The 144179-nt window shown below is 35.9% G+C and overlaps 5 protein-coding genes across 6 annotated transcripts in view; 2 read left to right on the forward strand and 3 right to left on the reverse strand.

Annotated features, from left to right (window-relative positions):
- Window positions 1-5579: 5579 nt before the first annotated feature.
- LOC136039472 (sorting nexin-13-like) lies at window positions 5580-94368 on the reverse strand. Its single transcript, XM_065723249.1, has 17 exons — window positions 94185-94368; window positions 87677-87770; window positions 80974-81176; window positions 72149-72348; window positions 68269-68441; window positions 59362-59475; window positions 54103-54235; window positions 51444-51742; window positions 46773-46895; window positions 45105-45240; window positions 43055-43237; window positions 41643-41785; window positions 32944-33159; window positions 25768-25938; window positions 18056-18267; window positions 10662-10774; window positions 5580-7654 (listed from the first exon to the last, which is right to left on the reverse strand). Exons 1-17 carry the CDS (start codon window positions 94295-94297, stop codon window positions 7470-7472), a joined length of 2811 nt encoding a protein of 936 aa, XP_065579321.1. The 5' UTR covers window positions 94298-94368; the 3' UTR covers window positions 5580-7469.
- Window positions 13110-14197, reverse strand: LOC136039473 (probable serine/threonine-protein kinase DDB_G0271538). Its single transcript, XM_065723250.1, has one exon. It carries the CDS (start codon window positions 14105-14107, stop codon window positions 13235-13237), a length of 873 nt encoding a protein of 290 aa, XP_065579322.1. The 5' UTR covers window positions 14108-14197; the 3' UTR covers window positions 13110-13234.
- A 2-nt stretch (window positions 94369-94370) lies between the features above and the next one.
- On the forward strand, window positions 94371-108345 carry LOC136039475 (dephospho-CoA kinase domain-containing protein-like). Its single transcript, XM_065723251.1, has 4 exons — window positions 94371-94545; window positions 99571-99774; window positions 102126-102213; window positions 107961-108345. Exons 1-4 carry the CDS (start codon window positions 94434-94436, stop codon window positions 108274-108276), a joined length of 720 nt encoding a protein of 239 aa, XP_065579323.1. The 5' UTR covers window positions 94371-94433; the 3' UTR covers window positions 108277-108345.
- Window positions 108346-118249: 9904 nt separating this feature from the next.
- Window positions 118250-130405, reverse strand: LOC136039476 (zinc finger CCCH domain-containing protein 10-like). Of its 2 annotated transcripts, none has more exons than XM_065723253.1 (2): window positions 130291-130405; window positions 118250-119496 (listed from the first exon to the last, which is right to left on the reverse strand). In XM_065723253.1, the coding sequence occupies exon 2, from the start codon at window positions 119431-119433 to the stop codon at window positions 118294-118296; it is 1140 nt and encodes a 379-aa protein (XP_065579325.1). In that variant the 5' UTR covers window positions 119434-119496; window positions 130291-130405; the 3' UTR covers window positions 118250-118293. The 2 variants fall into 2 exon arrangements, with proteins under 2 accessions (XP_065579325.1, XP_065579324.1); XM_065723252.1 differs by having other exon boundaries at window positions 130224-130394.
- A 7957-nt stretch (window positions 130406-138362) lies between these two features.
- LOC136039477 (serine/threonine-protein kinase greatwall-like) overlaps window positions 138363-144179 on the forward strand; it is a 128482-nt gene continuing 122665 nt past the window's right edge. The window contains exon 1 of the mRNA XM_065723254.1: window positions 138363-138520. Coding sequence (XP_065579326.1) covers window positions 138512-138520 — 9 coding nt within the window. The 5' untranslated portion in view covers window positions 138363-138511. The remainder of the gene's footprint in view (window positions 138521-144179) is intronic.

Consider the following 144179-nt stretch of genomic DNA (forward strand, 5'->3'; position numbering starts at 1 on the left):
AAAAACACAGTCTCTAATATACATATTATATATATTACTTGAGTCAAATCCTACAATCTTCAAACTAAGTAGTATTCTGTTTTATTTAAAGTGTTTGGTGTTGTATTTTCTCCAAAAAAACCATGTTTCCTTGAAATACTAATTGATAATTATTATCACTAAAGAGACCGATAGAATATGGCTTGTGTTTATGGAACTCCTTCAATTTACGAAAAGAACTCTTTGGAAGAGCTGCAATGGACAAAGATTTTGGCACATTTGGAACCAGCTTGGATCACATACCAGCAATAGTGCCACCAGGAAACTTTTTAGAGGGGGGGGGGAGGACAATGCTACCCAGATTTTTTTTTATCAAGATTGAAATAAAAATATTTATAATTTTGATTTCTTTTATACCTTTTTTAAAGTCTTTTTGTTTCTTAGGGGGACTGTTGTCCCACACCCCTGGCGGCGTTAATACATGCCATTAATTTAAAATTATTTAGTAAGCAAAGGTACACTGAAGTTAGGCTTATTCAAAACAAGTCTTTGGGATTTTAAATCGTCATTTTCTAGAAGATCCTAAGCCAAACATTACTTATCTAAAGTCGAAACCCTTGTTTCAGTTTCATATTTTTTTTTATAACAATAAAGGCTGACTTCAAACAAACGCTCACGAATCAATCCGTTCAAAAATACGCTTGCAGTTTAGTTTATATTCGTAAATCAACACCAGCAGGCACAGATGTTCTTGGGTAAAAACCCCGATAACGGGACTATCATTTATTTAGTCTTTTAACATTAAGGTAAATTTGTGCTTAGAAAATTAGATTTTTTCTGCAATAGATTAAAAAGATAAAAGACCAACTTCTACTGTTTTTTAGCTTTTAGTTACAATAAACTATAAATCATAGCTGATATATCATAGATACATATCGTGGTTGCACCAACTAATTTCATACAGTTTCGACTGGCCAAGAAACATTAGGTTTCATACTTTATTACGTTAGCATTGCGACTTTTGACCCCTTTTTATCAGATAAATGTCCTTTTTTCTCTGCTTCTTTAGTTAATTTAAGTTATCCCCACTCTGAGATTCCCTGTGGCACCCAACGCCCTTTCCTTTTGCTTCGTAATCCTCGGTTTTCTTTTTTGTAATATTAATTGTGGTTTTCTGCTTTTTCTCATAGACAGATAAATTAGCTGGACGGTAACTACGCAGTTAGATGATGATACGTTCTTTTAAAAAATGTATATTTGGAAGTGAGTTTGGCTAAAATTCGACCGGGGGTTAAAGGGAGGATTAACTCATACATTCTAGACTAAGCACAGCTTTACACTAGATTCTTTATAAATTTGAGCACCCATCGAGCTGCAAAGGTTGCCAAAGGCAGTGTTTTGTGCTCTTTGTACAACAGTCCGAAAGTAGTCACTTATCAAAAGTAAGTATTACTTTTTAACACTTCCCATTAAAATAGACAAAATTTGTAAAAACAAATTTGCAAGACTTTCAATTGCCCTACCTCTAAGACAAAGTCCTAAAGACAGTTTTTCATAGTTCATATTAAATTTCACAAAGTGAAGTTACAACTCTGCTGTTGGCCAACCGATACAGCATAGAAGGGTTAAACTTGATTTTTTTTTTGTTTTGGGCAAAGAGGAATGGGAAAGCAACTAGGTTATACAGCTAGCTATTCAAGCATTGCCTTTTTAGATATCATGTAGATGGTATTCTTGTATATGCAATAAGAGTGGAATCAGCGAAAAAAAAGCAGAAAAACTGATTTGCTGAAAAACTGACTGATTTGCATGCTTGTTTTTGCACTCATCCTAATTACACGAGATGCTCGTATGATGTTAAGACATCAAACCATATTGATCATGTTTCTTAAAATAGAAACTAACAGGATCGATACAAGGTGCTAGTGTCTTGCAAAAACTTTTGCAAGACTTTCAATTGCCCTACCTCTAAGACCTGAAGACAGTTTTTCATAGTTCATATTAAATTTCACAAAGTGAAGTGGCAACCCTGCTGTTGGCCAACCGATACAGCTAGTAAAATTGCTTAATGCGTTCTGTTGTTCAGAATTGACAAATTAGAGCACGTGTTGTAGTTTGCAACGGAAAACTCAGGTCTGTATTTATATTAGTAAAATGGCAACTGACCAGAAAGGTTTCAACAGAACAAATTCAATCAAAAGTGATCTGATAACTCAGTAGAAGCTATCATATTCAAATAATGAATAGATAGAGTGCAACATATTTTTTTCAAGTCAATAGGTAAGTTAGCACCCTTATTAGCTAGAATTGTGTAAAACAATAGGACCCTTTTTCATATAAAAGTTCTTGTTTGGTACAGTAGGTGAAACTTTGAGCAGTAAAAAACTTTTATAAAATATAATATGTTTGGAGAGGCTTCAATAAGATAATTGGAGGTTGAAATGGTTGAATACCTTATTGGCTTGAATAATTTATAACTAAAGTTAGATTTTTTTTTTCATATGAAAATTATTTTTGGATACAGTAGCTTTTAGCAGTATTTTTTTTAACATAACGTTATTATTGAGATGTTATCACAGGGGCAAAGTCAATAGGATGAATGGAGGTTGACAGTCTTTTCAGCTTGAATTATTTTTTTTTACAGAAATTATGTATTTTTTTTTGAATATACAAGTTTTTGTTTTATACACTGGATAAAATTCGGCAGCAAAAGAAATTTCATAAACCACAATGATTACTATGTGACCTACTTGAACTGTTTACATAGAACAAAGTAAAGAATTCAGAATACGCATTACTGATAACAGGGCCTCATGGTGGAAGACTTTGAAACTATTTTTGCCAATAAATTTAAATACATTATTTGAGGCAAATAAAGAAAAATAATTGAAGTATAGGGTATTATATTCTCTTATGTATACTGTTCTACATCTCATATAGCTGTTTGTCAAGGTGTTTATCACTTTGTTTTTTAGCTTCGAAGTCCATAATCATTAGTATCAAATTCTCATTTTTTTTCGAAGTAAGATCAACAAATCAATTGCATATACAATATTATTAATTCAAAATTTTTGCCTAGGTTATACTACACAAATTATTCATCAGGTTCAAGCAAACAAAAACCTAAACAATTTAAAAATAAAATGAAAATAAGACTTGTTAGGACAATTGTACAACTTAACAAGGTATGTCTACCTGCTTAAAGACAGTCTGTAGGATACAAAATGAATCGAAATATTGAGATTTACAAAATTTATTATCTTCAAATTCTCTCAATGCTAATAAGCCATTTTTCCACCGTCTTACCAAAAATTACTAGCTAAAATTGTGTTTCCGTGAGCTTGTTGTGTTTGTTGAAGAATATTACTGAAGAATATGAAGTGCAAAATTCAAAAATTGATAATGCAGCAACGCAGGATGACTGGTTTGAAAATACATTGAAAATTTCTACGAGCTAGCAAGTTCTGTTATTGGTTTCCCAAAAAAAACTTCAGATATAGGCTAGCCCAAAGAGTATGGGTAACTTATAAGAACAGAAACTGGCGCTAGTAATGACAAAAAATTACCTTTACCATCTAGTGTTTGGTGTTACTTTACATTTTTTCCCAGTTTGATACTGGAAAAAGATTAGAAAAAAAATATTGAGAAAAATAATTAAATTATGAAGAAAAATTAGTTTAATTGCTGTAACTGACAAAATTAGTGTAGTAATAACTGTCCAATCTCAGTTTCTGAGAGAGAAACAGTTACAAATTTTGTAGTAATGCTGAGAAACACCAAGCGCTAGATGGCAATGGTGTTTTCTGTCAACACTAGCGCTAGTTTCCACTCTGGTAAGTTACCCTTACTCTTTCGGCTAGTCCAAGAGAAGAGGCTGAATTTTTCTAGGTTTGACTCTTTTAGAATGTAATTAATAAACCCTTTAGAATCACTAATAAACAGTTTTGTTTCCAGAAATTAACAAGAAAGGCTAGCAAACGTTTTTAGTGAACAATTAGATGGTGGAGAAAGACTTTCTGGGGACCTTGTGCTTCGTGCCATGCTAGAGAATTAAATTCAACAGCATTGCCATTTCACATATTTGGGCGGGTAATCAAGTTCAGACTCATACCTGGAGAGACCTCTAGCCAGTGAAATTACGACCCTTAAAAAAGCATCTTTAATCAAGCCATGTAAATAAGGATGTAAAGGGGCCAAAATTGTATCCCCTTGTGTGAAGCAAAATATTTAAGATTGAGGTCCCAAATTCTTAAATAGCTGAACAAAATTGGGCGACATTTTCTATTTGATTATTATATTTTTTCTTCTTCTATATTTAAATTATTTTTATTTTGATCTGCTTGAGTATTTCGGTGGTGCGACTATATAAAATGTTATTTTTTTTTAAGAATGAGTTATTTGTAAAACCTATAGGCGAGCCCCTGAATAGCGGAGATATTTCTCATTTAATGGTAACTGAATTGAAAGCAGCTTAATTAAAATCATTTATATAGTAGCCATCTTTCTTTTTTTTCTTTAAAGAGACATAATTATTTGCAATGGCAATATAAAACAGATGTCATTGCAGCATTCTTATTAACAGTGGCTAGAATATCTCATCTTCTATTATCGTCTTACAATTCAAGCTGTACAAAATAAGCATCTAATTTTGACGTTAGAGCCACAGAATAACCCGTTTCCCATCCCCCGTTAAGACATATTCTACTTTTAAATTTGATATGAAACTGCTTTCTTATAAATAAGTTTGGCGTTTCTCATTCAAATTAATTCAAATTCAATTTAAAATCAAATTCAAATTCAACATAATTTCAAAGTAAACGATACGACATAGGAAACGGACATTTAATTCCTTCTAATTAGGAGTTTCCAGGAGATATTACTAATCTTTATCATTTTAATTAAAACGTGAAAAGAATTTAACACTAAATTAGGGAAAAACTGTGTTTTTCACCTTCGAAAATTGATGTTCAAGTGCATTTCTATTCGATCGGTAATCCAAGTCTATATTTCAACGTAATGCACAAAAAGTAGCTAAATTTTACCGCAGAAATAAATGTCTCTCTTCCCTCTCCTCTCTGTCTCCACCCCTCTTTCCACCCTTCCCCCCTCTCTCTCCCTTTCTCTCTCCTACTGTTCCTCTTCCACTCCTCTACTCGCTTCATTTTTCTTCATGGATCTTGCACTTTTACATAACAATTTAAAGTAAATGTATAGAAAAAATTATCTGCATCTATCCCTTCATCACCGTGTTATTTTATTTTTCGTTGATAATCAATTTTTTCTTTTTTCGTCATTATCACTCCGTTTTTATACGACCGAATATTTAGGTTACAAAAAAATTAATTTAAATGATTAGAATCTTCTACCATTACTCTATGACATGAACACTAAACCAGGGGTGCCAAAGAGGGTCTGTATACAATTACTTAATATAGTAAATCTATAGAGTATTTTAGAGGGGTTTGCAGCATCTTCAAAAAGGGTATGAGATCGTGCAGAAAGATTAAAAGATATGCTCACCTTGAGAAAAGCTGCAAAACCCTGCTCTGTCAATTTCAGGAAAATTATTTTTTGTTGATTATCATTTTTTCTTTTTTCTTCATTATCAATCCGTTTTCATACGACCGTATATGTAGCTTACAAATAAATTAATTTAAATGATTAGAATCTTCTATCATTACTCTATGGCAAGAACACTAAACCAGGGGTGCCAAAAAGGGTCTGTATACAATTACTTAATATAGTACATCTATAGAGTATTTTAGAGGGGTTTGCAGCATCTTCAAAAAGGGCATGAGATCGTACAGAAAGATTAAAAGATATGCTCACCTTGAGAAAAGCTGCAAAACCCTGCTCTGTCAATTTCAGGAAAATTATGTCTGTCAGCGAAAGTTACAAAGACATTACTTATATTGAACTTCAAACTCTTGATAATACTCTTATTAGTTTGACCTCCCCGTCCTTTCCATACTAAACTATACCGTTTGCGTCAACTTCCAGGCGACAAAGCATCGACCAAGAGAATAAAAAAAAAAATTAAACCTATCAAGTGGATGAAACTCCGAGTGGCTCAAAGATGTTGATCAGTAAAATCTACTTCGTCGAAATGTGAACTTCAAAATGTATCAATTTTTATTCATCTTGCATTTAATTGACTAAATTTAATTTAATTAATTTTTAATTTGACTGACGTTAATTTTTAATTTAACGTCAAGAAAAGGATGCAATCACCTGTTCTCATTTAAGATTTTTTCCTACAGGTTAAAAAATTAAACCTATAAAGTGGATAAAAACTCCGAGTGGCTCAAGGATTTGAGGATTTTAATTGACTAAATTTAATTAATTTTATTTTAATTTAAATAATTTTAATCCATCTAATTTAACTAAAACGTCAAGAAAGAGATGCATTCACCTGTTCTCATTTAAGGCTTTTCCTATATGCACTAGTTTTTAGTTATGTGGTGGTACCGTATAGAAACAAATATCTTATTTGTAAAAAACTGTTCTTTCTTTCTACTGGCCTAATATTTCTCACAAAAGAACCAATAAGGCATTTCCTTGTTGATCGAGGTGTACCGCTCGGTATTATTTACCCGGTCTTAACAAGACGGGGCTATTTTTGCCACTATTGGATAACAACGATCGTTATCCTACAAAGTATAACGTGATTGTTGTTGAAAACAAGCCATTAAAATAAACTCACAAAAGCCAATAAACAAAAGAAAAATGATACTTTTGTGAATGGTTCAGGTTTTTTTTTTTTAAATACTTAGTGTAAGAAACTTAAAATTAAGTATTGAAATATACAGCATCTTCCATTATAAAAGAGTTAATTTCTCGATCATGACTGTAAACAACGTTAAAAATGAACAGTTTTTTTTTCAAAAATATATTCAAAATATATTTTGCGAAATCCAGGAGGGGGAGAATTTTGTCATTATTTTCAAGTTTTTAAATGAAAATACAAAAAATAAGCATTTTAACTGAAAATACTGAAAAAGATGTTTCCCAAAATTTGTGGGGAGCATACAAATTTAGGCGAGGCACTAATTCCCTCTCCGCAATTAGAGACAGTAATAGAGAACGGTTTTCTACCATCCAAAAGAACAGAATGCTTAAGTTTGCACATCAGCTGGTACCTGCATTCTTTAAGGGTTCAGATTTGTTGGGCTACGATGGCAGTGAAAGATGGGTTAGCCAAGTTAGTCAATTAAAACTTGCAAACCTTTGGAAAAATATATGAGTAGGACCTTGATGATAGAGTTTACATTACCCCTAGTAAAATAATGTCCCCGACTAATACAACAACACAGTAAAATTACAAATTCGCTCTCAAAGTTACAATTTAACAATCTCTTAGGTTTATAACTTTGTATATGACAAAGTTAATAATAAGTTAATAAAATAATTTATAACTATGAACGAGGATTTACAGTGTCCAAAAGAAAAAAAGAAATGACTTAGAATAAACTAGAAATAAAGCGAACGACTCAGCTAAGAGCATAAAGTTTGACAAAGGTCATATGCATCGCCTGATCTTGAAAAATCACTTCAAGGGCACTCTCAAGAAGCACAAATACGAGCCGTCGATTTAATTCTGGATATTGTAGCATGTCAAAGACGCTAGTCATACCTCTGCGTGAGGTTTCACTTCCTATGATTCGGGTTAGTTCATCTGAAAAAAAGTGAATGTTTAAATATCATGACAGCAAGGCCGTATCCAGGGGGAGAGGGATGAGAGGTTAAGGTGTTTGAGCACATCCCCACCCCGAAATGTTTGTCCGACTCGTAAAAATGTCACAAAAATGGATTAAACAAATTTTTAGTGCGTTTTTTTTTTTGTAAAAACCCTATTTTGTAAAAACAAATTATTTTTTACCCCCTCCTCCTCCCAAAAAAATATCTTGGATATGACCCTGCATGACAGTGGTGGTGAACTAACCGTCATATTGAAAAAGGAGACCATCTATGTCAAAAGTAAAAAAAAATAAATAAAAAGAGGAAAAAAGGAAACCTTTTAGAGAAAAAACTTTAAATATCCTGACAGCGATGGTAAACTAACTATTTAGATTAGAAAAAAAGAGAAAAGGAAAAAAAATTCCCTTTTTTAGGAAAAAAAATACTTATTTTTTTTCGCAAGCTAAGCAACGGTTTGCGTAGCGCGGGTACCGATCTTCTTATTCTCTGCCTTTGGCCATGAGTGCAAGGCGCCGGTGGGGGCAAATCATCCGACGTTTCCCGTGTTTTTCCCCAGACCTCTCAAAGTGTCCATTCAGAGGTGAGTCGACTTTGACTGACCTTACGGAGTCACACCGCTGACTCGCGCTCCAAACCAAATAGCCAGCGAAACCAGGGTAGGTATGCCCTTGGGGCATGTAAGGTTTCTATAGAAAGCGTTGTCTTAGAAACCTCAAAGGGGGCCCATTCAATTGGATATTGAGAGGTTTATTAGTCGAAAGAAATCGGAGGGTAAATTCCCCCCCCCCACGCCCATCATTTCACCAAACATTTCCAATCAAAATTTTGAGATTGCCATTTGATTCAACGTAGTTGAAAGATCTGGAAATTTTATGTTTGAGGATAATAAATCCCCCTGCCAGCTTTCAGGGCCAGGGTTGTAAGTTATGTAAGTTGTATGTTAGATTTTAATATTTTAGGAGGACTGATCTTTAAAGTCACAGGAACTATGACTCTTTACCATTATTATTTAGAGTTTAAACATTATTTTGCATTTGAAAAATTATTTTGCATTTTACAAAACATGCGTTACTTGGTTAGGTTTTCTTATTGTTGAGAAATATTTACAAGTACTACCAATAAAAGCTCATTGTAGCACCAAGACGCCTTTTACACCCTTCACCTCAAAGCCTCCCTCTTACACCCTCTCAAAAAGTTCAAATTTCATTTAAAGATTTGCTTACAACATCATCCCACCTTATACTGGAACGACCCGCTTTTCGTTTGGCCCTAAACGGTTGGCCGACCAAAACTATTTGTCATCCTTCAGTCACTGAGTGTCAAAGCCATCTCACCCTGAATGATTGAACTATATTTTTCCTACAGGTTACTATTTCAGCTACGGTCAGTCAGCCGGGTACCCAAAACAATCCGCAGATAATTTCTCTAGAAAATATCCAACAACTCCTCTTTCGTTCTTCAAAGAACCCACGCTCCAAAACTAAATTTGACCACTGTCATCACTGTAGCTTCCAATTTTCTAAAATTGGGTTGCAGAGTCAGCTTCCTATTCTTCCGAATTTATTTTTCCGAACTGTGAAATAGCACCCTGGGCCTGGGCTATTATACTTTCAAAGTCTTTTCTGCACCCACATTCATTTTGCTAAGGTTTTCATCTAGGATGCTTAAATCATCAGCAAAGTCTGAGAGAGTTTTAATTCCCCATCTGAATCCGTGTTCCCCCACTGCCTTTGCTATGCCCCTTAGGAAAACGTCTATGAAAATGATCCATATACATCAGAATAGAACACAACACTGCCCAAATCCTGATTAAAAATGAAACTTACTTCCTACAGAAACCAAGCTAATGCTTGGTTTCCTAGACCCAGTCTTATCACCACACTCAGTTTTATAACATTTCTTACAGTTTTTTTTTCTAAAGTCACTAGGTACTTCCCCTTTTTTAAAATCATATTAATAATCTTCAATAGCTTATCTGGTTTTAGTGACAAATTTTTCTTTTCCAATGTATATTTGTGGAATGGTAAAGGTTAACCACAGGGACATTATGCCATAAAACCCTTAAGAATAACTTTTCAAGATGGGGGCTCAAAACCTCCTGAAGGGTTTTAGACATCAGGATTCGATTAGCTCTATTAGAATTTGCATTCTCCAGCATTTTTACCCTCTCTGAGGAAAACTTGATGCTTCGTAGTCCAAAACGGCAGAAAATACCACACTGCCCTGGCTTATCAAGGTGGAAGTTCAAAACTTTACGTTTAAGGGTTTGGACCTTATGTGATGTGGAGTGTTAAGGTGTTAATAAGTGTTATGTTAAGGTGTGGAGTGTTAAGGTGTGGAGTTTTAAGGGTGTGGATATGGCACAAAACACCACATTGCTGTAACAAAATATCTTTTGGTATTCACTAGATGTGGCACTTTCCTTTCAAGAGAGCCCTCTCCAAAACTTTTACAACCGAGGATATGCATACCAAAATGAATGTAAAAATTGCTTTGAAAGAGGATGGATGTGTATGAGTGAAAAAAATAATATTTTTTTACGCTCGGAGTGTAAAAAATCCTCAATTTTGCGGAAATCGAAAAAAATGTTAAATTGTTTTACTTTGGATCTGATGCTAAAATCTACGAAAAAAAACCAAAACAAACAAACTTAAAGCTAGAATTTGCTCGCATGAACTTAAAACCCTTTGATATGATTGAACTAAATCTGGAACTTCTAAATTTGACCGAAACATTCTAAGTATTAATATACAAACCATTTAGCTGTTACAAACCTAGTTTGTTGTAACATGATGTAATATTACTTATTATGAGACTAGTATTACATTTTAAAAGAATATTAGCTGGAATAGATTTCAAAGCATTCTGAAAAGGGAGAGAGAAAGAAAGAAAGAGAGAGAAAGAAAGAGAGAGAGAGAGAGAGAGAGAGAGAGAGAGAGAGAGAGAGAGAGAGAGAGAGAGAGAGAGAGAGAGAGAGACTTTACCTGAGAGACATGCAAGCAAACTGGCCTTTGCGACCACTCTCGTTCTCATTTTTGTTGACTCGTCCCTAGGGGGCTGTGGAACTGCTCTCCAGCCATTTGGCCACAATGAGTTTCTGAAGGATAACAATCAAGGAATTATCAACGGCTAAAAAACTAACAAACCAATTTGATCCTTAAATAAAACAGAAGAGCCCCGCTACCAGCACAAAAAAAAAACGAAAAAAGATGCTTCCTGTGTCAATAAAGTGATTTACTCTGTTTTCCAAATGCTTTGATTTTCATTGTTATTCAACCCAAGGGACTGGGTTGAATAAGGGGACTAACCATTTTCAGGAGTATTTCTTGTTTGGAGTTTCCTGCCCAGGCAATTCCAATGGTGCACTTTGTGTTTCGCTCCTTAGCCATTTTCAAGAGTTTCATTTTTTTTTTACTTTTGGCCGTGTTTGTCTTTTACTAGGTCACGATTTACCTGTGTTCGCTTTTACATTTAAATGCCTAAGTAAAGAGCGAGGTGGGCACAATGTATTTTTTTTCCTGGCCAAGGCACTTCCCATAGATAGTTATCGTAGAAACTTTGAAAGGTGCTCATTTGATTGGAAATTGAAATTTTTGGTGCCTTTCTTAAAAGGCAAAGTGATCGGAAGGCAACCAGCACCCCCCGTCATTTCCCAAATACATCCAATTAAAATTTTGGGATAGCTTATCTGAAAGGTACAGCAATTATTTCTTTGAGGATGACTGCCGGGGATGGTTTTGTTCAAAATAGTTAGAAGGTAAGGTCCAGTAACTATGTCTTGGGAGATGACACCCGACCCACCCAAAACCTTCAGGCCAATGTCTACAAATTATACTAGATGTCCATTACTAACGTATAAGGTTTTTATGCCACTTGGTATTTACCAAGTGACATATAGCGATCGCAAATTTTGTCGGTTCCGGTTTCGCTAGTTTGGACACTTCCAGATAAGCTAGGACGATGAAATTCGGCAGGCGCATCAGGGACCAGACCAGATTACATTAGAAATAGATTAGAAATATAACCAGACTAGATATAAATTAGAAAATTCGTTTCCCCGATTCGACCATCTGGTGAGAAGTGGGGGGACGGTTAATTAAAAAAAAAAACTAGAAAAAATGAGGTACTTTTAACTTACGAACAGGTTATCGGATCTTAATTAAATTTGATATTTGGAAGGAACCCGTGTCTCAAGAGCTCTTCCTTTAAATCTCGACCGTATCCGGTGACACTGGGGGGAGTTGGAGGGGGAAACCAGAAATCTTGGAAAACGCTTAGGGAGAACGCTTAATGGAGCGATCGTAATGACACTTGGTGGGAAGAAGATCTTGACTCTTGGCACTTCTGACCTCGTCACAAGTGCCATGAGCTCTTGTTATTGAAGGGGTGGTTGTACAAACTTCGGAGGAGGCTCATTCGATTGGAAATCAGAAGCCCCTCTCAAGATTTAAAAGTGATCGGAGGGCAACTACCCCCCTCCCGTCCCGCATCTTTTTTTGCCCAAATACATCTGATAGAAACTTCGAGATAGCGATTTTGATCAAAATATTCAAAAGATCATATAACAAGATCTTCGGTTTTAACACAGCCCCCCAGGGCTCATGGGGCAAGAGTGAAAAAAATGCCGCAGAAAAAACGACTCTTGCCACACACAGCATCCAGCCCAATTTCATTTTAAGGTTTATATACCAGATGTGTCCATTTAACCTGGTTAAATTTGAAGCGCTCAAGATGCCTTTCAATATATTCAAAATGTTATTTTCTCTTTATGGAGATTTCAAAAATAGACTGAAATCCCTAAAAAATAACCCCTGACGGAAACAAAAAGTACACAATTGGAATCGCAATGACCAAAAATCCCTATCCAGCGAACTTAGTCCCCTAGCTTGAACAACAAGGAAAATCACTTTTTTGCATGGGTAACGGTGACGTGTCCTCATTTTTTCCTCCACTACTAGTGGGGTACTGGAACATCAAGAATTTGAAGGAAGTTTATTTCACGGGGGAAGAACACTTGAGTTGAGGAATATGTACGCAAATCTTTTATAAGCTTACAGCCTGTGAAATTAGTTTAGAATGTGATCTTGTTGTTGATCATTTTTTATTTTATTACTAAATAGAAGTTTAAATACTAAAGTATGAAAGAGCAATTGCTATAGAAAAAATTCACCCTTTCATGATGAAATCATCGTAAAATAATAAAGTTAACGACCTTGCCAGTTATTGCACTGTATTCAACAAAGCTTTGAACTTTCAGGGTTAATATTCAACTTTCAATTGACTTTTTAGGGGCGCAAGAGTGGCTTATGACATACTATTTCACAAAGAAAAGCTCCAAAAAATATTCATCACTAAATAATAATATTCTTCAAAGATGACAATTTCTGGCACCGTCCTAGGAAAGCTGCTCACTATTCCAAATTTTCCTTTCATCCTCTATTGGAGACAACACAGGCTATTCCAAACTAGACACAACTCCAACTTTATTATTTTTCTGAAGAAGATCGATGTTACTAAAACTGCCAATATTAGAAAAAAAATTCCCATAAATGTAGCCTTACTTTCCCTTAGCCTCAAACATAGACTTTATATTTGCAACTTTATCTTTTTCTCCAATACAGTCAAAAATCCAACCTAATTCAATGATCAACGACTTGAATGTAGGTCTTTTCTTAGGGTCAAAACTTAAACACTTTGCTGCAATATCGTACAGATCTTTCAAATTTTTCTCATCCGGGATACTGCTTTTAAACTTTTCACTATCGATAGATTTTCTGGGGGTATAGAATAACTTAAGGTTTTCCAGCGGCTTATGACAAATTAACTCAATAAGAATAACTCCAAAGGAATAAACATCACTAGATTGATCATATTCCTCACCAGCGACAATTTCTGGCGCTGTCCTAGGAAAGTCTTTCACTATTCCAAATTTCCCTTTCTTTTCTCTGTTGGGCATGACACAAGCCAACCGTAAATTAGACACTACTGCAGTTTCATTAGCTTTCAGAAGAACATTGGCACTGCTAAGATTCCTGAGAATAATGTTCGCTTCATGTAGACAGGACATTCCTGAGGCTATGTCTCTTGCAATCGCTACACATTTTGAATGGGACAATTGCTCATTACTTTCAAGCCTTTTTTTCACCGTAAAAGGGCAATATTCAAAAACATGCTGCTCTCCCTGGCCTATTGAACTCAAGGATACTGATCCTAAGTACTTCACAATATTTTTGACATACTTATCCTTAAGCCCTTCCAGCAGCTCAACTTCCTTCTCAAAAGCTTCCCTATCATGACCACGGAAGACTTTAATAGCAACATCTTTTCCCTTATAAGAAGCCTTGTATACGCTTACATAAACACCAGGATTGGTTCTCACAACATTTGAAAAATCACTTTCAATAAGTATGTTAGTGTTATGCGAACTCATTATATATGTAAATATAATTAATATTTAATGCTCTTTATAAGAGGCCATAAAAACCTCGCTAAAAGAACATCTACCAGAAAAATTGCATTAGAAGATATATGGATCATAGAATTAAGTTTCAAGTAATAAATTTGGTCCAAATACTTTTGCAATCTGAAAAAAACCTAAATCAATTGGAATAAGTGATCTTTTTATTGCTTCAAAGAAACTGTCAGTCCATATTTTTCTTCAATGTTTAATTACCTTTCTAAGGTGACGAATTAAAATCCAGTTGGTAGACTGTAAATAAAAAGTCAAGACTAATGGCGAATTGGAGAAAAAAACAAGGCAGATAGTCTGAGTGAGAGGCACAACTGGCATAAGCCTTTTCAGAATTGTATGAAAATTACTCCAATCCATAAAATGATTTCATTTCATTTGTTGATAGAAGTCTATCATCCATCCATCCTATGGCAGAACTGAGTAGATAGGCATAGAGTCAAACTATCTTTATAAATTTGGGCTATCCTAAGCGAGCATCCTAGCTATCCTAGCACGTGCTATCCTAGTAGCGTGTAGCGTGCTATCCTAGCACGCTTGACTAATCCTTTAGAATGAGGCCTCGAGACTGGAAACGAACGAAAATTATTGCGTTGCTGTTTATGCAACATATTTTTAAAAAACTGTTGAAAATAAATTGGCTCATAATATTTTCCCTATAATTTTAGAATTTTTAAAAACTAGTGTTTTATTATTAATACAAGACCAACACAACGGAACAGAATTAGGAGCAGAAAATCTTTAAGTAGTCTACAGAAAATAAAAGACTAATTTAGCTCTCAATGGTCTTTTATCAGTCACGAAGTCAATCAACTTTATTATACAATTTTAGTTCTCCAAAAAATCGATCAAGCTTAGTTTTCAGTAAAGCACTGGTTTTCCAGAAATCTATAAACCCGAGAAAAAACAACAACAAAAATTGGCTTATTTAAAAGAGTTTTCAAAAATATGTTGCACATATTATGTTTTAAGTTGCATCATCATCAATTAAAAATCTTCATGCATATAGTTTTTTCATCTAATTAATCCCCCCGCCCCAAAAAAAAAACGTTCCCTAAAAGTTTCATCTTAATATCCCTAGCCTCATTAGCTCTTTAATTTTCTTTGCGAAAAATACATTTCGCGGAAAAACTTTTTTTTTGCTTAATTTCAAATTAGTTTTATAAAAAATCAAATGTCCATTTTAGTGGAAAATAAAAGCAATATAAAAAATAGTGGTTGTTGGGATTTTGTTTAATTTTTTTGAGTTGTAATGAGGAATTTAGTACTTTTTTTTATATGTGAAAATTTCAGTTTAAGATGTCAATAATTACAAAAAAAAAATGTATCAACAATTGCGCATATTTTTTTTTCTTTTTTTTGTTGCAATGCAGAATTCCGTTCTTTTTGATAAAATCAAAATACCATAAAAATACCAAAAATACAATGGTATTTCGATCAATACCATTTCTTTACCTTTGATCCTGTTTATCTGGTCTGCAGTCACTACAGTCTTCGTCACTCGGTTCTTCAGGGGCATATATCACTTAGACTGATACTTTGCACTTGATGTTCATTAAATGAGCAACTAGAATTATATTATTAATACCTTACCAGCATAACCAAGATTTGGAATCTTCCTTATTCATCACACAAAAAAAAAAAACTTTGGCTTTCTCCTAGCAGGAACCTAGTAAAGAACGAACGAAGTCCGTAATGTTTTTTAAAGCTATCATCATTCACTTATCATCTCCAAAAGTTATCAAGTGTAATACAAACTTGTAGTTTTGCTTCACCCATGAACTCTATATACAAAACATTTTTGCATGGTGTTATGACGTCATAATAACATCAGATGGACAATAATATGGAAATGACACTAATAAAATCAACAATTGTATCAACTAATTGTATCAACAATTGCGCATATTTTTTTTTCTTTTTGTTGCAATGCAGAATTCCGTTCTTTTTTATAAAATCAAAATACCATAAAAATACCAAAAATACAATGGTATTTCGATCAATACCATTTCTTTACCTTTGATCCTGTTTATCTGGTCTGCAGTCACTACAGTCTTCGTCACTCGGTTCTTCAGGGGCATATATCACTTAGACTGATACTTTGCACTTTATGTTCATTAAATGAGCAACTAGAATTCTATTATTAATACCTTACCAGCATAACCAAGATTTGGAATCTTCCTTATTCATCACAAAAAAAAACTTTGGCTTTCTCCTAGCAGGAACCTAGTAAAGAACGAACGAAGTCCATAATGTTTTTTAAAGCTATCATCATTCACTTATCATCTCCAAAAGTTATCAAGTGTAATACAAACTTGTAGTTTTGCTTCACCCATGAACTCTATATACAAAACATTTTTGCATGGTGTTATGACGTCATAATAACATCAGATGGACAATAATATGGAAATGACACTAATAAAATCAACAATTGTATCAACTAATTGTATCAACAATTGCGCATATTTTTTTTTTTCTTTTTGTTGCAATGCAGAATTCCGTTCTTTTTGATAAAATCAAAATACCATAAAAATACCAAAAATACAATGGTATTTCGATCAATACCATTTCTTTACCTTTGATCCTGTTTATCTGGTCTGCAGTCACTACAGTCTTCGTCACTCGGTTCTTCAGGGGCATATATCACTTAGACTGATACTTTGCACTTTATGTTCATTAAATGAGCAACTAGAATTCTATTATTAATACCTTACCAGCATAACCAAGATTTGGAATCTTCCTTATTCATCACAAAAAAAAACTTTGGCTTTCTCCTAGCAGGAACCTAGTAAAGAACGAACGAAGTCCGTAATGTTTTTTAAAGCTATCATCATTCACTTATCATCTCCAAAAGTTACCAAATGTAATACAAACTTGTAGTTTTGCTTCACCCATGAACTCTATATACAAAACAGTTTTGCATGGTGTTATGACGTCATAATAACGTCACATGGACAATAATATGGAAATGACACTAATAAAATCGAATGCCTGTCAAACATTACAGGAGGCTCATGTTCCCTTGTGCCCCCAATTTGTTGCCCTGGGAGTGAAAGCAATCAAATTCTTCTTCTTGGAGTCAGTAAGACATATTGTACCAGCCCTTGAAAAAGAGTAAAATTTGAAACTTCCCAAGGCGTTTTCGAGATTTTTGGTTATAATGGGCCAAAGTTTGCCCTTTCCATTATAAGGTATATAAGGTTTTCCTAGTTTTACACTATTTGACTTCAGTCCAGACACAGTGCTCAACATAACGACATATTTCCAGTTTCGTGGTTTTATCTTTCTTTTATGTTACATGTTTTTATGATATTGCATTTATAGCTTACAAGTTTCCGGAATTTGAAGTATATTCCGGAATAGTATAGTATAAATTTGTATAATATGTCCATTCTAATGGTTCCAAAACTATCCTAAATAAAACTTTTACGTTTATAAATACAGATGTTAGAAAAGACTCCAAAATATGCATCTAGCAATATTGGGACAAGGGAGTAGGACTGGTTACTCTCCAATCACTCTTGACCCATAGAAAAAGTAATACGTTTCATTAGAATGAGTCCCCTAACAAACGGAGAAGTATTTCCTTCTTTATATTATGGGCCACGCTTTACTATGTTGCAGCTAGGCTGACACCATGACACAGGGGTTGGCCCCTGTGCTGCAGCAACTGTTTACAAAGGAAAAAATGTAAGCTTCCCATAAGTTTATCACGGTCTAATACAACATCATTATGTTTTACCATTCTCTCTTCAGATTTCAATATCACTGATAATTGAAGATCCGTTCCTATTTTTAATTTATGTAAATACCTATAAATAGAAGACACAGAGGGAAACATTATTAAACAAGATTAAAAATAAATTAAAAAAAATATATAAAATATTAAAAAACAACATTTTCACTGACCTGAATGCCTTTATTGCTTCGGCTATGGACGACGGTGACGTAAGTGAGTCCACAATCTCAAGAATTTTCTGATTGTAAACGTCACCCATCAAAGAGTGTAATATATCCCTAAGTAAACCTATGATATGTCTTCGAAGCCATGCTGGCCTTGTTCTCATTTCAAACACTTCGTCAAATAGCAATAACAAAATACTCAGTGGAATGTTGTCATCCTAAAAAAAAAAAAAATATATGATGCTGCTGCAGCAAGCGATAATCATTAATCTACCAAAAATGAGCTTTAAACGGTGAAACACCAAGGGAAGGAGAGCAAAGAGAAGAGGAAGAGAGAGTAACAATGAGAAGAGGAGAAAGAGAGATAGTGAAAGAAAGGGAAAGAGAGAGAGAGACAGAGAGAGAGAGAGGGGGATCTTGCATCTTGGGACGGTTGGGTTGGCAGCCCTCCTCCTGAAACTTCTATTGCTACGAATGGAACCAGAGATTCAGCCACAGATATATCATCTCAAACCACTTCTCGACCCCGGAACGCAAAAGAGCGATTCCCTCTCAATATTGTTGACCAAGGTGGCATCAATGTGGCCGCCTGAAATGTTCTGACACTAAACCAACACAGTTCAAAGCTTCTGCTAGCCAAAGAATTAAAGAAATATAAAATTAGAATTGCTGGAATCAATGGAACACATCTATCTAGTGATGGTGAGGAGTACATTGGCAAAGGGCGCACACTGTTCTAGCCTGGAGGTCAGCATAAACGAGGAGGCGCTGGCCTAGTGCTGAGCAGTGCCGCAAGTAATGCCCTCCTATCATTGGCACCAGTACCACCCAGAGTCCTGAGAGCAAGGCTTGATAGTATACATGGATAAAGAACGATCATCACCTGTTACGCCCCCAAAAATTAAGCCGAGGAAGATAAAAAGGAAAATTTCTGTACCCTTTTAAGCTCTGAGCTCTCGTAAGTACCTACCTATGACTACCTCGTCTTTCTAGGAGATATGAATGCTAATATTTCAAATGAGTGGCCTTTGGGATTTCGCTGCTGGACCCGTAACAGTAGATAGCCTAAACGACCACGGAAAGAAAATGCTGAACTACTGTTTCGCCCACAATTTTACCATTGGAAACACGTGAATTTAGAGACCCAAGATAGCTAAGTATACCTGGTATAACAATGATGGACCAACGAAGAAGATGCTCGACTAAATCATCATACGCCGGCGATGCCTGTCGTCTGTACAAAATTGTCGCACCTACCGGGGCATCAAACTTGGGAACACCGACCATCATCTTGTCGCAGCCAAAATCAGGCTTTGCCTAAACGCTACACAAATCAGCCAGACACCCCAGAAAATTGATACCTATCCTCTCCAGAAAGACCCGCTTTGGCTAAGTGCGACGATATTGAAGGTAAGAGATAAGATAATATTTAGAAATAATATTTATTTCAACAAAGCGACTATCACAAGCCCAAAAGGGCCGAATTCGCACTTCAGCGTCAGTACAACATCATAAATTGCAATCAATAAAAAGTCAAACGATAAAAACTCGTAAAGTTAAAACAGGGAAAACAAATTTAAACAAAAATGTAGCTAGCAAGAATTACAAAGTTTGCAATTGCAAAATAAACACTCAAACTATAAGATAAGAGTGGAGTGAGAAAAAAAAAAGGGGGGGGGGTATTAATTTAAAATTTCAACTATGTGAGGGATTAATGTTCTTAGATAAGATAAGATAAGATATTTAATTTCAAAAAATAACTATCACAAGCCCCGAGGGACACATTCCGGAATTCGCATTCCAGAGTCATAAAACCATAAAAATAAAAACACATCATAAAAATAGCACAACAACTAAAAAACTGGTTAAACAATGTCAAAAACAACTAAATCAGAAAGGCAAAGCCATTCATTTGTCAAAAAAAAGAAAAAATTAAACGGCAATATGTCAGAAAGTTGAAAAGGTAAGTCGTAAAACAAAACTAAAAGAGTGAGATAAAATTAGCGTTGAAAAGGTTTAAAAGAGAACATATAAACAATCGGTGGGAACAAACGAATCAAACGAACAACGACCTAAAGCACCTCACATGAAAGAGAGAAAAAAAAAAAAACTGGGGGAGGCGAAACTAGTTGGCTATTTTATTTATTTTTTCTGTGATGAAGGGGACAAAGGTTTTTTTATATCTGGAGGTAACGCAACGAATGGGGGACAAAACTGGGATGGGCTCAGAAACAGCTCGAGGCTGTCGTAATCTGGATGGTGAGTGACGTTTGGAGAAAATACTTGCCGTCCGAGGGTTCGTTATTGCATTTTTTGAAAAACGGAGGCACAACGACGACCTCCTTCGCTCAAGGGTTTCCAAACTAGCTTTTTTTAGGAGCAGAGAGTAAGGCACCTTGCCTTCTTTGAAAATTATTCGCAAGGCTCTTTTTTGTATTGACTCAATTTTGTCTGATTCTTCACGGGAGATGCCAGGGTGCCAAACTGGACAAGCATATTCAAGATGCGGACGGACAAACGACGTGTACAACCTTAAGGAGTGAGAAGGGGGGATGCTATATTTATTTAGGAGCTTAAGGAGGGCGATAGACGCATTAGCTTTATGGATGATATCTTTAACGTGGATATCCCACTTTAAATTTGACGAAATTGCGACTCCAAGTAATTTAACCGAGGATGCGTAAATTTCAGGAGGGATAGGATTAAGAAAACAGGGCGAGGATTTGAGGAAACAAATCGGCATTATCATGGACTTAGAGGGGTTTACGGTCATATCTAGGTCCAAAGCCTCACTTCCAATTTCATTGAGAATACTCATAGGGTCGCTTATTAAATTTCTGAAGCAACTTTCAACAATCGTTAGGTCATCAACAAATTTCCAACGGTCAGGAACTTCCTTCGCAAGGCTGTTAACCATGACTGAAAAAAGGAGGGGGCCTAGGAGAGTTCCTTGGGGTATGCCATTGTAGATAGGGAGAGGATTTGAGTAATGGTTCTGGTATTTAACCACCTGTGATCTATTTGTTAAAAATGAGGCAACCAATTTTACCAGTAAGGGATCGATATTGAACTCGCTTTCTAGTTTCTCAATTAAAATATTGTGGTTAACAAGGTCAAAGGCTTTCTGAAGGTCAATAGAAATTAAGTTTAGCCAGGAATTAGGTTTTTCGAGGATTTTCCCGATGTGGTCAATAAGAGAAACGAGGTAGTGGGAAGTAGAAGTTGATTTTAGGTTTCCAAATTGTTTCAGGTCAGTAAGAGGTAAGATTTTTTCCTTTAGCAAATCTGCAAGGAATCCTTCATACAATTTTGAAAAAATAGGAGTAAGCGTAATAGGCCGAACACCATCAAAGCCAGGCTTTCCATTTTTCTTTTTCAAAGGGGTAATAAAACCCTGTTTCCAAATTGTTGGAATTTGCCCAGACTTAGTAATTTCGTTAAACAGGACAGACAAGGGCTTAGACAGGAAGTCACCGAAGGCTCTAATAAGGGGAAACGGGATATCCAAAGGACAAACACTTGTCTTTCTTAGTTTATCAATTCTTCTTTCAATCTCAGACGGGGAAACAGTCGGGAAAAAGGGGGATGGGGCTCCTGTTGATAATTGGATTGGCAATGCTGGAAGGCTCTGGACAATGGAAGCGAGAAATTTATTTAGATTATTTGCAGTAACATCAGGGGGCTCTGGTAAGTTGAAATTAAGCTGGTCAAGACTCCTGCCACATAGCTTTTTAACCTCGGAATACCAGTTTTTCGGCTTATTAGTGAACAATTCTTCGATCTTATTTTTGTAGTATGATCGTGCCAATTTATGAATTTCTCTTTTAATTGATTTTCTTAATATATTGGCTTGATCGAGTTTACCATTCTAAAACAGCTTCAATTTGGTTCTAATTAGTGTTTTTATTGTTTGATTAATAAAGGGTTTGTCACTTGAGCACCTTTTAAACCTTTTTTCTGGGAAACAAATTTGATATTTATCAATTAGCTTTTTATGAAACGTGGCTGTTTTCTCATCAAGGTTTTGTAAACTATAAATGTCGGACCAATCTTCAGTACTCAGCCACATACCAAAAGAAAGAAGACCAGAATTTTGAAGGGGGCGGTAAGTGCTATAAGTCTTTGAGAAAGTATGCTTAAAAGTTGAGGAGGGGGACAAAAGAATGGAAAAATGATAACTCCCACCTAATGGGGGCAAAGTTGAGGGAGGGCTGTAAAAATTATACATATTAGTTAAAATAACATCAAGAGAGGTGTATGGAAGGTCTTCAAAGAGAATGCTCTTGCAGCTGCAACTAGCGTTGCTGGAATGAAGCAGCATAAGAAAAAAGACTGGATCAACAACAAGTCCCTCGCCATTATTGATCGCAGAAGGGAAGTCAGTCTTCGCGGGGACAAGACAGTGTACTGGTAATTAAATAAAGAGCTTAAAATGATGCTGCACAAAGACCGTAAGACCTTCATTGACAAAAAAGCACACGAGCTTCAAGAGGCCGCCAAATAAGGACATTGGAGCCACATATAAGATCTTCCGTAAACTGTCAGGTCAATACACTCAAACTAAATCGTATCTTCATAACACCAGTGGCGACCTCCGCCAGTGGGAACACCACTTCAAGAATATATTAAACCAAACAACCCGACCTAATTGATGACCAGATTACTGCTGCTACTGATAATGCTAAACCTGCCTGCTATGGCACTGAATTTACAGCAGAAGAAATTGAAGCTGCAGTATGAAAGACGAAGAACAACAAAGCACCGGGAATATGTGGCCTGACATCAGAACTCCTTAAAAATGGCAATCCATCCATGACCCTCTGGCTTCAAGTGCTGTCCAATACTGTATGGCGCTCTTCAAATGATCGCATAAGACTGGAAGACAGGCTTACTTGTGCCAGTCTACAAAGAGGAAAGGAAGTAAAGCAGAATGTAATAACTATCATGGCATAACATGGTACCCGGCAAACTCTTCGCCCTGCTGCTCCTCAAGCGGGCCACAAAGTACCACTATCCCTTTCATCCCCACCAGCAAGCTGTGTTCATGCCGGGTAGGTCCACTACTGAGCAAATCTATAAAACTAGACAGCTGATAGAGAAAACTCTAAAATACAAAAGGAAGGCATACATTGCCTTCGTCGATTTTCAATCTGCTTTCGACACTGTCGACAGACAGTCACTGTAGCTGATCCTTCAATCTGCTGGTGTACCTAAGAAAATTGTCAATCTGTTCAAAGAACTATACAATAAGACCGAAAGTGCTGTCATTGTAAATGGCCAGCTCTAATCACATTTTCAAATTAGAAACAGTGTTCGGCAAGGCTGCACTGCTGCTCCATAGCTCTTCAACTGTGTCATGGACCATGTCCTCAACAAAACACTGCTGGCGCATTCGTTTGGCGTCAATTTTACTGGAAGAGTTTTGTCAGATGTTGACTTCGCTGGATGTGAAAATCTTGCTGACATCAAAACTGCCCTGGAAACGCTAACATCTGCTGCAGATAAACTTGGTTTAAATGTAAACTGGACCAAGACCAAAATATTACCTGTGGACAAGACACCATGCAGCCCCCTGACAACTATAGAAATATGTGGCCAAGATATTGAGATAGTCAAGCAGTCCACCTACCTTGTTCAATTGTCTGCTCAAATGGAAATCTAGATGCAGATATTTCAGCAAGGGTGGCAAAGACGAACACCGTTTTCTACCGCCTTCTGAGAACAATATTCCACAAACCCCATATCAGCCGTCTCACGAAAGCTCGTAACTAATCTGCCTCGGTAGCAAGTGTTGTGTTGTGCAGTGACCAAAGAAATTGGAGGGCAACTAGGACTCCTCCCTCGCTCATTTTTCCCCAAGTCGCCTGATCAAAATTTTGAGATACCCATTTTGTTCAGCATAATCGACAAATCTAATAAACAAGGTATATCTTTGAGGATGACTTGACCCCCTTAGTCCTCTGGGGAAGGGGTGCAAGTTGTGAACTTTGCCCATTGTTTACACATGGTATTGGTTATTGGGAAGTATACAGACATTTTTAGTGGGAATTTTTCCTGGTGGGGGGTTCAGGGCGAGAAGATAATGACGGAATATCTTTCCACGGAGGAATTTTTCTTAGAGGAAGGGAATTCTTATGAAGGGGGCTCCGGATTTTCCAGCATTCTTTAAAAAAACAAGTCTTTTCAACTGAAAGCAAGGAGTAACATTAAAACTTAAAACGAACGGAAATTATTACGTATATGAGGGGGTTCGCCCTCTCGTCAATGCCTCGCTCTTTACACTAATTTTTTTTTTAGTACTTTCAAAACAGCTATTTATTCTAATTAAACTCTTTGCTATTCAAGGGCCACTCTTAAAGAATTGGAACAAAATTCGAACTTTAGCATAAAACGCGAGGCAGTGACGAGGGGACGAACCCCCTGATATACGTAATAATTTCTGTTCGTTTTAATTTTTAATGTTGCTCCTTACTTTAAGTTGAAAAAACTTGCCTTTTTTGGTTTAATTACTAAAAGGGCCAACTACTACTAACAACTCACCGCAGCACCAATCCATCTGAGGCCAACAGAGCTACGCATGCCTCCGGCCCAATCTATTCTAAGCCTTTCTCTTCACACCCTCCCAGGAAGTTCCCATTTCCTTTAAATCTTCCTTTATGACATCCTCCCACCCTAACCGCAGACAACCTGCTTTCCGTTCCACTCAACACGGTAGGCTGAAAAGGACACTCTTTGGCAATCTGTCATCCTTTATCCCCAGAACGTGTCCTAGCCATCTCAACCTTTCTCTCATTATAGCCCTAGAAAGCGGGATTGAATCACACCTTCGCACAGAATCCTGCTTAAAGTACGGTCAGTCATCCGGATACCCAGAACAATCCATGGGCAATTTGCTTGGAAAACATCTAGCAAATCTTCATCCACTTTTAGAAGCGCCCATGCTTCAGGGCCATGTTTGGCCACTGTCATCACTGTAGCTTCCAATATTCTAATGTTGTTTGCAGATAGATTTTTTCCATTTCATGCGTTAATATCAAACTGTCCTTTTTAGAAGTTCCAGTTTCCCTTGACCAGAATCAATCTTTACTTACCCGTCATTGTTAAGACCCACCGAATATAATATTCACATATTAGACGAATTATTATTAGACGGACATTTGAATTGAAGTATTAGACTATATTTGACGAATCCTTGTCTGTAACATCGGGAAATAGGGATTAGAAACTAATAATGCTACTGACAGCTCAGTACACTGCACTGGCGTCTAACGACTTCACTAAAAAATTAGAAACAGGATAAACATATGTACAAATGGGAAGCATACCAGTGTACCCCTCCCCCCAAAAAAAAGTTTGCCGACTTGTAAAAACGTAACAAGAATGCATATAAACAAATTTTTTTGAGGTGTCTTAAGTTAAAAAAAAAAAATCATTTAAACAACACCTTGGAATCGACGAAACGTATTTTATAACAAAATATGCAAACTACTAGTGCTACTAACACTTCAGTAGACTTCACAGGCGTCTAACCACTTCACTATAAAAGTAGAAACAGGATAAACACATAGACAAATAAGAATTATCTAATTGCAAAGAAAAGCATTGCAAAGAATGGACGATGCGAAGATCTTTATTTAAAGAATGGTACGTCGATCTGAAGGAAAAAAAAGGATAGGAGAAGACAAAGTAAGAAAAAAGAAGAAAAGCAAACCACTTACATTTGGATCTAAACTAGTTCCAACTTTGAATGCGTCGGTCAAATCTGGAAGTTCTTTTGCAGGATTCTGCCCAAGGGTTAAAAATTTACCAATGCCTCCAAAAATTGAATCAGGTACAGTGCGAACTATGGATGTCATGCCTTTGAGAAATGGATTTACAATTTTATCTACCTAAAATAACCATATAAAACTTTTGATTTGCAAAGTAAAGAGAGTAAGGATATAGATAAGTACATTACGAGTGACTTCAACACACGGTCGATTTGTTTCATGACCAAAGATAAATGTCGTTTACAATATCTATAATAATTAGAATTAAAATATATAAATAACAAATGGAACTTTAATTAGGATAATGAAAAACTGAAAGGTTAACCTGTTATTTACATGTTTCCATTTCATTTTAATTCTAATGTAAGAATTTCTATTTCTTTGAACTCACGTTATTCAAGCACAAAATATATGTCCTGAAATGACCACAGGATCGGGGAGGGGTACAGGCCCGCACACACTGCTTTTCAAGGTCTACAAGAGCAAGCAGTGCCTGGATTTTCGTTGGGTCATCTACATTGTTGATCATTGAAAAAATGGCTGAAGAGGCATACGAGTAGTATGCCTAATACTCGTATGCCTCGTAGCATGAGTAGGCATGAAGAGGCATATAATATGCCTAATACTACTGGCTTAATACAGTGGCATTCATAAACATTTAAAAAATTCAAGAGGTCCATGCTCTTTTTGGTGGCTTTAATACCACAGATAAAATTGACATTTTGTAAAAAGTAATTGTTGTCCCATGCCCAAAAACTATTTTTTGAACATTAAGATTTCCTTGGACCGGCTCCTCAGATTTTAATTTTCAAGAAAATTAAAAGCACTAGCTAAAAATAAATCTATATTCATAAAGTCACTGTTTTTTTCTCAAAAGATCTTCCTCCTATTTTATACGGTCTTCAAAAAAAAAAAAAAAAAAAAAAAAAAAAAAAAAAAAAAAAAAAAAAAAAAAAAAAAAAAAAAAAAAAAAAAAAAAAAAAAAAAAAAAAAAAAAAACCTATCCACACGATAGGGTAAAAGACAAGAAAACAGAATGCATAGCAAAAAAAAAGCTTTTCAGCAGTATGATAGTTTCTAAATCACAATATGAAAATTATGTGACAATAAATCACATAATGAAAAAATTGTAAGTCATAGACAAAAAAAAATTAAAACTTCTAAGAGAATGGATGAACAATAATACATTACATTAATACATACATTACATTACAGGATTAAAAGTGAAATTTCTCTTTAGGTGCTAATTAATTGGAATGTTTTCAAACGAATAACTCTAATTTAAAACGTAGGCTGCACAAAGCAGGTTAAGATTAAAAAGATGAAATTTTGGCATATCCAGTAAGCAAGTTCGGTTTAAGCTGGTAGGCTTCGTGGCGATATAATTCTGTTCTTTAATTCACCCACATGTTTCAAAGTACCTAGAAGACATTTAACTAAAAACTTGGGATACAAAAAAGAAAAAAAACGCCAAACGTTGGACGGCGTTGATAATCTCTCATTTTGACACTATTGCCAGTTTCCACTTATACAATTTGTTCATACTCTCTGGCAGTGTCTTGAACACAGAAAAAAAACTTGGAATTTTGTCAGTAGTAATAGACCTTACATCTTTTTATAAAAGAATGGAAAAATTGTAATAGACGAAAAAAAACTGTTGATATATAGGAATTCTTAGATTTTATCAATAAATTTAGCCAGTGCCAATCGTGGTGGGGGAGGGGTATATACAACCCACCATACTTCTTTGCACCTCCCCTAGATTTTTTGAAATACCTTTCCTAGGGTGTTTGCTTTGAAAATACCTTTTTTGCATTTACATTTTAAAAAACTGCAACAAAAATAAAATTTCCACCCACCTAGATTTTAGAAAATACATTTTCATGGATTGACAGCATTTTCATGGATTGATAGCATCAGATTCAGCAAAAAAAAGTCCGATTCACAAAATCTATGTAAACCAGATACCCATTCTTCATTAATTACCCTTTATATGGAAAAATATCTTTAAATAAAAGATATCTATATTTAGCTATCTATATCATCACCTTTTCAATTTGAACTATCTCCCGTTTAAGGGTGCAGTTGCCATTTAAGATTTTATATACTGTTGTTTCTTCCAAAACAATGTATTTTCAAGCCCATTGAGCTTACACACTGCTGAATTAGAAATGAATAAGATTAATTTCAATGGAATGAAACGAAATTAATAATCAACTCTTCATCGATTATGTTTAAATTCCAATACGTAAAAAAAAGAAAACAAGAGCTAAGAGCTCATATGGCCGGAAGAGCCAAGAGCTCATAAGGTATGAGCTCTAGCAAAATTCAAAGAATAAAAAGATTAATTTAAAAGGCTACTTGATCCGCCTACCAATTTTCATCGTCCTAGCACGTCCAGAAGCACCAAACTCGCCAAAACACTGAACCCCGCCCCTAACTCCCCCAAAGAGAGCGAATCCAGTACGGTTACGTCAATCACGTGTCTACGACATTTGCTTATCCTACCCACCAAGCTTCATTCCGATTCCTCCACTCTAAGCGTTTTCCAAGATTTCCGATTTCCCCTCCAACTCCCCCCAATGTCAACAGATCTGGTCGGGATTTGAAATAAGAGCTTTGAGACATGGGTTCCTTCAAAATATCAAATTTCATTAAGATCCGGTCACCCGTTCTTAAGTTTAAAATACCTCAATTTTTCTAATTTTTCCAAATTAACACCCCCCCAGCTCATCCAAAGAGAATGGATCCGTTCCAATTATGTCAATCACGTATCTAGGACTTGTGCTTATTCTTCCCATCAAGTTTCATCCCTATCTCTCCACTCTAAGCGTTTTCCAAGATTTCTGTTTCCCCCCTCCAGCCCCCTGTGTCCCCGGATCCAATTCGAGTAAAAAAGGGAGCATGTGAAACATAAGATCCTTCTTTATATCAAGTCAAACAGTTCGTGGTAACGAATCAATCAAACAGTTCGTGGTAACGAACTGTAGTAAGGAGCGATCCGGCTCAATAGTAACCAAAACACTAAAAAATTGAATTTTGATATCAATAGCTACATCAAAAGAATCGCATTTTAATGCTGATTTTAAATATATAAGTTTCATCAAGTTTAGTCTTACCCATCAAAAGTTACGAGCCTGGGAAAATTTGCCTTATTTAGGAAAATAGGGGGAAACACCCCCTAAAAGTCGTAGGATCTTAACGAAAATGACACCATCAGATTCAGCGTATCAGAGAACCCTACTGTAGAAGTTTCAAGCTCCTATCTACAAAAATGTGGAATTTTGCATTTTTTGCCAGAAGACAAATCACGGGTGCGTGTTTATTTGTTTGTTTGTTTGTTTTTTTTTTTTTTTTTTTTTTCCCAGGGGTCATCGTATCGACCAAGTGGTCCTAGAATGTCGCAAGAGGGCTCATTCTAACGGAAATGAAACGTTCTAGTGCCCTTTTTAAGTGACCAAAAAAATTGGAGGGCATCTAGGCCCCCTCCCACGCTCATTTTTTTCCCAAAGTCAACGGATCAAAATTTTGAGATAGCCATTTTGTTCAGCATAGTCGAAAATCATAATAACTATGTTTTTGGGGGTGACTTACTCCCCCACAGTTCCTGTGGGAGGGGCTGCAAGTTACAAACTTCAACCAGTTTTTACATATAATATTGGTTATTGGGAAGTGTACAGACGTTTTCAGGGGGATTTTTTTGGTTTTGGGGGTAGGGTTGAGGGAGGGGGCTATGTGGGAGGATCTTTCCTTGGAGAAATATGCCATGGGGGAAAAAATTCAATGAAAAGGGCGCAGGACGAATCTGGTCACGTTAGAAAAAAACGTCAAATTCAGAGCTTAATATACAATGCTGGGTGTTCGGAGCCTCTCTATTATGGAGTATAATTTGAAAATAACACAACTATACGAGCGATAAAACATATATACCACAACCATAACTCAACTAACGAAAGAACTGCTAAGAGATAACACAGCTATAAAGCGAAAACAGGTGAAAACTAACGGGAAAATAAACGAACTAAGAGGTGGAAGGGGCCCAGAGAAAAAATATAATCATTTTTCAATTTTGAGCCTAACTTCCGCAAAAGAGTAATAATGTCAGAAGCCCCGAAATACCGAATTATTTTCTTTTCAAACAGTTCGTGGTAAAGAACTGTAGTAAGGGGCGACCCGGCTCAATAGTAAACGGAACTCTAAAAAACGGAATTTTGATGCTAAAAGATACATCAAAAGAATCGAATTTTCACGCTGATTCTAAATATATAAGTTCCAATTAATTTAGTCTTTGTCATCAAAAGTTACGAGCCTGAGAAAATTTGCCCTATTTTGGAAAAAAGGGGGAAACATCCCCTAAAAGTCATAGAATCTTAACGAAAATCACACTATCGCATTCGGCATATCAGAGAACTCTATAACAAAAATTTCAAGCTCCTATCTAAAAAAAATGTGGAATTTCATATTTTTTGCCAGAAGACAAATCACGGGTGCGTGTTTATTTGTTTGTTTGTTGTTGTTTTTTTCTTTTCCCCAGGGGTCATCGTATCGACCAGGTGGTCTTAGAGTGTCGCAAGAGGGCTCATTCTTACGGAAATGAAAAGTTCTAGTGCCCTTTTAAGTGATAAAAAAATTGGAGGGCAAATAGGCCCCCTCCCACGCTAATTTTTTTCCAAAAGTCAACAGATTAAAATTTTAAGATAGCCATTTTGTTCCGCATAGTCGAAAACCATAATAACTATGTCTTTGGGAATGACTTACTCCCCCACAATTCCTGGGGGAGGGGCTGCAAGTTACAAACTTTGACCAGTGTTTACATATAGTAATGGTTATTGGGAAGTGTACAGACGTTTTAGCCAAAAAAAAATTAATATACTAATTTCATTTCAATAATTTATGTGCGGAGAGCCAAAATCAAACATGCATTAATTCAAAAACGTTCAGAAATTAAATAAAAAAAACTAGTTTTTTTAACTGAAAGTAAGGAGCGACATTAAAACTTAAAACGAACAGAAATTACTCCGTATATGAAATGGGTTGTCCCCTCCGCAGTCCCTCGCTCTTTACGCTAAAGTTTGACTCTTTGCCACAATTCTACTTTTTAAAACAATTAAAAACTTTAGCGTAAAGAGCGAGGGACCGCGGAGGGGACAACCCATTTCATATACGGAGTAATTTCTGTTTGTTTTAAATTTTAATGTCGCTCCTTACTTTCAGTTAAAAAAACTAGTTTTTTTAATTTAATTTCATTAAGATCTGATCCCCTATTTGTAAGATAAAGATACCCCAATTTTCACGTTAACCAAGAATTCCGGCTTCCCCCTCCAACTCCCCCCCCCCCAATGTCAGGGGATCTGGTCGGAATTTAAAATAAGAGCTCTAAAGCACAAGATCCTTCTAAATATCGCATTCCATTAAGATCTGATCACCCTTTCGTAAGTTACAAATACCTCATTTTTTCTATTTTTTTCGAATTATTCCCACCCCCCAACTCCACCAAAGAGACTGGATCCGGTCCAGTTACGTCAGTTCCATATCTTGGACTTTTATTTTTCCCACCCAGTTTCATCCTGATCTCTCCGCTTTAAGTATTTTGTAAGATTTCCACCCCCCCCCCCCCAACTGCCCCCCGCAATGACACTGGATCCGGTTGGGATTTAAAATAAGAGATCTGAGTTACGAGGTCCTTCTAAATATGAAGTTTCATGACGATCCGATCACTACTTCGTAAGTTAAAAATACGTCATTTTTTCTGTTATGTCAATTGGAATTTTTCAGAATTAACCCTCTCCCCCAAATAGAGCGAATCCGTTTCAATTATGTAAATCATGTATCTAGGACTTGTGCTTATTTTTCCCACCAAGTTTCATCCCGATCCCTCCACTCTAAGCGTTTTCCAAAATTTTAGGTCCCCCCCAAACTCCCCCAATGTCACCATATCTGGTCCGGATTTAAAATAAGAGCTTTGAGACACGATATCCTTCTAAATATCAAATTTCATTGAGATCTGATCAACCGTTCGTAAGTTGAAAATACCTCATTTTTTTCAGAATTAACCCCCCCCCCCCAACTACCCCAAAGAGACCGGATCCATTCAGGTTATGTCAATCACGTATCTAGGACTTGTGCTTATTTTTACCACCAAGTTTTATCCCGATCCCTCCACTCTAAGCGATTTCCAAGATTTCCGGTTTCCCCCTCCAACTCCCCCCAATGTCACCGAATCTGGTCAGGATTTAAAATGATAGCTCTGAGACACGATATCCTTCCAAACATCAAATTTCATTAAGATCCCATCACCCGTAAGTAAGTTAAAAATACTTTATTTTTTCTATTTGTCCCAAATTAACCGGCTCCCCACTCCCCCCCCCCAGATGGTCAGATCGAGGAAAACGACTAAATCTAATTTAATCTGGTCCGGTCCATGATACGCCTGCCAAATTTCATCGTCCTAGCTTACCTGGAAGTGCCTAAAGTAGCAAAACCGGGACAGACCGACAGAATTTGCGATTGCTATATATCACTTGGTTAAGACCAAGTGCCATAAAAAAGAGATAAAGTTAGAGGAAAACCCAAATGCATATACAGACTTGAAAAACCTGAGTAGATTTCGTTTTCAAGAGAAGCCTGCAAAGCTGAGAACGCTCAGTTTGATTCAAAATATCCAAATATTCATATACTCGAAATATTGAAAAAAAAAATGACGCATGACAAAAAAAAGACGAAGATGTCAGCTAAGACCTTCGCTAAGCCGTTCTCAGTGCTAAAACAAGAAAGGGAAAAATGTATATATAAATGAAAGAAAAAACTAACTTTTTCAAGTAAACTCAACCAAACAAGAAAAGTGACTGAAAAAAAAAATTTAAAAAAACTGTTAAATAGTTATTAGTTAAGAGTTCACAACCACCCTCCTCTTCTAAATAATCTGCCTATCGCCTTTCATGGTAATCCTTAGACAAAAAGACGTGCCTCGAGGTTGGCTGTAGGGTAATATATTAAGCGATTTTGGCCAATTATGCAGATACAAGGTTTTAACCGACCACTAACAATGTGAGAAAAAAAATTGCCAAGAGCGGGCATATCATCCCTATGGCTGGTGCTAAAGATGTTTCTGTAAAAAAGTCTCACCTTCTTATTGATTGGATTCTTCTCGTGCTCATAAGCGCCATGATCCAAAAAATGCATTATCTGTGCTTTCAAACCAACATGAGATTCTAAAACCCTTCGACTTAGAAGCTGCTGAAGGTACCTGTTTAACAAATACAAACGACGTTCCAGAAACAGATGATTCAGATTGTTAAACCTTCTCTTAGCTGGAAATTCGAGTGAACGCAAATCGGGAAACTGAAAAAAAGCATCTGTGCGTCTTCATCTTTAATTATAATTAGGGTGATTGGTGAATAATGATAAGTAACTCAACGATCAAAAAGCTACACAAATAAGCTTGAATACGTTCTGATGAATAACTAAAGCCCAAGTCCTGTTTCGAGCATCGCAACATATAACTGCTAGTTACAATATTACTAACAATTCTCCATCTATCGTTTAAGAGAAAATTTTTGCTAAGACATACTAATGAAAAGTTTTGAAAATCCATAATTTTACTTCGAAAAATTATCGCCGAATTTTCGGCATGAAATTCCAAACAAAAAAAAATCAAAGAATAATAATAGAACTTGTCAATACCCTCATTTAAAAACAATTAAAACAACTTCGTGTTCTACTATTTTATGAGGCATTTTTATACAAGACGATACAAACGTACGTGGACAATATCAATTGCATCAATTGCAAAAAAAATACACATAACATAGTTATAATGAACACGACTATAATAATACAACTTATATTTAAACCTATTCTGTATAGGCAATGGGAAAACATGGCATCAAAAAGGGAAGAAAAACTTTCCTTGACCTACATTATGCTGACGATTAAAGTGTCCTAGATGAAAGTGTGAGCAAAATGAACGAGCTTTTAGAGGTTTTGCGAGTTCAGGGTCCTAGAATAGGTTTGAAAACTAATTTTAAAAAGAAGTCATTAAGGCTAGGGATAAGTGAAGATGAAAAGGTGATTTTGGAAAAGAAAAGATTGATCAGCTTCATTTACCTTGGTAGTATTATTAGTAAAGACAGTGGGAGCAGTGAAGATGCCGAAAGTAGAATAGCCAAGGCTCTGGGTGTTTTTTTTCACAGTTTAAAAAAGTTTGGATGAATAGGAAGATAAGTCTGCGAACCAAGATTAGAGTATTGGAAGCTACAGTGATGATCAAATAGTTCTGAAGCATGGGCGCTTCAAAAAGCGGGAGAATATTTGCTAGATATCTTCCAGAGAAATTGCTTATGGATTGTTTTGATTACCCGGCTGCCTGACCGTAGCCTGTAAGAAAAGTGTGGTTCAACCCCATTTTCTAAGGCTATAATGAGATAAAGGTTGAGATGGCTAGTGGACGTTCTGTGGATGAAGGATGACAGATTGCCAAAGATTGCCCTTTTTGGCCAACCGTCTAGAGCTAAATGGAAAGTCAGGTCGTCCACGGTTGGGGCGGGAGGATTTCGTAAAGAAATATCTATGGGAAATTGTAACTTCCTGGGAGGGTTTCAACAGGGAGACTTTGAGTAGATTAAGATAAAGGAGGAGCGTACGTAGCTGTTTTGGTCTCAGGTGGCTTGGTGCTGCGGTTAGTTGTTGGTGTTAGTAGCATTCCAACCTCCCCCTTATAGCACATTAGGGGGGGGGGTAAAGTATTTGAACAGTGTAAAGTTAGAAAACAATTCTTACCATATAATATGCAGAATAATTGTACCTAACACATTACGCATGCAGACCTACTATAATTCCCCCCCCCCACCAATGTGCAAATATATAGCCCAAATTTGTTTCTAAAGTATTATATTTTTATAATACTTTGGTATATTTCATTAGGACTGAGTGCCAGAGAAACATATTAGAAGAATATTTGGTAGGGTGTATATCATACAAGTACCAAAAAGGGAGTTTATCTTGATGTGTATTGCACTTAGAGTTTTGAAGATAAGATCAAGACTCCAGATTCATACTTTAAGGGGCTAAATTCAGACTCCTTGTTTTTGCCAAAATTTGTAGCATTTTGGGTAAGCACCTAGAGCGGTATTTCAACTTTCAAAAACGTTTATAAGAGGTTCTAGGACAGGGGGTGGTTGGTCTCCAATCACTTTTGACTTAAATTAAATAAAAAAATCAGTTTTTTTAACCGCAAGTAAGGAACGACATCAAAACTTCAAACGAACAGAAATTATTCCATATATGAAAGGGGTTTTCCCCTCCTCGACGCCTCGCTCTTTACGCTAAAGTTTGACTCTTAGTCACAACTCTAATTTTTAAAAAACAATAAAAACTTTAGCCTGAAGAGCAATTTGGCTCTTTGTCACAACTCTACTTCTTAAAACAATAAAACACTTTAGCGTAAAGAGCGAGGAGTTGAGGAGAGGACAACCCCTTTCATATACTGAACAATTTCTGTTCGTTTTAAGTTTTGATGTCGTTCCTTACCTGCAGTAAAAAAAAAAAAAAAAAAATTATTATTTAATTTCTGAAAGTTTTTAAATTAATGCACGTTTTGATTTTGGCTCACCGCACATGAATAACTAAAACGAAATTTGCATATTATTTTTTTTGGCTAAATACCTTTTCTCATAGTTTTGATCGGACGATTTTGATAAAACGAAGGGGTGGGGGAGGAGGCCTAGCTGCCATCCAATTATTGGCTACTTAACAATGAAACTAGATTTTTTCATTTTTTTACGAACGTTTTTGTTAGTAATAAATATACGTAACTTACGAAATAATTTACGTAATGAACTTCTAGATTTGTGTATTTTTTTACTTATATGAGGGAGTTCGCCCCCTCTTCAATACCTTGCTCTTTACACTAGAGATTGAATTTTGTTTTAGTTCTTTAAGAATGGCGCTTGAATCACAAAGGCCGTAGAATAAATAGTTGAAAAAAAAAATATTTATTTTCTCATTTTTTTAAAATAATGCTAGATAATCCTGCACCCCCTTCACGGAAATTCTCGTCCCTCATGATAAATTCCTCCATGGAAACATCCTCCCACGTAACCCCCGACCCCGACCCACCCCAACCCCAACGCGATAAAGTCCTCCTGAAAACGTCTGTACACTTCATAATAACCATTACTGTATGTAAACAATGGTTAAAGTTTGTAATTTGCGGCCCCTCCCCCGGGGACTGTGGGGGATGAAGTCGTCCCCAAAGACATAGTTATTAGGTTTTCGAATAAGCTCAACAGAATGACTATATCAAAATTTTGATCTGGTGACTTTGGAGAAAAATCATGCGTGGGAGGGGGCCTAGGTGCCCTCCAATTTTTTGGTCACTTAAAAAGGGCACTAAAACTTTCAATTTCGGTTAAAATGAGCCCTCTCACAACATTCTAGGACTACTGGGTCAATACGATCACCCCTGAGAAAAAACAAACAAATAAACAAACACGCATCCGTGATCTGTCTTCTGGCAAAAAATACTAAATTCCACATTGTTGTCGATAGGAGCTTGAAACTTCTACAAGTGTTTTCCCCGATTTTCTAAAATAAGGCAAATTTTCTCAAGCTCGTAACTTTTGATGAGTAAGACAAAACTTTATGAAACTTATATATTCAAAATCAGCATTAAAATGCAATTCTTTCGATGTAACTATTGGTATCAAAATTCCGTTTTTTAGATTTTCGGTTACTATTGAGCCGGGTCGCTCCTTACTACAGTTCGTTACCACAAACTGTCTGAAAAGAAGAGCTAGAACCCTCAATTTCCTACTGAATGAGCATCCTACGAAGTTTCTAAGGCCATAAGGGGGAGGTTGAGGATGAGGAGGGGGCAGCTCAATTTCTATACGGAATAAAAACTGCTCATTTTGGAGTATAATAATACTCTTTACTTTCATAAAACCGGCGTAGGTTAAAAATATTCCCGCACATCAAGAGGTAATATATATCAATTTCAATCTCCACCCCCTTCCTTAGAACTAGTTCTGCATTTATCTGAAGGCTTAATGCAAGTTAGGATGTTTTGGCATTCAGATGCACTCTTTGAGGGATCTATTCCCCATCTTAACTACAAAACAATCTCAGAACTCTGGTGTGGAGGTTTCAAGCTCTCATCTACAAAAATTTAAAATTTTGCATCGTTTGCCAAAAAAGATCATGGACCTATTTTTTCCCCCGGGAATTAAACAATAACCCTAGAAGACCAGGAGAGGACTCATTCAAACAAAAATTAAAAGTTTAGTACCCATTTGAGTGACCAAATAGATCAAAGGACAACTAGCCCCCTTCCCATGTATCTTTTTTCCCCAAAGACATAAATTATTGGAATTTTGAGATGCCAGTAGGAAGATATGACCCTGCAAAACTTCTAAGGAAAGGATTGTAAGCTATACAATTTGTCCAGTGTTCACATATAGTATTTATTATTGGGAAGCATATGAATATTTTTTGCGTAGGAGTTTTCTGGAAGGGAGGGGGGTATTTTCGCGAGGATAATTTGTAAGTGGGGAGGAAATTTTCCTGGATTCATATACAGAATTCTTTTTATTTGTCTTTCTTCCTTTTTTGATGAATAATTTTACAGATAGAAAGACAGTCACAGGGGAGTTGTTCGGAGGAAATTTTCAATGGGGAGGGAATCTTCCAGGGGAGAATCTTCCAGGAAGAATTTTCAACAGGGGGAATTTTCCTGGGGGGGGGGGGTGGAACTGCTACCACCCAGAAATGAACTCCGCTTGTTAGTACAACAGCATTTTCACAATTCAGACTGTTAGTAGAAAGACATATTTACAATCTAAAATCAAAATCTCGCTTTCTCACAAAAATTAAGCATTTTTTTTTACACGAGATAGATCTTTTTTTTACATGAGATGCTTATTTCCAAAAGAATATTATCACAAACCTTGAATATACAAATTTGAATTTTGGGGTAAAAAAGGATGAGGAAAAACATCAAAGTAGTTTGACCAATACACTTAAAACTGGCTAAGGTTCAATCCTTAACTGCTATGTAAAGCCGTCATTTTTGAGATTAGCAATATTTTCAGTAACGTACGGGGCAAAAGTTTTCCTTATATCCGGAGGTTAAGCAGCAAACGCAGGACTAGATAGGAGCGGGCTGAGAAACAGCCCGATGCTGGTAGAATCTGTGTGGGGAGTGTCTTCCGGATTTTTTGTTTTCGGTACAAGGGTTTCTTATTGCATTGTTGGGAAACGGAGGCACAGCGTAAATCTTCCGCACTAAATCGTGACAAACCTAGCATTTTTAAAACATAAGAAGTGGGAGCAGAACAACAACTATATGCAACCAATTAATCTTTGCAATGAAAGAGCTGACAGATCGGTGTTGTGAGTAGCGAGAGTTTAATTATAAAAGAGTTTCGATGTATTTATTAGGCACCAAAAATCTATAAATGGAGAATTGTGCAAATTGTAGCAGGGGTGGGACACGAAAGAGGAAGTTTCTCATTGGGAGTGGGATAAGAACTAAGAATATCTGATTGAATGACAACAATGTAAGAAGATAAAATTTAAGGCAAAATTTTAAGAACTTTATTAAGTTTTAAAAGCTTTTTTAAAAACAAAATTTAAGGACGTTCTAATTATATTTAGTTCAGTCTTCAACTTCACTGGGAGCAGAGATACGCCCAATTAATCGAATAACTGTGTGATTGCAATTAATTCGGGCTGGTTCAATTAAATAATAATCAAATCGTAACCGATTTTTTAAGATAAAAAGTAATTGTAATGGAACAGCAATTGCATATTTTTTTTTTTTTGCAACGACTCTATCAAACACACCAAATTGAAAAAATTAACCAAAAGAGAAGAAGGAGAGAAAAGAGAAAAAAATAACCAAAAGAGAAGGAAAGATGTTCCCAGGGGTATTGCAGGATTCAAATTACGGCAAAATCAGAAAATTTAGATTAAAAAAAAAAGCTGGTGAACCACGTTAGCCTTCTAAGTCAATGGAAAGAGGTCAGATGAAAATTACTAATTAAGCAATTGTGTGCGACCAGTGATATACAAGAACAAAATGAAGACTCAATCAAAGGAGTATAAACATTCTTTTCTTCTAGGAAATATCCTTAGCTTATCAAATGAATGTAACTTGATAAAAAGTCACACCCGTTTCCCACGAAGTATGTACTTTCGTGCTTGATGTAATTCGAATTCATTACGTTTTTAAAAGTTAAATACATAATGGTCTTTTATGTTATTAAATAATAAAAAAACAACCTTTCTTAAAATAAGGTTAGATTAATATGAGAAGGAATAACCCCAAATTTTAGGGGCTGTCAACCATCATAATTCCAAAGCTTAAAAAAAATTTTCAGGGCAACAAAAATAGCTAGCTGGTACTTATCAGTACTGTATTTACCAATTGCCATTCAAAACATTTGAATTGATGATTTTGCTATTAGAAATAAACATGAGTAAATAAGTAATCCTGAGATTGTATAGTGAGATAATTTTGATTTCTTCTTGGAAAAAAAAATTGATCATTCAACAATTTTCAAACAATTTTTTTTTTCGTTTATAAAACGCAAATTACTGCTGTAAGATAGGTCGAAAAATTAGAAGTAGGAATGATATGCCTCCTAAAAAGAATCGTGCGTCACATCCACAAAAACATTCTCGTAGATGTATCAAGTGACTCAAACCCAAATTTGACGGAATCCAATAATTAATTTAAGTGAACAGCCATCTGACAAGGACATGAACCTATTGGCTTACTGTGAAGCAAACATAGACATATTAACAGCTTTGACATTTTAGAGAGAAAGTACTTTAGTGTCCCGGTGGCCGTTGGGAGGGTGATCCGTTTTGCTCAATTTTGATTCCGGCGAAGACAACATTAACACAAAGAACATTTCAAATATTATGGCTTTAAAGTGCAATTTTTAGGTTGTTTACTACATTTATTATTGTATTTTATCACTTCATCGGAATTTAATTGTAATCAAACTGAAAATCAATAGTAATCAAACTTGATTAGTTGTAATCAAACTAAATCAATAGTACTTGTTTGAGAAAAACTACCAGTAATTGAATAGTATTTGATTGAAAATGTAACCTTTGAATTACGCATTTCAGAATGGGAAGAAAAGGCCCCCCTCCTGATTCTCACCACAATTTTAGCTGCCACTTCTTGGCTCACATAAATATTGGCAACAAGATTTTTTCTTATTATTACTATGTTTGCTCTAACCCTAATAATTTTGAACTTAATATTTAAAAATGTTGATTCTTGACTAAGGCTGTTCAATATCATAAATGATCCCCCTATCTCATCCATTGTAATATTTTCTAGTTTGTGGCCAAATTGGTTGGGCGGTCTTGTCATAACTTTTATAGCTTCGATAAAAGATCCAAATAAACGGCAGAAAACTAAGTGCCGGCACCCTGAACTGTTAGAAAAACCACTTAACTTACACCCGTTTCGTGCAAGAGATAGAGATTTTCATATTTATTAAACTTACATCGTTAGAAAGCGTTTTGCTTTTTTGATTGAACAGAGCAGCATTTTCATTTTACAGTTCAAGAAAGGGCAGTCCCAAAAAATGTTCTAGTATACCTACTTGGAACAATATTCTAATATTCAAATATTTAAAAAATGTTCAAATATTCTAGTATACCTACTTGAAAGTCATCTCAAATGAAGAATCATTTATTATTTTGACAGCGTTGGAAGTTTTCAGTTGTTCTAGCCGCCTTGATTAAAATCTGCCACACAGAGTGGCAGATTTCCGCCACACAGAGTGGACATTGTTTATGCTGCATGTGTATTGAATAACTTTTAAACACATTGAATCCGCTATTAAAGCAAAGCCGCTTGAAAATTAGAAACGTTGCCCTAGAGACCAGAAGAAAGATTGGTGGTCAGAGATGAAAAACGACTTAGAGCCGTTTGGAGGCTGCCACCTCTTCTGTTGGCTATGAGAAAGTGATTGGTCGTACCATATCGAAGTTGTTGCGCATGACGTGCCTCATGGAAAACTTCTGTTGGAGAAATTATGACTGCCGGGCGAGGTGAAGCAGTGTCGTTTTGACATCGTTTTGCATCGTTTTTCTTGACTATTAGAAAGAGAGTATAGATTTTCTTTCTTTGAAACTAGACTCTCATTAGCTGTTCAAACTGTTGACACACTTAGCATCTCCTATCAATTATTACCAGAAAACTTTCGGAGGCTCCATGTGGTGCTGGGAAAATTTGCTGATGGGCCCTTTGCCTTTGAGATCATCAGCCAACGCTGAGACTCGCAAAATGATATTTTCAAAAATTTGAAATATGCATATAGAATTTATATAGCTTGATTTTAATGCAACACTCTCTCCAAAAAATGGTTAATTTACATGGGGCTCAATCCTCAAGGATAAGCTACGCACGCTCCTCCTCCATCCCGATCTATTCAAAACCACCCTTTTACACTCTCATAGAAAGTTCCCATGTCCTTTAAATATTTCTTTATGACATCCTTCCCTCCCAACCGCGGGTGACCTGCTTTCCGTTTAGCCATAGACGATTGGCCGAAAAGGTCAATCTTTGGCAGTGCCTCGTCCTTCATCCGCAGAACGTGCCCTAGTCATCTCACCTTTCTCTCATTATAGACCTATAATACGGTATTAAACCACACTTTTCGTATAGCCTACTTTTTGAAATAAGGTCAGTAAGCAAGGTACCCAGAATAATCCCTAGGCTTGTTCTGGGTGTCGAATATCCTAAATATATTTTTAAATTGGAAAGAAAGACTTGTATACAAAGTGAGAAAAAAAATTACCTGTTCATTAATTCGACCGTAAAAATCATAAAAATCAGAGTAGCGTCGAAAAACTTCCCACTTTTCAATCTCTTTTTCTTGGTATAGCTTGGTGACGAGTATTACATATGACGCATGAGAGCTAAGTCCTCCTTTCACTAGAGCTGAAAAAAATTTTAGAAATTATTGACACATAACACAGAGACAGATAAAACAATCGAATCCTATTTCGTAAAATTGTAAGAAAACTTCCAAGTTCGAAAAAACTTTCTTTTTCTTTAAGCTAGAATTTCAGTAAAATTTACTGGTAGTAAAATGTAGACAAAAATTATTATTTAAAATATATAAGACTGTACATTGTTTACAGAATAAGTCACTAGCGTTAAAATTATGATAATTATAATTAAGTAATGATAATTAAAATTATCATTGGAAGCGGCAACGTAGAAACTTGCACAACCATATGTCTTAAAAACTACCAAGAGTCGAGAATTTCAATTTTTAACAGAAAAGACCTCTGTACATGGTTACGTGGTTTTTAGTGGGAACGGACATCAAATTGAACAAAAAAAAGATATGTGAGTAAAATTACGCGACAAATAAACAAAATCATACTGCATTGGACAACTTTAGAGGATCTTACCTTCCTTTGAAGGAAAAGTTATCTTTGGGAATCAACAGATTACTGATATTCGAGCGGTTATAGACAAAAAGCATTGTCAAATTTCTCTACTCAGTACTGATTATTTATCTTCACAGTTTAACGTGGAAGCACAGACAGAATGTAATGCTGCCCTAAAAGTTCATAATTTTGAAACAACCGAAAGGAAAATTTTAAAACCGCGGTTTCAAAGCGGTTTTCACCAATGATTTTGAATGGATAGGGTTGTTTCACAAACTTCAGAAGGGACCATTTGATTGGAAATTGAAAGCTACAAAACCCTTTTTAAAAGACAGAAGTGACTGAAAGGAAAACACCCTTCATCCCACGCTCTTCTTTTCCCAAAAAGACATCCGATTTTGGTTAATGTTAAATAAAGCTAATTCATGCTAAGAGGATTTTCACTGAAGTTGCATATTACGCTTAAACATGGTTTAATAGCAAAATAGAACAGATATAGAAATTGCAAATGGGTATACCTAAATGCCAAAAGATGGATACAAACTTTCAACTTGCATTATTCTAACACAACGCAACTGCTATTACATAGCCTAATTTACAGAAGAGTAAAATGTTTATTGATATGTCAAATTATTGGTTAATTGCTTAAGTTAGTAAGATTCGCTTTTATATGGCTGTGAATTTCTCGTTTTTTTCATTGTCCTACATTTTCTCATATTCTCATGCTTAGCCAACCTAGTCTCAGAACTTTACCTCCCACAAGCTGCGAATTAGACAACGACACGTATTCCACTCCATTCTGCTAACATACCTTTTTGAATAATTTCTGCTTTGATGACACAATCATTCGGTCTCACAACGACTTGTGCTGTTGGCTCTTCTGGTCCTGCAACATCGACTTCAAGCTTGGTCCCTCCTCTTACGGGGTCTTCATTGCCATCATTTGGACTCACTTCAACCAATTCCGAGTCAGATGCAGAGTTGTTGCCTTCACCTATAGAGAAAAGGGTTGCCTTCACCATCAGACACAGATTAAAGTAGGATACTTAATAAAGAGTAATAGAACATTAGTAGCACAATATAACTCCTATTAATTAACAAAGGCAATGCTCACTGCCCAAATTTCAGGGTTCTTCATATTGTTTTGTCCTTTGTGAAGGGTCAAGAGGGTATACTTTTCCCTGGGCACGGGACCTGTCGGACAGCCATTTATGCAATATATCGCATTTGTCATGAAAGATAAGCCAACTTTCGCTATTTAACGGAAGGAGGGTAAAAATTTTACCACTTCCACAGAGACTAGGAAAACTTGCCTACGCTACTGTTAACGATTGTCACGATTGTCTTTTTGCTATAAACAATCAGATTGTAAAATTAAAGATATGATTAAACCATTCCAAGAACAGTCTATTCATGTCTACCAAATAAACAGAGGAGGAAATCAAAAGAAAGAGTTACTGCATGGGTTAATTAAGGAGAAAATATATAGGATGTTTCCCCCCTGTGTACTTATGTGCTTGAGCTTGGATAATGTCTTAAGTTTTATGTTCGATGCATAAGTATTTGGTACAGTATTTTTCTTCAGTTCTGCGCAAACCCGTATCCGAGGGAGGGGGGCTCAGGGTTTGAATTCCCAGCCAAATTTTTGTCTGACTCAAAAATCTTGGATACGCTCTTGGTCATGTGGTTTGAATCTCTCGCCTTGAGACGACAATTAATCTATTGAATATATATATATATATATATATATATATATATATATATATATATATATATATATATATATATATATATATATATATATATATATATATATATATATATATATATATATATATATATATATATATATATATATATAAATATATATTTACATACTTTGCGATTGTTTGCAGATTAAAACTGCTTTAAATAGGCAAAAAAGCATTAAGAAATAAGAACATATTTCCATTTTTTTAACAGGTTCAGACAATAATTTAAACAAATTAAAATTAGATAATCTAATTTAATAATTAAATACTGTAAAGACCTTAATTGGAAAAGCAGCTGTTTGATAAAATTAAATTTTTCAAAAAAAAAGTAGTAATATTATCCCAGCAAGGTACCCAGTTACCCTATTAAGATATTAACTTACTCTAACTTTATTTTACCTAGAAAATGACAACACTTAGTTATCCTAATTTATTTTCCTATTTATAAAGATGAATAAATAAGTGATGTTGATCCTAAAGCAGATCAGTAATGAGGATTAATCTAACTAGAGGATCATAGCTAGAATGATGAACATAGGCATCCAAATACCCAAGAAAATTAACCTAGATGAATGATAATAATTGGAATGATGAACACAGATATCCAAATATGTCAGATAACTAACCTTCTGGATCTGAACTCACAAGAAATTAATGCTGGTACTATTATCACAGTTAAAATTTTCGCTGGAATCTACCTTAAATAAGGCCGTTTTTAGCACGAATAGCGCTGTTTACTCAATCTTTTAGATTCCAAGATTTGGTTTTTAGAAATGAATATAAGCGAGCTGTCAGAATGTCCTTCATGTCTCGTTTGAATGTCCATCTGCTTCAACAAAATTCAATACTTTGCAACAACAAGGAAAGGGCTAAAAAATTAAAAAAAGGTTTTTTGGCTGTTATTAATCACCATTAAGTGAAGAAGATGATCTATGGACTATCTACGGACTATGGACTGTGGACAATCTTCCATAGTCCACACCAATCACAACAGATGTTATAGAAGCCAGTCCAAAGAGGTGATTGAACCTTCATCATGATTCATTAAAAGAGCAAGATAAACTGTTAGGAACACAATACAATATGAGAATGACAAAGATATAAATTTACCTAATGAAACATTATCCCAAGAGGTAGTATCATCACTCTCCTGAGCAGAATCTTTGTAGTGTAGCAAATCTAGCTCAGCTAGGAGTTTAATATAGCTTGTATCTCGTTTAAATGATGGAAGAAAACGGTCTTCTTTCTACAAAATATGAAATTGTCACATATATCAGTCATTTCAGATGGAATAGCTATATATATACAGACAAACCGTTCAGTGGTTAGTTTCACAAATTCACTGAAAAAGAGAAAGCAAAGAAAATAAAAAAAGGGAATAAAAACCTTCATCCTTGGTTTCCAGAATTTAATTCTGGAAGATTTTCAGAACTTGTTAACGTTTGCTTACACCTTAGAGCTAACGTGTATGAAGTTGTAGCTATAAAAAGTGTAAACTTGTATGAAGTAGGATCCTCGATGTTTTCATTAGTGACATCTGGCGATATCATTAGTACAGTAAAAATCGACAAGATTATTGGATAATTAATATGATTAATCAGCGATATAATGAGATTAAAACTGAAATTTATATGTCAGTGATAATTATTCTACCTTTTTTTTGTTTTCAACAATTATTTCAAATCAAAATCTAGTGTCTACCCAAGCAGGTTAAGCAGCCTAGTTCAGATAAAGCTGGTGGTCTTACTAGTGACAAATTTCAACCTTTTTCACCCTAAGTTACAGCAGTAGAATCGATGAGGAAGGTTTGCCCCCCCCCCAGATTTTGAAAAATACCTTTTTGAGGTCCATTGAAAAATGCTTTTTTAGGTATTTCTACTGAAAAAAAATGGAAAATTCGCCTTTCCCTAGATATTGAAAAATATATTTTGCCAGCTCCCCCAAATTTTTGTGAATTGACGCCATTGCCAAATGATAAGACAAGCATGAAGCAGTTTAGGCTCAAAAAGGAACAAAATCGTCAAACGCTTATCTTTTAGACATAAGTTTTTAGTCTTAAGAATTAGACATATCTTTCAAACATAAATAAATCTTTTAGACAAAAACAATTATCTTTAGACATAAAATTATTAATATATTTCGGGAATAGTCAGTATTAATTAACATCACTTTTTTAAAGTCATTAGACACTGTGACTCTGCTAAATCACAACACAACAAATACATATTTCACGATTTGTGCTTATTTTATGTCAAAGTTTTATCCTACTTTCTAGGGCTGTAACAAAAGGACATTTTAGATGGCTAGGATGATGTAAGACGGATTGCAGATAGCTCTTTTTGGCAATCCATCTGCGATCAAACATCCCCGAATGGAGTGGGAAGAGGTTTTAGAGGTTGTGAGGTCATCCCCGAATGAGGTGGGGAAGAGGTTTTAGGGAAGGGCTGAAAGGAAAGTGGTACTTCATGGGAGGGGAGTGAAGCTACGAGCAGATTAAGATGGAAGAGGATCGTGTTCAGCTGAACACGCTGAATTGGCACATGAGGCCAACATGTTGGCCTCATGTGAATTAGTGCTGCAGTGAGTTATTAGTTGCAGTAGAAGTAGCGACGATAATGCTACGTAATTTATGTTCCTTGGAAGTTTGACCTCATTGTGGGTTTTAATCGCTTCGTTTTCTTCATTTATAGCAATTTTTACTGGTTTCAAGTTTTGAATTTACTCTGGAAAGTTTTTTTTTTTCAAATTTATTAATAAGGAAAAAAGAATGAAACTCACATTAAGTTTTTCTTTCACAGCAATTTCTGCATCTAGAAACCAACTAGGAGAAAGGATTTCCAGTTTTATTCGATTCTGAATCTTTCGGTATATTGACTCGTCAAGTCTGAGACGGGGTGCAGCCTTAAAAAAAAATATAAGTTAAGAAATTCAATATGAGACAATTGTTTAGATGTTTCCTTTTACCTTAACAATTCTTTTTCCGGACACAATTCGATGACAAATTCGACGTATTCACTGAAAGAGGTTTTCTTCATTAAGAGTTTCCGCTTCAAAAAGAAACGAAAAAAGACAGAAGGCAGATATGTCTATTCATATTTTCGCTAAGGATCCAGCTTGGATGTCTCAAAATGCTTTTCTCGTCTCAAAAACGCAATCCCTAGGTCTTTTTTTCATTCTTTAGGTACAAAATAAGAGGTAAATACACGAATTTTTGTTTCTATTTTTATTTCAAATTTCTGTATTTTTCGTAGACTGGTTTCTCGTACTGACGTCAAATTATGACGTCAGTACAAATTATGAGAAAAGAAAACAATTTTCTTCGGCTATTTTTAATTGTAATTTCTGGTCGTTCGGAGTTTGAATTATTACAGGCCTTCATATCGGCTGGTCTTAAGTTTGATATGTCTCTTTACTTTTCTTTTAAACACTTCTGTTTCGGAGAATTTTTTTAATTTGAAAAAAAATTCGGCTACATCTTGACACTGCTAAAAATTTACCATCTTCAAAGTCATTAAAAAGAAAAATTTGAGCTAATAAGTGTAAATTCCAAGCAATTCCAAGAGCTATTATGTAGCTTAAAAAAAATAATTATAGGCTAATCTCCAAACGGTAAAGTAATCTAACCTTCTTTACCGTATTTTTCCCTAGAGAGGTTATCTTTAAAAATTTCCCTCGGGTTCAAATAATTGTATTTTTTTTGGAAGTTTTTCTAAAGCATAACTTCTTGCTCAAAACTGATACAGCAAATGCCATTGAAGTATACAACAAAGAATGCATGGGAATACAGTAAAACAATGCCAAATGTACAAATCTACAATAAAACAATGTACAATGTACCAAATGTACAGTAAAACAATGCTCCTTTTTATGGCACTTGGTATTTACCGAGTGACATATAGCAATCGCAAATTCTGTCGGTCTGTCTCTCCCGGTTTCACTAGTTTAGGCACTTCCAGATAAGCTAGGACGATGAAATTTGGCAGGCGTATCAGGGACCAGACCAAATTAAATTAGAAATAGTCGTTTCCCCGATTCTACCATCTGGGGGTGGGGAGTGGGGGGACGGTTAATCCGGAAAAATTAGAAAAAATGAGGTATTTTTAACTTATGAACGGGTGATCAGATCTTAATGAAATTCGATATTTAGAAGGATATCGTGTCTCAGAGATGCTCCATTTTCAATTCGAATCGGATCCGGGGACATAAGGGGTTGGAGGAGGGAAACAGAAATCTTGGAAACTGGAAATCTTGGAAAACTCTTAGAGTGGAGAGATCGGGATGAAACTTGACGGGAAGAATAAGCTAAAGTTCTATATGCGTGATTGATATAATTGAAAGGGATCCGCTGTCTTTGGGAGAGTTGGGGGTACTTCCTTGGAGAGTTCGGAGCTTCTGGACGTGCTAGGACGATGAAAGTTGGTAGGCGTGTCAGGGACCTGCACAAATTGACTTGATAACAGTCGTTTCCCCGACTCGCCTATCTGGGACGCTGCAGGGAGAGGAAAAATTAAAAAAAAAAAATGAGGTATTTTTAACTTACGAATGGGTGATCAGATCTTAATGAAATTTAATATTTAGAAGGACCTTGTGTCTCAGAGCTCTAATTTTAAATCCCGACCGTATCCGACGATATCGGGGGAGATTGAGAGGGAAAGAGGAAATCTGGGGAAACGCTTAGAGTGGAGAGATCGGGATGAAACTTGGTGGGAAGAATAAGCACAAGTCCTAGATACGTGATTGACATAACCGGACTAATCCGCTCCCTTTGGGGGAGTTGGGGGTGTGTGTTAAATCTAAAAAATCAGAAAAATTGAGGTATTTTTAACTTAAGAACAGGTGACCTGATCTTAATGAAATTTGATATTTAGAAGGAACTCATGTCTCAGAGCTCTTACTTTAAATCCTGACCAGATCTGGTGACTTTGGGGGGAGTTAGAGGGGGAAACCGGAAATCTTGGAAAACAGAGTGGAGAGATCGGGATAAAACTTGGTGGGTAGAATAAGCAGATGTCGTAGATATGTGATTAACGTAACTGGATTGGATCCGCTCTCTTTGGGGGAGTTGGGGGGGGGTCCAGTGCTTTGACGGGTTCGGTTCTTCTGGACGTGCTAGGACGATGAAAATTGGTAGGTGTGTCAGGAACCCGAACAAATTGACTTGATAAAATCGTTTACCCCGATTCGACCATCTAGGGGGCTGAAGGGAGAGGAAAAATTAGAAAAAATGAGATATTTTTAACTTACGAGTGGGTGATCAGATCTTAGTGTATTTTGATATTTAGAAGGACCTCGTGTCTCAGAGCTCTTATTTTAAATCCCCACCGGCATTAAGCCTCTGATTTTCCTTTTAAATCAATCTATTGATTCTTGGAATTTTGCTAGAGCTCATGCCATATGAGCTCTTGATTCTTCCGACCTCGTCACAAGTGCCATATGAGCTCTTAGCTCTTGTTTAAACATAAATTGTGAAAATTCGTCGTCAGAGAAGATAAGAAAACTATAGTTTGCTATTTGTAAACAAGAAAGGTTAGAGAATATTTTTTTATATTATAAAACAGCATAGCATATCACGAATAAAATTTATTATCTAAAATTTCCTTTTTCAAAATAATCTATGTTTTCTTTTGTGGGTGCATTTCATAAAGGCTTTATAAAGTATTTGTACGAGAAACACAGCTGGTAGCTACATAAGTTTATCACGTGAATAAATAGCATATACAACGAAAAAGCGTTTGAATGGGCAAGTAGGTAAATGAATAGTGGAAATAAATCAGTTTAAGGAAAGGATAGACTTAAGAGTTTTCTTCCCCATAGCGTTACTAGTCGTACATTTTTTCTAGGTGGATTCTTTCCAATAAACATCTTGTATATGAAAATACGGTTTTTATTTGTCAAAAATTGATTTTATTTTAAATATTGTTTTTTCTTTATTACGAAAGGCACTACATGTAGCAGTTTGCTTTCAAATGAGCTATTAAACAGCTCTCTATGATGTTTCAGTGCCCCACTAGCAGTGGAGGAAAAAAGCGGACAAAGAAAGATCCTTCCCATGCACGAAAAAGGAATTTTCCTTGTTTTTCAGGCCAATAGATTTTCCTTGTTGTTCGAGCCAAAAGACTGTAAGTTTCCTCTGTAAGATTTTCGGTCAAGATGATTCCAATGATGGTTTTTTTGACTCGATCCGACACCATTTTTAGGGGGTTTCAGGCAATTTTTTTTGGTTACCACGGGCCGTGTTCGTCTTTTACTAGGTTGGAACCGCAATAACTATGTTTAAAATTCAAATTTGACCCTTGTAAAATGGTCTATATGGTAATTCTCCGAACAAATGCTAGCTTAGTGTCAAAGGAGTTTTGAATTCGTGTCTACAGACTCTGATATTTAGGATGAAAGTTCTTCTTTTTCTGCATTTCATGGCGTTTTTCTCTTGACAAAAAAAGGAATATTTACCAAAGAGTTTGATCGTTCAAAGAGAGCGATTTTTAGAATAAATCTTATCCCAAAAATGCAGCTTTTCAAAAGATACGTGTGCTACACCACTTTGTATATGACAATGCATTTTTTTTTAAAAATTTCATGTTTTCTTAATCACAAAAAAAGGCCTGTTTTCTTAAGTTTCCTTAAGTAAATGAGCCCTTAATCAACTCTCTATGATGTTCCAGTCCCCCTACCCCCTAGCAGTAAAGAAGAAAAAAAAGAAATAAAAAGACGACAAATCAGAGCTACTCATGAAAAAAAAGTGATTTTCCTCATTGTTCAAGCCAGGGGGCATCAAGTTTCCTATAAAGGGTTTTTGGCAATGGCGATTTCAATGGTGTACATTTCGTTTCGACCCAAAGCCATTTTTGAGGGTGCTTTTTTTTTAAATTCCTATAAATTAGTTTCAAAATAACATTTTACTATTACGACAAGTCGAGATTATAGTTACCATTCTTAAATTAGCTACAAATGGCAACTTTCTCTCACTAGCCAGTTTTTTTTGTTATGAGTTTTTTTACACGTTTTCTTTTCTTTTTTGGTTACTATGGGTCGTGGTTCGTTGTTTACTAGATTACAGATATTGCAACAACTGCGATATAAAATTTGTAGTACATTTCAACTCGTTAATCCCCCAAAACAGAACAATTAAAATTGTTTTCAGGGGGCTTAAATAAAGACTGAAGAAAAATGGATTAAATGAAAAACTAATCAAACATTATAAAAACATCTTCACGGCCAAGAGGGACCGACCAGTCCTAGTCCTTGGGGCATCTAATACTGCTGTAGGAGCACTTGAGCAGTTCCGGGGCACCCAAAAATTCCCTAAAGCAGTCCCAGAGGGTCCTGGAATGGCTCTAGGAGCCTGGGGTTGCTTTATGGGAAACTGGGACAACTCTAGGGGGACCCTATTAAAATAATCTTTAAAACATATACCTCTCTATTATCAGTAGAGAATTGAAATTAACTTACTCTTTCAGATAAATAATTATCAAATATACTTTGTGCCACTTCTCTCATATTCACCAATAATTGTTCATATTTAGGATTCGTTGGATCAGCATCATAAGCGCGTAACTGTTCTTCTGTAGCCAGTTTCCAGCTATTGATATTCATACAGAAAAATAAGTAAGCTTGTGCTCCAAAATTAGTAACATGTTCAAGAAAATAGGAAAAGGCCACACTGTTACGTAATATATCCTCGAGATCAAGTTGAAAAAGACGAGCCCCTTTACCCAGCATAATTTTGTACCATTCTCGACTGAAAGTACCTGAAAGAAGAAGTAGAATTCCGTATTGTATCAAAAGAATTCACAATTTAAAAGAAATTAGCATCGTAATAAAGATCAGTATTTGTTCTGATTGTTTTAAATTTGCCATAGTATGCTTAAAACTGACCATACGAGGCTTTATCAGCCTTACTATTCTATAGACAATTACAAAGAATATGGGGAACTTTTAAGAAAGGACATTTTGGGTTTTAAACATGGCTTTAACAGGAAATGAAAATTGTTCGGTATTATAAAGTAAAAGTAAAAAGAAAGAAAATGCTATAATACTACACTACAGTACTTTCATTGAGGCTTTTGCAATCAATTAAACGATTCGACTTAATCAATTTATTAATTAATACAACTTGGGATTTGAAATCAACTTATCTATATGGCGTTCAATTCTTTAATTTGAATTTCCCCTCTTTTCAGTTTTAGAACTCTGGTTTTCAGTTTTAGAACTTCAGTTTTCCGTTTTAGAACTCTGGATGATAAGTTAGATCGTAGTTAGATCAACATAGATCATAGTTAGATCATTATTAGATCATACATTAGATTATAGTTAGATCATATTTGTATCATAGTTAGATCATACATTAGATCATAGTTAGATCATATTTGTATCATAGTTAGATCATTATTAGATCATAGTTAGATCATATTAAATCATAGTCAGATCATAGTTAGATCAACTTAGAACTTCAGTTTTCAGTTTTAGAACTCTGGATGATAAGTAAGATCATATCTCCATTTAAAGGGTTCAGAATAACCTGAATTCCAATTCACGTAGGATGAAAGACTTAAATCGGCGCCCGACAATATGATTTTGGTAAACTAGCAAAGTCCTATAGATAGATTTGCAACTCGATATGCTCTATGCAAAAATAGATATACTGTAAAATATCGCCATCTAGAGTTTTAGTTCACAAAAACGGGTTTATATTATCTCTAAAAAAGTAGTTTACAACACAGTGCAATAAGCTGACCAATTAAGTCCGAAATTTATTTTAGTAAAACAAAATAATAAGACGCGAAATATAAATTGCGAAGTTTTGAATTACCCCTTTTTTTTACTAAGATAAGAATTTGGAAATTGGCCGTAAAAGAACAACATATCCTGGGTTCCAGGATATTTGTGGTTTTGAAAGGAAATTGAAAAACACACACATCTTTTCTTAGCTCCGGTATGACCCAGATATGTGTGGTAAGGCCTATCGTATATAAGCAACTTTTGCTTCTTGTCTCCTGATACATCTTGACCACTGGTCTTTGCCAAATTTTAGGATTGCTTGAGCATTGTAGCTGTCCGTAATTTCTAAAGTTTTAAGTTATATCTTTTGTTCTTTTAAATCTGTGGGACGAGATTCCCATCTTTTGTTCTTTTAAATCTGTGGGACAAGATTCCAGGTACCAAGTTTAATGAGCAATCGGACCTTGTACCATTGTTATTTGAGTTCATCAAAAGTAATCAATAATTTATCATGAACTTCTCGTACATGCTCAGTAGGAGTCTCAGTAATAATATAATAATAACAATAACGTCTCAAATAAGTAGTTCAGACCAACCTCAAATTAAGACACTACCATAGTTATTAAATCATCCTATAAACTTACCCTTTACCTCCTCAAGGGATCATACGGTATCAGCTTTACCACAATACCATAATGAACAGAATAAAAAGCAAAGCAATACTACTATAACTCTGTCATAGTCCAAAGCTGCAGGAGTGCAATACACTGGTAACCCCTCCTCCTCAACTCCTTGCCTTCAAAATTTATGTTTTCCCGCCCCCAATGAAACCTCAAGCAAGTTCATTCTTTACATCATGCAAGCTTGATAAGGAAGAAGGAAGGGATCCCGCTTGTCTCTTTTACCTTACAAGCTATTTGGTGAAGCATTTCTGCTTGGTTGACACAAGCCTAGGTTCAGAAAGTTCGGACACAGATTGACAACTCCCACTGGCAGAGCAGTTGGCAGCACACCAAACAAGTTTCGAAGATTCTCGATGCCGGGCGAGTTGGAAACGTCTTATTCCCGCTACGTCTTATGTAATTCTAATTAAGTTAAATTACCTTAAAAAAAATGAATATAATATAAATCCTACATAAATGGTTGGCTAGTGGCATAGCAGACTAAATCTTTAGCGGCATGTGACAGTTTTAAATTAAAAGCTGAAGCTTCATTCTTATAGTGCATAATGAATTGGCTGCTTTAGACTACATATTTCCATACATCCCACCACAGTTACGCCCTGAGGTATAGGGTGCAATTCATGGCACTATCTACATCGGTTATAAAAATTTTCATCAATATGAACCCAAGCTAGCGTGATAAAAGTACAAGATATGAGACTTATTACCTGTCGAGTCTACATCAGATCCTTCCTGAAGCCGACTAAGACGAGTTTTAAGTAACTTCTGTACAAATAGTAGACTGTTCAATTGTTGCTTGGTTTCATGCATATCATCATCAGCGCCTAAGTCACGAGATCTCTGCAATAATAAATAACAATAATAAAGTTAAGTGTTACCTAACAAACCAAAAAATAACACACACACACACACACACACACACACACACACACACACACACACACACACACACACACACACACACACACACACACACACACACATCTCGGTCGTCATTTATATTCCCTGTGTCCCGGTCGTCATTTGTATCTCGGTGTCCCGGTCTGTATATACATTCGTTTTTTAGTTTTGTTTTTCTCCTTTATTTTTTTCCTTTTTTTTTCTTTTTTAGTTTATTTAGATTTTTAGATTTTTTAGTTTTTTTATTAGTTTTTAGTTTTTTTTTTCTTTTTTTTTTGAAGTTTTTACCTTCTTTTTAGTTTTGTTAGTTTTTTTTTTTACTTATGTCCTGGTCGTCATTTATACTCCCTGTGTCCCGGTGCTTTGTTGATTGCTAATCGAACATTCCTTTTGTCCTGGTCGCTTTCTCTTTGAGTGTCGTCATTTATTTTTTTCTTTTTTAGTTCTTTTAGTTTTTACCTTTTTTAGTTTTTTTTAGTTTTTTAGATGAAAATTTTTTTTAGTTTTTTCCTTTTTTTCTTTTTAGTTTTTTATTGGTTTTTACCTTTATTTTAGCTTATTTTTCAGTTTTTTCCTTTTTTTTAGTTTTTCTTTATTTTTTATTTTTTTTAGTTTTTTACCTTTTTTTAGTTTTTTTAGTTTTTTTAGTTTTTTAGCTTTTTTACTTTTTTTATTAGTTTTTAGTTTTTTTTTGTAGTTTTTGCCTTTTTTTAGTTTTTTATTGGTTTTTACCTTTATTTTAGCTTATTTTTCAGTTTTTTCCTTTTTTTTTAGTTTTTTTTAGTTTTTAGTTTTTTTAGTTTTTTACCTTTTTTTAGTTTTTTTAGTTTTTTTAGTTTTTTAGCTTTTTTATTTTTTTTATTAGTTTTTAGTTTTTTTTGTAGTTTTTGCCTCTTTTTAGTTTTTTTAGTTTTTTAGCTTTTTTATTAGTTTTTAGTTTTTTTTGTAGTTTTTGCCTTTTTTTAGTTTTTTTTCTTTTTAGTTTTTTTGTAGTTTTTACCTTCTTTTTAGTTTTGTTAGTTTTTTTTTTACTTATGTCCTGGTCGTCATTTATACTCCCTGTGTCCCGGTGCTTTGTTGATTGCTAATCGAACATTCCTTTTGTCCTGGTCGCTTTCTCTTTGAGTGTCGTCATTTATTTTTTTCTTTTTTAGTTCTTTTAGTTTTTACCTTTTTTAGTTTTTTTTAGTTTTTTAGATGAAAATTTTTTTTAGTTTTTTCCTTTTTTTCTTTTTAGTTTTTTATTGGTTTTTACCTTTATTTTAGCTTATTTTTCAGTTTTTTCCTTTTTTGTATTTTTTTTTATTTTTTATTTTTTTTAGTTTTTTACCTTTTTTTAGTTTTTTTAGTTTTTTTTAGTTTTTTTAGTTTTTTAGCTTTTTTACTTTTTTTATTAGTTTTTAGTTTTTTTTGTAGTTTTTGCCTTTTTTTAGTTTTTTCAGTTTTTTTTTTAGTTTTTTATTGGTTTTTACCTTTATTTTAGCTTATTTTTCAGTTTTTTCCTTTTTTTTTAGTTTTTTTAGTTTTTAGTTTTTTTAGTTTTTTACCTTTTTTTAGTTTTTTTAGTTTTTTTAGTTTTTTAGCTTTTTTATTTTTTTATTAGTTTTTAGTTTTTTTTGTAGTTTTTGCCTTTTTTTAGTTTTTTTAGTTTTTTAGCTTTTTTATTAGTTTTTAGTTTTTTTTGTAGTTTTTGACTTTTTGTAGTTTTTTTAGTTTTTTAGCTTTTTTATTTTTTTTATTAGTTTTTAGTTTTTTTTGTAGTTTTTGCCTTTTTTTAGTTTTTTTCAGTTTTCAGTTTTGTCACCTGATCCAGTTTTTTCAGGTGACGTCACCTGATCCATCCACAGATCCACACACAGACAACTTATTTTTATATATATAGATATATATATATATATATATATATATATATATATATATATATATATATATATATATATATATATATATATATATATATATATATATATGACAAAGAGATTGATCTTCCAGAGCGAAAACATGCTAAATACCATTATTAAGGGGTAAAGAGTGAAGATTTGAATAGACTGGGATGGAGGAGGATGGAGGAGGAACGATCACAGCTGTTTTGGCCTCAGGTGGCTTGGTCTGCAGTGAATTGTTGGTAGTATTGGCAGTAGTACACTTCTTACTTCAATTCAAAAAAAATATTTCAATTTTTGTATTTCAGCAATCATTCTTAAGAAATATCAACAAGAAGTGTAACTTCAACGAGCGAGGGTTGAAAAGGGGGAAGCCTCCTCAGTTACAGAACAATTTCTTTTAATTTTACATGTTAATCTCGCTCTTTACTTTCATTTGAGAATTTTTTTTTTATTTAGTTTCCTACATATGAGCTCTCAAAAACTTTTTCCAGATTTATTTTGGTGAGTGTTTTTTTTTTTGCAAGTCTCTTATTTTGATCTTTTAGTATTTTTTTTGTAAGGTTTTCCCCTTTCACAAACTCTAGTGGAAATCGTTTTGCTTTTATTACAAGTCAAACTAATTTTATAATCACTTGTATTCACTGTTGATGTGTATCTCAGTGACATAGTGCTCTAGCTGTGTCACCGATGAACTTTTTGTTAACGATTAGTTTTTCTCAGTCAATCTTATAGACACATTATTATAGTTTTTACGATCAACATCAATTCAACTCGTCACATGTGGTTAGCAGAGCAGGGGTTTGAACTTCAATTATACGGAAAAAATAGCCTTTTGATCGAGGGAACGGAGAATCAGGCCTAATCATAAAGCGATGCTTATGCCCATGCCGTAGTGCATTTATGCTTAAAATTAAATCCCGCAAGACTATGACCCCAATAGTACATGGTTTCCATTGAGAATTTAGCAATATAATAAGATTTACTTGCGAAAAATCTCCAGTTTTGAAAAAGAAACCTGAGATATTAAACAATCATATTTTTTATTATAATACTTCGGGATGCTCTTTTTAGAAAAACGTATGTCTAAAAACAATGCTTCTACTTTTTCTAAAAAGAGCTTCTTCTTCTAAAAACAAAAATGTAATGCTCAATATTATTTTCTGAGTCAATTATCTTATAGTATTTCAAAGTAGCTTTCTGATTTGAAAATTTGCCAAGATGATCAACGTCATCTACTCTCTTCGTAATTCAATAATGTCCAAATCATTTGATTTCGAACTTACTGCTCTGAGTTTACATTAAAAGTTTTTCTCTGGAATCGGAGCTCTTTTATCCTTTGTCCTGTCATTCCATACCTTTAAATTCTTTTGACTAACTTAGTACCAGCCTCCCCAGCCTTCCTAACATAACCTAATCTTACCTTTACTAATTTACCTGACCTGTCAGGATAGGTCTGGATTTCAAGTAGGATTTTTGCTCTGATTTTTGACTAATACTTGCACTCACTTAAATTTCATGGGGCCAAAATCTCATTTCGAGTAATTTATCGCCACAATCCCTTTAGGATTCCTACATTACCGCGGGTTATGATGAAAATAGAAAAAGAAATCTGAAATTAGCGACTATATAATTGAAAAGACAGAGAACATAGACGAGTTTGAGTACCCCCCCCCCCAAAAAAAAACAAAAAACTTCAGGGAGTTAAGCACTCATGAATGTTTCGAATTTAATAACAAATCAATTAAGTTCCAAAAATGGTATGGAGTGCACATTTTCAACATGTTTGACGTTAACTCATATACCTTGCAATATAAACTTACAAAACATTTGAAACAGTAAAGACTACATATTTACTATTTTTCAACATTCATTGTATAGGGATTCTTAGATGAAAAAAATAATTCGACGATCCGAAATTGTGGAGCTACTCTGATTTTATTTTTGTTATATCTGGTTTAGAATGATTTTCAGTCAAATAAGCTCCAATTACGACTTACATACGTCACACATTGAATGATTTCAATTTGTCAGGAAATTGAATTCTTGTTATTCAGATGGTTATGAAAATAGATTATACAAAGCAGAAAAACAAATGATGATATTTCCATAGGCACATCAAAATAAACGTCAGCACACAAAAAGTAAAGATTTGTGAATTGTGATGAATGTGGCTTAATTTTGAAAAAAGAAAAAAAAATCAGGGTTCTACAGTTTTCAAGATTGTTTATATCGCAACCAGAAGAAGAGGCACGAAAATTAGTTTGTTTTTTCTCTATCTCTTCTGAAAAGCTGGCTTTTCTCTACTTTCAGGGTGTGCAGCTGCGCATAGGAATACCACAATGCACCACAAAATATGGGAAAGACAAATGATTTGGAAGAAAAGGACAAACTAACGACGACTGAAGTCGAAATGTGTGGTGCTACCCTATCTCCACTACCTCATGCATGCCTCGATTACCCAATGTTCCACTACCCGTGGCAGGCCCCAATCACAACTCTTAGTACCAGATAGATGGCATTTAATGGCAAGCGGGACTCACTTCAACCAGAAGAGGCCCACATCACTCGGTTTACACGATTTATGACGCAGACTCGCCTCACCAAGGCTGGGTGACTCATTGCAACAGCTGTGGCCCGTGAGTATCAGTGGCAGAGCAGCACACATGACAAAAATCTACCGGATTACACTCAAGCCCTGTAATAGCACAAGATAATTCCTAGTTGAGAATCCTTACAAGTTTAAGTGATCCAATTGCCCGTTTCAGTTATTTCCAGTACAAGTCTACCTTTGTAGGCTCTCTACAAAGACTCTGTGAAATATCATTTTTCTCCTACGCTTTTGTTTGCATATCACCAGGTTTTTTTTTCTGAAAACTCACCCAAGACTTAGCTATCTGCACACATTTCTTTTCCGGCCGAGTTTTGCTGATTTTCGTTGGCTTGTATTCTATTTTGAACTTATTTCTCACCAACTGCTGGTTCTTAATATTAATTTAGGTTTTTTAGTTGGATCAATTGGAACGAAGTATCCCATTGGAATGAAGTAGGAATAATGTCATTATAGAATTTAGTTCAGAAGTGAGCCTAGAATAAACTGATAGCCTACAGGTATTTTAATCTTGAAAAATATCCCAACGTTCTTGAGCAGCAAATTGATCCTAGTTAAACTTCAGTACTTACGAGAATAGCGATTTCTGAGTTGAGCTTTTCTTGAGTTGCCAGAAGCTCATCGACATGCTCACTCGTCTGAATTACAGTCAGGAAGACATCACTCGCAAAAGGACAATCTCTGCACTAAAAAAAAAAACATCAACAAAAAAAAACATTAGACAAATGCCTAAAATGTCCACCAAATGCTTCAAACGATTTTTTTTAACACAAGCTTCGGCGATAAAGCACTAAGCACGACATTTTGGATGTAAAATGGTTTGACCCTCATCACCTTCCATAGCACGGAAGATACTTTTCAGTGAATTGGACATATCCTTTTGGGGAATGAAGACTATATCTTCCCCATTACGTTTCATGAGGGGATAGTTCTCGGGAGGAACCCGTTCGTAAGAAAACAAACATAAAAACACAGGAAAAACCAGAATCTCCCTCCCCCTAAAAAAAAAAAAAACATAAATTAAGAATTAATGAAAAAAAGAGGAACAGAGGGTGGTCATAAAAATCTTCGCAATTTTGTAGGCCAGGGATAGCTGTAAAGTTTTACATAAGAATTTCCTCCACTCGACGAAATGCCCCTTCAGATAATTAAAAGAAAACACAAAAGGAATATACAAAGTTTTTGTCCAAGGGAAGAAACGTCGAAAGTCCGTGACGTCAAACTAGTACCCTATTTTCATCTTAGCCTAAAACGCCAAGACATATTAGTTGTAAATAAGACCCAACGAGCAACTAAAAAAAAAAATTATAATAAAAAACAGCAAATTTAAGCAAACTCAATTTTTTGCTGTCAAAATATACAATACCTCGATGAGTTATTGTATATAACTCATCGAGTTATATACATGTATAGTTTTTTATTCATGCATAGAAATATTCATTCAGTTTTATTCATGTGTAGTTTTTACAGACAGGAGAAAAAACAGCAAATTTGAGCAAACTCACTTTTTCTGTCAAAATATACAATACCTCGATGAGTTAAAAACTTTTTTTTCTCTGAACTATAAAGAAAAGCTGTCTGAAAGTTGAATAGGAGAAGAGGGTGGGTCAGATTAAGGATGTATGGAAGCAAGGGAAAAATCAAGGTTATAACGTCTCGCATACTATAATTCTTCTTCTTCATCTTTATGTGTGATCCAAGAACGAGTCTACTAGGACCTTGTGTGTTTTGCTTCATATTATTCTATGCTTACATAGAGTGGCGGAAGTTGAGAATTCTCCAGACACCAAAATGAACCAAAAGTGAATTTATTCGTCAGGGTTTGTACAGATTTTAGTGATGTTGGTGATCTCTGGAAATTACTATGTAGAAAAAGCTGGGTTAGTTAATGACGTCAATTTTTTGCGGTGCAAGGACTTGTACATGTGAACAACGTGATGTCAAGGATCTCGTCACTGGTATGACAAAATCAGCCGTTAAGTTGAAGGCTAATAAGCAAAAACCTCACGTTTTGCTGTTTTATAAATTTGGTCCATCCCACACCCAAAAATAAATCCATTCATCACGCCAGAGGGGTGGGGTGAGGGAATTTTAAGACTTATGAAGATTAAACAGATGATACTTTCCATGTTTTGATCGTAATGTCCTTACAAACTAGTGGTAAAAATAAATGGAAGGTTTTGTGTTTGCTTACGTTTAATAAATGTACTAAAATTTCTTTAAGTTGTATTGGCATGAAAGATTTATCGAGCATATTTTAGAATGAAAAAACTCAAATAGGTTGGTAAGGCATTATATAGCCTGGTATTAAGAGAAAAAAAAATGCTTGCTGACGTTTTATGGCATCAACCCGTTCTCCAGAAATATCCCTGTAAATTTTCTGTGTTTAAATTGGACCAGGCACTTCGACACTTAAATCTAAAAAGGAACATCAGAGACAGATGCAGTAAACGTATTTCAAATATACCTTTGCTGATATAAGTGTTATAAACAAGCACCGTTTATGCTGGTGCTGGTATATGGGGAAGCCGAGAGGTAGGCCAAGCGTTTGTTTGTCCTCTATGGACAACTTAGAATGTGAAAGTTTGAATATTTGTAACGTTCAGAAACAAATTTGACGTTTTGATTGAAAAAATATTGTTTTAAATATTTGCTTTTCTTATTAAGGAGTTTTTCAGGTATCACCCCCCCTCCCCAAAAAGTTTTCTTTGTCCGGGTGTCAGGGAGCTTTCGTTTGTTGGGATGGAAGCTGGCTATATGTCTTGTCACATAAAAGTGAGCAGCCTTTCGAAAGTATCTGTGCAAGTGTGACTTTGGAAAGATTTTCTATTAGTGAGTCCGGTTTTGAAAACTCTCTCGAGAAATATTGTTTCCAAAACTCAAGAGGGATGAGGGATTGCTTGTCGGGCTTTTGTTTTGTTTACGTGTTAAATTTTTCCACGGAACTCCAGGGTTATTAATAATCTTTTCAGAAAAATTAGAATGAATAGCAGCTCTATGTTTCTCCAGTTCTTTTGAAAACAGCGTTTGATAGATAAGTAGACCTGATTTACAACATCAGTTCTGAAACAGCAGCATTCCATTTAGTACTTAGCCAAAATTTGACCCTATTAAAAGCCTCAACAAGAGATGAATTCTGGGAACGGCTTATCACTTGGGATCCAACTCGTACTTCGGTGCGAGGGACAAACTGCTTTTCTACTTCTCATAGGTCGTGCGAATTAAGTAACGCATGCGTATTTAATTAAGATGAGTTTAACCACTTGAAGATGGAATTCAGCTCTGGAGAAGCTGAAATGTTATTTTTATCTTTGAGAGAAGATTATCAGTGTAATAATGGTACAAGAGTATACCAAAGTTTTCCATTGTACTACAGTACGCCACTTAAGATTCTTGATTTACCCCTGAGTGGTTACATGGAGTCGAAATACTAAAAGACAATGTTAAATGATAAGAGACTACAAAACCATTAAGAACGGTTACGCTTATTGCACGACCGGCAATACTACTGGAAACAAGCACGTGAACAAAGTTAGAAATTGATCCCAAGGGGTGTATATATACAGGAATTAGCAGATTTGGGTAGGAGAGCACTTTCATTTGGAATGAGGCTAAGAAGAAGAGCCTGTGGATTATCTCTTTTCGACAAGTCACAACTAAAGTCCCCCAACAAAATCTAATGGAAGTGCAAGATTCTAATTTTACTCATATATTTATCCAGTTCTCTGCATGCTCAAGCAAACTTCGTTTCACAAATTTTGCCTCTATAGTCTGTCGGCAGGTATACATCCAAATTGACATTATCACCCACTTTCACTGCAAGAAAATGTTAAGATTCTGCAAACAGTTCGAAGTTTGTATGCCAATTTATTATTGTAGGAAGTCCACCTGAAGGTCATCTTTTCTTGAGAAAGTAAAGCACACGTGATGACACTATATGAGTAGTTTTATAGTGTTAGTAGAGAAACAAGAGCTAAGAGCCCATATGGCACTTGTGACGAGGCAAGAAGAGCTAAGAGATCATTTAGTATGAGCGCTAACAAAATTCTATGAATCAAGATATTGATTTAAAAGGAAAATAAGAGGCTTAATGCCGGTCAGGATTTAAAATAAGAGCTCTGAGTCACTGATGTCCTTCTAAATATCAAAATTCATTAAGATCCGATCACCCAGCTCCCTGACACGCCTACCAATTTTCATCGTCTTAGCACGTCCAGAAGCACCAAACTCGCCAAATCACTGAACACCTCCCGCAAAGAGAGCGAATCCAGTACGGTTCAGTCAATCACGTATCAAGGACATTTGCTTATTCTATCCACCAAGCTTCATCCCGATTCCTCCACTCCAAGGGTTTTCCAAGGTTTCCCCCTCCAACTCCCCCCAACGTCAAAAGATCTGGTCGGGATTTGAAACAAGAGCTCTGAGACATGAATTTCTTCTAAATATCCAATTTCATTAAGATCCGATCACGTAATCGTAAGATAAATATACCCCAATTTTCACGTTTTCCAAGAATTCCTGTTTACCCCTCCAACTTCCCCCAATGTCACGGAAATACTTCAATTCCTGAGTTACAAATACTTCAATTTTCAAAATTACCCCCCCCCCCCCAAACTCCACCAAAGAGGGAAGATCCGGTCCGTTTATGTCAGTCACGTATCTTAGACAAGTTTTTATTCTTCCCATCCAGTTTCATCCTGATCTCACCGCTTCAAGTATTTTCTAAGATTTCCAGTCCCCCCAACTGCCCCCCAATTACGCTGGATCCAGATGAGATTTAAAATAAGAGATCTGATTTACGAGGTCCTTCTAAATATGAAGTTTCATAAGGATCCGATCACTTCTTCTTAAGTTTAAAATACGTCATTTTTTCTAATTTTTCAAAATTAACCCCCCCCCCTAATAGGACGGATCCATTCCAATTATGTAAATCACGTATCTAAGACCCCTGCTTATTTTTCCCACCAAGTTTCATCCCTTTCCCTCCAATATAAGCGTTTTCCATGATTTTAGGTTCCCTCACCCCAAACTCCCCCCAATGTCACCAGATCCGGTCAGAATTTAAAATAAGAGCTTTGAGACACGATATCTTTCAAAATATCAAATTTCACGAAGATCCGATCACCTTTTCGTAACATAAAAATACCCCAATTTTCACGTTTTCCAAGAATTCCGGTTTCCCCCTCCAACTACCCCCAATGTCACAGGATCTGGTCGGAATTTGAAATTAAAGCTTTAAAGCACAAGATCCTTCTAAATATCAAATTTCATTAAGATCTGGTAACCCTTTCGTAAGTTACAAATACCTTAATCTCCAAAATTACCCCCCACCAACCTCCACCAAACAAAGCAGATCCGGTCTCGTTATGTCAGTCACGTATCTTAGACAAGTTTTTATTCTTCCGTCCAGTTTCATCCTGATCTCACCGCTTTATGTATTTTCTGAGATTTCCGGTCCCCCAACTGCCCCCCCCCCAATTACAATGGATTCGGTTGAGATTTAAAATAAGGGATCTGAGTTACAAGGTACTTCCAAATATGAAGTTTCATGAAAATCCGTTCACTCCTTCGTAAGTTAAAAATACGACATTTTTTCTGATTTTTCAGAATTAACCCCCCTCCCCCAATAGAGCGGATCCGTTCCATTTATGTAAATCACGTATCTAAGACTTCTGCTTATTTTTCCCACCAAGTTTCATCCTAATCCCTCCAATCTAAGCGTTTTCCATTATTTTAGGTTTCCCCACCCCAAACTCCCCCAATATCACCAGATCCGGTCGGGATTTAAAATAAGAGCTTTGAGGCACGATATCCTACTAAATATCAAATTTCATTGAGATCCGATCACCCGTTCGCAAGTTAAAAATATCTCATTTATTCTAATTTTTCAGAATTAACACCCCCCCCAACTACCCCAAAGAGAGCAGACCCGTTCCGGTTATGTTAATCATGGATCTAGGACTGCTTATTTTTCCCACCAAGTCATTCCGATCCCTCCACTCTGAGTGTTTTCCAAGTTTTAGGTTCCCCCTCCCAACTCCCCCCCCCCCAAAGGTCACCAGATCCGGTTGAGATTTAACATAAGAGCTCTGAGACACAATATCCTTCTAACCATCCAATTTTATTGAGATCCGATCACCCGTTCGTAAGTTAAAAACACCTCGTTTTTTTCTAATTTTTCAGGATTAACCCCCCCCCCCACCCCAACTACCCCAAAGAGATCGGATTCGTTCCGGTTATGTCAATCATGTATCTAGGACTTGTGCTTATTTTTCCCACCAAGTTTCATCCCGATCCCTCCACTCCCCTAAGTGTTTTCCAAGTTTTAGGTTTCCCACTCCCAACTCCCCCCCCCCCAATGTCACCAGATCCGGTTGGGATTTGAAATAAGAGCTCCGAGACACGATATCTTTCTAAATATTAAATTTCATTGAGATCTAATCACCCGTTGGTAAGTTAAAAATACCTCGTTTTTTTCTAATTTTTCAGAATTAACCCCCCCCCCCAACTACCCCAAAGAGAGCGGATCCGTTCCGGTTATGTCAATCATGTATCTCGGACTTGTGCTTATTTTTCCCACCACGTTTCATCCCGATCCCTCGATTCAAAGTGTTTTCCAAGATTTTAGGTTTCCCCCTCCCATATACCCCCCCCCCCTCATTGTCACCAGATCCGATCGAGATTTAAAATAACAGCTATGAGACATGATATCCTTCCAAACATCAAATTTCAATAAGATCTGATCAATCTTTCGTAAGTTAAAAATACTTCAATTTTTCTATTTTTTCCGAATTAACAATCCCCCCCCAGATGGTCAAATCGGAAATACGACTATTTCTAATTTAATCTGGTCCGGTCCCTGATACGCCTGCCAAATTTCATCGTCCTAGCTTACCTGGAAGTGCCTAAAGTAGCAAAACCAGGACCGACAGACCGACAGAATTCGCGATTGCTATATGTCACTTAGTTAATACCAAGTGCCATAAATACGTTCCTTTATACATATGATTTCTTCAGTAAGGAAAAGTTGCGCGACTAAGGCAATTTTGCACTGAGATTGCCGTTTAGGTTCCATGACACTAAGCGTTTTTCAATAAGGGGGTCAACAATTTCAAACAGAATGGCTAGTTGGCTTCATAATCTTGTTCGACAGGCAGTTAGTATGGAAACATGTGTGTCAGCAACAGTTCAAACAGCAGGTCGGGCTCTGATACTTGCTTTCTTTAGTCGCACCATGGTAATTTTGAGCGCAATGCCCACATTTCTTAGCATTTTTACACTGTGTCAACATGTGGCTGAGACCGTCACAACTGAAGAAATGTTTCGGGAGATAAATGAATTCTTGGATTCTGAAGCGTTCAAAGTCAATTTTGAACTGCATTTTTGTGGCAGCATCAAGGGCATCTCTGCTTAGAAAATTCAGCATGAAGGCACATGATTTGTCGCATTGTTCAGCTTTCTCACAACCAGCTATTAGACTTTGCACATCCTCAACGCTAAGGGACTCGGGAATCCCTTTGACTATACCGATGTGTAAAGGAGTTTTTATTTTTGCACCGGAACCTAGATTTCGATTGTTAATCGCTTAGCCAATTTCTTCGCAGTAACCTCCTGCACAACAGCCATCTACCACTCATTTTTTCCTGGTTTTAGTTCAATCCAAGAATCGTCAAGGGATTCAACAAGCAGATTCTATAAACTGGTTTGAGTACGAAACTATAAGTCACCTTTATTCACCCGTTCCATGAGTATTTCAAAACGACAAAACGTATAATTTACTTTTGTTGTAACTTTTGCACTTATCTCTTCTCTGCATGCAAGGACTTCGGTAGGTATAATAGGCTGGTTAGCTCAGACGGTTTTTTAACCTTTTAACCCCAAGGTCAAGCTTAAAAATAATGAGTATATGTAGTCAAAGCTTTCCTTTAGAAGATTTGACAAACAATTTTACAATATCCAAGACATATTCTTCATCCTTAACCGATTTACGGAAGGAAGCCGATAAACCAGATTTCAGTAGCATCAATTCTTTTGCACTCAGTCTATTATCTCTGGAGAAAAACTCTACAGTGCGATGAATAATCAACCGATGCTTTATTCCGGATAGCATTGCTCTCGAAACAAAACTTAATACCGCATTCCAGACAATGTTTCCGTTCACATCTTTTATATTTATTAAGTTATGATTATAAATCCACAGAGCAGTCCAAAGGGCAAGACAAGTCGATAATTAAGCGTTAGTTATTTTCACCGATAAAATATCTCAGATACCAACAAGCAAGGGAGCGTAGGTTTCTGCTACCTGTTCCCAACGGTTTAAGGGAGACACATTCCTGGCAGGTAGATGGCTCTTGTGACAGAAAATCTCCTCTATTCTGCTCGCTTTTTAGTGAAATTGTCAAAAATAATTAATCAGTCAAAATAATTCGGTAATTATTCTCATAGGAATATCTCTCACTATTGTAATGCTGAGTAATGTTTTTATTATGGAATATTAACTATAATTCTTGCCAAATATTGCAAAATCTACCTAGCTTCAATGGGATTAAAATTAACTGAAAAAGCTTACTGCTTTGATAATGTTAATTAAATATCCAATTTAAGACAGCCGCGTTCCCTTTGAACTCTGAATCAAGTATATTTTGTTGTTTCGTGTTCTATAGTCATAAATTCGTTTATTCGATTTCTACTGATAAGGGTCATACTTTGCATGAAGTTTGTTACTACCAACTGTTTGATCCAAGGCTCTCTTGAATGTGAGTGAGGCTATCCTTCCTTCTTCCATCCCTTTTTTTAAATCCAACTTTGATATTTGTATGATGATGCTTCGAGAAAAATAATTATCCTGAAAAAGTGTACCCCTTCAAATTTTTCTTAGGGGGAGAGAGGTCTAAAATATCTAAAATTTCGCTGAAACTATTTTCACGTTCTCCAATTTTAATTCTTTGAACAAATATTTTCATAGGGGCATTGCCAGTTGGGCCGGGGGCAAATACCCCGCCCCCCCTTTCACGACAGCAGAACAGAAATTGTAGAATAAAAAAAATTCCTTTTAAAACCCGGTAAAAAACAGAGCTCCTGGAAGCATTTACCCCTGCTCATCCCCAGGGAAACTTATTAATAATAGTTCCGATGCCTCTCGAGCCTCTCTTACTTTTATGCCAAAAAGTATATGAACATATCAAGCCTCAAATGAATTAACTTAATAGAAGTAAGTTTTGAAGTACTGTCTATATTAACAGTTACTAGTAAAACTACTAGTTACAGTTACAAGGTGCATCTATAGGAATGACTGCGCCACCACGTGGTACAACTGCCTCAAAAACTGGAAGTTAAAAAAAGACTGCGTCGATAATGGCCAAAAACACCACGTTCCTGTGGCACTATTGGTTGGTAAACTTTACTCTGCAACGTAATATATTCATGGTTTATCAACTGAACATAGTAACTTCTGAGATATTCTGTGTTCAAAAACTTACCAGCCACACTATAGTTTGATTAATAAAATCTGGATCCGATAGGAGTTCAACCACAGAATGAAATATTGGCTGAGAAAGAATTTCCCGGACAATAAGCCGAATCGGACGAACACAATCATCTGGAGGAGGTAGTAATAGGTAACATAGGATGCCACTGAGTTCTCGAAAATACACTATAAGAAAAATAATTACATGTCCACCAGAGAACTAAATGTACGCAATAAAAGGCAAAACAAAAAAACTATTAATAGAGTAAACAAAACTCTTGTCATTCTAAACATAAAGAAAGTCTCTTAAGAAACCAACTCCCCCACGCCCCAAACTAACTTATCGTACGAAAAAAACAGAAAAATACAGCAGAAACAACCATAACTTACCGCATCTGTTTAAGCAGTTTTAATTTTATTTTGTACTTACTTTACACATTTTTTTGAAAGATTATTCTTTCAAAAGGGATGAGGAATTTAGTTTCAACTACAGAGGAAAACGATTAAAGCGGATTTTTGGCAACTTAGATACAGAATTTAACTGAAGTTTTTCTTCAGTTAAATTCTTCAACTGCTACGCTTCCAATACCATAAAAACTTTTTAAAAATTAAAACTATAAAATAAAAAACTATTTAATACCATTTAAAAATGAACATCAGTTATCGAAGTCCCCAATTCGACTACAACTATAGCAAGAGCTAAGAGCTCATATGGTACTTGTGACGAGGTCGGAAGAGCCAAGAGCCAAGAGCTGATATGGTATGAGCTCTAGCGAAATTCTAAGAATCAATAGATTGCTTTAAAAGGAAAATCAGAGGCTTAATGCCGGTCGGGATTTAAAATAAGACCTTTGAGTCACGAGATCCTTCTAAATATCAAAATTCATTAAGATCCGTCACCCACTCGTAAGTTAAAAATACCTCAATTTTTCTAATTTTTCCTCTCCCTTCAGCCCCCCCCCCAAGAGGGTCGAATCTGGGAAAACAACTTTATCAAGTCAATTTGTACAGCTCCCTGACACTCCTACCGATTTCCATCGTCCTAGCACGTCCAGAAGCACCAAACTCGCCAAAGCATTGAACCCCAGCACCTAACTCCTCCAAAGAGAGCGGATACAATCTGGTTACGTCAATCACGTATCTACGACATTTATAAGCGTTTTCCAATATTTTCAGTTTCCCCCTCCAACTCCCCCTATTGTCGACTGATCTGGTCGGGATTTGAAATAAGAGCTCTGAGACATGAGTTCCTTCTAAATATCAAATTTCATTAAGATCTGGTCACCCGTTCTTAAGTTAAAAATACCTCAATTTTTCTAATTTTTCCAAATTAACAACCCCCAGCTCCCCCAAAGAGAACGGATCCGTACCAATTATGTCAATCTCGTATTTATAACTTGTGCTTATTCTTCCCATCAAGTTTCATCACAATCTCTCTACTCTAAGCGTTTTCCAAGATTTCCAGTTTCCAAGATTTCTGTTCCCCCCTCCAACCCTCTATATCCCCGGACCCGACTTGAATTGAAAATAGAGCATCTGAGACATAAGATTCTTCTACATATCAAGTTTCATTAAGATCCGATTACCTATTCGTAAGATACCTCAATTTTCACGCTTTCCAAGATTTCCGGTTTCCCCTCCAACTCCCTTCAATGTCAGCTGATCCGGTCGGGATTTAAAATTGGAGTTCTAAAGCACAAGATCCTTCTAAATATCAAATTTTCAGATCATTAAGATCTGATCACCCATTCGTAAGTTACAAATATCTTATATTTTCTAATTTTTCCGAATTACTCCCTCCCCCTCCCCAAAACCCACCAGAGAGGGCGGATCCAGTGTGGTTATGTCAGTCATGTATCATGGACATGTTTTTATTCCTCCCATCAAGTTTCATCCTAAACTTTCCGCTTTAAGTGTTTACCAAGATTTCCGCCCCCCCCCTAATGACGCTGGATCCGGTCTGCGTTTTCCAAGATTTTAGCCCCCCCCCCAACTCCCCCATACGTCACCAGATCCAGAGCGGATCGGTTCCGGTTATGTCAGTCACGTATTCTGGATTTGTTTCTATTTTTCCCGCCAAGTTTCATCCCGATCCCTCCACTCTAAGCGTTTTCCAAGATTTTAGGTTCCCCCCTACAACTCTCCCCAATGTCACCGGACCTGGTCAGGACTTAAATTAAGAGCTCTGAGACACGATATCCTTCCAAACATCAAGTTAATCAAGATCCCGTCACCCGTTCGTAAGTTAAAAATACTTCATTTTTTCTATTTTTTCCGAATTAACCGGCCCCCCACTCCCCCCCCCCAGATGGTCAAATCGGGAAAACGACTATTTCTATTTAATCTGGTCCGGTCCCTGATATGCCGGCCAAATTCCATCGTCCTAGCTTACCTGGAAGTGCCTAAAGTAGCAAAACCGGGACCGACAGACCGACACAATTTGCAATCGCTATATGTCACTTGGTTAATACTAAATGCTATAAGAACTTATATTTAAAATTTTTATTACCGGTCTTGTCTGTTATCCCGTTTCGAGTGACTTAACAATTCTAGATTCTTCATTTTCGACAAAACTATTGATTTGGGACATTCTAGAGAAGCCATTTATTGTACCTGGTTAAAACCAATGTTATTTTGACAGGGCTTTTAAATGATCTATAAGTAAGGTACATGTTTTTTAAGTCGGTTAATTTCATGACATTTCCCTAAAGCAATCCAAAAGGTGACATGTTGCACAATACAAATTTTATAAGAGAACAAAAACCAAAAAATTGCGATTTTCGGTTTTCTTTTAAACTATTAATAATTAACAGTTAAAGATAGGATGGTAAAAGAAAGGTACGCTTAGTACGCTGACTGGTTAGCATGTTAAACTTGAAATCCTGTGTTCGTGAGAACAGTAGTTCGATTCCTCCTGTCGCTGGTTATTTAGTTTGAAACGGGGGTCAGTGGCGTGGATTTACAAGTTCAATCAGAGTCGACCCAGCTCTAAATAGATGGCTGAAGAAATCTGGAGAATGTAAACAGTAAAAGTGTACGTAAGCCCAGGGTGGCTGGCCCCCAGCCCCACATTTCACTCACTGACTGGAGGCCAATGAAAGCTTATCAGTACCGCCGGTTTCGACCTTAGGGTCTAGCACATCCCTTTTTATGCTTAGACATGTAAGATAGGACAAACGAAACTTTGTTAATAAAAAAACAATTTCTAGCTAAAATCTTGAAAATGAAGATTTCACCCGAGTCATTTGCAGTACCAAGCTAAGATAAATTCGTGTCGATATTAAATTATTTATAAATAAATTAAGTCGGTTAAGACCATTGTATTTCGGTTCCGGGAATTAAAAAGACGACAAGTTGCAAAACATAATTTTAAAAGAGTGTAATAACTAAAAACACGATTTTGTTGACGAAATATTTGCTTGGTAATCCAAGACATGGTAAACATGGTGCCGACAGGGCCGTATCCAAGATTTTTTGGGAGGGGGGGGGGTACAAAACAAACAATAAAAACACATCAAAAATTTGTTTATGTTCAGTTTAGCTACGTTTTTATGATTCGGACAAACATTTCCAGGGGGGAGGCCAAACCCCCTACCCCCTGGATATGGCCTTGGATGCTGATACCAAAAGCACCAATTTTCAACTGTTTTAGAAGTGAATAAAAGATCATAACACATTAAGGAAAGAAATATAGATTTATAAGCTTATTAGAAACCAAATAAGATAGGAGGAAACGGGCTAAAGCAATTAATAGAACTGCCTTTTCTTGAAGAAGTTGAGTATAAATTTTCGCTTTCCCAAAAATGTCAATAACACATTAGCGACCAACTTCCTTTAAAAACAAGATTAGCCTAAAACAAAACTTACTTTCAGCAGTACATTATGGGACTAACCTTCTCTGCTAGAATTACTGGTACATACTTTTCTTCTAGATATTTGAAACTTCTCACTCTCCTCTTCAAGGTTGAAAAAGGCAGAGACTAAGTCGGGAGTGTCTTTTTTGGCTTTAGCCTGACGATAGAGTCTGACATGACTAGCACAGAGGTCGACAAATCTCGTTGTAAAGAAGGACGTCCAATCAACAGCTTTGCATCTGCAATGCAAGACATATTGTTCTTGTTACGTCTAAAGGTCGTATTGGTTACACCTAAAGGTCGTATCTGATATTTTCAAACCAATGAAATATTTGCCAAAAACCTTTACCAAGGTGCATTCAAAGGAGGATTCAATAGATCTTTTTAGATTTTTCAGAATTAACCCTCCCCCTCCAACTAACATAAAGAGAGCAGATCCGTTCCGGCTATTTCAATCATGTATCTAGGACGTGTGCTTGTTTTTCCCGCCAAGTTTCATCCCGATCCCTCCACTCTAAGTGTTTTTGAAGATTTTAGGTTTCCCCCTCCCGACTCCCCCCAATGTCACCAGATCCAGTCGGGATTTAAAATAAGAGCTCTGAGACACATTTATCCTTCCTAACATCAAATTTCATTAAGATCTGATCAACCGTTCATAAAATACCTTATTTTTCTATTTATTACGAATTAACCGGCCCCCCACTCCCCCCAGATAATCAAATCGGGTAAAAGACTATTTCTAATTTAATCTGGTCTGGTCCCTGATACGCCTGCCAAATTCATCGTCCTAGCTTACCTGGAAGTGCCTAAAGTAGCAAAACCGGGACCGACAGACAGACAGACAGACCAACAGAATTTGCGATTGCTATATGTCACTTGGTTAATACGAAGTGCCATAAAAAACGATCCTCCGGGAGGACATTACTGAGATAATTCTCCCTTTGGGATCAGCTTAGCAAGAGGTTTTTTGGCAATTACCTCAGAAGGGTGCAAATGCTAGAAACGACCTTCAGGCGAAACAGCGACGATGCATTACCGTGCTAAAATATTAGGACATATTTCTCCTTCAAGGTTAACAAGAAGCTCTATTACTCAAGCCAATAACGGGAAAATATCATTCTTCAGTCAAACATTGCCTTATATAGTTTACAATACTTCTAAGTGAAATAAATTAAACAGTTAAACGGCATCTTTAAAATTTTCCAAACTGCCCCAAACTCCCCGAAAACTGCCACTTCTATACGATAGTATCATTGTTTTTGCATCAGACATTTGGCTTTAACTAAAGTTAATTAAAAAAAACACCGAAAAAGAAGTTTTCTAAAGAAAAATATAGACCATATCAAACAGTTTGTGGTAACGAACTGTAGTAAGAAGCGACCTGGCTAAATAGAAACCGGAACTCTATAAAACGGAATTTTGATACCAATAGTTACTTCAAAAGAATTGCATTTTAATGCTGATTTTAAGTATACAAGTTTCATAAAGTTTAGTCTTACCAATCAGAAATTCCGAGCTTGAGAGAATTTGCGTTATTTTAGAAAATAGGGGGAAACACCCCCTAAAAGTCATACAATCTTAACGAAAATCACACCATCAGATTCAGCGTATCAAAGAACCGTATTGTAAAAGTTTTAAGCGCCTATCTACAAAAATGTGGAATTTCGCATTTTTTGCCAGAAGACAGATCACGGATGCGTGTTTATTTATTTGTTTGTTTTTGTTTTCCCCAGGGGTGATCGTATCGAACCAGTGGTCCTAGAATGTCACGAGAGGGCTCATTCTAACGGAAATTAAAAGTTCTAGCGCCCTTTTTAATTGACCAAAAAATTGGACGGAACCTAGGCCCCTCCCCCACACTTTTTCCCCCAAAGTCACTGGATAAAAAATTTGTGATATCCATTCTGTTCAGCTTAGTCTAAAACCTAATAACTATGTCTTCGGGGACGACTAAATACCCCACAGTCCCCGGGGGAGGGGCTGCAAGTTACAAGCTTTGACCATTTTTTACATATAGTAACGGTTATTATGAAGTGTAAAGACGTTTTCAAAGTCGGGGATCACTGGGAAGATCTTTCAATGGCGGAATATTTCATGAGGGAAGAGAATATCCATGAAGGAGGCGCAGGATTTTCTAGAATTGTTTAAAAAAAGAGAAAATAAATAAAAAAAATTTCAACTGAAAGTAATGAGCAGCATTAAAACTTAAAACGAACATAAAATATTGCGTATATAAGGGGATTCGTCTCCTTCACAATACCTTGCTCTTTACGCTAAAGTATTTTTAGTAATTTCAACTATTTATTCTACGGCCTTTCTTATTCAGTGGTCATTCTTAAAGATTTGGGACAAAATTCAAACTTTAGTGTAAAGAGCAAGGTACTGACGAGGGAAAGGACCCCCTCATATACGTAATAAAAATACACAAATATAGAAGTTCGTTACGTAAGTTGATTCGTATGGTACGCATGTTTATTACTAACAAAAACGTTCGTAAAAAAAAATGAAAAAATCTACTTGCATTTTTAAACAATCAAAAATTGGAGGGCAAGTAGGCCACCTCCCCAACCCATTTTTTTATCAAAATCGTCCGATCAAAACTACGAAAAAACCATTTAGCAAAAAGAAAAATAAATGTGCAAATTTCGTTTTACTTATTCATGTGCGGTGAGCCAAAATCAAAACATGCATTAATTCAAAAACGTTCAGAAATAAAAAAAAAACAAGTTTTTTGAACTGCAAGTAAGGAGCGACGTTATCTCCTACGTTGCTTATGCAGATGATATATTGTTGAATAGCAGCACAAGATCAGGTCTGGTCCACTCAGTTGATCTTGTTTCTCGTCTTTTTTCTAACATCGGATTAACCCTGAATGTTGATGAATGTGTGTACCTGGCATTCAACGTAAAATCACCTGCCACAGTTTTTACACTGCCATATGGATCTTATTCAATTCGATATGCGAATGTTATTAAATGGCTTGGTATCCATATTTGCAGTGCGCTCTCTGGGCTCCGTGTAAAAGCTATTTTCGACATTAAACAAAAGCTTCAGATAGTCTTCGCTAATCGTGGTTATTGCTCACGTCGAGCACTCGCTCGTCTTTATAGTACATTTTGTGACCACTCCGTTTTATTTATGTCTGGTATTTATCCTCTGCTCCAGAAGAGGCAACTAAAATCAATTCGAGTTATGTGCTTTCGGTACCTGAAGTACCTACTTTATTTGCCTCGTGCTTGCCGTAATCATGCCATTGTTAGTAAATACGGTGCTACGGATATTACTCAATCATTTGAACGATTAAATGCAGTTTTAGCTGATAATGTTGTTTTTCTCTAGGTTGTTTCCACTCGTTAATTAGATTCCGTTATTTTGTCCGTTAGTGATTGTCAATTATACTTATGTATATTGAAGTTTCTTTATGTTTTTTTTTTCTAGTACTTCGCTTATGTTTGTTGTTTTGTGGCAGGTCTGAAATAAATTATTATTATTATATGCCCCCCAGGGCACATTTTAAAACAATAGCCCCGAGGGCAGTTTATACCCGGAATTTTGTTATATTATCTTTTGTATATTTTGGACAAAATGGCTATACAAAAATTTCGATTGGACGCATTTGGGGAAAAAAAGTTAGGATTGAGGGGGGCTAGTCACCATCAGATAACTTTTGACTCTTAAAAGGTGAATAGAACTTTCAATTTCTAACCATTTGAGTCCCCTACAAAGTTTATACGACCAACTCTTCCATAAAAACCTTATATGCCCCATCAGCGTAAGTTAAAATCCTTCCCATGGCTCTGGCAAGGGGGGGGGGGGTATGTTGACAACGAATTTTTTTTATCTTATCGTTGGACTTTTTCCTCAAAATTTCCATTTGATGCACTTGGGGAAAGAGGCTGTTTTTGTCAGGGGGGGGTACATGCCCTCCATTAACTTTTGACTGATAAAAAGGCAACTAAAACTCTTAGTGTCTAGTCAAATGAGCCACCTTCGATGTTTATACGACCACCCCTTACATAAAAACCTCATACGCCTCCAGGACATAACTTAAAGCACTCAGCCAGGCTCTGGGAGGTTGTATCGACCCCAGAGTTTCTATTATCTGATTTTTGAACTATTTAAAAAAAATTGCTATCTCAAACTTTGTATCGAACAGATTTGTGAAAGAAAAGGGCTAGGGGGAGGGGCTCACAGCGATCGGATCCCTATTGACTCTTAAAAACTGAACTAGAACATTCAATTTCTAATCAAATGAACCACCTTCGAGGTTTGCACGACCACCCCTTACATAAAAACCGTATACGCCTCTAGGGTATAACTTAAAACACTTGCCCCGGGGCTCTCGGATCTCTTTTGACTCTTAAAAAGTGATCTACAACTTTTAAATTTCCTATCAAATGAGTCTCTCCAAAGTCTATACGAGAATCCCCACCATAAAAACTACAAATGCCCCCAGGGCATAACTTACAACACCAGACCCCGGGCCTTGGGGGGTTGCGTCGACACCGGAGTTTTTCTTACCTGACCTTCGAAGTATTTTTAACAAAATGGCATTCTCAAAATCTTATCGGATGGGTTTGGAGAAAAAAGGGAGTGGAGGGGCTAGTTGCCCTCGGATCTCTTTTGACTCTTTAAAAGTGAACTAGAGCTTCCAGTTTCCAATCAAAGGAGACCTCACTGAAGTTTATACGAGCATACCTTTCATAAGAACCAAATATGGAATTAACTTACAACGCCTACCCCCATGCCCTGGGGGTTGTGTCGACACTGGAGTTGTTGTTATCTGACCTTTGAACTATTAAAAAAAAAATTGGCTATCTCAAAATTTGTATTGAATGAATTTGGGGAAAAAGGGCGTGGAGGGAGGACTAGTTGCCCTCCGATCTCTTTTGACTCTTAAAAGCTATCTCAAAATTTTTATCAGATGGGTTTGGAGAAAAAAAACGTGGGGGAAGGGGTAGTTGCCATTGGATATCTTTTGCTCTTAAAAAATGAACTAGAACTTTTACTTTTCAATCAAATTAGCCCTCTCTAGAGTTTATACGAGCATCCCTTCCAAAGAACCATATATGACCCCAGGACATAACTTACAAGGCCTGCCCCAGGCCCTAAAGAATTTTGCCGACACAAAAGTTTTTTCTTATCTGAACTTCGAACTATTTTTGACAAAATGACAATCTCAAAATTTTTATCGGATGAATTTGATGAAAAATGGGCGAGCAGGGGCTATTTGCCCTCTGATCTCTTTGACTCTTAAAAACTGAACAAGAACTTTTCAATTTCCAATCAAATGAGCCCTCTCTGAAGTTTATACGAGCACCGTTCCATAACAACCATATGTGCCACAAGGGCATAACTTACAACACCTGCCCCCGGGCCCTGGAGGATAGCATCGACACAGGAGTTTTTCTTGTCTTACCTTTGAACAATTTTCAACAAAATGGCTATCTCAAAATTTTATCGGAAGGTTTAGGGGAAAAAGGCCGTGGGGGGAGGGTGGTGGCTAGTAGCCTCGGGTCTCTTTTGACTTAAAAAGTGAACTAGAAATTTCAATTTCCAATCAAATGAACCTTCTTTGAAGTTTATACGAGCATCAATTTCATAAGAACCATATACGTTCCCACGACAGGGCAAACCCTTTAGGTGTCGTTCTCAAACATAAATAACACTCTAGAATTTAGAGGGTTTGAGAGACCCCTAATATTATTTGATGAAATTTGTGGTCGGTTTTAGTTTAGCTTGATTATTCATTTTAATTTCGAAACGTTTTCGCTTTCAGTACCGGGAGACCAAGCTCCGTCCCGCCCTTGGTACTCGGCACGCGTGAGGCATGTATATATGCGATTCTCACTTTTACTTGTCTTCTAACCGCAGATTCATGTTGACTTCTTTTGCCATCTTTCCCAAGTAATTATTTTCGCTTTAATTACGTTGCTACATACTTCAGTAGCAACTATGCATGTTGCATAGCACATACCCTCTAACATATCTAAATTATGCCTAGCATAAAGATAGTGTTATTCTTTAGTTTCAAGTCACGGGGCGGCAAAACAGCAATTTCAACTGAATTAAGGTATTCTGGCGTGAATTCATTCCCTCCTTCTTGTTTATTCTTCATAGAATTATAGATTTCATAAGATTTGAATTCTCCTGGGAGGCGATCGACAATCATCTTTGATTTTACTTGCTTTTTTGTTCAGCGGCGCTAAAACAACGCGCTCTTTTGTTACACTGTAATTTCGATTTGCAATTAAAATTCCAAACACTTCTCCAATTAAAGTAACACTGGAAGTTGTATCATCAGGAAGTTCCATTTCATTGAAATAACTTTTCGGAAGATGTCTGTTTGACAAACAGAATATGAGCCAAGATTCTTCATTTTTCAACCCATTAAGAGACAAAATATCAACGAGTCAACGAGTCAATGTCAAAATGAAAAATGCCAACGAGTGAGAAATAACAAACAGAATAGTAGCCAAGATCCTTCATTCTTCAGCCTATTAAGAGACAAAAGATTAACGAGTCAACTCGTAAAAAATGTCAACGAGTCAGAAATGACAAACAGAATATGAGCCAAGATTCTTCAGCCTATTAAGAGACAAAAGATCAACTAGTCAACGGATCAATGTCAAATCAAAACTGTCAACGAGTCAGAAATGACAAACAGAATATGAGCCAAGATTCTTCATTCTTCAGCCTATTAAGAGACGAAAAAACCTTACAGTTTTCACCAACGCCTAGAGAACTTAAAAATGAGAAGAAAAAAAAAGTGTTTAAACTGCTTTGTTAACACAAAGTGCATCATAACACATTTTTACATCTGTTTTCAGTTATACCTGGCCAAATCAATTGTCAGATTGAATAAAAAGCACATTAGATGGCCATATACAACCTTTTTACATGTGAACGTATATATCAAGCTTCATCTGAGACGAAGTAATTCATGTTTTATAGGACAAGAAAAGAGAAAAAAAGGTAACGAAAAGAGAGAAAAAGAGAAAATGAAACAACTGAGTAAAGAAAAATCGTGGAAATTTTAATCAAAAACGAAGAAAAAGAGGAAACATTAAATTCGAAAAAATTGTTCAGTAGCACAATCTCTAATATCTATTGCCAAAATTCTCTGATTTCAAGAGGCGAAATCAATTATCTGTAAACTCCTCATCAACGCACACTCTATGTCTATCTTAAACTCTATGGCATTGAATCATTAAAGCCGCTTTACAAACTTCAAATGAATATTTTAAACACATTTTCAAAACTTACTAAGTACGATACGTGCATACAACGACTTTAAGTTCATAGAACATACAATGCGAACATGTACAAATGCCATGTTTACCTTGTCTTCGTATTTAAATTTGACTTGTGCTATGTACGAGAATAATACTGCTGCGGTTAAGGTAGGAAATGAGGTTAGCAACTGGTTTTGTATTAAATCAGGAGTTAAGCAGGGTTATGTTCTATCCCCCTTTATATGGATCATTTTGATGGACTTCGTCTTAAGGAGCACAGGAAAGGCGATTGGAGACCATGGAATCATATGGGGAGGAAGAACGCTCCAGGACTTAGATTATGCTGATGATTTAAGCATATTAGATGAAAGTGTGAGCAAAATGAATGAACTTTTAGAGGTTTTGCGAGTTCAGGGTGCTAAAATAGACTTGAAAATTAATATTAAGAAGACTAAGTCACTAAGGCTAGGAATAAGTGAAGATGAACAGGTGACATTAGGTAACGAAAAGATTGATCAGGTTGAGAACTTCAGTTACCTTGGTAGTAATATTAGTAAAGATGGTGGAAGCAGTGAAGATATTAAAAGTAGAATTGCTAAGGCTCAGGGTGTTTTTTTACAGTTAAAAAAAGTTTGGAAGAATAGAAAGATAAGTCTACAAACCAAGATTAGAATATTGGAAGCTACAGTGATGACAGTGGTCAAATATGGCTCTGAAGCATGGGCACTCCGAAAAGCAGATGAAAATTTACTAGATGTTTTCCAGAGAAATTGCCTATGGATTGTTCTGGGTACCCGGCTGACTGACCGTATTTCAAGCAGTAGGTTATACGAAAAGTGTGGTTCAATCCCGCTTTCTGGGGCTATAATGAAAGAAAGGTTGAGATGGCTAGGCCACGTTCTACGGATGAAGGATGACAGATTACCGAAGATTGTCCTTTTTGACCAACCGTCTGGGGCTACACGGAAAGCAGGGCGTCCTTCTGGGTTGGGAGGATGTCATAAATAAAGATTTAAAGGAAATGGGAACTTCCTAGGAGGGTGTAAAGAGGGAGGCTTTAAATAGGTTAGGTTGGAGGAGGAGCGTGCGTAGCTGTGTTGGCCTCAGGCGGCTTGGTGCTGCAACGAGTTATTAGTAGTAGTAGTAGTAAATTACAAATACTAATAAAACATCAAAAACAAATAAAAAATCAAATTAATTTGTAAATTACACAAAACTGTGCTCATATGCTAAATTGCCCCCCACCCTTTATTTCCTTCATTTTTCTTCTTGAAAACCAGGCCATACACAAGCGAATTTAATTGCGATGAAGTCTATTCAGAGAAAAAATGACCAAAACTGGATTTTACAAAAAAAATGTTTTCCCCTTAAAAAAGAGGCTTTTCACGCAAAAACATTGAATTATGATCATAAATAAAAACTATTTATAAAAAATGGCCGTAAGCAACCTTTTACACAATTATGATTTTTTACCCTTTTTTCTTCGAAAATGATCTTTCTTTGCGACAAACAGGTCTATTTTTAGTAAAACAAAGTCTATTCAGCAAAGTAGACCAAAACTAAATTCTTCATTAAAATAACCAATTTTACATAGTATAAATATTATGACAGCACAATCTCCATGCTTACCTAGAAGTAAAAATTGACACAACCCGCTCCAAGAGGGACTTGGTCTCTTGTATAAACTCGGGATGGTCACTGATAAGGGCGTACCAGGATGTAACATAGTCTCGGAGGATAAATATTATTATTTCTTGAAGTTGATCGTCAATCTCTTTATGACCAGTTAATTCATGAAACTTTTCAGCAGGTTCAGCAGCTTCACTTGTTATCTATAATGAAAAAAGAAATCACCAATGCAACAGCACAAACACATAAATAAACATACAGCATAAAAAAACAAAAAAAGAATATAAACAAAAAAGAAAGACAGATAGAGAAAGGAAGACTGTTGAGAATGAGGACGTTGAGAAAGACAGTACTTGAATGCCTTAACCCTACTCATCCATACAATTAAATAGGTCAAACAGCATAGCCATACGCAATCAACCATAAAGGATATTCCATGGACAAAAATTATCAGCCGTAAATGAAACATTTTGAGAATAGATTATACATTGAAATGTTAAGATTATTCAATCTGAATATTTAGCTTTAATACCGAGAACAGAAAGCCCGTTGGAACAAAATTAGACTTTCTGAGAAATATAATATCAGTCAAAACCATGTTTTTCAACAGCTTACCCCGAAACATGGTCCGAAAAGAGGGATGGGTTTAAAATTAAAAGCCTAAATTTAGTTCTAGCCTATTAACCAAAAATATGTAACCTGCACACTTTAAATAATTATGGAAGTTTGTTCGTAATAAATATACTGCATCTCCGAAACTTGTTAGAATTTAATTAAGCTTATTCAAATCCGATTTTTATGGCGACATGGTGGAAACCCCACTGATAATTTTAACGGAGCCTCCCACAAATTTCTACAAAATTTCTTTCTCTCAAGTACATTTGAGCATCCTTTACCCAATTTATTGCCTTAACACTCATGTAACAATATAGTAAACTATGTAAACAACAATAAATACTTATCGGACAGCTTGTTCACTGAAATGGTTTGGACCAGAGTGTTGCCAACGCGGGAGGACTGTACCGTCTTTGGTTAATCTAGGGGTCCTGGTGCAATGAAGTACAATTAAAAATGTCATGTCCAATATATTTTTTTTGTAAAATACGAATTTGGGTTAGTTTTATTTGCTCCTTTCTCACTCGGATATCGGTTCAAGTTTTAGTTTATCGAAAGATTTTTTTCCCTGTTATGACAAACTTTTAACTTGCTGTTCAGATGGTAAAAACCAATCTTTCGCGGTATAATTTTAGTCGTATAACTAGTACAATTTATTTCAAAGCGTTGGCAACGCCGCTTTTGACAACTAAGCGAAATGTCATGTCAGGTTACTAATCAATGTCGTGTCATGTCAATTAGCTAATTTTACTAATTAGGACTTCATTAAAATAGAAAGACATGCTAGGAGCTTACAAAAAGATTTATTATGTCTGCTTTTCGTCATGTGATTACAAGATCAATAAAATTTTAAGGAACCATAATAGTCCAATAAAGATAAGATATATATGCATAAAACGAAGTTTGACTTGAAATAAAATGCACTTCGTAACGAATAATTAATGAAAATAATACACTATTTTATTGGGCCATTCAAAACATTTGTGAGAGATATACCGCATGAACGTGTCTAAAGGGCATCCAGGATTTTTGATCTAGGGGGGAGGGGGCATTTTTCTTGGGACATATTTTAAACTAAAAACTTCAAAAAATACATCAAAATCTTGTTTATAATGCAACTTTGTTAGGTTTTTCCGAGTCAGACAAATTACTTTAAAGGGGAGGGGGTTCAAGCCTGTTAACCCCCACATCTTCACCAGGATACAGGCTTGACTGTGCCTGTTGGGAGTCATTTGTGCACAGTAGATACCACGGGCCATAGGTTTTTAAATCTTCCAAGGTTCGCCAGGTTTTTCACCAGCTTTGCACTATATATCTATGCCACCAAACAGAAGAGTCAAATCAGGCACTTATACAGGATCATATTTCTTCCGGGGGGGGGGGGCAAAGTACAAAACAAATTATATTTTTTCACTTTGAAGAAGAAGTGCCAGGAATTCGGAACAACTAAGGGTTTTCAGACGGGAGACCCTTCCCCCCTTGTATGAGCCCCGCAGTCAAAACCTATCACTATGATAAAAAAAATCAATATATTAATATGAAAAATATGCAATCACACCAAAATAAAGAACCCAGAGCAAATACTTAAGTAATTGCGGGTCAGTGTTTTATATCAAACAGTTCGTGTTAATAACTGTAAGTAAGGAGTAACTCGGCCCCATAGCTTTTTCCCCATAGATTTTTTTTGACGGGGGGGGGGGTAATTTTCTGCTGTGGAATTTCCTCATGAAGCGAGAAGAGGATTTCCTGGCCTGACTTGAAAAATGATCAGAAATTAAATATGAAAAAAAAACAAGTTTTTCAATTGATTCAAGGTTTTATTATTAATACCATATTTGCACAACGTATTAAATTCCCGACAGAGAGAAAACTCGACAGAGTCGGGAACAAAAAACGCATAACACATAGATTTAAATTTATCGTACCTTTACAAATATTCCACATGCATATATATTTAGACCAAAATCTTTAATTTTCTATTTCAAACTACCCTTAAAAATAAAAAACAAAACAATAGGCAACTCACCTTTCCAGACTCCTCAGCCCACCAAAAAAAAAAAAAATACAACTCTTTATTCAACTCATCAACAGGGTAAAGGGACCAACTCCCCCAAAACAAGCAACACTGAGAGGCCTACAGATGTATGTATAAGCATATACATATACATATGCCAATAAACACATACATATTTGCACACATATACATACTTATTAGCAAATTACATCTTCATTAGCCATCCCTTAATATTATTTTTTAGCGTTGATAGGGGAAGATATAGATTACAATTTTTACCTAACTTATTCCATACTATAATTAAACTATTCCTTAGTGTAAAACGCAATCTCTCGGATTTAATTAGCGGTTGACAGACCTTCCACCGCCTCTAGACTGTCGACATGAATTAACCTCATCTAATACCTGGAATAGCTCAGACTCATAAGAATACACAGGCAATGCCCTCTTGCGATACTGAGCAACAAATAGAACTAAATGAAGCATTAAAACCTGTTTAACTGGAAGGATAATCAATATAATATACATACTCTGAGTACTTGATTTATTTGGTAGCGAAATAGGAGAAGGAACATATTATTTCAGTACTTGTAATCCTTTATTCTGTTGTCTCTGGAGAGGCAGTAAGTGGCTCCTAAATGTATTCGAGTAAACAAGTGGGCAATATTTAAGGTAATGGACTAAGCTAAAATAAACGGACCTCAGTGCATTATAAGATAAAATAAACTTCAGGCGACACATCATTTCACCATTTCTGCTTAATTTAAACTGAAGATGGCTAATATGGCGCTTGAGTGACAGGTTTTCATCAATGATAATTCCTAAGTAACGTACAAAGCTAACACTTTCAATACGCACGTTTTTCGAAGCCTCAACTGACTGGAGTCCAGTACAAGAAGTTGAAGTCTGAAAGTAAATAATAAACTTCTCAGAATTTGCTGTCAGACGATTAGACTTAAACCACAACAGAATTCTATCAATTGACTGACATATTTTTCCAAAGTATCAAATCACTGGATCCAGAGACACAACACCCCGTATCATCAGCAAACAACACTGTAAGTCCCAGATCCTTTGATGACTCACTCAAGTCATTGATGTAGATCAAGAAAAGAAAGGGAACAAGTACAGATCCTTGCGGGACCCCTACGTTGTTCGAATGCTGCACTGTTGTTGATGTGGAGTCGCCAACGTCAACGAATTGTGTCCGGTCATGTCAGTACGACATGATTAAAAAGCAGGCTGGTCCTCTTATCCCATAATGATGCAGTTTATATTTCAAAATACGATGGAAAATTGTGTCGAATACTTTTTTGATGTCGAAAAACACAGTTGATGGAATATCACCCTTATCTAAAATGTCATGAATAAACTGAATAACAGCTAAAACCTCATGTTGGGTAGAATGAAATCTCCTGAAACCAAATTTTGACTTGAGAAAGAAATTAATCTTCCCTAGAGACGAAACCAGACGTTTATATCAACAACACTCAATAAGTTTAGAAAAAGCCGATAAAATCGAAAATGAACGATACTTTTTTGGATCTTTTGAATCACTTCCCTTATGTAACTAAACTATTCTAGCGACTTTAAAGCAGTTAGGGAATTTTCCGTACTTAAAACAAAGGTTTATAATATGAGCTAAGCACTCCGCAGTTTCTGGGATAATCGTCTTCAGCAAATTTGTAATAGATCCATCCAGCCCTTCTGACTTTCTATTTTTCAAAAGCCTGGAAATTACCAATAATTCTAAAGCCAAAACAGGAGAAAGAAATATTGAGGTTATTCGATGGAGGTAAGTATTTCTTGAAATCAGTATTTTCAGCTGACTGCAATACGGCTGTTGATGCAGAAGTCACTTCACCGATAGTAGCAAAATGGTAGTGAAGTGGTGTAATCACTTCTTTTTTTCCTTTCACACTTGCCTCATTTGTTGCTGTCATTTCTTCAGGGATTTCATTTTGTGTCGTCCGATTCAGACAATCAATGATTAATTTCCATGTCTTTCTTAGCGACCCTTCCGCCTCCAGGAATGCTTGTTTGTAATAACTCTGCTTCGCTGCCCGAACTAATTTTGTTAATGTATTTTATAGTTCTTGAAATTTTGCTTATTTTCTCCAGTCGAAATTGATAAGTATTTCCGATACAGCTTATTCTTTATATTTATAGACTTGAATATACTTGATGTAATTTAAGGTTTAGTAGGTTGTTTAAGTCTTTTGTTTGTTATGCAACGGAAGGGGCACGCTTGGTCAAGGGCATTTTTAAAGATTTCCAAAAAGCTCCTCGCAGCCTTATTCGGGTCTTCGGCCTCATAACAGGGTAAAAAATCGGTGTTCCTCAGCAACTCCTTTAGTTTAGCACTATCCAAAACTCTTACCTTTCTCGCCTGGTAACAGTCAGCATGACACCGATAATTAGATCACACACCGCCATAAAATGACTTGACGTGTCGTCTACGGCAACCTTACATGTTCGAACTTGAATATTCGTACAAATATTGTTAATTAGAGAGTGGGAAGTTTCGGTAACTCAAGTCGGTATACGACATACAGGGAGACATCCGGCGGCTAGAAATGTAGACAGCATTTCTGATGCTACGTCATAATTGTGTAAATTACTCCTGTTAGGGTTACACAGTAAAGATATATCAACATTAAAATCAAACATAATGATAGACTTACGGTATTTACGCGACAAGATATCAAGATATTCCTGTAAAGTTACACGGAACGACGGTAACAGATAACGAGGACGATAAAACACGCAACAAACTATTGGCTCATATTATATGGTTATATATGGTTGGCTCATAAATATGGTTAACCTCAAATTCTACCACTAAAATTTCAAACAGCATCTCCAAGTTCAAGTGTTCCACGTCACTAATAACTTTAACTGGTATTGATGATTTGACAAAAAGCTCATTATTTTGGCGGTTCTTACACAAGAACTTATAACCGGAAAGATTGACTAACGTTTTAATTATAGAATTTAAGAATGTTTCACACAAACGAGACACATCCAATTTACTAGATGAAATATAAGAAAAAAATATGATTTAATTTACCAACAAGACCACGGCAGTTAAGGAACGCCAGCCGAAAATCACTCGGAAAATACTATGTATTTTTCATTGGGAAAAATATACTTGTTACTTGGTGAATCAATTACTTCCAAATACAGGTACTCTGTTTTAGAAGACGAATTAGAAAAAAGAATCACTAAGATCAAGCAACCTATTTTGAAGAGAATCAAACCTCTCAATCTCTGGATTGTAAGGAGCAGCATTAAAACTTAAAGCGGTCAGACATTATTCCGTATATGAAAGAAAAAGCTGCCTCTTCAACCCCTTACGCTTTACGATACAGTTTATTTTTGTCCTAGTGCTTTAAGAACGGCAGCTGAAACACAATATATCACTTTATATATCACAATATTACACTTTACGATACAGTTTATTTTTGTCCTAGTGCTTTAAGAACGGCAGCTGAAACACAATATATCTAATGAGAAGTTTTTTAAAGCACTCAGAACTTTAGCATAGCGATCTAGGGATTGAGGAGGGGTACCCCCTCATATAGGTTTTTCTGTCTCTTTTAAGCTTTACTTCTGTCTCTTCTGAATTTTTTCTCTTTTAAGCTTTATTGTTGCTCATTAATTTAAATTCCAAAAACTTATTACTTTTTTTTATTTAATTAGTGCCAGGAACAAAATTGTCAATTGTAGGTATTGCATCAAAAGAAAAGTTATGGAAAAAAAACTCTTCGACACTTGTTTTGGTGTACCTGTCTCACTTTTCCCCTTATGTTAGAACAATAGCAAATATGCCTTAAAGTCTCCTGAAATACCCAAGTTTGAAGAAGAGCATCAGTAACTTTCCATGGGAGCTATAGATCGAAAAAGTACCTCCTAGACCCTAATGTTCAGATCTTTCTAAGAGAGAGACTACATAGGCTAACCTGAAAGGGAACCCCTATGTGCAGGTACATATATAATATAGAAGTAGAAGTATAATATAGAAGAAAGAGTATAGAACTATATAAGGTAGAAGTTTATCCAAACTATTATTACCCTACTTGATGGCACGACGATGAGAGAATCTGATAATGCAGACTTGTAAACAGCTAATGGTGTTCTAAAAATGTACAAAGCACCAACACAAGTCCTGAAAAAAAAATCTCAAGTTAAAAATACATAAGAAACTCTAAGAGCAACATTTATTATTTCAACCAGATTACAAATTAAGAATAAAAAAAGACAATAACTCATGATCAAACAGATTTTAAATATATAAGTTTCATCAAGTTTAGTCTTACCCATCAAAAGTTAGGAGCCTGAGAAAATTTGCCTTATTTTAGAAAATAGGGGGAAACACCCCCTAAAAGTCATAGAATCTTAGCGAAAATCACACCATCAGATTCAGCGTATCAGAGAACCCTACTGTAGAAGTTTCAAGCTCCTATCTACAATGGAATTTTGTATTTTTTGCCAGAAGGCAGATCACGGATGCGTGTTTATTTGTTTGTTTGTTTTTTGGGGGTTTTTTTCCAGGCGTGATCGTATCGACCCAGTGGTCCTAGAATCTTGCGAGAGGGCTCATTCTAACGGAAATGAAAAGTTCTAGTGCCCTTTTTAAGTGACCAAAAAAATTGGAGGGAACCTAGGCCCACTCCCACACTAATTATTTTCCCAAAGTCAACGGATCAAAATTCTGAGATAGCCATTTTATTCAGCGTAGTCGAAAAACCTTATAACTATGTCTTTGGGGACGAGTTACTCCCCCACAGTCCCTGTGGGAGGGGCTACAAGTTACAAACTTTGACCAGTGCTTATATATAGTAATGGTTATTGGGAAGTGTACAGACGTTTTCAGGGGGATTTTTTGGTTGGGGGGAAGGGTTGACAAGAGGGGGATATGTTCAGGGACCTTTCCATCGAGGAATTTGTCATGGAGAAGAAAAGTTCCATGAAGGGAGTGCAGGATTTCCTACCATTATTAAAAAAAATGAAAAAATGAATATGAAAAGTTTTTTCAACTAGAAATAAGGAGCAGCATTAAAACTTAAAGCGAACAGAATATTACGCATATGGGGGGCTCACCTCCTCCTAATGCCGCGCTCTTTACGCTAAAGTATTTTTAGTGATTTCAACTATTTATTCTATGGCTTTTGTGATTCAGGGGTCATTCTTAATGAATTGGGACAAAATTTAATCTTTAGTGTAAAGAGCGAGGTACTGACGAGGGGGTGAACACCTCATATATGTAATAAAAACATGAGATTAAAAAAGTTCGTTACATAAGCTAATTTATAAGTCACGTTTATCTTTTACTAATAAAAACATTCGTAAAAATTATAAGTTCTAGTTGCCTTTTTAAGTAGCCAAAAAATCGCAGGGAAACTGGGCTTCCTCCAACGTTCACTTTTTTCTCAAAATCATTCGATCAAAACTATGAGAAAGCCATTTAGCCAAAAAACAAACTTGCAAATTTCGTGTTAATTATTCCTCTGCGGAGAGCCAAAATCAAAACATGCATTGATTAAAACCTTAAGAAATTAAATAAAAAAACAAGTTTTTTTAGCTGAAAGTAAGGAGCGACTTTAAAACTTAAAACGACTTCAGAAATTACTTCGTATATGAAAGGGGCTGCTTCCTCATCAACGCCCCGTTCTTTACGCTAAAGTTTTTTACTGTTTCAAAAAGCAGAGTTGAGAGAAAGAGTCAAACTTTAGCGTAAAGAGCGGGGCGTTAGATGAGGAAGCAGCCCCTTTCATATACAAAGTAATTTCTGTCCGTTTTAAGTTTTAAAGTCGCTCCTTACTTTCAGCTAAAAAAATTGTTTTTTTTTTTATTTAATAATAAAACAGAATCATTCTGTTTTATTCAGTGTGGAACACAATTCACACAATTCAGTGTGGAACATGCTTCCAAAACAGCTGAGATGTAGGAGCTCCCTTGGGTCTTTCAAAAATAAAATAAATAAATATTTAGTTAAAGGTCAATAAGTGAAAGATAAAAAATAGAAAGGTAAATTAAATTAGATGAAGCTTAGAATTTTTAGTATATTCAGGTGAGGTGGTTGTACGTCTGGGGAGGGAGGAAGGAACCCTATTATTAAGATTTAAAAAAATATATAATGAGGAGACGTGTGGTTGTGTTGAAGAGTGAAGTGGGAGCCGTACTGCGTGTTAGTGAAGAATCTTTTATGTTTATGGGTCTCAATGTGAGTTTTGTCACAGAGCAGTGTACTTTAAGTTTAGTTATTTCCTTTTTTTAATTAAACCCGATTGAACCTTGAAAAACCTTGAACCTTCCTGATATCCTTTTCAGTTTTTGAATATAGAGAAGCATGCCATGGCAATCCTGTAAGTGGTTTGCCAAAAATATTGCAAACAGACGAACAGCACCAACAGAACACTCTTTTCTCAAATCAATGTTTCTACTTTCAAGGTTAATCTGTCCTAAGTTGTATCTTATCAGTGCTCATCATTCACTAGCATGGTAGTATTTCAAGTAAAGGAGCCTGCTAGCATTTTGTGGTTGTTTACAGTGACATAAGAAGGGAGATGCAGGGAGGGACCACACAATCTACTTTTCTTTTTCCTTCATTATTTCCATAATAATGTGAACACTTTAAAACACATTTTGTTAATTGTACATGAAACAGTTAGGAAAAAAAATCCAATGAAAAAAGGGGGACACGTCAACTTTACGCTTCCAAATAAAACAACTTACAAGTGTTCTTGAGATTCAGCACTAAACAAAGTAAAGTATACTTATCTTTCTGCAAAAGACTTGACAGGAGGGGGAGGGTTGTTGGAAAATGCAATAGGCAAAAGGGTTTGAGGCCAATTCATAGGAAGTTCTTCATGTTAGACTTCGATTTAAGAATTTTTTTTTATTATTAGGAACATAAACGTTGAGGCAGAGCTAAAGCAAATAATGGCCTCAACGTCGAAGGAATGGCAGGTCATTAAGATACAAACTTAAAGTTTAACAAGGTGTATTAGGATTTTGAAATAAAAATATACTAGAATGAACTACTTTTGTTGTAAACTGTGGATTTTGCTGTACAACTTTGACAACTATAAGGTTTAGATTCCCAAAGTTATGTGATTCCTTCAACATTTTTTCTTTTTTTAAAATATTAATAAAAAGATCATTAGCCAAATTCTAATATCCCTGAGCCTTTAAGAGACATGGAAGGGTTTAAAAACGCATTTTTGCTGCCCTGAAACTGATTGTACAAAACATGTGCCTAAGAAGCCTATGCCTTGGCTATTCTACCTTTACATCTTCATTACACCAACCATCTTTGCTACTTATACTATGCAGGTAAGTGAGGCTTTTCACTTGGTTGACATGCTTTTTACCCAATATCACTTCATCACCCTTATTACTTCCTAGACTAAGCGACTTAGTCTACTTAGTATAAATTCTCAAGCCCATTCATCCACCTTGAACTCTCAAAACTTCCAAAAATTCCTCTCAATCATAGTCAAAGCATAGAAGACACTTTCTTTCTCATCTGATAGCATGTTCTCCTCTACCCTTCACTGTGTCGGTCCTGCTTAATTCGTGATATTGTGACTTAAAACCATATCCCCAGTGCACTCAGGATTGTGTCAACCCTAGAGGCATTGTTACATGTTCTTTGTACTATTTTGATCAAAATTACTATCTCGCAATTTCAATCAGATTTGTTTGGTGAAAAGAGGGGTGGTCCAGGGGAGGATGACTAGCTGCCCTCCATCACTTTTGACTCTTAAAAGTGAGCTAGACCTTCCAATTTTCAATCATGAGAGCTTCCTCTAAAGTTTATACAACCATCCCTTCCACAAAAACCTTAAATGCCCCTGGGGCATAACTTACAACCCTTGCCCTAGGTTCTGGGGGTTTGTTTCAACCCCAAAAGCCTTGCTATACAATATTTGGACTATTTTAAATAATATGGCAATATCAAAATTTCTATTAGATGCATTTTGGGACAAACTGTGGTGTGTGTCTGGGGGGGGGGTAGATTCCCTCCACTTTGGGTAGCTGCCACTTTGACTCTTGAAAAGGGCACTAGAACTTCTGATTACCATTTCCAGTAAGCCCTGTTGCATGACCACACTTTCTATAAAAATATTATACACCAAAGGGCATAACTTAGAACCCTTGCCCTGGGGACTATGGGGGGTTGTCATCCTCAAAGACATAATTACCAGACCTTTAAACTACGCTGAACAAAAGGGCTATCTTAAACCTTAATTGGAATTGTTTGGAGAATTGTGGGCATGGGAGAGGGGTTAGTTGCCTTTCTATCACTTTTGACTATTAGAAAGGGCACTAACACTTTCAATTTCCAATTGAATGAGCCATTTTTGAAGTTTCTATGACAACTCCTTCAATACAAAGTGCCCTGGTCTAAGACCAAATAAAAAAAGTAAATAAAAATATCTAATACTTTGTGTCTCTTTACTTAGGCAGCACTATTGTGCTGCCTATGATGGATTATCAGTAAGATATGCTATCTTGTCATTATGATGAGTGTCATTTTAACTCACAGGTCATTTAGTGCCCCAATTCCATATAGGTTACAGCTAGTTTACTTTATCTATAAAATTGTAGCAGTCTATTGCCATTGGAATTTTCTTGCCCTTATGCCAAAATTTACAAAGGATACAACATACCCCTTGTATACAATAAGAGTAGTACCTCAGTACCACCTTAGGCATTCCAGTCCCCCAACAATTAAACAGACTCAGGAGGGCTATACATAACCTTCACACACCACCAGCAACATTCCCAAAGGAAGGCTCAACACCACCTTATCTCACTGGAAATATAGTTTTACTTAAGGTAATAAAACCACCACATTTCTACCTGGGATCTAGTCTATTTGACCCTGTAACTCTAAGAAAAAGTAGCTATTCTAAATTCTTTTGCAACCAGATAATACTTTTGACAGGTCACTAATACAAGTCCTGTGGGTGAATTTTCTGTTTGACTCAATAATGAGATAGCTGAGATCAGGACTGCTCCTAAGGTTGGTGACACCACAGGCAATATTAATCAGGCCTACACAACCCTGCCCCATAACTCGAACATAAATTAAATAAAGTCCCAGTTATGGCATCCCTCTTTCCATGTCACCCAGGTCAGCTTGCCCCCCCCCCATTTGAGCAGTCTTGGTAAAGATGAAGACATACATTTAGAATCAGAATTTCAACCTGAACCCAAATATAATAATCACTTGGATCAGAACTGGATAATCCAATGCAAATGAACATTACAACCAAATTTGCAATGAAATTTTAAATCTAAAGGAATGTCTATTTCTCAGATATCTTATTCATAAGTTAATTGGAAAATTTACTATCCTGCAAAAAAAGAAAAACAACACATCAAGATATGGAATACAAGAGAGATATATATTATTTAGGTTTATATTCCTGGGAACAAGGGTAATGTTTATATTACCCTGAACATTACCAAACATTCTGTAGGTAATGTTTATATTAACAGATTATTCAGATAGCTAAGGAATAAACTTACCTCTATAGTCAGAACTGCATCCTGAATCCAAATTTAACATCCATTTGCATCAGAAATTAACTTTATCTTAGCCTCAAGATATACCAATTCAGGGTAAATGTTTGTATATTAGGGGTGGGGCAATGGTAAATTTTATTTTTGATGCAAATGAATGTTAAATTTTGATTCAAGTAGCAATTCTGACAACAGAGGTAGATTTGTTTCTTAGCTATCTGAATAATCCATTAATATAAACAATACTCAGGAACATAAGGAGAGGATGCATTGTCTGAGCAGTAAATATATTCATAATGAGTACCAGCAGGGGAGAATATGGTAGGCCAATCACTATAACCACCAACAACTCACTGTAGCACCAAGCCATCTGAGACCAAGATAGCACCACAATTTGTTTCTCTATCCTGATCTATTTAAAGTCTCCCTCTCAAAACCCTCCCAGGAAGTTCAAGTTTACCTTAAATCCTTTTACACAACCTCTTTTTATCCTAAGCTATTTAGAATTACCTGCTTGTTGCTTAGCAAAAAGATAATATTTGGCAATCTGTAATTCTATATTTATAGAATCTGTCCTAGCCATCTCAATCTTTCTATCATTATACCCCTAGGGAACAGGATAGAACCATATTTTTTATACAGCTTCATGTTTAAAATATGGCTAGTTAGATTAGTGCCCAAAACAGTCTGTCAAGAAACCCTTTCATCATTATGATACTTCCTTCAGAATGGCCTCTGTCCTATACTTATAACATAACATTCTTCCATAAATGTTTCTGAAGTCTTTAGTAGGAAGGAAGAGGGAAAAAGGGTGAGGTAGTAGGCCTACTTTAAACACCTTTCCTTGGTCCCACTTTGTGCTGTAGATTCATCTGCAAGCTCAGCAGCTTCCTGATATAGTAAAAACACTTTCTCTATTGTAATTTCAGATCTTATTTTTGCCCTGTTGGTGTTTCTAGGGCTTGTTAGCCAACCAAAGCTTTTGATGCATTTAAGGAAAACAACTGAGTTTCCTTAAACAGCACCCTTGTAGTTACGTACTCACCCCAAGATTACCAAAATGAAAATCCAAAATAATAAGAGCAAATTCGCAATTCCAAGAGATCCAACAACCAATGAAAGGGTCAATGTTAACCATCCATAAGATATTTTTCCCATTTCTTAGTTGACATTTTGAACTTTTCCAGGATTCATAATTTCGATTGACATCTATTCAACTTCAAATCATACGTATTAGTAGATGGCAATATTGTACAAAATATTAGCAGGATAGCATATTCAGCTTATTGTAAAGATGTTTATTGTTGCTGTTACTGGAGGAATCGCAAGTGGGAAAAGCACAGTTTCGATGATATTTTCTGAAAAAGGCATTCCAGTTATTGATTCAGATGTTATTGCACGTGAAAGTAAGTTAATCCTGTTTTTTACTGGTAAAACTAGATGGCTCTTATGTCAACGAGCTGATTGTAATTAATAATAAGCTAAATTAAAAGGACGGTTGTGAGCATCACAATTCTAGAAGAAGCATTTTCAAACCCTCCCATTGAAATTTTCCAGCCCAATCGAGCATAAATTGAAATTTTATCTTCTTGCTTTTCATTTCTAATTTGATTTTGTTGCAGGGGAATAATTTGAAGTTGGCTTATTAATCTTTTATTGTTTTTTCCAGATTGAAAGTATAAGATTAAAAAAAAAGTTTTTGTATTCTTGCTATTGTAAATATACAAGACACCAAGTGTTTGTGCTTCTAACATTTCGTGAGCTTATACGTGGTCGAATGTGTTGTTATCAGGCAAATTGAAATGAAAGCAATAATTAATAATTAATAGTCATTGTCCTGTAGTTGTGCAGGGAATTTGACCTAAGCTTGGTAATACAGGACCAAGAGATCAAACCCGGCTGTAGCAACACACTGCAGGGACCTTAGTAGTCAAATATCATAGTTAATCCGATTACTTACTATTAGACAACATTGATTTTGGGCTACCCTCAGAGGCGGATTGGGCTGGAGGACTAGGGGGCAATTGTCCCCTGGGCCGGTCGGTTTTGGGCCGCATCAGGCCGGTCTTTTTTTCTACGTACGAGAGTGCACTCCACATAATTTTCAACAAAAATTCGTCGTGACATCTTTTCGGTTGTGTTATTATGGGCCTGAATCTCACACATCAGCCCCTTCACATCCAGCTCAAGGTTCATCCAGCTTATCCTCATGTTTTGCACCAGGCCTATCCTGGCTATTTTAAAACCCGTGCTAATAATTTCGTCATAAATTGAGGCAAAGCTTTTCAGCTCTGACCTCAGCTAGTCATAAGAAACCTTCACCATCTCTGCAACATTTTGAAGGGCCAAATCTGGCATTTAAACTCGATGCATAAGGCAGAATAAGTTGGGCTGCAAGGAATAGCCGTTTGTTGTTTGAAAGTAAGTAAGTAAAGTAAGCCGTTTGTTGTTTGAAAATGTTTTGTTCAGGCTTGTTGTTATTTACTAAATTACTAACCTGAACTCTTCGACTCGACATTAATATTCCGGATCTTAAGGTCAAGAATCTTTTCTCATTTCTCCCATCATGCACCTGCTTCAGATGAAATTTTTGAGTCAAAGGAAATGGTATTTTTCACTGACAACTAAACGTGCACTACATCGAGGATGTTTTCCGTCACTGGAAAACATCCAAAAAAGCGATTTTTCTTTTGCCTACCAACGAGTTTTACTAATTTTCTGTAACCTTTTCGACTTAGAATGTCCTTCTTATGTGTTCTTTACTTGTTGTCGCCATAGGCACATTCGTATTTGCGACAGTAGTATAGTGATTGCCGGTTCTGCCCCTACCTATCTCATCCATTCAATTTACATCGTTTTAACATCAAATACGCACAAATTGAACTTTTCCCATCCCTACATTCAATATGAAAACAGATCCTTGGAAATCAAAGTTTGGTCTCTTTTTTTGTACTTTTCACATTGTTAACACGGGTTCCAGGCCCCACCTAGTTCACCCCATCAATTTACTCGCTTTTCAATTGAAATCAAACCATTTTAAATGAAAATTTTCGATATTTTTACAAAATCCCATCATGAGCTTTAAGATCAAAACAGGTCTTGTGAAATATAAATTTGATGAATTTGTGAAATAGGAGTTTAATTATATTCCATTTTTCCTACACTAATAAAAAAATGTAATAATTTAATGTGATATATTATTTAATGGATAGTTCGATATCAACACCTAAATAATTCCTATTATATTTCTCTTCTCTTTCTATAACCTTTAAAATAATACCTTTATCTATTTTTTTAATTTCTTTTCAAGATCAGCTGCTTTAGAATCAAAAGACTTAGTTCCAAATAGAGCAACCATTTCACCTTGAAAATAAATAATGGTGACGAGATTCTTTCCATATTTAGTTAAAACACATTTCATTGTGTTAATCGTATATTCCATTCTAATGTCCAAATCTTCTTTCATATTGAATCGATTATATTTATTTACCATTTTCATTTCGTTTAAAGTTTTCTCCATTTTTTAATAACAATTATATTAAACAAATTTTCTGAATCAGAAATAATGTTTATTCCTTTAATAACCTTTGGCTTTCTTCCCAGATATCTTTCACAAGTGAAAGTTTTCTGGGAAGAAATCCAAACTCGCGTCAAAAACAAGTTGAGCAATGACGCGTTATTTGGTTAGATGGTATGCATAGCCTCGGAATTCTAGGAAAAGATGGTTTGTATTCTTAAGTTTTTGAAGAATATAGTGTGGAAAGTAAAAAGGGTTTTATTTATGTGTTAAACTTTACCGACTTTTGGCAATAAATTCTTCTAAGAATTTAGAAGAAATTCTTAATAGAATTTCTTCTAAATTCTATTATTAATATATATTAATTAATATAACTATTATAAGTATAACAGTTATATTTATATTAAATACAACTATTTAATATAACGGTTATATTAAATAACCATTTAATTTCACTCGTTTCATTTATTTTTAACGGGGAAAAAAACTATAACGTTTTGCGTAAATTATTTTCTCGTTTGATTATTTCTTCATTAGTCAATTCACCCGATTTATACACAGCAAGCAATTCTAAATACAATGAACAAGCAGTATTATACTCAGCCTTTCTTTCTGCTATTCTTAGATCTCTTCAAGTATTTCAATTAGAACTGTCCTAAGACTTAAAGTAGCAAGGGGTAGCATAGAGAAAGCAGATAAACCTGAAGCACTAAACATCAATTTAGATACTAAGAAAGCATCACGAACATTTCCATAATATTTACAACTTCTAGGATAAACAAATAATCTCTTTTCTAATTCTTCTTCCATTCATATATGATACTAAACTTAGAATAAAATTCTGTGGATCCATTCCCTGAAATCTTCTTTTTATATAATCAACACACGAATGACCAAAATTCACATCGTTGAAATTTTGGACTGGAGTAGAATGAGGTCAGAACTGAAAAGCTTTGCCCCAATTTATGACGAAATTATTAGCACGGTTTTAAAAAATAGCCAGGATAGGCCTAGTGTAAAACATGAGGATGGACTGGATGAACCTTGAGCAGGATGCCAAGGGGCTGATGTGTGAGATTCAGGTTCCTGCAGTTTGCGCAACAACTGCATAATTTGCGCGTATTGAGGCTCAACATGTGCTCATTAGCTTATACTTAAGTTTTTCTTGCCTAAGAATATCTGCTGACTATTTCGTTTTCTCAAGTCAGCTGTAAAAGATCCTTTTGGAAACTGAAGCTCATCAGAACAAGGTTAAGAATTATAATATCAAATCATCTCTTGGAAACATTCATTTTGATGTCATATGAGCGGGAACCGCTTGATTTAGTGCAGTTTGAAGATGTTTAAGAAGGCGTGAAAAGAGATTCGAAGACTTTAACATCCCTTTTGTCAGTGCTGTACTTTTTTCCTCTTTTTTTAAATTATTTTGTTTTGTATCTGATCAAAATATGTATTTTGTTTTCTGATGGAAATTCGAAAAACTCTCAGTAGTGTTAAACATCCTTCTGAAGAGGACAAATTCCGCGAATGTTCAAAGTCATTGTTCAAAGTCTTTTCTGATTAAACACATAAACAACTAAACAAATTCTTTCTATAAGGAGGGCCATAGATAGGGCCGCCTAACCCATCTGCCACCTTAGCTTTTCGCTCTCTGTCCGCCTCTGACTACACTCTTTATCACTAAAGGACTGGCAGACATTCCCTTTTCTTTGATACTAAAATCGTCGTATTTTGACAATTTGGGTTTATATTACGCCAGCTGGGAGCTATAATAGGTTGAGTTCTTTTTTGAGAGGGTTTTATTCTAATTACTATACATTTTGTACAAACTAGGCCTAAAAATTTCCATTACCAGATTTGTAATATTAAAAGTAATTTCCTATAATAGGTGGAACCTATAATAACACGATTTGTGGAACCAACAATAAGATTTTTGGAACCAGTTGCTGTTGAAGTTGTTTCTCGGTTATCCAGTCTCACTTAACGCAGTTATGATGGCTTGGGCTAACAAGTTTTCTTCTTTCAGTATTCAGATTTTATTGAATGTAAGATCAGTAATATCTGGCCGCTGGGCCATTCGGATGCAACATCTGCCCCTCTGATAATGCTGAAAGTCTATTAATTCTTACTAAAATATTCTAAGAGCTTCATTCCCTAGTTTGTATCTCCCCCTCTAGTTTGTATCCTTTAACAGGACTTATTACTTTTTATCGAAGCCTGTTTATATATAAATATTTTCAAAATTGTTTACCAATATGTTTTAAAAGTATGTTTGAATTAGGAAGTGATATTCATACACATTTTACGAGATAGTCCAATATAATTCGTCGTCCGCTTGCTATTACCCGTAGATCTCAATTTTCTTTTCGGCATCTAGGACCCCATGCATGGAATTATTTACCTACGACTTTAAGTAACATGGATATTTTTCGCGAATTTCGGCGGGAATTAAAGCTATTTTGCCTTAATATTTATGGTTTTGATAGTTGAGTGGACCTCAAGTGGAGCCAGGATGTTTGTTTCGTTTTAGGCGATACTGATCAAGTGCTTTTAGTTTCTTTTTGTTTTGTATTTTTTGTCTTTTTTTAAGTGTATTCCCGTATCAATCGAAATGCAGGGTAACTGAATATTTTTTTCTTTTTCTTTACTTTTTTCTTTCCTTTTCTTTTGTTTTCTTTTTTATTTTCCTCTCCTTTTTCGTATTGTTTTTATTTGTATGTGTATTGGGGTTGTAAGCCAAAACAAGCTTTGCTTCGGGACATTTGCTTGTTTTGTTTTGTTTATTTATATCAATAAACTCATCTTTCTCTCTCGGTCTCTCTCTTTTGTTTGCACCATTAAGTGCATATAAAGCGCATATCTTATTATATTTTGTTTTTTAACTTTTTTTTTATTGTTTATTCTTTCATTACAGTTGTCGAGCCTGGTTCAAAAGCTTGGACAGAAATAAGAGAACACTTTGGAAGCAAGGTTTTTAATTCTGATTCAACACTTAATAGAAAAGCTTTAGCAGAAATAGTTTTCAATGATGCAGAAAAAAGACGAATTTTGAATGGTATAACCCACCCTAAGATTCAGAAAAAGATGTTTTGGGAACTAGTAAAATGTTTTTTCAAAGGTAAGAGGGTGACGAATTTAAAAAAAAAAACACGTTAATCTAACTCTTAGCATTTGCTGCTTCCTGTTACGGCCTCGAAAACAAATTCAGTTTTTGAAGTAAAAAAAAAATCTTAAAAAGACTTAGACAAGAAATAGTAATAAGGAAAGGACTCTTGAGACTCGATAAATCAAAACTCAGCCAAACACATAAGAGCAATAGCAGTCATAGCATTCTGTCAGTATTTCAATTAAAACTGTCAAAAGGCCCAAAAGATGTGCCTACCGGGTCGAATTGATCTGCGCAGGCCCAGGGACAAGGACTCTAAATTATGTTTGTCATCCATTTAAAACAGAGGCCTCACAACTACGATTCGGTAAAACTTAAATAATAATTCTGTCAGAAATAGTTTTTCGATGAAAATTGAAGAACAATGCATAAAACGAATAGAAATAAAGTTATGCAACTAGACAAACATAAGACGAATGGAAATTACTAGGTATCTTTTGGAATAATTTCATAATGTACTATGCCTTTCATAATAATTCCATAATTTACTATGCCTAACATTCAAAATGAATCACTGAGATGAGAAAAGAATTTTCATACTTTTAGATAAAGGGATATGAAGGATTCATTTATTATGATTACACGGGGAAATTCGTCAAAAAATTTTCGTGTAGGGACTAGATGTAAAAAAAGATTGAATGGATATGAAAAACACTACATTGTGTTCGAGCGTGATCTGTGAAATGAGTATAAAAAAAACAACTAGCTTTAGTGGAAGTAAGATAACTAAGCATAATAAAGGACGTCTCCAAAAGAACGCCAGATTTAAATCTACTATAAATCAAATTTATGTGTTAGAAAGAAGTAAATAAACACACCCTTCACTTAAAGAGATGTTGAGATCATATGTGAAACAAAATATTGGGAATATGACCCCCCCCCCCTCCATGCTGATCCTACAAGCTTACAGTGTTTGTTTTTGCAAACTTGTGACATAGTGCACTCCGATAGGAAAAAGTAATATTTGATGCTTTAGTGATAGTTCCACCACCTCCGCCCATGCCTTTTTCTAAAACACCCTGCTTGAACTGTAATCAGAGTGCAAGGTCTTGCACTCTGTATGATCAGAAATCCCCAAACTCCATCAATAGCTTATTTGTGATAAGTCAGGCAAGCTGCATCTTATTTGAAACCTGTTCGCATAGGGATTCAACATGTATGATTGGTGGACCAAAGTAGATCGGTTTCTCGGATTTTCAGACTCAGCGTTCTTTTTTAGACACCCTATATTCATCTTTTGGGCATTATAGTAATCTGTCTAACTGAAGAAATTTGCAAAAATAGTATGCTCAGTGTCTATCAGTCAGCCTTTGTGCTCTTTCGAAAAACAAATCCATGTTTCTTAAGTTGTACGCATTAACGAAGCTTTATCTTAAAATTTACAAATCACTTGAAAAGTGTGTGTATTCTTGCATATTTGATGAGGACGTCAAGAACCAAACTGGATTCCAGAGTAAAAAGTTCGCATAGACCCCTTAATATGGCCCTCTAATAACGCTACGGAAGAGTATTTCGCCTACCGTCATTTGAGTATGTCATCCCTGTCTTCCCTGAATGACATATCTGACCTTTGACGTTAGATGATTGAAAAAGCCATAGTTTTTTTCATAGGAAGGATTAGCAGAGCAATGCATGCTAAATATAAACACTTTAATTCTCCTGATCTGCAATTTCCTCCTGGTTTTCCCTTTGAGAACAGCTTCGAAATGGTTTTTGGAAATTATCTCGAAAGGGTAGAAATGTTAGATTCAACCTTAGGCATGATAGGGATAATATATTTTCTGTTGGCAAAGTTGAATAATCTACAGAATAAATAGTTTAAATTCAGGGTACTTGATTTTTGCTTTTTTAAATTGTACTAAAAACTGGGCTTCTTCCCCCTCCAAAACGATTTGGGCCCTTTCAAAATAAAATTTCGTCTACCCCCAGATGTAACTGTCTGGGATTTCTGGAGCACTCTGAAAACGAAAATGTTCTTTGCAATGAAGAAAGTCCTTATTCTGTATGCTGTCTAATCAAATATAAATGAGATATCACTTTCCAGCATTTTCACTGGAACTTAATTACTCCTTTGAGGCTCGACATATTTCTCGGCTTCTAGGCTCGAGTCTTAACGATATTTTTTTTTCCTTTTTTGCTCCAAAGATTTGTTACTGAAAAAGAAATATCTCTCTACCCCCATACATTTTGATTGAATCCCGTTTCATTGGCTCACCAAAATACCATATACTATTTAAATCCATTATGTGTGAGTGCGTTATTGTGCAACTACAAAATCCTAATGTCTTCTTCTTACTTTAAAGGGTATCAGATGGTTGTTGTAGATGTGCCACTTCTTTTTGAAACCCGGAAGATCTTATCTTATGTAGATAAGGTGATTACTGTTTACTGGTAAGAAAATCTTTTTCTTTTTTTTACTCTTTCATATTTTGTTAATGTCAAATAATTTTCTTTGACAAATACATACAGAAAATTTTTGCAGCACTTGCTAAGATGGTGACTAAATGTTTTTTTTACTTTTTCTCCTTGATAGATATATGTGTGGTAGGGGGGGGATAACAAGAATATGATTTGATATATTTGAAACATTCTTATGCGTACAGGAAAAAGCTAGACGATAATAAACTGCACTTACAGGAACAGGTGGATCGTGAGTACCAGCAGAGGAGGCAGGCTATTCCCCCGGGAAGCAAGAAGAAATAAAAAAATATATATATATAATTACAAACATAGTAGATACTGCTATTTAAATCAGTCTCTAGCTAGTATTAATTATTCTGATATGCTCATGTTGGGATAAAGAAAAGCAACAACGACATTGAAAATTGATTTCTGGTTGTTGCATCTAAACAATATTTTGGAGACTGTCTGACGCAGAAATAAGCGAGTTTTTAAATTCTAATATTGAATATGAGGGTGGTGCAGTGCACCACCACTATCCTGTGGTGGTGCAGCGGGATGGATTTCACCTTTACAATACGGGATCAGAGTTCGGACCCAAGTGTAACAACACAGGGCAGGGCTGACACAAGTATCTTGGTTGTCAAGAAGCGTCGTTAATCCGAAACAATACAACTTGAGGTCTACCTTTTGTTCCATTATACATTTCCAAATTATCTAGAACGTCTATTAAGTTTATGTTAGTCTTGGACATGGAATTATATTTAGTTGTGTTTTAAAATGCTAGGCTAAATATGTTAGGCTAATAGCATGCATTCGAATTAAATAATTTGACTTCTATTCCTCAAAAATGACCAAGTTTCTTTCAGTAACATTAAATTTGATTGCAATCCAGTCTTAGCAGAAATTTTGAGGCATTTCCTAGCTCAAATTCTATTAAGCTTTCTTCACTCGGCTTGGGTCCACAGTTTAGCTAGTAGGTTGCAGTCCCTACCAGCGATAGTGATTTCCGTTTCTTGGCTCTTCATCCTGGAAGAAACTCACAGAGTCATGCCACTGACCCCGTTCCAATCAAAATAACAAGCGACAACTGGACTTAACCCCTGTCATCACGGACAAAAGATTTCGAGTCTAGCATGCTAGCGTTTGCGTCTCTCATGCTATAAATCAAACAGTTCGTGGTAACGAACTGTAGTAAGGAGCGACCCGGCTCAATAGTAAACGAAACTCTAAAAATCGGATTTTCATGCTGATTTTAAATATATAAGTTTCATCAAATTTAGTCTTTGTCATCAAAAGTTACGAGCCTGAGAAAATTTGCCTTATTTTGGAAAATAGGGGAAACACCCCCTAAAAGTCATAGAATCTTAACGAAAATCACACCATCGCATTCAGCGTATCAGAGAACCCTGTAGCAAAATTTCAAGCTCCTATCTGCAAAAATGTGGAATTTCGTATTTTTTTGCCAGAAGTAAGATCACGGGTGTGTGTTTATTTGTTTGTTTGTTGTTTTTTTTTTTTTTTTACCTTTTGCCAGGGGTCATCGTATCGACCAAGTGGTCCTAGAATGTTGCAAGAGGGCTCATTCTAATGGAAATAAAATGTTCTAGTGCCCTTTTTAAGTGACCAAAAAATTAGAGGACACCTAGGCCTCCTCCCACGCTCATTTTTTTCCCAAAGTCAACGGATCAAAACTTTGAGATAGTCATTTTGCTCCGCATAGTCAAAAATCATAATAACTATGTCTTTGGGGATGACTTACTTACTCCCCCACAGTCCCTGGGGGAGGGGCTGCAAGTTACAAACTTTGACCAGCGTTTACTTACAGTAATGGTTATTGGGAAGTGTGCAGACGTTTTCGGGGGGATTCTTTTGGTTTGGGGGGTTGGGTTGAGGGGAGGGGGATATGTGGGAGGATCTTTCCTTGGAGGAATATGTCATAGGGGAAGAGAAACTCAATGAAAAGGGCGAGGGATTTCCTAGCATTACTATAAAAAAAAACAATGAAAAAAATAAACATGAAAAAGTTTTTTCAATTGAAAGTAAGGAGTAGCATTAAAACTTAAAACAAACAGAGACTACTAAGCATATGAGGGGTTATAAAAATACTTTAGCATAAAGAGCGAGGTATTTAGGAGGAGATAAATACATCGCTCTTTATGCTAAAGTATTTTTAGTAATTTCAACTACTTATTCTACGGCCTTTCTGATTCAGGGGTCATTCTTAAAGAATTGGGACAAAACTTAAGATTTAGTATAAAGAGCGAGGTATTAACGAGGGGACAAACCCCCTCATATACATAATAAAAATATAAGAATATAAAAGTTTGTTACGTAAGTTAATTCTTAAGTTACGTATATTTTTACTAATAAAAACGTTCGTTAAAAATTAAAAGTTCTAGTTGCCTTTTTGAGTAACCGAAAAATTGGAGGGCAACTACGCCTCCTTCCCCACCCCTTATTTCTCAAAATCGTCTGATCAAAATTAAGAGAAAGCCATTTAGCCAAAACAAGAATTAGTATGCAAATTTCATTTTAATAATTTATGTGCGGAGAGCTAAAATCAAACATGAATTAATTCAAAAACGTTCAGAAATTAAATAAAAAAAAAATAGTTTTTTTAACTGAAAGTAAGGAGCGACATTAAAACTTAAAACGAACAGAAATTACTCCGTATATGAAATGGGTTTTACCCTCCGCAATCCCTCGCTCTTTACGCTAAAGTTTGACTCTTTGCCACAATTCTAATTTTTAAAACAATTAAAAACTTTAGCGTAAAGAGCGAGGGATTGCGGAGGGGAAAACCCATTTCATATACGGAGTAATTTCTGTTCGTTTTAAGTTTTAATGTCGCTTCTTACTTTCAGTTAAAAAAACTAGTTTTTTTTTATTTAATTAAAATACAAGCCAACTCAGTGTAATAATAAAGAAAAATAAAGTAAGTAAAGTGTGACCATAAAATAGTGATTATTTGCTAATCTAGTTCTGATTGATTTTTTTTTCTTTTACAGTAAAACACGTGTTTTTATACCTCAAACACCGTCCAGCACTCACCAAAAAACCTAAGAATTAATTTTGATTTTTTTTTCTTTGACTCTTTCTCACAACTCTACTTTTTAAAACAACAAAAAACTTTAGCGTAAAGAGCAAGGCGTTGAGGAGGGGACAACCCCTTTCATATACGGAATAATTTCTGTTCGTTTTAAGTTTTAATGTCGCTCCTTACTTGCAGTTTAAAAACTTGTTTTTTTAAATTTAATTTCTGAACTGTTTTTAATTAATGCATGTTTTGATTTTAGCTCACCGCACATGAATATTTAAGACGAAATTTGCATATTAATTTTTTTTTGGCTAAACAACTTTCACATAGTTTTGATCGGACGATTTTGATAAAAAAAAAGGGGGTGGGGTAGGAGGCCTAGTAGCACTCCAATTTTTGGTTACTTAAAAAGGCAACTAGAACTTTTTATTTTTTTACAAACGTTTTTATTAGTAATAAATATGCGTAACTTACGAATTAACTTACGGAACGAAATTCTATGTTTGTATATTTTTATTACGTATATGAGGGGATTCTCCTCCTCGTCAATACCTCGCTCTTTACACTAAAGCTTCAATTTGGTCCCAATTATTTAAGAATGACCACTGAATCAAAAAGGCCTTAGAATAAATAGTGGAGACGAACCCCCTCATAAACGCAATAATTTCTTTTCGTTTTAGGTTCTAATGCTGCTCCTTACTTTCACCTGAAAAAACTTTTTTTTTAGTTATTTTCTCATTGCTTTTTAAATGCTAGAAAATCCTGTGGCCCCTTCATGGAAATTTTCTTTCCTCATGACAAATTCCTCCATGGAAAGATCCGTAACCCTCTTTTAACATGAAAAAGCCCCCTGAAAACGTCTGTACACGTCCCAATAACCATTACTATAAGTAAACAATGGTCAAAGTTTGTAACTTGCAGCCCCTTCCTCGGGAACTGTTGGGGATTAAGTCGTCCTGAAAGATATATTTATTGAGTTTTTCAACTATCGTGAACTTTTTGATCCAATTTTTTGATCCAGTTTACTTTGGGTAAAAAATGAGCGTGGAAGGGGGCCTAGGTGCCCTCCAATTTTTTTGTTCACTTAAAAAGGGCACTAGAACTTTTAATTTAAGTTAGAATGAGCCCTCTCGCGACATTCTAGGACCACTGGGTCGATACGATCACCCCTGGGGAAAAAATAAAAATAAATAAAACAAATAAACACGCACCCGTGATTTCTGGGAAAAATAGAAAATGCCACCTTTTTGTAGATAGAAGCTTGAAACTTCTACAGTAGGGTTCTCTGATACGTTGAATCTGTTGGTGTGATTTTCGTTAAGAGTTTTTGACTTTTAGGGGGTGTTTCCTCCTATTTTCTAAAATCAGGCAAATTTTCTCAGGCTTTTGATGGGTAAAATTAAACTTGATGAAACTTATATGTTTAGAATCAACGTAAAAATGCGATTCTTTTGATGTAACTATCGGTATCAAAAATCCGTTTTTAGAGCTTTGGTTACTATTGAGACTGGTCGCTCATGACAAAAGTATACATGGCTCAGATACTTATGGCTGCAATTTTCTAGCTGTTCAAAGGGGAAACAAAAGATTTTTCGCTTTTCAAGGGGTATCAATATAATTTTTTCTTCTATTTTGTTTTGCATTGAGGGTTTTCTCGACCCAGCAATATGATGCTACAACTTTTTAGTCAACCGAAAACAAAAAGTTTTGGGACCCTATTTTCGGAGCGGTTACTATGGAACTGATCGGAAACAGCAAGTTTTAGGCCATTTTCAGCCTATTGACAACCTTCTCCGTAACAATGGAATAGTTGATCTACTTAATGTTTCTTCCAGTCAATGGTTTTCTTTTATTTTTGTTTTACTACTTTTGGGCTCTGTATTTTGGAGGCCTGTGCCCTAACTTAAGCATATAAGATTTTTGACCCTACTTTTGGATGATTCAAGTTTTCTTTTAATTCTTTTCTTGTGCTTTGGGGTTCCCATGAACCAACGACTAAGATATAGGTATCAAAGAGATCAGAAAAATTCTCCCATTTTAGGTGGCCCACATCTCAAAATGAAAACTGTTGTACTTTTCGGCCAACCGTGTAGGGCTAAACAGAAAGCAGGTCGTCCATGGTTGGGGTGGGAGGATGTTATAAAGGGAGATTTAAGGGAAATGGGAACTTCCTGGGAGGGTGTAAAGAGGTTTTGAATAGATTTTGAAGGAGGAGCGTGCGTAGTTGTGTTGGCCTTAGGTGGTTTGGTGCTGCGGTGAGTTGTTAGTAGTAGCAGTAGTTATAATAAAAAAAAATGGTCCTTTGTTCAGTAGGGACATTGACTAGGGAGAGGGATAATTTATTTTCCCTCTACATTTTGGGAAATACCTTTTCTGTACATCAATTTATGAAAAAAAATCCTTGTCCCCCTCTTCATTTTGTGAAATTGCGCCCATTTTTAAGCTTCTACAACCACTCTATCTGTACGAACTGGCCTTGTAAAGGATGAAGAAATTCATAAATAAAGCATTACATTGAAACCTCATGCCTCTTTAGGTTACTATGGCAGCGCTAGGAGAACTGTAGGGATTTTTAACTATTATATAAGAATAAATATGCGGCGAAAGTACGAATAAATGCTGAATAGTCAATTCTTAGCTCTATCTACCACCCTATCTACCTATATACTTTTTTCATGCTCACTTCAAAATTTTTCAGTGACGAAGAGACACAGCTTGAAAGGCTTCAAAAGCGAATGGATATGACTGAAGAAGAGGCTAAGAAACGAATTGCTGCTCAAATGCCACTAAAAGAAAAATGCGATATGTCTGATTTTGTTATTGACAACACTGGACCACGCGAAAATACAAAAGAAGAAACAGAGAAAATAATTCAGTATTTACAAAGTTTAAATTTACATTGGGAAAACAAGCTAAGGATGTTTCTTCTTTCTCTTGCAATCTTGGTTTTTCTGGGAGTGACGCTTGGGGGTTTCTATCTTCTATTGGCTGGCAAACTCAAAGTGTCTAAATAGTGTTTTTTCTCATTTTGTTTTTAGTTATTTTATTTTAGCTCGATTAAAAAAAAAAATTGATTGCTATTATATATTCTAAATTACAATTTAGTACTTCATTTTTCAAAAACTACTAACTGCTTAAGAGTGGATCAAATAAAAACAATATGAAACACCAGAAGAGGAGCTCGAGTAAAGATTCGCAAAAATAGGTGGTTTAAACTAAAGACCAGTGTGAGCTAAGTGAATAGAGGGAAAAGTAACAGACTATATTAGCGAGGGCTGAAAGCCTGATAATGTCACTTGCGAGGGCTGAAATTCTGAGCAAGGAGAAGAGGTTGACATCTGGCTATATCTGTCAGGGTTAAAGGCAAAGGTAAGCTGCGAAGGTGATTGTAAGTTGCCACTTCTGCTAATGTTGACCTGATTCTGGCAAACTACGGTTTCGAGCTTTTGAACCTCACAAAGGTTTTTTGATGCCATCTCTCTCCAGTCGCTCGGTGAGCAGCTAGGGTCTCACCCTCATACTATTGTGTCGTGATTTGTTTAATATTTTTTTTTATAACCTGTTCATGTCATCATAGGTCCAAAATCATTCTGCATAAATTGTGATGTTTTTAGCTTGATTAGTTAAACTAATTTTCAATTCAAACGAAAAACTGTGAAATGCCACTTTCCAGCTAAAGAGCTGGTAAGGCCAGGTTTTTTTATTACCTTTACTGTAAAATAAAAAAAAAGTGTGTGAGTGCGTCTGTTTACAGTAAAAAATGTGCTACTCAACTTGAAACACAAAAATCAATGCAAAATAATTTGGAGCCATGAGAATATTCGCAGGCTACAAATACAAACTAAAAAATAGCTTTAATTTCTTGTCATGATAACAAGTGTGAAAGGGCTGAAGTCCTGGGAGGCTGACTAGAGTAAGAAAATTGACCAGAGGGAGGTTACGTCCGTCAAAATAAATTTTTTTTGGTTATCATTGTAACTGAACTCGAAAGGAAAATTTATGCATGTATGCCGAAAAAAAATTGTGGCTTTCAATTGTGGCTATTGTAGGCCGTTAAAGATATTTACTATGAGACTTGATCGTCTCTTAATAGGTTGCAAGCCACCGCTGCAGTCGGGATTATTATAATCTTTTATGTAAATTTTTTACTAGATTTCAGGTATATCCGATGAACCATCCGACGCTCTATAGCCCAAATGTTTGCTTCAAAATACAATGAAGGTCTTCAGCCATATTTAGGCGAATTTGTGACATCCGCTTGGAATCTCTTAACTACAACAGGGATAGCTCAGAAATTTGACTTGTTGATTAGCAATGCAATCGATTTTCTATCCTGTGTTGCCTGTAAAGAACAAAGTAGAAGTTTTTTTGAGGCGCCAAATGTTCTAGAAGGTATGTGCAAGCACGTAATTTTACCAAATGTGGAATTTAAACAAACCGATGAAGAATTGTTTGAGGATAATCCAGAAGAATATATTAGGCGAGAAGGCGAGATGTTGAAGGTAGCGATGGGGATACGAGAAGAGGAGCTGCCTCCGACTTTTCAAAGTCAGGTCCCTTTCAAAGTTCTTTGAGACCTAAATTACATAGGCTTTGGGAACTTAAATAAGACCATGTAGCTATGCCATATGCCCTACAAAGAACTGGCGAAACAAAGATGCAGCTATTTACATGGTCATTGCCATCAAAGGGAGCAACGCAGAAATACGGCACGACTCGGGCAAACCCCTAGGTCAACTTGTAAGATTTCTTTCATCAAAACATAGTGCAGCACAAATGTGAATGAACTTTCTGTTCTTGAAGCAGGTGTTATCAAATATGTGACGACTTTCAGAAGTCCACTCGGTCATAGGGAGCTTTTGGCCTCCATCTTCTGTCTGGTCAACCTTTTACTGCTTCCAGTCAAGTTATCCAACGCAACCATTGCTCTGGATAAAACATTGAGTATGAAAAAAGCAGATACCAAGAAATCGGTGATCCAAAAGGAGGGGCTTTCACCTGATTGAGAGGTTGAAATTGGTGGCGAAGAGTCCAAGCAAACCCGTTTACAACCGTTATATATTAGAATCTGGCGGTCGCCGCTTTTAGAGAACTCCTTTTTCCTGTATTTTAAGAGATTCTTACGCAAGATCTCCAAGATTTCGTTCCATATGTATTTCAAGTATTTGGCACTGGTACTGGAGCTACGTAGTGCTTTTCACGGGGTGATAACCCTGATAGGACTATTCCAGATGCGTATGTGGCTTTGTATCTCATTCTTTTATCTAAGTTCCCTGGGCAAGTTCGGTCAACATTATTGGTCTTGCTAGGCTTATTCAGACCTGCTTAAAGCTGAATAGTAAAGAAATATGTACTCAAATTGGTAAACTTGATCCTCTTTTGGCTGTGTTTCAAAAGCTTGTTTATTGGCCGAAGTATGACGAAGAAAGGTTTAAACCTCTTAAGCACTATTGTGGCTGAAATTCCTAAGGTCTATATCGATGCTGACTTGAAGCAAATATTCTTTGTGATATTCCAGCGTTTGTCATGTAAGAAGACAGTCCAATAAGTTAAAGGATTGGTCGTTTTTTCAGCTATTTTACCATTCATCGTTCTCAAACTTAATTGAAATCATCAATTGATTACAGCCCAATACTTTTAATATGGTGATAAAAGGCATTTTCATCTGAATTACAAAAAGTGTCCAAGAAGACTGAAAGGACAATACCTGCAGTTGGTATTTCCCTCATTTTGTGTAACACAGATCTAGTTGTATCTTCTCTAGACCTTTGGGCTAAATTACTAGAAGGCTTGTTGGTGTTTTTTGAACTACCAGTCCAAGAAACAGAGAGTGAATTTCTAGTGTCTTTCGGTGCAGATGAAAGCCTTCAATTCGTTGGCTTTGTAAAACTTGAACATGCTTAAAAATTTGAAGAGGATCCCGTTCCTAGTACCTAACGCTATTGCCAATTTTATAATGCTTTTAAGAAAAGCCTGTGAAGTCAAACCTTGTTTCTATCCTAATATTATTTCGAAAATGAGCCCAGCTGCACAATATGTGTTGCAAAAATATTTGCCTACTTTTAATGTATGTGTTTTGTGATTCGTATTACTTTTTTTGAAATGGATGGAATTAACAGATTGTTGATACGAAACGCTTGCAATTGGTTCAGAGGTGAAAAATCCTTCCCCCTTGCTGTTTAGGAAAGAAAAGCTTATTTATGTCAGTTACTTATCTTCTACGGGGCTTACTTAGATGTACTGAACGCAGATGGTGAAATACCTTTAGTTATTGCTGTAATACAAAATAGACTGAATTTAATAACGTATCTTTTGGACAGGGGGACAAATTCAAGTTGATGGAGGTGTTTACGCCATGTTGTTCGGGTTGCTTTCGATGTGGAGGAAGCAGTAGTACACTATGCTGTTGATGACGTTGAATGTCTTCTGAAAGCTAGAAAAAATCCTAACTAATAATTTTTTCGGGTTAAACGGTTGCTAGTGTTTCAAAGGTGACAGACTCTAACACCAAGTTGTTCGGGAAGGAAGAGCTGATTTGTTTTAGTTATTTATCTCCTACAGGGCTGAGTTAGATGCAAGGAATTTATATAATGAAACACCTTTAGTTATTGCTATAATAGGTAAAAAAAAATGCATTTAGTAAAATATCTTCTGAAAGCCGGAGCAAATCCTAGCTGCTACTTCAGCGGTGAAACACCCCTACATCATGCTGTTCCAGATAACACTCTGAAGCTACTTTAAGCACTTAGCCCAGAAATGGCTCTGAGCAGAAAAGTACGAACTTTAGTTCTTCTATTTGCCAGATTCGAAAATCCGCTTGGTAGAACGGAGACCAAAATGAAGAAAAAATACATTTAATCGGTTCATTGTGGTTTGATCTCTACCACTGGGAAGAATTGTTCAAACCCATTTATGGTGGAATTAGTGAGTCTGATCTGCTCTGGAAAAAAATGAAGTTGGCGAAAGATGGAGCTGGATGATCTTTGTCTGGATGAAATTTGTGCAGCATCATGCTGCCGGACTACCCTCTGCCACACTCTTCGGTAGAATCTGAAAGACAGTTCTCTGTCTTTGTCAAGACCAATACCAAGGCAAAGCTGCAAAGTAGACTTCGAGCAGAAACTGGTTGCAATTATGTTTATTCAGTAGTTGGTTCGCAACTCCAGCTCTTATGGAAGTGGAATATCAAAATGGAGGTCGGTACTGAGGATCTTGGAAAAATAAAATAATTATACTTCATTCTTCACCGATCGCGATCACAACATAAATAGATCTTACTAGAGAAACGCAAAACTGCCCATAAACCTCAAATCAACGCCAAAAGTTGGAGCATTATTCCTCCTGCAAGTTCATTAGTTAGCCCTGTTCCCTTAACTGGCTTTTTCTATGTGACCGAGTTGTTTGTTTAGGGAATTGTCAAAGCCAACTTAACATGGAGATGATAAAAGAAAAAGGAAAAATAAGAAGGAAGAAAAAATTGGGAAAAAGAAACAAATAAAAACATTACAAGTTACGAAGAGGCGGGGAAAGCGGGGTCGGCTGGCATTGAATTCATACTGCAATTTCATTCGTAAACACAATGCTGTGATTCAAAATTTGGCTGGTTGTGACCTCGCAAATTAAGTTGAATCCATTAGAAATTATTGGCAACTCTGTTCAAAATGCAAGAGCAATCAGTCTATCCCAGTGAATTACACATTTAATCAATCGATCAGCTCGAATATAAATTCCCCCAATGCTGGTAAAGAATTGTAAAGTAAAGAACTCCATTAAATCAAAACTGAGCAAAAATAGAATCAAATAATCTATCAAGCGTAAAACTACCACAAATCAGCATCAATAAATGAATGACACCCAAGACGAACAGAAACTACAATAATTGACCGAGTCAAACTCAAAATGAGCAGAAATTAACATGAGTAGGGATCAAACCCCTGTGCCTTCCCAAGGCCAGAACCTAATCTGCACTTGACTGAAAATAATACAAACGAATTTGCATTGTCAGTTTAATGTACATATGCTGATATTTATTCTTTAAGATATTAACAATATTTGATTTATTGAAGTTAAAAAAGGGCAAACATTAAAAAATTTATTTTTGCCAACTTACAGCCCTTGCCCAAATTCTCAGGGTGGTTGTGTCAATCCTGGAGACATTGTTATATATTCTTTGGACTATTTTAAGCACAATTAGCATCGCACAATTTCAATCAAATACGTTTCGTGAAAAGACGGGTAGTTAGAGGAGGGGGGCTAGAAAACCTCCATCTCTTTTAAAAGGGAACTAGAGCTTCCAAGTTCAACCAAATGAGGTATCTCTAAAGTTTATACAGCCATCCCTTCCATAACACCATTAAGTGCCCCAGGGGCATAACTCACAACCCTTGCCCTCAGGATCTAGTGGTTTGTATCAATCCCAAAAAACGGTTATATGATTTTTTGACTATTTTGATTACCAATCCAGTAAACTTTTGATTACCAATCCAGTGAGTCCTCTCCAAAGCATAAACGACAACCCTTTCTATAAGAACCTTATAGGCCCCCAGGGCATAACTTACAACCCTTGCCCTGAGAGCTTTAGCGGGGGGTTGGGGTATTTTCCTCACAGACATAATTTCCAGACCCTTCAACTACGATGGAAAATATTGCTATATCCAAATTATGATTGGAGGTGTTAAGGGAAATGATTAGCGTGAAGGGGGGAGGCTGGTTGCTCTCAAATCACTTTGACTCTAAAAAGGGGACTATAGACTTCCAATTTCAAATCGATTGAGCCCCATCTAAAGTTTACACGACCGCCCACTCCATAAAAACCTTATATGCCCTCATGGCATAACTTACAACCCTATCCGCAGGGCGTTTGGGTGTTGTGTCAATCCTAGAGGATGTTATTTGGACTATTTTGAATAAAATCGCTATTTCATAATTTTAATCAGATACGTTTGGTGAAAAGAAGGGAAGTCAGGGAGGGGGATAAATGCCCTCCATCCCATTTGACTCTTAAAAGAGAACTAGAACTTTAAATTTTCAACAAAATGAGCCTCTTCTAATGCTAAACAACCATTCCGTTCCATAAAAACCTTAAATGTCCCCGTGGCAAAACTTACAACCCTCGCCCTCAAGCTCTGGTGGTTTGTAACAGCCCCAAGAGCCTTTTTTATGAGATCTTTGGAGTATTCTGAATAAAATGATTGTCTGAAAAATTTCTATTGGAGGGAAAATGCAACGTGTGAGGGAGGGGGATAGCTGCCTTCTGACCATTTTGACTCTTAAAAAGGGCACTAGAAATTCTGATTACCAATCCAATGACTTCGCTCCAAAGTATGTACGACTACCCTTTCATAAAAACCTTATATGCCCCCAGGGCATAACTTACAGCCCTTGCTCTGAGAGCTGTGTCTTCCTCAAAGACACAATTTCCAGACCCTTCAAATACAATGAACAAAATTGCTATCTCCAAATTCTGATTGGATATCTTTAAGGAAATGATGAGCGTGAGGGGACTGGTTACTCACAAATCACTTTTGACTCTTAAGAGGGGCACTGTAACTTCCAATATCGAACCAAATGAACACCATCTGAAGTTCATACGACCACCCATTTCATAAAAACCTTATACGCCCCCAGGGCATGACTTACAGCTCTATGTCAACCCTATAGGCATTGTTATATGCTCTCTGGATTGTTTTGAATAAAATTGCTAGCTCACAAGTTCAATCAGATTCATTTGGTAAAAAGAGGGGCAGTGTGGGGAGGGGGTTGCTGCCCTCCATCACTTTTGGCTGTTAATAGGGAACTAGAACTTCCATTTTCAACCCCATGAGTCTCCTCTAAAGTTTATACAACCATCTTTTCCACAAAAACCTTAAATACCTCAGTACATAACTTACAACCCTTGCCCCCAGGCTCTGGGGGTTTGGTGCCACCCCAAAAGCCTTGTTATATGATATTTGGACTATTTGAATAAAATGGCTATCTCAGAATTTCTAGTAGATGCATTTTGGGAAAATACAACTTGTGTGTGGGGGGAGGTAGCTGCCCTCCAATCAGTTTGACTCCCAGAAAGGGAACTACAAATTCTGATCACCAGTCTAAACAGCCCCCTTCAAAGCTTATATTACCACGCTTTCAATAAAAATCTTATATGTCCCCAGGGCATAACCCTATGTCTTTGAGGATGAGAGTTGTCATCCTCAAAAACATAATTTCCAGACCTTTCAACTACGCTGAACAAAACAGCTATCTCAAAATTTTCATCGGAGGTGTTTAGGAAAATGATGGGAGTTGGGGGGGGGGCACTTGCCCTCCGATCACTTTCGACTATCAAAAATGCCACTAATCCTCTCAGTTTCAAATCGAATGAACTCTTTTTGAACTTTCTTAAACAACACCTTCTTTAAAAACCTTATACGCCTCAAGGCATACGCCCCAGATGGCTGTGTGGGGGTTGTCATCCTCAAAGACACAATTTTGTTCAACTACGTTGAGGGCAATAGTCCTCTCAATTTCCAACCGAATGAGACCTACTTGACATTTCTTCGACAAAAAACCTTATACGTCCCTAGTGCATAGCTTAAAACCCTTACCATGAGGGCTAATTCCCGGACCTTGTTTCAACTACGTTAAAAAAATGGCTATCTCAAAATTTTGATTGGATGTGTTTGAGGAAATGGTGTACGTGGGAGGGCGGTTAGTTGCCCTCCAATCACTTTCGACGATTAAAAAGGGCACTAGCCCTTACAATTCCCAATCGAATGAGCCCTTTTTGAAATTTCTACGACAACTCTTTCAATACGAAGTGCCCTGGTCTAAAACCAAAAAGAATAAATAACACGTTGTGCCAACATCGTTCTTTACTAAGGCAGCGCTATTGTCCTACCTATGATCCCATTATCAGATTCAGCATTTAGAGAACCCTACTGCAGAGTTTTCAAGCTCCTATCAATAAAAATGAGGAATTTTATATTTTTTGGCCAGAAGAAAGATCACAGAACTGTTGTGTTTATATGTTTTTTTTTTTCAGCAATGATTTGATTGAACCAATGGTTCTAGAATCCCAGTAGAGGGCTCACTCAAACGGAAATTAAGAAATCTAGTGCCCTTTTTAAGTGACCAAAAAGATTGAAGGGCAATCTGCCCTATTTTAAACACTCTCCTTTTCTCCATAGACATCCGATCAAAATTTTAAGGTACCATTTTGTTCAGCATAGCTGAAAGGTCCTAAAAGAATGTTTCTGGGGATAACATGACCCCACGGCTCCTGGAGAAAGCACTGTAAGTTATAGTTATGCAACTTACCTCATTGTTTACATATATTATTTGTTAATGGCAAATAGACATTCTTGGAGGAAATTGGGGTGAGTTTTCCAAGGGAAGGAAAGTTTCTGGGGAAAATCTGCTAGAATTCTAACTTTCTTTGTGGCTTCTCAAATTTTACACATGGAGAAAATTATCTGAGGGAATGTTTTCTGTGAGGGGGGGGATTTTTGGCATGATTAAAAAATGATCATAAATTCAAAAAAAACAAGATTCTTTCAAATGAAACTAAGGAGAATTTTCTTAGGAAACCGTCTGCAGGAAATTTTCTGGTGGGATTTTTAGCGAGAAGGGCATTGTCTGAGGGAAGGGGGGGGGGTGGATCTTGCACAGGAAGAATTTTTCCACCGATATCCCAGCATCATTTGAAAAACGATCAGAAATTGCATAAAAGAACAAGTTTTTTCAACAGAAAGTAAGAAGCAATATTAAAACTTAAACGGATCATAAATTATTCCGAATATGAGGGGACTGCCTCCTCCTCAATCCCTTGCTCTTTACGCTAAAGTTTGACTCTTTATCCCATTTCTTTAAGAGCTACTCCTGAAGCATAAAGGCCACTTGATTGGAATAAGAATATTTCTTAGAGCGCAAAAAGCTTCAGCTTAGACAGGGCAGCCCCCCCCCCCTCATGTACGGAATAATTTCTGTTCCTTTTCAATTTTAATGTTACTCCTTACTTTTGGTTGGAAAAAAACATGTTTTTTAAGTGATATTTACGTATAACGTCACTTATATTCAGTAACCCTGTATTTTCGAGGGTTACCAGGTGTAACTTATTTGACAACTAATACAGACCGTTTCAAGCAGTAGTCATTTCAGTATTGGATGTCATTAAGTTCAATCAAACGCTGAAGATAAGTAATTGGGCTTGTCCTATAACTGTTTTTTTATGCTCAAATCCACCGCAGTGGATTGATGAACATTCACTATTACACGCAGATTTAATGCCTAGCCTGGATATACAACATAAATCATTGGAATCAGCTGGGGGGCAACTCCAATTTCCAACATTAATACAGCATAAAAACTTCCATATTATCTTGGATTTTCCATACCATGAACGAAGTTTTGTCTTTACTGTTTTAAGTTATATGTTAATATGTTTTTTTTCTGTATCTTTTTAATTTTTCAATTGTTCTCATAGAATCTTTGATCTGTAGAATGCACAAGGGTATGAAAATCACCTTTTTGAATTGGAGAAAAGAGTTATGTTATGCTTCATTACTGTTTGATATTTTTTTTCTTTTTTGGATTAATAAATCTTATCTTAAATAAAAAATCTTATTTGAGCTTACTTACCGCCCACTCTAATGAACAGTAAGTAATGAGACTGTGTTCTCAGAAATAAAAAAAAAATGTTACCATTGTATTATTTCTTGTTTCTGTACATTTTTAGAGAATTTGACCTTATTACATGGAAAATTTTATTTACTCTAAATCTTTTTTGAAAATCATTTGCAAAAAAATAAATAATAATAATAGAAATGAAAAAAGCGAGTAAAAATCTAAACTACCAGTGTCAGAAAAAATCAACCTAAGCTTGAGAAGCTTGAAGAGGGTACAAAAGTTAACTATCAAGCTGGTACCAATACCAAACTGGGATAAATCTAATCTCGCCAACATAGTATGAGGAAATAGAAAAAATGAAAACATTCATCTGGAGATCAATTAAAAAACACCATACTTTAATATATTTGCATATAACAAAAGAGCTAAGGGTATGCCAAAGAAGTAGTTGGTTGAGACATAACCGAGTATGCAAGAGAGCATGGCACATTGGTTATTCCTAAGGAGGTTGCAGCAGTGTTTATTGTAAGAGGATTTGAGGGTATTTGGATAGTTGAAGTAAGGTTAGCACTACTTGCAAGTGTAGCATAAGACGTTGGTAGCGTCTCTTGAACATGCCCTATTGAGACTGTTGCTAATCCGTTTGTACATGACACCGGAACGGTTGCCACTTGAGGAAGAGTTACAGGTACAGTCATAGTTGGTAGGGACATTGTTGCAAGAGTTTGAACTGTTGGGACTGTTGAGACAGATACTGCAGGTTGTCCATTCTGTGTAATAACTGATACACTTTGTGCCGGTTGAGTAATTACACCAAGGTTGCCACCAGCAGACGATAGCTGGTTAATTGGGTGATAAATCCCAGACACAACTGATGACATTTTACCAAGTCTTAAATGGGCATTTTGTTCCAGAAGGAACTCATTGGTTGCCATTAAATTATAAAGCTGCCTTTTCATTTCTTCAAGCTTTTGTTTTAAGATATTGTTTTCTTCTCGAACAAGTCTTATTTCATTCGAGCTTTCTGTAGAGATACTGGGTTCACATACAACCACACATTGTTGATCAGGGATATAATTATCTGACTTCATTCGTTTTAGCCTAGGTTCAAGATCCTGATCCAAGCGCTTGAACTCACTGGCCCCTTTTTTTTCCTGCGTTTCGATTTGTACATGTCGAAACTTACATTTATCCCCTCTAAAACAGTCATTTTTTAAGAAATCTTTACAAATTGGTGTTTCACCGGGCTCAGTTACGATTGCATCAGGAATTATGCCACGCTGAATGAAAGACTGTATAACATGCGATGGCAACATACCTTTATCAAGGTATTGTTGTTCTTCTTCGATTGTACAATGGACAAACTTGCATAATCTTCTAGGACAACCAGTGTTCTGAAAATCATGGCAGAATTGTAATTCCTTAATAGAAAGGTCTTTTTTTAAATCACCAAAAGCATGAACAAATTTACATCTTTCCCCTCTTTGACAAGAATTTCGAAGAAAGTCTCTACATAAACTGTCCTCTTTCCACTTCATAGAGTCTTTTTCTTCATTTGTGTTCATGTCTAAAATCTAATGAAAGCATCATGGAAAACACCAAGATATACTCCAGCTTCAAACGACATCCTGAAAAGAAAACCCAAATAAAAATCAAGAATATTATATTTGCTTCTATTGAATATAGTTCTCTGTATGAAATTTTATCACTCCTAAGAGATCAAAGAAAAACATTAATGTACAGTTTTTTCTTTGCCATATGGTGGATAGCTTGAATACAGACTAAGCAATCAAATCCAGCTTTCTTCCACAATGGGTGTCAATTGACAGGTTGATAGGGTGTGGCATTTTCATACCACTAGATTTTGAAAAAAGCAAATTTTTTATATTGTCACTGAAAAATGCCGTTATTTCATCACTAAGGAAAAACAAAACCCCCATAGATTTTGAAAACAGCATTTACCCCCCCCCCCCATTATTTCATGCATAAATGATCAACTAAAAGCCCAAATTGATCTGATCTAATTTTATGGCTTTTGCTCAAGTATCAAATGAAAAATATTTCAAATATTTGTTCTAGTATAATTATAACTTTTGAAATCCAACATTAACTGAGAATACAAGGAAATTTACATCAACATATTTTAATCGATCACTCCACTTTTATAAGTCCTTTCCGTTGATGTTGATTATCATTGTTATTTTTAAATGTTTTGATTCGAAATACAAATCGTTTTTGTAAGCTGCAGATGACACTATGGATAATAGAAGGTTTAGGGAGAGGAAGCCCTTCTCCTGTTGGTGTTGATTTCGGTTTGTTTTAAATTTGACAGGATAATTCATCTTCGGAATTAAGTTATGTATCTATAGCAATGTCTTCTATCTTCTTCTTTTTTTGTAAAATTATTTATTTTGATTCTTATTCGTTTTGGCTTTTAGAAAAACAAAGAGAGAAAAATTATTCAATATGAAGAAACAAATGGGACTACGGCCAGCAGAAGGAAAAGACAAACTAAAACGACGCGGATATTTCGATTTTACAAAACAAGGCGTCTTCAACGCTAAATGTACACGAAGAACAGAGATAAAATCTCAAATAATCTATCAAACCTAAAATTAAATGAAATCTAAAACTAAGAATTAAAAAAGAAACCAAAACAGGCCTACAATTAGTACTACTGTGACTGAGCATCACAGAAGTTTCTGTACACACAATCGTGAGAAATAAAAAAATATATTAAAACAAAAAACTAACCAATATCTATATATACAATTAATGATACTGTGATTGAACACCACAGAAGTATTTGTACACACCATTCCGATTTAGTTCAATGAGAATACTAAAGCGACTGGTGCTCTGTGGTCTCTTTATGTTTTTCTCTCTTGGTTTCATTTTTTTCTCTCTTTATTTAGTAATGGCCGGCTAGCTAGGCTTTAGATCTTTCATTTTGACTTTTTATATTTTATTGATAGCAACTTACGTTTAATTTAAGATAGAATTATTATAGGATTTAATTTCAGCTAGTGTCAAAGCCCCTTACATTTTTTGTATTTCCTTTCCATTTTTCACGTCAAATTTGCAAATTTTTTATGCAAGTAAACAGGATAGCTATGACAATGCATAGGCAGGTTTGCGTCTGTCAAAACTTCGTCAACATATGAACTTCGCCACCTAGTTACTATTTACAGAAGTATGTGCAAAAGAACCACGAGGTCTTAGCTTAAGACTCTATTGAGATTAGAAAGCCATAGACCAATTTATAATTGTATTATGTTTTGAGTATCAGGAGACTGAGCTTTGCTTCATGACAACAAATACAGTTTTCTCAATCTTTCAAGAAATTAAATAAAAAACTAGTTTTTTTAACTGAAAATAAGGAGCGACATTAAAACTTAAAACGAACAGAAATACCTCCGTGTATGAAAGGGGATGTTCCCTTCTCAACGCCCCGCTCTTTACACTAAAGTTTGACTCTTTCTCTCAATTCTACTTTATTAAAAAGAAAAAAACTTTAGCGTTAAGAGCAGGGCGTTGAGAAGGGAACAGCCCCTTTCATACACAGAGTAATTTCTGTTCGTTTTAAGTTTTAATGTTGCTCCTTCCTCTCAGTTAAAAAAAAACTAGTTTTTTTTTAATTTATTTTCTAAACGTTTTTGAATTAATGCATGTTTGATTTTGGCTCTCCACACATAAATTATTAAAATGAAATTTGCATATTAATTCTTTTTTGGCTAAATGGCTTTCTCTTAGTTTTAATCAGACCATTTTGAGAAATAAGGGGCGGGGAAGGAGGCCTAGTTGCCCTTCAATCTTTCGTTACTTAAAAAGACAACTCGAACTTTTAATTTTTAACGAACGTTTTTATCAGTAAAAAATATACGTAACTTAAGAATTAACTTACGTGACAAACTTCTATATTTTTATATTTTTATTATGTATTTGAGGGAGTTTGTCCCCTCGTTAATACCTTGCTCTTTACACTAAAGCTTAAGTTAGTCCCAATTCTTTAAGAATTACTCCTGAATCAGAAAGGCCATAGAATAAATAGTTGAAACTACCAAAACTACTTTAGCATAAAGAGCGAGGCATTTAGGAGGAGAAGAACCCCTCATATGCGTAATAATCTCTGCTCGTTTTAAGTTTTAATGCTACTCCTTACTTTCAATTGAAAAAACTTTTTCATGTTTATTTTTTCATTTTTTTATAGTAATGCTAGAAAATCCTGCACCCTTTTCATTGAATTTCTCTTCCCCCATGACATATTCCTCCAAGGAAAGATCTTCCCACATAGACCCTCCCCCCTCAAAACCCCTCAAACCAAAAAAATCCCCCTGAAAAAGTCTGTACACTTCCCAATAACCATTACTGTATGTAAACCCTGGTCAAAGTTTGTAACTTGCAGCCCCTTCCCGGGGACTGTGGGGGAGTAATTTGTGCTTATTCTAGCCACCAAGTTTCATCCCAATCTCTCAACTCTAAGCGTCTTCTAAGATTTCTCGTTTTCCCCTCCAACTCCACCCAATGTAACCAGATCTGGTCGGGATTTAAAATAAGAGCTCTGAGACATGAATTCCTTCTAAATATCAAATTTCACTAAGATACGGTCACCCGTTTATAAGTTAAAAATACCTCCTTTTTTCTAATTTTTCTGAATTAACATCCACCCCCAACTTCCCCACAGAGAGCGGATTCAGTCCGGTTATGTCAATGACATATCTAGGACTTGTGCTTATTCTTCCCACCAATTTTATCCCAATCTCTCCACTCTAAATGTTTTCCAAGACTTCCTGTTTCCCCCTCGAACTCCCCCAATACCACCAGATATGGCCGGGATTTAAAATAAGAGCTCTGAGACACGAGATCCTTCTAAATATCAAATTTCATTAAGAGCTGATCACCCATTTGTAAGTTAAAATACCCCATTTTTTCCTCTCCCTCCAGCCCCCCAGATGGTCGAATCAGGGAAACTTATCAAGTCAATTTGTGCAGGTCCCTGACAGGCCTACCGGTTTTCATTGTCCTAGCATGTCCAGAAGCACCAAACTTGCCGAAGCACTGGAAATCCCCTCCCCAACTCCCCCAAAGAGAGTGGATCCAGTCCAGCGAAGTCAATAACGTATCTAAAACTTGTTCTTTTCTTCCCATCAAGTTTCATCCTGATCTCTCCACTCTAAGCGTTTTCTATGATTTGCAGTTTTCGAGATTTCTGTTTCCCCCCTCCACTCCCCTATGTCCCCAGATTCAATTTAAATTGAAAATGAAGCATCTGAGACATAAGACCTTTCTATATATAGAATTTCATTAAGATCCGATCACCCATTCTTAAGATATGGATACCTCAATTTTCACATTTTCCAAGATTTCCGGTTTCCCCTCCAACTCCCCCCAATGTTACCGGATCTGGTCGGAATTTTAACCAAGAGCTCTGAAGTACAAGAACCTTCTAGATATTAAATTTCACCAAGATCTGATCACCTGTTTGTAAGTTAAAATACCTATTTTTTTCTAATTCTTCCAAATTAATCCCCAACCCCAACTAACCCAAAGAGAGCCAATCTAGTCTGGTTATTTCAATCACGTATCTAGGACTTATTCTTCCCACCAAGTATCAGCATAATCTCTATAAATACTCTAAGCATTTTCCAAGATTTCTGATTTCTTTCTCAAACTCCCCCCAATGTCACCAAATCTAGTCAGGACTTAAAAAAGAGCTCTGAGACACGAGGCCCTTCCAAAAATCAAATTTCATTAGGATCCAGTCACCCATTTATAAGTTAAAAATAGCTCATTTTTTCCAATTTTTCCAAACTAACCATCCCCCCCCCCCCAGATGGTCAAAACGGGGAACTATTATTTTTAATCTAAACTGTTCTGGTCCCTGATATGCCTGCCAAATTTCATTGTCCTAACTTATCTGGTAGTGCCCAAACTAGCAAAACTATGACAGACAGACTGACAGACCAACAGAAATTGTGATTGCTATATGTCACTTGGTAAAACCAATTGCCATAAAAAAATAATCAGAAACACAGTGGGCTCCTTTGTAATTTGTCACTACATACTCTAGAGGACTGTGATTACCCAATTAGGCTTAAAGAATAAAGAAATTCTTTCTAAGTCAATATTTCAGTCTGTGGTTCAACTTCTATTGTACTCAGATTTTGCAACTGAAATATGTCAGGGTTGATGAGTTGAATGGCTAAGAGTTTAAGATTTAGATCTAGGCATAGTGCCATACCCTATAAGACAGAAATACTATGATTTAATTAAGCCTGCTTCTCAAAAGGAAATATGGAATCAGTTGAAAAGATGAAGGATAGTTTAGGAACAGATAGTATATCTCCTAAGGACTTAAATTTCAGAAAAATGATCCTAATACCCATACTAACCTCAATTTTCTTGTCTATCATGGAAAAACTTGTTGTTCTTACTCATTGGGCACAATAGTAGCAGTGACTCATCTAAAGACAGGTGCAAAGAAATTACACAAAAAAAAGTAAGTCCATCTTTATGGGGAATGTGGTAAGTAAATTATTTGTTAGGTTTTAGAATTTGGGCTAAGAGATTGATTTCAAGATGAGAAAATACTTAGCCCAGTACATGCAGGAGTCAGACCAATGATAAGAGCTGTTAAAGTAAGAATTTTATTGTTTAGTCTTTTGAACTGTCCTGGGAATAAATTTACCATTAAGGGAGGGGGGTGAGTTTACATTGTCAGAGAAGCCACCAAGATATTTGTAAAGACCATAGAAAAGGAACCTAAAGATTCTAATTTTATTTATTTATTTATTAATACCAAATACGGTAAGCTTTCAAGCTTGTCGCAATAAATATAATAAATAGAAGTTATGACAACATAATACACAACATAATACATAATACAACTGACAACATAGTACACACATATAAATCAATGAAAATAACGACTACAACAAACACTGACAAATAAAACTATAAATTATTCAAAAATGATTTACTTTGAAAATTTGTTTCTGCTAGTCTTGTTTTGAATTTATTTATGTCGTCTGTTAGAAACGTTTTAGGTGGAAGGTCATTCCATGGCTTCCACACCCGGCTGTAAAATGAATGTTGGCCTATTTTCCTTTTTGAAAGTGAGGGGTACAATTTATGTGGGTGATAACGGGTCCTGTTAGTGTCATTAAATGTGAAGAACTGTGATGTACTTATATTATCAATGCCTTTGATTATACAGAATGTGTTAATAATGTCTGCCCTATCCCTTCGGAATTGAAGACTTGACAATCCTAGCCTGCGCAGTCTACTTTCATACGGCAAATGTTTCAAATAAGGTACAAGCTTAGTTTTATTTAACCTGTTTCCTTTTAAATTGGTCAACCACCAAAAGTTTGACCAGCTATCTCTGGCTTTTCCTTATTTCTAGGTCTTAGGAGATTGTAAAGATAGCAGGTCTGCACTGGTTTAGATTTTGACAAAAAAAAAACTGTATATTAATTTTAGGGATTTAGTCTCTTTCTAATTGGGTTTTTGAATGTATTTCCTATTATGTTATCAGGGCTTAAAATTATATCACAGCTTTTTCCCTAAGTTTAAGTAATACATTTCCAAATCTTTCAAAACTTATAAATCAGGATTGTGCAAAGGTAAGAAGCTAAAGACACTTCCCTTGTGCCTCATTTGAGCAGTGCATCTGTTTCTCAAGGATTCACTTTTATAGGATATAAGATTGTAAAAGATCATTAAAGGCCAGCACCCTTTGAAGGGGGAAATGGTGGAGATATGTACTTAAAATACCATCCCGGGGGATCATCAAGGATCAGGATTCACTGGTGAAGGTTTCCTTCATCTTTAACTACTTTACAGGTTGACAAAATTGCCTCATTTAGAATTGTACCCTCATTCAGTCAATATATACAAGATTGCATAACTGACTTTGGGGCAAGATGAATGCAGTAGATCCCTTTTTGGATGTTTTTGTAAAAATACTAATTATTTAACTCATAAATGCACCCTCCCCTTTGTCTGATAGTCACATACACAGACCCTAATGTATTTCTCCATTACATCACTGCAGCCATATGTTATAGATCCTATATTAAACAACTTTTGTCTAAATTTGCAATTTATGTCTGTTTGTGATTGAGTGCATAATTTACAAAACATTATTTTAAATGATTTAAGAGGTGTATAATAATGGAAAGGAACACGGTAATCTGATTGATAGAAACATCCTGGATACTAAGAAGCAAGAATTTCATTGTTTTTGTGTTGTTTTAGATATTCTTTGGGCTATACATAGGATTGTCAGAGGAGTGGATCATTTGTGATCATTTGCAAGTGAATTTATTATTATGTTTAGAAAGAGCATAGAAAAGCAACTGCATAGTATGCTTAACTTGTTGCTATATCAGATGTGAAATGTTGCATAGACTTTGACCATTTTTTTTTTTACAATATTTTTTCCTTCAGGAGAGCCTCTCTCCCAGACTGTCACATAACCTGGGGTATTACAATTAAAGACCAAGAGACATAGCATTATAAGCTTTTAAAAGCAATTTTCACAAATATATCCTTTTAATTTGGCACCATGCTGTAAGTTGGTAATTATTAGACAACTGCATTACTTGCATAGACAAAGCATGAACATGCTAAAAAATATATGATGGGCTTTAAGTCTAATTTAATGCCCAACAAATGCCTATTAAATCCTAAAATGACATCTCACCATGGAGCCAACACTTAGCAGTGGAATCATTTAGATTTAATTGAATTACTTAGACAGAGTGGTTCTCACATGTCCTGTAAATCTGTTCAATAAGGCTGACTTAACAAAGAAAGCATTATACAACCTGAGATAATAAGTGATATACATTTTTTAGGACTATATATCCTGTGAGACCATCAAAGGGTGGTCTAATGTCAGAATAATTACTATTATAATGGATTGAAGCATTTAAGCAAAGAATGTAATGATACTAATTGTAATACCACTATTTTTATAAAGTAGGCTACTGGCAGGAATTAGATGTCTCATTAGAGTAAATTTCAAGGTTTTCAATTGGATTTCTAAGAGAATTGATTATTGTATTTGGAAAGAACCATTTTATTACTTTAGAGTTAGGGATACTCTATTGGGGATTACAGTTCTTCTGATAACAACTTTTAAAAAATACTAAAATACTGCACTAATGTCATTCCTAAAAGCAATTCACTTTACTCTTACCCCCACCACTGAATGTACAAATATATAAACCAAATTTTATAGTCTCTATGCATTTTTCAGCTTTTGATTATGTTAATGTTGCTTCTTAAAAACAGTCAAGGTAGTGATTGAGATAAATTTGGAGATATATATAGCTCTTTGTGAATATAGTGAGTTTTTGCTTCAAAATTTTATTACCTTAAATTACCTTAAATCACTACTGTAAGCCCTTTAAGGACCCATACCAACGAAACACTTGTCTCTCATTTTTAACTATAGAAAAGGACTAAAAACAACAATTCTTACTTCATAATATGGATAGGACCTAAAAAGCAGCACTTCAGAAGGAGACATGCTAGAGCAAAAAAAGAGACATTTTTATAGTGCCAATTTTATTTTCATATTTGCAGTTTTACTTTTGTTTATTTATAATAACTCTATAATTTATCCCTAGTCCCCTCTAGTAATCTCATGTAGCCCCTGGCTATAAAAAAAAATCAAGGTAGTGATTGAGACAAATTTCCATCACTGAGCTATGAATTAGGTAAATATACCACTTGATGCCTTTTCTATGCTCTTTCTGAATATAATGGTCTTTTGCTTCAAAAAATTTTATTTTAAGCCCTTTAAGGATCAATAAAAATGAAACATTTGTCTCTCATATTTGGCTATAGAAAAGAATTAAAAACAGCAATTCTTACTTCATAATATGCAGAATAATTGTAGTTAACAAGTTTTAACTGCACCTCTATATCTTCAACCTTCAACCCCCCCCTCCCACCCAATGTGCAAATATTTAGCCCAAATTATATTTTCAATGTACTTTCCTATTTTTGATTCCATTATAGTTGATTTAATTTATGGGTATATGGGTCTAAACAAGGCTTGAAGTAAACACGACAATTTTTTAAAGATTTATAGATCATTTATTTAATTGCATCAAGATGAATCAATGCCTGTGGATTATACAACTTTGAGCAAAATCAAATTATAATCAAATAGTAATTTTTTAACCATTTTTAATAGCCAGAATTAAAAGAAAAAAGATCACCTTTAAGGATCACCTTTAATGATTTACAATCATTTAAATGATTGTAAGGCCTAGTCTATATTCCAAAAGTGCATAAAAAGGCATCAAGGGTTGTGTTCACCTAATTTATTATTCAGCAAGAAAAACATCTCTAGATAATACATAACAGATTAAAACTGATTTCAAGAAAAATTATTATAAGGCTTAGTCTATATTCAGAAAGTGCATAAAAAGACATCAAGGGGTACATTCATCTAATTTATTATTCAGTGAGACAAATATCTCTAGATAATACATAACAGAGTTAATATTTAGTTTCATTCTAAGTCATATAAAGTGTGTATTACTGCATATAGCAAGATTCAGATGATTTTACATTGTTTCTTTGTCATTATTAGAGAAGCCTATTCATTTTTTAGCTTTCTAAAATCCCTGTCTAACAAGACCAAAATGAGTAAAGTGGGCTTACTAACAGGTAACATTACTTATAGAGCAAATCATATCAGTCTGTGAGCCCTGCAGGTAGTGGGACAAGGTCTGTATTCTATATTTATTCAACAAAGAGTGATAAAACTAAAAAAAAGGTTGAGGTTTTCCTATCACAAGGATAGAAAATCTTTATATTGCTCCAAGCTGTGATTTAAAGTAATTTAATGTAAGGCTTATTAAATAAATATAGAATACAGACCGCACCCTACTGCCCACAGGGCTCATGGACTAATATGCTTCAAACTATAGGTAATGTTACCTGTAAGCAAGCCCACTTGATGCATTTTTAGTTTGCCCCATGGAGGAGGAGGGTCAACCAGAAATGGATGCACATTTAGAATTAGCATTTCTAAGTGCCCTAAACTGGAAACTATGCTGCTTTACAGCATAGTACTTGGAACAAAACTAAACATTTACCCATAATAGATTGAAAATGATTCAAAAACAGATCAAAATGGCAAAATAAAGGAAATAGAAAATGTTATCTATTGGTACCTGCTGTAAATTATAGCCTATGCCAAAGAAAGATATTCCATACTTTTGACTAGTGATTTCTATATGCTTAGCCCTGGCCCTGATGAAGACATTAGGAAGGCTGAGGATGAACTGTCTAAACAAAACTTTTGGTAAAATTCTAGTTAATTGACTTCTTGGTATCTCAGAAAGGGTTTAGGTTAGGAAAATGAAACTTTCAGGGATGAATCTACAGACTAAAGTATGTCCTGGGAAGGTATTTTGAAGCAACTACCTCTATTCCTTCTCCCTCTAGAGGGCCATGACCTTTGATGACCTTTAAAAATATGTGTGTTATAAAAGTGAAAAACCTTCCAAAATAGATCTTCTGCTTAATTAAAGTACAACAAAATTGTTTTCAGCTTCATAACTTTGCTCAATTCCATTTTATAAGGTTTTAAAGATATGCAAATACATTTCCTAAATTTAAAAAGAAAAGATTGATATGGCTCAAAATTCTACTCAAATAACAGAAATTGTATTTTCAGAACTCAAGACAGAGAAAAGGCAACTACTAACTGAAAATTAAGGTAAAATGTTGTTTTGTCAAAATTTCTATAGGTATAGACCTGTCATGTAGGCAAATTTCAGGGCCCTCTAGAGGGAGAAGGAGTGGAGGTGGGTACTTTAAAATACCTTCCCAGGACACACTTTAGCCTGTAGACCCATCCCTGAAAGTTTCATTTTCCTAACCTAAGCCCTTTCCGAGATAGCAAGAAGTCAATTAACTAGAATTTTACCAAACTTTTAAATAAACAATCTAAAAATATCCATGTTCTAGGCTAGCACAGGTCCTTCTGAAGAGACAATATTCTATACCTTTATCTTTGCACATTGGAGGGGGAGGTAAGGTGAGGTTAAAGTACATTGTTCTATTTTTAGGAATGATATGGTCTAACTAGGCTAGACCTAATTTAAGCTTATAGCCTATAGGCTAAAGTTGTTTTCAGAATTTTAAAGTATTTCCTTTTCAGTTTGCCGAACAGCAAACTAGTACAAAGAGCATAGAAACATATTGATTGGCATATTACCTTGTGTTTACTGTAAGCCAAAGTAAATAGGCTAAATGGAATTGCCTAAAAATTTACCCATAAGCCTTTTGAAGTTAGGTCTGACTACACTTTGAAAAGGTTACTTACTCGAGAATTCTTATTGTTACATCCCCTTTTCCTCATCTGATCACTCTAATATAATAAAACCTCTCACTGCTTGTTTTATCTCTGCTTGAATAAATCCTCCTTCACCTTACCAAAAATCAACCGAAACTACAAAACAATTTTCTACATCTTCTAAAAGCTGGAGTCTTTTCACCGAGGCTCGGTTTTTGATAGTCCTAGTACGTTCGACGGTTTAGGCTTCAGGGTTTTCACGGAGACGTAAATGACTTCAAAGGTGTGTAGGATTACACACCTTAATTATTGATAAGAAACAATATGAATTAGTTATTGGATAGTTTACATCTTCTAACCCTGGAAAATGAGGATTACTGAGGATATGGGACGTCATATTTATAGCAAAATATTAAACTCAAAAATGGAAAAAATATGTCAAATTATTGGCAGAGAGCAAAAAGAGACAGTAATTGAGAAGTGCGACATATATTCAGGGGTTTGCAAAGTAATGTTTGTAAAGTTAAGTTATGTCTACAGTGGAGTATACATGGTCAATGTGGATGTTCGCCTAGTTGCCTATAGTGTTCCAATTGAAATGTTGTACTTTGCTAAATGAGTATTCGCTTTTATATTTTGTGGGTTATACCTAGAGGTCTTAATATTTAGAAGATAAGACGGATGATGGATGCTTGAATGCACTATTAGAACCAGGTTCGAAAAGCTCAACATCACTAGTTGATCCTTCTCATAGATTCCCGAATTTTAAGTAAAATTTTAAGTAAATTGTAAGTAAATTTATTCGGTCTAACACTTACGAATTTACTGGTCCTACTGCAGGCTCTAGGAGAGGAACAGTTTTTTTGCTTGAGACTCCCATATCTTCTCCTTTGTTGGTTCTTTGCTGCTGGTCATATATAGTTCTGGTTTGGACTGGTTCCAGTTCTTTTTCCTCGTAAGTCTGTGGATTCATAATCAATTAATAGTTTCCTATTTGTGCCAAAAGTACAGTGATTTGTTTACAGCTCAAAAATACGTAAGATTCTACTATGTGGTTGGATCCAAGCTGGTATAATTTGTAATTACACTGTCGATAACTATCATCTTTGATCTCTATCATTCTGAACACAGGGAAAACTTAACGGCTTCCGGTTGTATTCTGAATTTGAAAGAGGATAATGACACTTTTGTTTTAAAGACTAATAAGGCTACTGCGAAATCATATGCAGACATAGAAGTTGTTTATGGGACACTTGTGGCAAATGAAAGTGAAAGGAACGGACGAATTAGCTGGAAAAAATGATGATCAGCGTGTAATTGAAAATAAAAAAACGAAATCAGTTTGCAAGGACATTTTACGTAAAAAATGCAACCACGGAAGAAGATGTAATCGGCTCCATATTTGTAAATATTTTCTGACAGGTTCTTGCAATAAGATTTCCTACTCGTTTGACCATGTTTCAACTTATTCTGTTTTTATGTCGGTTCATTGTTTTGGTTGTGGCAAGTATCATGTTTTTATCCCAAAGTCTTTTAGTATTTTTTTATTCTTTAAGACACAAGCTAAACCTTCGCTTGGGTATGATGGTAGTACTAAGAAATTGACAAAAAAACGAGGATAGATTTGGAGGAAGGCCCCTTCCTTTCCGAACATGTTTTCAGTTCGCAGTCCCCTGTACCATGATCATTACAACTTGATTCCTCTGGAACTCGCTCAAACACATCCGACTTCTCCCACGTACCAAAGGTCAAAGTTTTACATATCCTCCGAAATTCCCTCGCATATGTTTTCGTTTCCCCTCCATATATACCCAGCGCTCTTCCCCCACCTCAGCCTCGTTTACAGCACCAGACAGCACTTCCAATGGACAACAGCAACTCAAAACAGCCTTCTCAGTCATGTGTCCCGTTCGGAACCGCTTCGCTACACTTACCCTGGATGAATACATGGATAAGAGCCTAGAATTAGTTTTGAAAACAGAACCTCTCACTGCTTCTGTGAAGGTATACTGTAGGATAAAGCTGAAAGAGTACTGTTCAGATGCTTTTAATTTCCCGATTTTTCTTTACAGCAACGCAGAAAGTTTGAAAATGGATAAAGTGTATGGGTTAGATAGATTGAAAGTATAGTTAAAGCTTCAGTTGTAGTTGTTACTGAAGTACACCGACAGAATCTTGAATTACTAGAAATTATAGATTATAATAGTTTTGTTAAGCTTCGACCATATGACCATTTTCTGGGATAAAAGAGAGGTGGTATTGTGATTTACTCGCATAATCAAATTAAAGAAAGGTTAATTGAAGTCCCATGTTTAAACAAGTATGGTGAATCGATATGGGTTTTTCTACAGCCTGGACAGCTTCCCCACAAACTCACTGGAATTGCTGTTTGTTCATATTATTTTTCACCGGGCCGGAATGCGAGTGACCGAAAAATACTTCTAGAAAAAATGCAATTAACTGCTGATTATGTAATTAGTAAATACCCTAATTGCGGTGATGTCAGTGAACTGAAACTTGAGTAACTCAAAAGAGTACTTGGTCTTAAACAACTTATCAAAAAGCCATCCACTAAAGGAGTTACTATGTTAGACCTTATTTTTTCTAATTTACATGGGTTCTACACGGAACCAGTACCTGGCGCACTGTTGGGTGGGAGTTACCATTTTACGCTAGAGCTTAATCCTCTCCACAAAATTTGGACTGAGGACAAACCTACAACGTTGACCAGTAGACCAATAAATGACAATGGCCTTTTAAAATTTGGTAATTGGATTGCTCAAGTGAGCTGGGATAAGATTTATAAGACAGAAGGTACACCTTCAAAAGCAAGTCTGCTACAAGAAAAACCTCAGTGCGCATATAAGTCTTGTTTTACCGATAAAACTTCAAAACATCATTCTGTGGATTGTGCTTACATCACTAAGAATACAAAGACGCTCAATCCAGGAAAAAAGGCAGCTTTTACGTGAAGGCAAATGTGAACAAGCTAGTAAACTAAAAAAAAAATCCGGAAAATGATAATAAAAGTGGCCCATGAATATACCGAAAGAAAGGTGAATCATTTGTTTAAGTCAAAGCAAAGCCAGTGGTACAGAAGCATGAAAAATATAGTTGGAAAAAAGTGAAAGGAGCGGATTTTAATATAGATGAAAAAGAATTTGAAACTGCAAATAAGCTGAATGCCCACCTGTTTAATATTGTCCAGTCAATCCTTTTTCTACCAAAAGATGAAACACCGAGTCCTCAACTTAATCTTTGTGATTTTCCTATTATATCGCCAAAGAAAGTAAAACGAAAAGTAAGTGTTTAGAAAAAAACCGGCGTAGCAGTGGTTGATATCCCTGTACATTTAATTAAAGCGTTCCCTGACAGATCATGTTTCCCTTTGGCCCATATTTTTAATCTAATAGAAAAATCTGGTGATTGCCCATCTAATTTGGAAAAATGGATATGTTATACCAATCCCAAATAAAGATGGACCACATGATTTTCTAGAATTAGAGCAATTACAAAGATCCCTGTGTTTAGCAAAGTTTATGAAAGTTTTTTGGCTGCTTAGTTAAAAAAGCAGGTAATTGACCTTATTGATCCTAGACAGTTTGGAAACATACCCTAAACGTCCACTGCCTATTACCTGGTAAGTATGTTGGTTACAATTCTCAAGCTTCTGGATGAGCCTGAAAGCTGGATTAATCCCATAGCAATTGACCTAAAGAGAGCTTTTGACCTAATTTGTCATAGTACACTGATAGAGAAGCTGTTCTCTAAGTTTAATGTCCACCCTTTTTTAGCGCGAATTATAGCTAATTTTCTTGCAAATAGAACACAGCATACCAAGTACAAATCAACTTTTTTGGATGAAATACCTATATTTTGTGGAGTACCCCAGGTTACAATACTGGGTCCACTTCTTTTTCTGATCATGATAAACGAGCTGGCAATAAGCATGGCAGATCGCTGGAAATATGTTGATGATTTGAAATATCTGAAATAAGCCGCACGTAGAGTCTGGCGATCATTCTTACAAAACATGCCTGATAAAAACAAAAACACAAGGTTGTAATAAGCTTTATAAATTCTGCACAATCTGTTGCGGTTGTAACGGCTTTTGTTTGGGGATATTTTCCCGTAAGCGATGCGTCGGTTTTTCAGGGCTTGATTCACTGTGGATGAACAGGTTGTGGAAAGTGTTTGGCCGAAATACAGACCAAGCCAACTAACTAAAGAAGAACATGCAAGAACTGCAGTCCCAGCAACGAGTTTAGCGACCGCATAAGGGCAATTAAACAAATAAACTCGCATTAAGACGTATTAACTGACAGTCCGGTCTTAGGTAGTTCATTGGTTAATATAGTAAAATTGGAAAGCAATCCACGGCGAGTCCGGGCAACAAATAGAACGTCGTCTGCATATGCAACATAAGACAAACCATTATTACCGTAAAATATATAACTTTTAAGCGGGACGCAGGCACAATGCAAGCACACATTTAAATATACTAGGAGACAACACGGCACCTTGCCGAAGTCCCTTATTAAATTTTACCGGGTCAGATATTTGGCCATTCCAGGTAACTGGAATTTCAGACTTTGAATACCAATAAGACAATAGACATCGTACAGAAGGATTAACATCTGAAGACGCAAGGGAAAATAGAGCCTGAAAGCGTACAATATTGCCAAAAGCCGCAGAAACGTCAACAGTAAGACATTATACCGACATTTTTGTTTTTACGGCATCTTTCATAAGTTGGCTTAAAATATTATGTGCATGGGAGCAACCTAAACTTTTGCGAAAACCAAGCTGATAAGGCATAAAATCACAATTCGGCTCAATTTCTGGTAGTAATAAATGTTCAAGCAACTTACTGAAAAAACACAATACTGTAATGGGACGAAAATTTGCAATTGACGTGGAGTGCTTGCCTTGTTTTTGAATAGAAGTTACACTGTCCCAAAGAAAACTATCAGGAACAAACAACTGTGCTAGGCAAGACTAAAAAAATATTTGTAGATTGTTAAGTAGAGCAGGACAATCATAATCAAAAATCGGTAAGAAAGGCCGTTACCATCAAGAATGTCTGAACACTTAATTTTTCTGAAAGCCCGGCAAATCTCAGACATTTCAACAGGCTGGACATGAGCCTGCAGGAGACGGTATGGTAATAGCAGTTTAAGGAACTTATAATAAAAAGTCTGAAGAAAACTATTAAATACACTGAACAAGCGCTTGTAATGATCAATAAAATTAGTTAGCTGGAGACAAGAAAATGGCAGATGGGGAAAATTTCTCACTGTTAATAACCTTATTCCACGGGGCCTTATCGGTGGGGCTTGGCCGTGCATTCAAGCGTGCTCTCTTCAAACTGGAATTATATTCAAGTTTACATTTTTGTTTCACAGAGAAAACAGCTCTGGACGATGGTCGATCACATTATATCCACATACGCAGCCAAAATTTGGCTTTTTGCTTAGCACGTCTTACTTCAAGATCAACATTCCAATTAGGCTTCCTAGTACCAATCCAAATTTTATCCACAGGCACTGCAGCTTTGGAAGCTGATTTAAGGCAATGGACAATTTGATGATAATAGCAATTTAGATCAACTCTACTTGAAGGCAAAAACCGAAGTTTGCAGCAGGTGATATGGCACTTTTTACGGTCAACAGTAAACCAGTTAAGGCAGCAAGATATAGGGGGACACTTGCATGATCCCAGTTGAGCTTCTTATGCCATTTCGGCTGAGCCGAAAGTGTTTGGCCATATAGCTCACAGGACAAATCACAGCTAAGAATAAGGTGACCGTCATCAATCTTTCGTCCTGACTGACAATCGGTGGTAATACGCTGGAACTGGAAGCAATCACGTGATCCAGGTTCGAATTTGAATATCCTCTGTTATGAATATACGTGAATGGGAGGCTCTTATCTGCGATGTGACATCTGATTCAAAGCGATTCTAGCAGTAGGATTGACCTATCGGAGGTACCGAGAATGTTACAGTTAAGGTCACCAGCTAAAGCCCAATTTAGGTCTTTCAAATGCAGACTTTCTAGTAAAGACTTTAAACTGGAACAACAACTAGCGAAAGATATGAACAATGCTATAGAACGTCGATCACAAGATAAGTAAACGTTTATAAAGGCAGTACTGTCACATTGAACCGCTAAGATGTTATCATCACAATGAATCATAGAGGGTTTTGATGGGGAACAGAAGAAAATTGATAGACCACCGGAAGGGTGGCCTCTAGCTTTCTTGGCCTCTTGCGAAAAAAATGGTGGGCAGAAAATCAGTTTAGGCAAGAAATGTTTTATTTGGTCGAAAGATGTTCTTGCAAGAACTCTATGTCATGGACTATTAATTCATAAATCAAAAAGTCTTTGTCTTTTTTGCCGTTAATATTGAGAGAAGCAAAACTTAAAATAGTGGCTTGGCTCATTTTTGAGCGGAGTTGAAAGCGCGCAGGACCACTGGGCAATTCATACTATAGGAAACTTGAACTTCACCAAAGTTGGCACACTTTGGTGCCTCTAAGTAAGGATTATCTTTAGTATTGGAATGGTGTCCAGAACACTTAGAACACTTCATCTCATTCGGGGCACATGAAAAGTGAACTAACAAATGATGGATACTTTGGCATCTAAGACACCTTCTGGGCAGTTCTTTGTATTCCAATATTTTTAAAGACTCGTAATCCAAGCGCAGACCTGTACCAATGGCATATTTTAGTGCAGTGGAATCAAGGAGCTCGAAATGGAATGTATCAGAAGAACCGATCTGGGTGGTCTCAACAAGACCAAGAATGGCGGAGATGAGTATACTGGTAGAAACACTATTTGGAAGTCCCCTAGTGACTCCGAGAGAACTGTCATCGATCACTTTAGCAAGAATATTTGGATTGCTCCAACTGCCGAAGTGGCAAGAGAATTGAGTGGAAACTTTATCCCGCGTGACAGCAACCCATCTTTTCCTAACCGGATTGGACTTTACCGACATAATTCCGTCATGTCCAGTGAAAGAATCAAGGTTTTCTTTGCGAGAAAGAGTATCTCTTAGTCCTGGAGGAAAATATTTAAGAACAACGCCGCATGAGGATTTGTGATTGGTAGGCTTACTATCTAAGACCAAAGAACTATTTATAGTCGTTGCTGGACTATTGGGGTGAGCAAGCGATTTTAGCTGATCAAGGCACTGGTTGACTTTGGCGGTAAGGATAGAATACACTGACGCCGGAATACTGGGGACTTCAGAGGGGGATTTGATCACGAACTCTTGAATATCAATATTTTCTAGAGTAGCATAGCTACTCTAGTAGCGAAAGAGTAGCGATGATGTCTGACAATGAACTAATCTTAGCACTGGGTCCTGAACGACGAAGTATAGGCTTATTTGGGAAGCAATTGCTCTATAAAAGTTTCTATATGCTAAGAACGTCCTCATACGGGAAAAAATCACAGGCGTATTTCATGACCGACTGATGGTCTAACCCCTTATCGAGATTATGCTTAACAAAGCTCAAAACTGGGCAATAATAAAGCGTACTGGTATTCCAATTTTCCATGATAAGTAATTTCACTCACGGCTCAGCATCAGTCCAAAAACAATTAAGCGAGAAAGGTATATCCACAGAGAAGTTCTCGATAAGCACAATTATGAAATGATCCGCACCGGCTGATTGAATGCAATCAGAATAAATAATAACTTATATTCGTGTGAGGCAAGAAATCCAGTAATTTGCAAGTAATCCAAGTATTTCAATGCACGACTCAGATGATAGTAGTGCTAAATACTAAATCAGAGCCGCAATCCATAATTAATCCTTAAGCCGTAATCATATATAAGTTTATCCAACAAGTTTCAATTACAAGTTCAAATATTTCACTCATTATTTATTCTGAACAGGTATAGAGTTAATCCGGCTTAAATTCAATTAGTTGTTAACTGGTCAACTACCAAAAGCGAAATGTGAGAACTATGTACATATTATTTTTAGGAATTTGTATCTGATTAGATTATTCACTATAAAATATGTGTTTTTTGTGCTGCATTGAATAATTATCAATAACTTCACACTTTTATTTGCTGATCAGCTGTTTATTACTTTTATAAAACAACAAAAGGAAATATGGCTGCACCTTCAATTAAGCGCTATCTATTACAATTTAGTAAGCAAAGATTTAAAATTAAAAATATAACGTGGTTTACGTGCTAATATTTTATTTACTCATGCTTAGAGTTGAAAGCATCTATCTGCTAGATAAAGACTCAATATGGATTGAATAATCTGCAAAGCTTTGTTTTTAATGCTTGAGAATGATGAAGGTTAGTCTAGTTTAGCACCTTAGCCTATTGAAAATCAGGCAGGGTAGTCATAACCTAATATGAGAATCTCTCCTCCCAGTTTTGGAAAAAAAAGTAACATGGATAAAATTCTATATTTAAAAATTGGTAAAATTCTAGTTTATCTACCTTTTGCTATCTTGGAAAAAGGTTAGGTTAGGAAAATGAAACTTTCAGTAGGCTAATGAATCAAGGACCAAAAACATTGTGTACTCTAGGAAAGGATTGTGGTAAAATTCTAGTTTAGCCAATTCTTGTATCTTAGAAAGGGGTTTGGTTAGGAAAAATGAAATTCTCAGGGATGAGTCTACAGACTAAAGTAGCCTAGGCCTATGGGTGAATATTTCTTTATAGCCTACATATTATTGACAGACAAACAAAGTGACCATTTCTTCTTGATACCTTTTTATGCTCTTTCCAAATTTAAGAATCACTTTTACCACAAAGAATTTTACCCCTACACCTATTTTTATTTATTTATTAATACCAAATATGGTAAGCTTTCAAGCTTGTCACAGTAAACATAATAGACAATACTGACAACATAATACACACATACAAATCAATGGAAATAACAACTACAACAAACACTAACAAATAATACTATAAATTATTTAAAAATGATTTACTTTGAAAATTTGTTTCTGCTAGTTTTGTTTTGAATCTGTTTATGTCATCTGTTAAAAATTTTTTAGGTAGAAGGTCATTTCATGGCTTCCACACCCTGCTGTAAAATGAAGGCTGGCCTATTTTCCTTTTTGAAATATATACCAATTCAGGGTATATATTTGCATGTTTTGAGGGGGGGGGGTGGTGGTAAAGTTTATTTATGGTGCCAAGGAAACATAAGTTTAAACTTTAAACTCAGAAATTAGAAGAGGGTTAATATGGAAGCTTATATTCTTGCTATGTTGGAAGGGTTAGGCTTAGGGAAATGAAGCCTTCAGTAATAAATCCATGGCCAAAGACACACTGTGGGAAGGTATTGCCAAACTTTATTTTCTTAATCTAGCCCATTTCTATGATAACAAACAGTAGCTAAACTAGAATTTTACCATTTAAGAGTTAAGTTGCCTGATAGGCTAGACCTTAAAGCTTTGAGTAGCTGTACAAATTCTTGACTTTCCTAGTTTAACTTGAGCTCCAGGAAAAGCCAGGATCTGTTCTTGATACTTTTAACAGCCTAAATCAACAATTGATGCCTGAGGGTAAAATTCTGGTTAATAACTTTTGCTATTTTGGACAGAGGTTAGTTTAGTAAAATGAAGCTTGACAATATCATCCCACAATATATGTTTGGCCCTGTATTCATTACTGAGGGTTTCATTTTCCTCACCCTTTCCAAGATAGCAAAAAGTACCTAAACTAGAATTTTACCCTTTAGGTTACCATAGAAATCAGATAGTAGTAATTGTTTATAACAACTGCCCTACAGAAGAAAATATTTGAGTAAGCTACAAGGGACTACCAGTAGATTTTATATTACTTTATCTTATCAAAGCATTTAGCTTTGGTACCACATATTAAGGCAAAGCTGCTGCTGGCATAGGGTAATGACTTTCTTGACAGATCAGAAACATCAGGTCCAACCTTTTATGAATAATGGTGACAAAATCTTTTGCTACCATGTGAAGTTGTTAGTAGAGTTCCTCAGGGCATGGTTTTCAGCCCTACCCTCTTTCTCATTTACATCAATGATATAGCAAAGGAAGTCACCAATAGCATCATATTCTATACTAATAATTCTGGGCTCTTCAGACCACCAGACCAACAAAGCCTACAGTCAAAGCTAATGATTGGCTATAATATTTTATAATATATATAATATTTATTTCTAACTCACTTACATCAAAAAGATAAATAGTGGAGTAAAAACTTGAAGAAAAACGGAAAACAAATAAAAAAAAAAAATGTGATACAAAAAAAAAAAACAAAAAAAAAACGAGAGTCAACAATAGACATTAATCATACAAACGGATCAGACCATGGTGAGGCGACAAACGCTGATACGCCGTTTCGGAGAGCTTTTTGTGTAGACCAGTCAGCTTCTCAGTAATGTTTGGAAGATGGAACTTTTTGATTATCTTTTGATTCCTATACCACAGAGGAAGATAGAGAAGAAATTTGCAGAAACAGAAATAAGAGGATCGAATATCGCTAATATCTTTTCTCTTAAATATAGGGCAAAGCCCAGAAAGGTAAAGAACAGAATGATTGGAAAAAGTAGAATAAAGCTTACCAAGGGCAAGACGATTGTATTTCCCTCGATTGGCTACAATTTTAGAGTAACCAATCTGGATTTTCACTCTAGCATCCCAGACAGCACGCTCCCAAAGAGTTTTAAGATTATTTGTAAGTGTAATACCCAACCACCGGATTGAATCTACATGAGGGATAGAAAAATTAGAGGCCTAGGAGAAGAGGGAACATTGAAAGAAAGATACTCACATTTATCAACATTAAGCAAAAGACCGATTTTAGTAAAAGAGGAAGAAACTTTATGAACCATCTGTGATAGACTGAGTTTAGACCGGCTAATTAGAAGAATGTCATCAGCATAAGCAAGGTAAGAAATATCACTCAAACCAACAAAACACATAGAAGAAATATTCTCAAGAATACCAGAGATACAGAATTTGAAAATACTAGGAGATAACACTCCACCCTGCCGTACGCCCCGACGAACAAGAACATTAGAAGATGAAAGGGAACCATTAGTTTTGATTTGAAGATAAGAATTACTATACCAAAACTTTAGAAGAAAAATAACTGAAAGGTTAATACCATGACTTTAAAGAGAGTAAAGAGCCTGACTATGTACAACACTATCAAAAGCCTTAGAAAGATCAAGAGCACAAATATGAAGACCATACCCTTTAGCCAAAGCATCTTTAAGAAGAAAAGCAAGAGCATGGTGAGCATGCTGGCACCCGATGCCAGACCAAAAACCAAACTGATTCTTCCCGAAATTAGCATTCATACTTATGAAAGGAAGTAGGATGCATTCAAGGATTTTACTAAAATTACAAGCAACCATGATAGGCCTGTAAGAAGAACAATCCAAAGGAGTCTTACCTTGTTTAAGTACAGAAGTGACTGTTCCACACAAAAAGCTGTCAGGAACAAGGGAACAACAAAGGCACATTTGGAAAAACAACTGTAAATGGAAAAACAAAGATGGGCAATTTCTTTTTAGATGACAAGCACTGATACCGTCAATATCAAGAGAACTTGATTTCAATTTCTTAACAGATGCAATTACAGCGTCAACTGAAATGGGAATAACTTGTGCCTGAGTCAGGGAAGGCGGGAGAACCAAATCAAGCAGTTTTGAATAAAGTGCGTGCACAGCATAATTCACTTTGGAAAATATAACTGAATAGTGGTCAGACCATGCAGAAGGCGTAATGGGGCAATTAGGATTTGCTGAGTTATTTAAATTAGCTGAATTAATCACTTTGTCCCATTCTTTCTTATTGGTAGGATAGTCTAACCCTTTGTAACGGCTCGATTGCAGACATTTCTTAAACTCACGCTTAGTTTTCTGTTTTATTTCAAACACATTCCCAGCTAATGGTCGACTGTTAGCAACCCATATACGCAGCCACAATTTGGCTTTATTTTTCACACTTTTCAGCTCTGGGTCATATGACCAGATTGGTTTCCTTGCACCTTTCCTCACTCGCTCCTGAGGGACAGCAACCTCCTCAGCACGTTTTAAACACCACACGATTTGGTTGTAATAATGATTCAGATCGCAATTACTTTTAGTAGGACTAACACTCAGCTGGAGTAGATGAAAAGGAACACATAAAGAACCAAGGAGAGTGGCCAGGGTTGAAATATATAATGGCATATTAACATTGTTCCAATTACTCCACACAAACCATTTAGAGGCAGGAGCACAAGCCTGGTCAGTACTATCTTTTCTAATTGAAAAGCATAGCGATAAAGGAAGGTGATCAATATCTTGCTCATCTTCGTGGACATGCACTGTTGAAGATGTAATGAACGGGGAACAAATCACGTGATCAATATCCGATAAGCTGCCGGAATTATGCACATACGAGAAAGGTAGATCCTTCGCAATTATTCTGTAATCAGGGAGACAACCAAGTAGGTTCACAGTACGAGCAGAATCACGTTTTACATCAGTGTTCATATATCCAATAATAATAAATTCGTACCCATTTTTGCTTATACTTTAAAGGAGAGTTTTCAAACTAGAGCATGCTTTGGAGAATTTATTAAGCGATGTCATATTCTTTCCATTGTGAGGAAGGTAAGTGTTTATCAATACAGTTTTACCAAGTCTTATAGCCAATAAATGTTCATCAGAGAAATAGCATGAGGGGGACAGAAAGCTGAGCTTTTGTTTTATAATACATGCTAAACCCCCTGAAGGCCTTCCAAAAGTAGATTTAGCATTTGTTGTGAAAACAAAGTGGGCGGAACTGCAGCGCAGGAAATTAACACTCGTTGCAGTCAAAAGATGTTCCTGAAAGCATACAATGTCAAACTTACTGTACAGTTCATCAATGGTCAGGTCCTTGTTTTTCGTCCCATTAATATTGAAGGACACAAGTGATACTGATTCAGAAATTAGTTTGTTTTCGGTAACTTGCGACTGACAATTGCTTTCAATTTAGGGCAAGTGAGGCTAAATGAAACATGATCACCTCCACAGTTTGCACACTTAGGTGACAAATTGCAAGGCGAGTCTCTATCTGAAACATGAGGACAAGCACATCGTGCACATTTTGGTGTAACACTGGGACAAGACGACTGGAGATGGTCAGGGGATCGGCAATTGTTACAGCACCGGGGAATCGCTTTGAACTCATAAACACTTAGGATTTCGTATCCAACTTTGAGACCATATCTAAATGCTTCGACTCTTGATGTAGCATCAGAGAATTCAAGTTTTACTGCAAGCGATTTCCCTAGCCTAGAGGCACCGGAAACACCAGGGCACAATATCAGGTGGGACAGTTCGAAATCAGGCGGGATTCCCTTCAGGAGTCCGTAAAACTTCTTGGTTAGAACTTTCGCAGAAGTGCCAGTAAACGCACCAGTCACAGATAAGCGGAAATCTTCAGCAACTGACTTATCTATATTGATAAACAGTTTGTCACGAACGGGGCGAATGCTAGCAGTATCAAGAGCAAATTTTAGTCTTGGTTTGCTTGAATAGACAATCACCAGTTGCTCTTGATCTGTCTTTCTGAGGCTGTTGTCAGGCCCATTTTGGATTTTGGGATATACCTTACCTCCCCTCCTATAAGTATGGTATTAGCATAGTCAAAGGTGTTCAAAGCTATGCCACAAAATGCATAAATGGTCTGCAAAATATGCTATACAATAAAGAGACTGGAGCACCTACAACTCCCAATACTTGTCTTAAGACACCAGAGCAGTGATATGATGCTGACCTACAAATATAATAGCCAACCAAGCAATACTCTCTTCAAAGAACATGCAAGTGAGCACCATATTAAAGGCCATTTGCAAAAACTTCCTAAACATACTGTGAAGACACAAATATAGCAAAACTATTTTGCTGAACATGTCATTAGTGACAAGAACAGCCTTAAAGATGGAATGATAACTGCATCCTTCAAGTTCAGACTTGACAAAGAAT

This window comes from Artemia franciscana, chromosome 19 (genome assembly GCF_032884065.1).
Source record: "Artemia franciscana chromosome 19, ASM3288406v1, whole genome shotgun sequence".
Taxonomy (NCBI): Eukaryota; Metazoa; Arthropoda; class Branchiopoda; order Anostraca; family Artemiidae; genus Artemia; species Artemia franciscana.

Excerpts from the sequence above, each read along its gene's own strand:
- LOC136039473 (XM_065723250.1), bottom strand. The coding sequence starts at position 14,107 with ATGAGTTCGCATAACACTAACATACTTATTGAAAGTGATTTTTCAAAT.
- LOC136039472 (XM_065723249.1), bottom strand. The coding sequence starts at position 94,297 with ATGGGAAAAATATCTTATGGATGGTTAACATTGACCCTTTCATTGGTT. Across the intron at positions 51,743-54,102 it reads ATCTGATGTAGACTCGACAG|GTACTTTCAGTCGAGAATGG; the intron begins GTAATAAGTCTC and ends TTCTTCTTTCAG. Across the intron at positions 41,786-43,054 it reads AGCAGAAATTATTCAAAAAG|CTCTAGTGAAAGGAGGACTT; the intron begins GTATGTTAGCAG and ends AATTTTTTTCAG.
- LOC136039475 (XM_065723251.1), top strand. The coding sequence starts at position 94,434 with ATGTTTATTGTTGCTGTTACTGGAGGAATCGCAAGTGGGAAAAGCACA. Across the intron at positions 99,775-102,125 it reads AGTAAAATGTTTTTTCAAAG|GGTATCAGATGGTTGTTGTA; the intron begins GTAAGAGGGTGA and ends CTTACTTTAAAG. Across the intron at positions 102,214-107,960 it reads AAGGTGATTACTGTTTACTG|TGACGAAGAGACACAGCTTG; the intron begins GTAAGAAAATCT and ends AAAATTTTTCAG.
- LOC136039476 (XM_065723253.1), bottom strand. The coding sequence starts at position 119,433 with ATGAACACAAATGAAGAAAAAGACTCTATGAAGTGGAAAGAGGACAGT.